General features: G+C 37.5%; 1 protein-coding gene across 2 annotated transcripts; it reads left to right on the top strand.

Moving 5' to 3' along the window:
* Positions 1-12,554: 12,554 nt before the first annotated feature.
* On the top strand, positions 12,555-102,887 carry PXDN (peroxidasin). Of its 2 annotated transcripts, XM_056343894.1 has the most exons (23): positions 12,555-13,052; positions 43,622-43,693; positions 44,735-44,806; positions 51,216-51,287; positions 58,466-58,537; positions 59,111-59,182; positions 61,204-61,373; positions 62,703-62,820; positions 64,909-65,078; positions 66,006-66,278; positions 67,780-67,896; positions 69,073-69,231; positions 70,945-71,057; positions 72,038-72,194; positions 76,756-76,864; positions 77,303-77,460; positions 81,878-83,381; positions 84,212-84,346; positions 86,707-86,915; positions 95,067-95,187; positions 97,822-97,954; positions 99,216-99,329; positions 99,972-102,887. In XM_056343894.1, the coding sequence occupies exons 1-23, from the start codon at positions 12,592-12,594 to the stop codon at positions 100,092-100,094; spliced, it is 4,704 nt and encodes a 1,567-aa protein (XP_056199869.1). In that variant the 5' UTR covers positions 12,555-12,591; the 3' UTR covers positions 100,095-102,887. The 2 variants fall into 2 exon arrangements, with proteins under 2 accessions (XP_056199869.1, XP_056199870.1); XM_056343895.1 differs by lacking the exon at positions 51,216-51,287.
* Positions 102,888-127,358: the final 24,471 nt, after the last annotated feature.

Raw genomic sequence — 127,358 nt, 5'->3', positions numbered from 1 at the left:
TCAGTCCTGCTAAGTAGGAAAATCACTGTATATAAAATATAAAGAATATATTTGGTTGTAAATATAAGCCTATAATTTTGTCACGTCGTCTTTATTAAAATGGATCACTGCAGTCAGAAAACAGGTACATCTAACTAGATCTGATTCAATACACTAGTGGACTAGTGTGATGCAGAGTACACAAAAGCATCGTGTTCTCTACATTAGTAGTCAGCTGATCAGTGGTAGTTGATGCAGTTAATGCCCACTGTCCACTTCTGTTTCCTGCCAACGTTAGTATTTCTTCTGAGGAGTCCTTTTGCCAAAGGGTATGAGCCAATTCTTCTAGTCTCAGAAGACTATTTTCCCATCTCTGTGCCTGTGGACATAATCCTTCTTGAATTTTCTTTGACTTAATCCTTCTTGAGCTTACTGTGCCCAGTATCTCAAGCAATGCCTTCATAAATCACATGAGATATCTCTGTTGCTATTGCCTGGAAATATTTTGCATGTCATTACATCCTCATGTTACCTTTTTCTTTTTCTTGCCCATTTGCTGATGGCTTTTAGATATGTGATCATCTGTTACATTTCGATCAAGTTTTGGAACATAGCAAAAAAATTTCTATTATCTCTAAATAATCTCTAACCTTGCCTTTTCTATTTAGTCCATCACATCATCAAGTTCTTTATGTACAATATATCAATTCTGTGCTGATCAATCTTCCCATCTTCGATCATTTCTGTTTTTTTTTTAAGTAAAATCAGTAACATGATTATTTGCCTCAGTAGTACCAAAAAGAGAAAAATGATGGCAGAAACTGTATTCACAAATAACTTAGAACTCTGTCTTGTCACTACTATATATAGAAGTTTTACTTCTTTCATAATGAGAGGGATGATATGGAGCGAGGCATGTGCAATCCATTACTCATTTAACACTTTTTGTGGAGAAAACCAGATCTAAATCTAGAGTAAGAGTTTACATTGCAGATGCTTTTTTCAATGGAGGTAATGATCTCTAAAAAGAATATTTAACCATGCTGGCAGGCAACTTGATTTTCTTAACTACCTCTCATGCACTGTTAGGAATAATTTGTGGATTCTCTGGGGTTCCCTGACTGTACATTGAAAATCACTCCCCTCACAAATGCTTCCAAAGAGCACAATCAGCCAAACTGTCTGTGGAAGGGATCAAGACAGAAGAATAAAAAGCTGCAGAACGAGTACACAGGGTCAGTAAAAAGCAAAAACATTTAGATGATCCGAAACCGCAAATGTAATGGAGAAAGTAACAAAAAAGATAGGAACATTTGTACTGTGATATCACAACTATTCCAAGAAGAAAAAGGCTGCATGATATGGTGGAACTGGAGGATGCAGGCATGCCCTATGGAGGTTGCTCAGAAGCTATTTTGGTTTTCTGAGATTCACGTATTAGCACTTATGCTTATTCCTGTTTTTGCATTAGGCTCTAGGCTTTGCCCTGTCTGAAAGCTTTGCTCATTTTGCTCCATAATTTAAGCTGTCAGTGAGAGAAGCTTTAATCTTAAATTAGCTTCAGACATGTCCTGCTTTTATGATTTGAAAATAAGAAATTCTTAACACTGAAAAGTCAAATAATGCCTCACTGAAAAAAAACAAAATTCTGTCTCTTACTGCACACCAAACATTAGGGCTGCACACACTTCAGCACGTCTGAGGAGCATCCAACTATACTGTTGGAATTAGTGACCAAGTTTCTCCAGCCCTGAAACACCCTGTGTTGCATGACCTATATTTGTGGGCACCTGTAATTTTGCTCAAGTGCCCAATTTTCATTTGACACTTAAAGAGCGAGCATCCTGCTAAAGTACAGAGCCTTCGGCGAGGTTATCTTCTTTGTCAGATCTTATAGCCTCACATGAGGATGTCCCTTGCTCCTGGCTCCTTGGTGATGCTTGTCCTGCTGTGCCTCACCAGTAGCTCTGGGGCTGCAGGCACTGGCAGTGGTCACAGGGGCAGTGATATCTGCAGCAGCCTCAGGGACATGAGCAGCTGCAGCAGAGAGGTCGCTGGGGTGACCGCGGCACTAACTGCTTCAAATTATACTTCAGAGAACACTCTTCATTTAGGTCCTTTCTGTGGTTATTTGTTATGAAAATGTGGCACCAATTTATATGCAGTGATTACTTATAATAGGAACAGTACCGGTAGCTGCATGTTTTTTTCCATTTTTGTGGTGATCATGAGCTGGCTGTGGTTATTTTTAAATGGTTTTGTTACTTGAATTAATATAAGTCAACATGTTACATTAAATAGGATCTGAGCAGTGTACTGTTACTAAATAACACAGTTACAAAAAATGAGCTATTCATTGACCCTCCTAACATATGGAATTGCTTCTATTCCATTCTTCACTGATCATCGCTTTTATAAACGGAGAACAGAAGTGTGCAAGTTATTACTAGATTTACACATTAAGGAGATGTAACAAAATGAAAACAGGTTTTGAGATTTTCACACATTTAGTTCTTTCCCTGTATGGATCATGTTGTCCTTGCCTGAGACATCGTTCCTAAAGAGGTTTATTCTCCAGGAGCATGGAACTTTATATTTGATTTTTTCTTGTAATATTAATAGAAAAGACTAGTGTGTGCATGCGTGCGTATAATCTTAAATTGTGAAGTCTGCTGCCTCACAAAATCCCTGGCCATGCCCCAGAGCCCTCATGCTCTGCCCAGATGGCTGCCCAAGATGTGTGAGACACATTCATATTTAATCATATCAATGTTAACACCTCCACCAACAGATATGTTTAATCCTAGGTAGAAGCAAGGTCTCCACTCTGATATGAGTAATAGCTAACCCTTATTGCTAAAACTGTCATTTCAGCTTTTCTGACTACATATGACACGATACCTGTTCACCTCATATGTCTGCGTACACAGACACATTTTTAGAATTGATCTCCTCTGATTAAAAATGCTGATACCCTAAAACTTCATGTTCCCTAAGAAAAGATAGATCAGAAGAGCCTTTCTGTGGTATGCCTCTTGGACCAAGAACGAACTTTATCTTTTAGCTCATGTTTTACTTACACTTACAGTAAATGGCAAAAAGAAAAGTTCACAGTAAAATTCAGGTTTGCTGCTCCACCAAAGAAACTAGCATGTCAACAGTAATAGCACCAAATTTAACTAATTAAAGTGTGTTCAAGAGAAACTTAGTTTGGTCAGGTGTCAATTTTTCTTATTTTCACCTCCTTTAGTCATATGCTACTTTCTCAAAAAAAAAAAAAAAAGTTTTTAATCTTTTGAAGTTTACTTCCAGTTATTCCACTCTTTCTCATTTATACCATCTATGGTTATCAGAAAACATGTGAGGACAATTTCTGAAAATAACTTAAGCTCCGTTTCCATCCAAAGAGGCAGGTCTGGAATACACTGTCTGGAAGAGTAATTAATTCCAGGAGAGAGAAAGGAGTGACCTTTTTAAGCAATTTCATTTACTGTAGGACAGCCAATGCAAAATACTTAAAACTAAGAGCAAAATTGTTTTACGTCTAAAACCAGATATTGCATGATCAGCTGAACTGCAAAGTTTGTGTAGTCGCAACTTACATAACTGTGTGTGATCATAAACCATTTTGAACAGACTGGGATAAAAAGGGAACCTTTTCCAAAGTAGGTGAGGAAAGAAGCAAGAAGCAATAGCAATATTCATGGCAAAGGTTGCTCCTCTAATTGGACATGCTGATTCAGGTTAGGCTGCTAGCATTGCACATGACATGATCTTATCTGTAGATAGGAATCATGCAAACCATCCCATGGTGCATCTTGTCTACACATGTTCAGAAGCTGTCTGAACAAAGGTGCTGAGCACCCTGGAAAGTTACTGTTCTTAACACACTTCAGTCTGAAAAACCTGGCTAAACCTTGACTTTTCAAACTGCAATTTGAATTCACCCACTATTTCCTAAGGAATCTGATACATGTAGTTAAATGCTGATTACAAACAAATCCATAAATGAAAAGTAAAATATATATGCTACCTGTTGTTATTAATACTCATCTATTAAATGATCTGTTTAAACCTTCTAGGTGCGCTCCCTCAAAATCTCACTGAAGAGAAGAGAAACTATGACTTTAATGAACAGGACTTCTAAATATGAGTGTGACAAGGTCCTGAGCTGGCTTTGAAGAGGATCTGCCTAGGTGTTCTCCTCACAGTAAACTCTCCAAAGAAGACCAAAAAGATTTTAAACACACAAAAAGACAGGTTTTGAACAAAAATAGTTGTCTTTTTTAAACAGGGGAGGCTCAGAGCAGCTAGAAGAGAAAGAAAAGAGACTGTACAGATGCTCCTTGTAAGCATGTCCTTTACTTCCAAACTAACCAATGGCTTTCTGAGCCACTGGCTTATCCCTTGCTTAGGGCCTTTGAACCCAGGAGGCTTTCTGAACCCTCTCTGAGATGTGACTCTTCCAGACTACTCTTAACCACTAACTTGCTCCAGGCCCCAGCATTCACATGATGGAGCAAGCCGCCTGCTTCTGTGCCACTGGGTTTCACCTTCCTTGATATTTTATAATAACACAAATCTATAACGATCAAGTAAAATAAACACTGTGACTTAAAAATAGAAAATGGAATTAGGAATCACTCAAGCGCCTCCTACTGTTCTGTTTTTCAAATCTAAGACCTAAAACCTTTGTGTTTTGGAAAGAAAGAGTAGGGAAAACATTTAGATGAAAGATGAAAAAAGTCTGAAATGAAGAATTAATGACTGTGTCCTTTTAATTCTGGTGCCTCTGTGAAAGTTGCAAACTAAAATTGAACAAGTTGTTCATGATGACCTTAGAAGTGATACTGAGATTTACTTTTTTATTTTAAGGGCTACTGTCTTGTACTAAGATGCCAGTCAACTGTTGGTTTGCTAATAGATTCCAGTTAAAGAGGACAGTGTCTTTTCTTGCCTGTTTCTTCACAAAATTCTGGATTAGACTTTAGCTAACTGAATTTCAATGCAATTATATTTCAACATAATTGAAAAAAATACTGTGCAAATTATAATATGCCATTTTGCTACTGGTTCAATACATATATGTCAGGTAAGAGACATTTGGTGCATATTTACAATAAAAATATTTTCTTTTTTTCAGTGGGGAGAGAAGACGTGTTAAAGTTTCGAATTGAAATATATTTTTATTACAAAACATTTCAAATGAATAGAGCATTTTAATTGCAGTGGATTTTTTAAATTTTTGCTTTTTTGATAATATAGAAAAAGTAAGTTTTAAAAAACACACCTTCCTCCCTCATCCTCATTACTTCCAGACAGCTTTTTTCAGCTGTTACTGTTAGAAAAAAGACACAGCAAGAATAGAATGAGAACTGACAATGAGAAAAAAATCTAAAATCTGCTATTTTTCTAGAATTCTTCCAGCTAACAGTTTCAGATGATATGATAAGTATAAATAATAGAACCTTGAGTCATGTAACCCAGTCATATTTTGAAGATATCATCACTCCAGTCAGAACTGGATGGGAATAATTTTGCTTTCCACAGGCTAAACAAAAACAAAGATGACCAAACGAACCAAATGTCCATGTTGTGGATGAGTGTAGGACAGAATGATTAGTGGAGGACCATGGAGGATGTACAGCAAGGATGGTTGAGAATATAATTACTGTCTGTGCAACTGAAGAGAATTGTACATTGCATTGATTTGCATGCAAAAGGTACCAGTATTGCTACGTGATTAGTAGTGGCTGGGGTTTTTTTCTCCATTTGTTTCTTAAGCAGGCTCTGGTTTGCTTACTTTTATCTATGCCTTGCATCTGGAAAGGTTGTTTTGCTCTGGGACAGGTCATTCTAATATCCAAAGGCCAATAAAAAGAGCACATATATGGTGGACGTGAAATTTTGGTCATGATACAATAGCCTGAGTTACAAATCAAGACCCCTGATTTCACTGCTACTGTAGCTCAGGGATGGCTACCTGGAGCAAAGGACACGTTTAGTTGTCTTATTTGTCTGACAGGAATGTCTTACTGTCTAAAATTACTTAATCCTAACCAGAGATCCTGTAACAAACAACAAGGGAACATCAAAGGTGACTAAAGTAGGCAGATCAAACAGGAGTTAGGCAATCCAGGGAGCAATTAGTGGACATCAAAACTGCCCTGAGGGAGAGAACAGGACTAAGCTAGCCCACCCTTGTTGAACAGTCCTGTTGATTTTCATCAGCCAGGAAAACATGGATGAGTTGGGGGAGGTCTGTTAATAGCCCAAATCTCAGCCAGCCTAGCTGAACACACACACCCCCTCCTGCTTCTTAGTGTACTTTGGTATTTGACTCGAAAGTTTAAGGAACTGTATCTTTCTGGGTTTTTATTTTTAAACAGAAAAATCTATGTGAAAAAACCCATTTTTTTTCTTCTGAATGTTCTGTTTAAAATAATCTAATTCTGTACTTTAACAGTATCACATTAATTATGTTTTTTCAAAGATATTTGTTTAACTATTACTCTAATCAAACTATGGTAAATTGATTTTGCTCCAGCACTGTTGCATTTCACTGGAAGCTAAAGCCATGATGACCAGAGCAAACCATTCCTGTCCCAGATTGTGTCATATTGGTAAAGTTGCTAATGACTCACCTTTTAGGCTTCTGAGGCATCTTGCCCAAGCTAGTCACCTAGGCCCACATTACTGTTAACAGCAAGATGGGCATTTATGAAAGGCAAGATAGCTGATGACAGAACCACAGAGATGTTGGCTGGAGGGGTTGCCTGAAGGCCTCTTGACCCGCCTTCTGCTCAGGCAAGGACTGTTGCCAGCACTTTCTCATATCAGCCAGGACTTTGATCAAATCTTGAGAATCTCTCAGAAAGAAGATTCCCAGCATTTCTGTGTAGCCTATGCCAGTGCCACATTACCATCCTTGTAAAAAATATTTTTGCTCTATCCAGCTTAAAGTTTTCAAGTCACAATTTACAACCATTGCACCTTGTTATGTGTATCATCTGCCACTGCAAAGAGTTGTTTTGCTTTATCAGTTTTTGTAGTTTCTCTTCAAAGTGTCATATGTTGCTGTTGGATCACAGCCTTGCCCCCACTTCACCAAATGAAATAAGCCCAGATCCCTCAACCTATGCTCATAGGTCATATACTCAAGGCCCTCGGGCATCTCGGTGGTCCTCCTTCCAGTTTCTCATCATCCCCTTTGATCTGCAGAGCCCAGAATACTATGTGTCCTTCCAGGTGGGACCTCACATGCACCAGCTGAGCAGGAAAGCAGCTTCCTTTGATCTTTTGGCTATGTTTCTCCTGATGATGCTTATTCTTTTAAAATTAAGAACAGAAAACATTTACACCGCTCTGGAGAGTTCAGCAGGGTTTGTCCAACATTGCCTTTAGGACACTTTCCCAGGATTTGGTATCCCCATGGCCAGGAGCAGCAGAGGCTCCCCGGGACAGGCAGGGCAGGGCCTGGCTGCCAGAGCCTGTCCCATTCCCCCATCAGGACCAGGACAGTTGGGGGCACCGGGCAGCCCCAGCCCTGGGCATTAGACACCTCCCTGGGGACTGGGATAAGCCAAGACTCGGCCAGGATTTTGACCTGTGGGTTGGGATCAGGAGCAGGCCCACTGCAGGAACTGGGATCAGACACAGTCCTGGGATGGCTGGGCAGGGCCATGGGGATGGGGCTGAGGTGAGGCCAGGCTGGAAATGGCAGTAAGCTTAAAAGTGGGTCTCCTTGCCCTCGCAGGGGGGCCTGGCTTTCCCCACAGCAGCTCCCACTCCTCAGGAACCAGGCTCTGCTCCTCCCAGGATGGCCCCGCACCCCATCAGCCAGGCCTCTGGGCTCAGGGCGCCCAGGATCTTGACAGTACACATCTGGGAAATGGGCACGATCCTACTGCATCTGCCTGTCTTCAGAAAAGGTACTGTTTTTTATTTATGCCTATAAAACATGTGGCTGGGTGGCTCTGATCCTGGCTGAGGCTTCCAGACACAGCTGTAGTACCAATAATAGCCTGTAATCTCTTCTGGGTGACGTATTTCCTCAGTGTAGACAAGGGATTAAACTAATAACACCCGATTTCCCATTATGCTGATATTAAGGTATATTACTCTGTGGGAAACCAGGAGCTCATTGGTTTGAGCACATTTTCCTTTGGGAAAGTCTCTTCAGGGGAGGGTTTTTTTATTTTTCTTTATCATTACAGGGCAATGTTTCCACTAGGTATGTTGGCTGGCTGTTTAATAAGGGCCTATGTTTCCCTATGTTTTAAGCACCTTGCCAAAACGGGGCTCAATATTATTTTTATTAGGTCCACATTGCACAGTTAGTAAAAATAGAAAGCTTATCTGTTTTTCTAAATATCAGGTAATGGGCTAGTAACGTCCATTTCCTATAGCTACACCTAACAAACTCCCTCTTTGAAAGGGAGGACACGTTAAACACATTATCTGAAAGAACAGAAATGCCTGGAAAATATAAGTTCTACTGCCTGATTTAAGATATGCTAACCATCTTTCCTTGGACACATACACTAGCACCTGTAGCCTGACTGAAGTGAAGATTCAAAGATAGTTTGGAAAACAAGCTTTTCTGTTTTTGCCCATTTATATAGAACGTGCCCCAAGAATTTCTTATAAAGATGCCCCATCCCTGGAAGTTGTTCAAGGCCAGGCTGGATGGGGCTTTGAGCAACCTGGTCTAGTGGAAGGTGTCCCTGCCCGTGACAGGATGATTGGAACTGGATGATCTTTAAGGTCTCTTCCAACCCAAACCATTCTATGACTCTGTAAAGAAATTAACAACACATGTTCAGATGACCTGCAAAATATGAGGCAAATGAAGATACCCTAGCACGTTCCAGTGCTAGGCACACTCTTGTTTGAACTTGGAAGGATTATTTTCATAATGTAACCAGTGAAGGAATAATTTTACCTCGAAATTCATATTATATTCAGGAAAGAAGGATGGCAGCTTTTAAAGATACCAACAATATCACTTCTCCAACTGAGAGGAAGAAGGATATGTGAGTCTGGCTTCTGTGGACGCAACATCCTCAGTCTTTGCTGGGGTAGCAGGTAACATAGACTCTTGAATACCCACAGTCAGAGCAGTTATATTGCCTCTGATCTGACTATGAAGAAGCATGAGATATTTCAAGAAGTATGTATCTGAGTATAGCATAAGCTTTCCTGGATAGTTGAGAAAAGCTTATGAACAAGCATTTATGAATTTAAATAACTGTTTTAGCTGGTACCCTGAGTTTAGCACACTTGCAGACATGCCATTTAGCTACCCCATGACATTCACTTTGCATGTTTAATAGAAATAAAATGCAAGATAATATGCTTTCAAAACCAGTCTGACTTTTGCTTCTGCCTTTAAAAATTTAAAGATCAGATGTGCTTAGGCTTCAGAGTCCAGTGCTAGTGTATTTTAATAAAAAAACTTAAATACAAGTTTCTACGGTGCTTTTTCATCAGTTATTTTGATAATCTGTTTCTTTTAACTGTTACTGTTATTGTTAGCCAAAATGAGCCTAAATAATAAACCAGGTCATGATTCTGTGTCTGCCAAAGTCAGTGCAAAGCATTTCCATTGTCAGGTATCTGAAGACATATTGAAATGTCTTAAATGCCTGAATTTATATCTAGAGATAGAATGTTAACATGGAAGTATAAACTAAACTGAAGAGGATTTGAGCTTATGTTTCTTTTGTCTGAATTTTTAGCAAAAAAAAGATAAATGTATTAACTATTTAACCTTTTAAAAAGTGTGGGTTTTTTTTTTTTTTTTTTAGTACTTCAGCAAAGCAAAAGCTGTAAAACTAAATTACTGGTATGGAATAAAACCAGCAAGTGGCAGTATTTGACAAAAATCTGAGAGGTAAGTAGGACACTTAAAAGCAAATGGAGATTTACACTATACATAACTATAAAGCACTTCTCCTAGCATTCAGAAAGCAAGTTATCTAATTTCCAGCATAAATATCGTATTTTTTTGTTAGGTCCACTCCTCAACTAGACAAACTGGAAACAGAACACAATTTTTCCATGAATATTTATATGCAGGGTCAACAGTAATGACTACACTTTTTATAAAATTTCTTCTATGAAAACTGGCTAAGAATAGAAAGATGTATCAAAACCATTTGGAAGTCTTATTTTTCAGAAACCTTCCCTGTCACCTATTTAGAATAGCATGCAATGAATATTAAAATCATAGAGTCATATAATCATATAGGTTGGAAAAGACCTTTAAGATCATTGAGTCCAACCATAAACCTAACACCTCATACTCTACCAGACTCCACAGGGCATGAAAAAAGTCTAACTGAAATGATTTATGAGGCATTAATAATGTATTAACCAAGAGCCTGGAGGTTACATGTAACAAGGTAAATGGCAAGAATGCTATATAGCATATTAAGGCTAAATTGCCTAATTAGAGTGAAAATGTCTAAGCACTTTTGATGTCACTGTCAGAGTTACATATGTATAACACAGATACTTTTAATTGTATAGTACAATAGTCTAGCAAGTCTCCAAATAATAAAAACCTTTCAGAACAATTATAATTTCCTATAGAAAACATAATCAATTTTGACTATGTACTTTATTTTTTAAAATAATCATCATAAAGCACCAAAATATGACAAAATAAATCGTAATTATATTTTCCTAAATGCTATGATATCCCAGTTTAGTGATATTTCTGTATTATCATTTATAATTATCTAGCCTCAGATGTTCTGCTGCTTTTAATATGGGTGCTGCAGGATGACAGATTAACAACCGCCAAGATGCTCTAATGTCAGTGGCATTCCTGGAACAAAAACTTGTGCCAACACTTGCACTTTGTAGGTCAAAAGTGCCTGAGGTTTTTGTGGACCAGGAAAGAAATTTAATTTTTAGATTAAGACATGCATATATCCCAACACTGGTTACAAATGCAGAGGGGGTAATACACATAGCAGCTGTCTGCTGAATTGACACTGAGGTGATGAACATTTTAACCTGCTGCTTCTGTAAACTTTCTTCTACTTCAGATTGGTATCGTCAATGGTAAAACAGCTGATGTGCATGTATACGAATTTCTGATACATTTACTGTTGAAATAGCACTCGAAGCTTTGCAAAAGTATTTAGAAATTTACTCAGTTTAGAAGTGTATCTAAATAGTAAGTCTTGTGGGAGTCTCTACCTACCCTAGAAACTCAGTAATCATACTAACGATGGCACATCAGTAAGCCTGCCCTATCTCCAGACAAAGGTTGAGCCTGCAGGCTCCCAGTTAGCCAGCTTCCAGCTCAATGGGAAGTTGAAGGATGTTTTGAAGGATGTTTCAAAGGATTCAGGATTCCTTAGAACAAGAAAAACACTTCCACCCTTCCATTAGCTAACTCTTTTTAAGATATAAGCTAAGCACTCATCTTGCTTTAGAGAAGCAAGAGATAGTGACTCAGGAAAAACAGTCAAATTGTACTTCTGCAGGAAAAAAAAGTTACAGGTAATGATCCATCTCTGCATATTTTGATTGTGGTCCTATCAGTGATTTCCAGCACTTGTAGCACAGTTCCAGGCTCTGATTTCCTACCTGAGGTGTTGGACTTGTGCTAAAAAAAAGTAAAAATTAAAAAGTCTTTCCCTGACTTCTGCTAAAACCAAGATTTCACAGTGACATTCGGAATAAGAGTTACTATAGTTAAGTTTTAGGCAAGAATGGTCTTTATGTTGTTCCTTGAAGAAAAAGGCATACAGCCAACCCTGCAGAAGTGCCAAGGTTTATTTCTGGGGCAGAACTGGGGGTGCCGACACTCATCATTTGTAAGAGAATATGTTGTTGTTACACTTAACAGGTGAGTTGTGATCACTGTTGTCATCACAGAAATGACACTCCAGTGTTTTCACCTGGAATAGTCAAGGCACGTAGAGGGCTGGAGAAAAGGTAATTACCTGCTTTGGACTTGACATCACATAAGAACAGCACCATATTTGGGACAACATGAGACATCTCAACACGTCTGGTTCTCAGACAAAAGTTGTTCTGAGAAAGCATTGAGATCATGGGAGCTAAGACTGCAACCGTTGTTCTTGTGAGTACAGTTGCATTCTGGTGGTCCTCTTACACCTCCTTACCAGTACGCACCTACCCAAACTCATCAGCTGAAGGTAATGCAGGGCAAATCCCACAGATGTTCCTGGGTCAAAGTTGCAGCACTGCGAGGGGGCAGTCCAAGGGTTGTGAATGTGAGTCTTTCAGAGCAGGGCAGAAACGGGAGGTGGTTTACTGAACTTGCTTCTTCCCGTAAGGGTTTCTCCTTCCCTTGTCTTCCCCCCCCCCCCCCCCCCCATCTCTTCTCTGTGCTTTCTGTTCTCCCTTCCGCTCCTTCCCCTTCCTTCCCCCCCCCCCCCCCCCCCCCCCCCCCTTTCTTTTCCCTTCTCCACTGCTCTCGCTTCCCTTCGTTTTGCCTGCATCCTCTCCTCTCCGGAGGTGTACGCAGCCGTCCGCCTCAGGGGGTGCTTTCAGTCCCCCGTTCAAGGGATGGAGGCGAGAGTTGTGGGGGGGAGCGGCGGCCCAGGGGCGGTGGGACCCCTGGCCCCGATGCGCGGCGCTGCCCCGCGGTACGTGCGCAGGGCGGCGCGGAGCCCCCGCTGCGGGGCGGCCCCCAGCCCGCCGCCGGCCGGGGCGGTCCCACCGCCGTCCCCTCCTCCAGCCTGCGCGGGGGGACGGGAGCGCCCCGCCGCCGAGCAGAGCGACAGCCGCGGCCGGGGAGCGGAGCGGGCGCGACGCGGAACTCCCGGAGCCCCTCTCCTCCTGCTCCTCCTCCTCCTCCTGCCCGCGCCCCGCAGCATGGCCCGGCGCGGAGCGGCGGCTGCCCCCGGCCTCTGCCTCCTGCTCCTGCTGCTGCTCCGCAGCGGGGGGCTCGCCGCCGCGCAGCCGCCGCCGCAGCAGCGCGGGAGCGTGTGGTGCCCCAGCCGCTGCCTGTGCTTCCGCAGCACGGTGCGCTGCATGCATCTGATGCTGGAGAGCGTCCCCGCCGTGTCCCCCCAGACCACCATCCTGTGAGTAGCCGGGCGGGGGCTGCCGCGCCGGCGGCGGCTCGGCGGGGCGGAGGGAGGGCAGAGGAGGAGGAGGGTACCTGGGTGGGAGGCACTTTGGGTGGCGGTGGAGGCTCAGCCCTTTGTCTGCGGCCGGGGGACGGGGGCTGGACCCGCGGCGGTGGCTCTGCTCGAGCGGCCCCGGGCGCCCCCCACTCCGCTGCTCGCGGGGCTCCTCCGGGAGGCGGCGTGGCCTGGGGCTGCCCGCAGCTCGGCGGGCCGGGGCTGGGCTCGGCAGCCCCCGGTCCCGCTGCCCCGCTCGGCCCGGCGGGTGGCGGCGCCCCGGCGCGCCCTGGCCCGGCTTCTCCAGCGCGGGGGGCGGGCGGGGTCTGGCCGGTGGCCCCGGTTTTGCGGTTGGAGGTGGATTTTCTGGTTAACCTACGGGCATTGTGTCTACGGCTTAATCGTCCCTCGAAGGGTTTTGCCGCTTCCTTAGTATCCTGCTTAAAAGCATACTCAGTTGGCGGGAGGAGCGGCGGAGGTGTATGTAGCACTTTCTGTTCAGTTCTGAGACACGGTGGGGGATGTACGAGCAAAGCGGGACCCAAACCCTGGGTTTACTGAAAATTGACCGGGTTCAAGTTCCTGCAGAGACTTGTGAGCGCTATTTCATGTCTTGGTTTTTAATTCAGGCACCCCTGTGCCAGCTGAAACGCCCTGCTGTTCCTCTATAGTGTCTTGCCACTGTTCTGAGTGGGATTGTATCGGTAATAAAACCTAGTATTGGCAGCGATAGACGTTTATTTAATTCGCATTAATTTTGCTGAAACGGTTACCTTTCCAGCCGTATTTACCTGTCATAAATGCAAAAGTTGGGAAAGAACATCACACGCCGTGTTGCTCCGAGGCTTACCGTGAGGCACGGCTGTGTGCTGCTGACCCGCTTGTCCGTCCTGGGGCGGGGGCAGCCCTTGGCACCCGCCCTGCCCTCCCCTTGCAGCACGCAGCCCTGGAAGCTGAGCAGAGCCGGGCCCTGGGAATTTTCTGCGGGGCCTCCTGTAATAAATTGACTTGTGACTCTGTCAGATATTTTCAAAAGGGATCTATAAAGCCTTGGCGTGTTTCAGCTTCCAAGTATTATTTAACGTGAAGAGTACAGTCATTTAGCGTTAACTGAGTCCCTCCTTGGCAAGAAGCGCAGCCTTTTGGCAGAGTGGGGCTAGCCCTGCAGTACTTGTAAACCTTTTAGGGAACAGCGCAGGAAGTGGGTGGTTAATGTTTCTTACATTTGAAACAAAGTACATTTACAGAACACCTTTTGCCTTGAGATTACAGGAAACTCTGTAAAGCCAGTTTTGTGAATCACCTTAAATGTGAAAACCAAAACAAAACAAAGCAAAAAACATCTTTAGAGTATGGAATCAAGCCTTAATGGCTTGGTTTCATGTTAAAGGTAGAAGGGCCTGCAACAGCAGAAAGTATTAGATTAAACCTAGCCAGGGTGGAGCTCCCCTTACAGTGGGTATTTATAATCTTGCAGTGAGTCAGAGGGGAATGTATGAACAATGCAAGCATTATATTTGTCTAACCCCACTAATACATCAAATTGTCTAGTATCCCAAATCTGAATTATCATTCTGGTATAATGCAAGCCTGAATGCAGCAGAGGTAATGCAAAAGAAGTTAAAAGCATTTTTTCAGCTTGATAAAGAACAGTAATTCTTAAAATAAGCCTGTGGATGACCAGCATTCTTTAAATCGTAATGGTGGCCTTACTTGTCATCTGGTAATGTGTATTCTCCTTTTCCACCAACCAGCTAGGGGACTATTATAACATATATAAGTAACACTATGCCTGTAAATGCACAATTATTCCTCCTGCTACAGTTCTGCTGAATGTCTGTGAATGGGGAGGAGATGGGCTGAAAGGAATTATGAATCTCTGGGACAAAGAACAATGGTACAATTTATTTAGTAATTGGTAGTTTGAAGGTACCAATTATAAATTAATAGCTTACCTATTGTATATGAATTGCCTACCTTTAGCTATAGGATATACTTTCAGAATAATTATTACATGTCTGAGGTACTCATTGAATTACTAGTTTTTTACTTTCCTGTGATGTAGAACTGCAGTCCTACACAGCAGTGTTATGCTTCATGCAGGTAGCCCATCACCCACAGAAAAATTTCTATGCTCCAGGATAGTTTCTTTTTTTAAGCATGAAAAAAAGCAGTTTTTTCATCTTTGGTTAAACTCTGACAGTTTGTCTTTAATATGGAGCCTGCATTTTAAAAGTATTTTCTTCGGTGTGGTGTTGATAACTAGATATTTAGAAATAATGAGTTAATTTCAAGTGAATGCCTTTACCTTTAAAACATGGGTTTACAAAATCCTGCAAAATGTGTTGCTGATGGGTTAAGCCCATTTTTGTTGGCATTGGTAAATTCCACATTCTTTCATTTCTTCCAAATGAAAGACATTCCAAATGTCTTTCATTTCTTCCTTAGAACAGAGATTGACTGTGTAAAGTAATTTTGTAAAAAAAAAAATAATAATTAAAAAAATTATAAAAAATAACCATAAGTTTTCTCATTTGTAAGCGCATAGTTATGTTGTATTTTGCTGAGCACTGGTTCTGAAAATTGTCCCATTTTGGAAGCTGAGTTGACTTTGCTCTACTTCACATATAATTTGTTACATGGATTAAAACAGCATGGGGCCCAGACCAACAGTGCAGCCAAATGCTTTCCCCCACATATCAAAAATGTCTACTTCTAATCTCAGGCTTTCTTTTTGAAAACTGTTCATAACATTGCTAGTTGCAGACCTTGCCAGTGCCTATGGCAAGGCTGTACATTTTCTCACTCTCTCCTGCTTCTCCCACTTTCTGGCACTTCCCCCTTCCCTGCTGCCGGCTGGGATCCACAGCTTAGATTTCTTCTGCAGGGTGCATTCTGCCAGCTTTGAAAGTGCTGGTGGAGCCTTGCATGAGCACGTGTGTTTCACCCAAGATGAGATTATTGCCCAGGCTCTTTGTGTAGGACTAGGGCCAGCATCACAGTTCTGTGCTGACTTCCCTTAAGAATGGTGATCCGCTTCCAAAGTGGTTTGCAAAACCACTTCATGCCTTAAGTATGGTTGTGGAAGTTTCCTGTGATCTCTGACTAAATATAGAGTGCTCCTGTATTCATGGAAATTGCTGGAACATATTTACATTAAACCATTTAAACAGTTGAGGAATGTAAAATTCTGGATGTAGTACTGCTGCTGTCCTCTGTTCCCTGAATTGTATCCCATTTTACATTTATTTGGGGGATGTCTGTGTTTTACAGCCATTTCTGCTTCATGGTGTTTGTAATTCTGACAGGGGTCCTTTGAGTATCAATGCAATATGTTAATTTCTGTATCTTGCCTAAACATGGCCAAAATCCAGACCTGTCTACAGGACTAGTTACACATATTCAGACCAATACTAAAATTTTTTCAGTTTTTCTTGGCAGCACCTGGATGTTCTCTGATTTTTATTTTTGCTAGCTGTACAAGCGTAATTGCAGTCACTGCAGTTGGGTCTCACAGACTGAGTAAGAATAGAAACTTGTGTTATAAGCAGAAGAGGTAAAAATTGACAAAAAAATAACTGTCACAAAAGAAAGTGGACTTGATTTGCCCTAAGAATGGCATGCAAATTATTGAGGAGAAAAATTTACTTTGAAAGCAAATATTTTACAAATTACTCATATGAGTAGTTATTACTTTGGCTCTCCTGCATGTCTGTTATGAATAAACCACCTTTTCAATACACTGGTATAAGTGATCAGACCTTAATAGGACTTTATAAATTGCAATCATTCCAGGTGAGCAGCTTTTGAAGTAGTCATTGAAATTAAATTGAAGGCAACAGTCTTGGTGTTACTGCTTTTGTTTACATGATTCCAACATATCCTAAGAATTGGACAGTTTACAGTGCATACCTTTTTACTTATTTATCTATTTTAACTTCTGGTTTGTAGTTACATGTCAAGAATCAACCCAAGGGGAAAGCATTGGTTGTTTAATCCTATGGTGAGTTTCTAGACAGCTGTATAAGAAGTACTTAGATTTTTTTCATAGCTCTGTGAGAATTTTTGTGGAATCTAATGTACACTTATAATGCCAGTGGAAAACATTACTGTTGCTTTTCAAAAGCATCTATCTTCATACAGTTGTGGCTTTTTAAAAAAAAACAAACAACAAACAAACCAAAAAAACTCACCAAAACTGAATCACACATCTGTTTGGAGTATACATAATTACCAAAGAGGTAGGGGTAATGGAAACATAATGACATTTTGCATTTCAGTGTTGATTTGCAGTAACATTATGCCTCTTTTCCCTAAATGCCTCTATTAAGAAATGTGTGATATGTATGAATACTGTCAGTGCAGGATTCTCAGGGCGTGTCTGGGCTGTCATAGCAGAAGGATACATTCTATTTGCAGAACTGCTGTTTGCAAATGATACACTATCAGTTTCCAAACTGACATCCCGTTCTCATCTGAAAAATGCATCATCCTTGCTTCCAATCAGATCTTTGAAATCCTTTCAGAAAAATTCCTGTAGTTTAAGTAATTGAGACAGCAAATAAATACAGCTCAACACTGTGAAATGCAAAGGACTGTAATCTCAAATCTGGGCTGTGAGTAAACTCAATCACTGCTGAGCATAATTGACATATAGGAGGTAGATGAGAGATGTGACGCTGATATAAGACTCAGAGATTTGTATATATTTAGGTTCAAAAAAGAACAGATCCTGAATGTTTACTTGAAGTATTTGAGAGTAACTAAATACTGACACAGATCTTGACAGCCTGGTGGCTGGGCAGCAGGCTGCATTAGATGCCAATGATGGTTTGCTTGAATTACACAAAATATGGGGAAAGCATTAGATTATTTAAATAAAAATCATCTTAGGTCTTCCTTCATGGAAATTTTATGACCAAGTGCCAAGTTCAACTTGAGATTAAAACACCTACGCTTAGGTCTCTGTACAGAGAGGAGAACACAGCCATGTTTGGTGACTGAGCTTCCCTTCTAGTGAGTAGTGACTTAGCCAATACAGTCCATGGTGCCTGGAGCACGATGCGGCTCATCCAAAAGGAAACGCCTTCATTTGCTAATCATAGTATCTAGCGCCATTTGAATTCCCTTCAGAAAATAGTTTTTAGCCTCATGCTGCCTCACCAAACAGGTCTCGTTGGGCCTGTGTTGTACCTGCTTAGTCCCAACCATTGTCTTGGATAGCCTAGAAGATCGAAACCAACAGGCAGCTCTGTTCGGACAGCTGAATGAAACTTACTGCTGGGCAGTTTGTTCATTTATTCATGTCTTCTCCAGCATGAGTGTGTTGACTAGTCTTCTGCAGTTCAGTTTTCTGAGTGTGTTAAGGAGACATTTGCAGAGTTTGCACAATGTGCTTGTCATTAGCAGGGGCGGAAGGGCACATTGATTGGTGTTTACTTGGAGGCATTAGGGAAAGCTGTTGAGGGATGCAGCAGAAGGCCCAACCGAGTCTTCGTTTCAAGAACGTATCTGCAAGACACTAGATCCACTAGTGGAAATGTATTTTTGTTACCTCAGCAGCAAGTCAACCCTCATCAAATTCTTTGTTGAAGCAAAATCATACCCATTGTTTCCTGCAAGTGTCTTACTGTATATTTAACACACTGTCTTCAGAGGAATATGTTGTCTTATGTTACAGTTAAAAAATATAATTTCTGGGTTTCATCTTTTTTTTTACTAACATGTATTTTTGAGCGCTAAATGCTTATCATTTGAGTGTGAAAATGCTAGATTGGTATTTATTTACAGAATGATATCTGTAATGGGTAAAACCAAAGATTCATTGGACCTAAAATCTGTTCTTTGAGAGTGACTGAAAGTACAGTTAACAAACAATTAGACACCATAGAGCAGTATATAATGGTTCATCCCTATAATATAATTTGTAATAATTGAAATTGCAGCTTAGGGATTTTCTGAGCTAAACATTATTTCCATGTTGTAAGTAAATCTTGATGGCTTTCTCCTCCACAAATTGTTTAACCTCTTTTTTTTCAACTAATTTAGCTGTTACTTTAAACTCATAACTTTTGCTGACCAGGAGCACTACACAAACTACGTGGTGTAAATTGCTCCTTCCCCACTCTGTTGGGTTTTGAGGTGATGGAATTCTAACTTTCCCCAGTGTTTGCAGGGACAGATCTGGTATGTGGGCTAACTGGGAATTTATAAAGCAACATTAGAATGGTCTATTTTTATTTTTTGTTCCTTTCCTAATAATTCCCAACATATTTTCTTCTCTTGAACTGTTGTTTTCATGCAGTTGTCAAGGGTGGCTTAAGATCACGTCCATAAGTAGTAGTTATCAGTTCTAGGCCCACCACTTTATTTGTAAAGTTTGGTTTTCTCCATATGCATAATTTTGTATTCACATGCATTAGGTCTGCATTTTGATAGCTATTCATGGTCTGTTGATAGTTCCTTCTGTTGTTCTTCCTAGTCGGACTTCTTAAAAATAGATGAATGTCATAAGCAAAACTTTGTTCCCTGTGTTGTTCATCCCGTTTCCACTAATGAATAAAATGAACAATGCAGAACACAGTACAGCTCTCTGAAACTGTACTGGTGACCTTCCCTTGCTGTAAAAGTTCACCATTTACTACCAACATCTCTTTATGTGCTCATCAGGACTGTGTAGGATGTCTAGCTGTTTCAAAAGATTGTCTTCTAATTGCCAAAGCTTTGGGAGTTTGGACTGTGGTCAGCACAAGATTTTTGCATTTGTTCTACTGAAACTTTTTAGAAAGCCATGAAGATTATGTAGATCAGTGGATTGCTTGGTATTGTTGTCCAGCTCCTTAGTTGAAAATCAGTTTTAAACATTTTTCTTTCTTCCTTCCTGATTCTGCTAACAGCTTCAGTGCCTCTTGTGTTTCTCAGTTTTCCCAAACACCACCAAAATAAGAAGTGATGACTTATATCAACTGTTATGATTACTTTGGGGAATTTAGGGGCATGAGGAACATTGAATAAGAAATTTTTGAGTTGCAGAGACAAACATAGGATTACTCACTGGAAAGAGTAAAAAATGGATGCTTGGACATGAGTAAATACACTCTTCCTCTCCTCATTCACAAAGAAGGCTGAAGGAAGAATAACAGGGAGATGCCTATCCCTTGCATCATCAGGATGGTCTGGATCTGAGACACAAGGAGTGGAGTAAATGTCTCATCTAACATTGTGGTAAACACATGACTAAGAGAAAAATATGACTAATAAATATTCCAACCTCCTTTTTTCTGAGTATTTCTTACTGACTTGGTCATTTAGATATTAAATATGTTAGGCTGCCCATCTGTGCTTATGGATTGGCTTGTTAGGAAACTAAGATTAAATTAAAAAGTTGAAAGTCTAGCAGAAAAGAAAAATAGAAAGTATGGCCAGTAAAGAAGAGGGCAGAGCTCAGGCTAATGATCGGTGGCGGCTATGGAAAGAAAACAACATAATACAATAGAAGAAATTGCTATTGTGACAGAAAATAGCAGACAACTATTCAGAAAATAAAAGAAGAGGATAAATAGTATGTGATGTGTAAAATTGCATAATATTTTATTTTTTGTATTAAAAATGTCCTTTTACAAGAATATTTTACTATGCATAATGGGTAAAATGAAAATGTTTTCAGGCTCCAATTCTGTTTTGAACAATTGAAAAACTAACTTTTCACCCATCTTGCTTCATCTCCCAAAATGGTATTTTTTTCATTTATTTCTTTTTTTGATTCAGATTTCTGAGACTTTCAAAGCTTATTGTAGTTTGTTCACGGTATTTTTCCTCACTTCTTATATTATTTTATGATCAAATATTTTGTGTGCTCTAGATCTCACTTCACAAATATGAATTTATGCTTAGCTTTGATTATATGAGTGATCCCCAGGCTTCTGATTCTTTATGGGCTTGAACATTTACTGAATCCGTTTCCAGCCCAAAGTGTTTACAGCCTTATAGGCTAAGACTTCACTTACAAAAAAAAGGTCCTTTTATAAAGGTGATATTTAAAATCTGTATCACACAAGCTAAATATTTACAGTTGCTTGTCTTTCTGTAGAAGTTTATGTATAAAAATAAGTTAATATTTTAAATACTTGTGTGTATGTCTGTGTTTATATACATACATATACACATGCTATACATATTGTGTGTGTGTGTATATATATACAGTAAAATGGAAACAACTGAGCCAAATTGTCTTTATCGTATGTTCCATTTGGATTTGATGAAAAAACAAAACAAAAATAGCTTTACAGGCTTTATTATTGCATACATGGGCAGAGTTTCAAGACAATCCAAAGAGATGGTGCAATGAGAGCTGGCTGAACTGGAATGGAATGACTCGAATATTTCTTTTTCCTTCCTTTGCTTACCAGGCTGCCAAATTTGATTTCTTTTTGGTATGGAATTATTACTGTTGCTAATGAAAGTCAAGTGAGGTCTTTTAAAAAAAAAAAATGGATAAATGTTTAATTTATTGCAAATAGTAAAGATTCTCAAATTTCTTGAGAAAGACATGAGGGAGAGACTGATGTGGGCTCTCAGCTTCATGTCTTTTTGTTTAATCTGTATTTACAAAGATTAGCAAAGATTAGGATATTGAAGAGTTTGTGCGGTGTCTGGCATGGCTTCTTGAACCTGGTGAAAGTATGTAGAATAAAAAATGCGAATTTGGTGCAACACAATGTTGTCTCTTCTTTTTGTTTTTCGTTGTTTTTTTTTCCCCCGAGCTGATTTTGAAGTTTTACTAACAAAACAATGAGCATATGTATTTAACTGCAAAATTAGTTTTAATGACTGCGACATTGCTCCCTTTTTTTTGGTGATCTGTTGTTGTTCGGACTTTCAAACCTTTTATTCTCTTTCCAATTGCCACTCCCCGGATCTTTCAGAAACATTTTCTTTCAGCATTCTTTCCTCTTAAATCACTTATTACAACAGTCTGCTCGTTGCCTGGCTGGTCTAAAAAAGGAAAAGAATATTATTTTGTACACAGTTACCTTAACTAATGACTGGTTTTAGTAATCAGGATGATGACTGCTAAGTGATAAGTTATTTGCATTGTGTTAGCCAGACTAACGGATTTAATTGCCTTTTATTAGCCATATGGCTGCTGGTTTCCTTCATAGGAGGAAAAAGTATAGAATAAGCAAGTCCATGCTTCCTTTGACTTATCTCCAGGCATTGTGAGCATCATAGCTGAGGCAGCATGAAATTAAGTGCAGACTTCTCAAAACAATTAAATTCAGAGTCTTATAGCATCAGTTCAAGGTCCACTGTGCCACCACAGAAGGCAAATATTTTGTTTTTACATTGTTTTGGTTGGCCACTTCTATATAAAATCTCACTTTGGTATCTCATGGTGGCTTCTATTTAATGACTGATTATCATGATAAGCAGATAAATTTTATGATAATCAGAATGAAATCTGTCATCAATATTCAAATCTTTAAAGTTTGTCTGAATCAAAGTCTCACAATGCTTTAATGGTGAATGAGGAAACATTTTTTTGTGTCCAGTTTTTCAAAAGTATTTTGGAAAATATGTGGGGCAGTGTTTGGCCTTGTGCACAGATAACTCTAGTGAGCAATTCAGAACTCAAAATAAATACAAATAAATGCTGCATTACGTTGTCTGCTAAGATAATGCAAAAAGCTAGACCAGCAGTGTGATGGTGTGGTGTATGTATATTAAAAATACACAGCGATTGATTTCCTGCTGGGATGCTGCCTATCAAATCAGGATGCCTTTTAAGGGATATTTTGCCACTCTTGGGGTTAATAACTGATTTAGGTTCAAGAAAAAAGTTTTGATGGCATTTTGATAAACTCTGAGAAATTTGAGCGGTGGGAGTATTTTTTTAAAGACAAACTGAATCATAAAGTTCAGATATTTCAGTTAGGTAACATTCTCAATCTCCAATAAAAAAGGTCCAGGCATTTGGTTTAAAGTGCCAGAAAAAGGACAGGCTTCCATCGGGTGAGAACAACTGCAAAGCTGCAACTGCCAGTGAGAACAATTTGTTTATGTGAGTAGGTGGTTTGCTCTGGCCAGATTCAAGTCACGAACTTTCTGATTTAATTTTACTGGCCTGGGCAAAGTTTAAGTAAGTGTAGCTGATTCTACCTACTACACGGGTACTATTAAAGTAAATCAATTAAAGTGTTTGCTAGTCAGAATTTTATGTACAGATAAAGCGTATTTTCTGTGTGGATTGAAGCTGTTAGGATTGTAAATAATTACTACCAGACAATTATCAAAAGTCTATAATTAACTTTCTTAGTATAGAAAACATCTACACTCTATGTAAAGCAATTTGTAAAACTCAGGATATTCCTTTTCCTGAGTGCTCTGTTAATAAGCTAAATCACTTGAAACTTCTAAAATTTTGATACATGCAAAACATCTTTCTTGATTCAATAAATGACAGTTTTGAAGTCTGAGCCAGAAAATCCTCTAATCCTCCAATTATGAGTGTTTTCTGAGATGTTTTATAAAAACTGTATCAAATTCATTTTCTTTCTGTACTAGATGTTTTCTTTTTGACGTCTGCTTTTTTTCCTTAAACATTTTGGATACATCTTGCAAGTGACGAATTGCATGAAAGAAGTGGAAATAGAAAAATTTTGTCTAAAATGTAAAAATAGTCTGAGACAGTATTCATTGGATGTTTCCAGTTGAAAAGGTTGGAAAAGTAATTAAGTGACAGAAAGCAAGGTTTATAATAAAAAACCCCAACATTAACCAGCATTCAGTGCCAATCTTTATACTGGTCATATCTGTATAAAAGATCTATCCATTAATAGATGTAAGACAGAACTATCCTTTGAAGAAATTTGTGGGTATGCCAAATACTTTAGATAGTACAGGGGAAGTTTTCAATTTTTAATGAACTTGCAATGCAAACAACACCTAGAGAACAGATAGAGTAGGCAAATTACTTGCATACAGCCCACACACTCAAGTACTCTGGTATATTATGTAGGTCAGTTTTGTAACTCCATGCGATGTGTTTATAATCCCGTATTCATCAAAGAAATGTATAAGAGCTAATTGTGGTTTGGCACTAATAATTCAGCAATATCAAATTGAATTCAAATTAGTTTTGTCTTTTCAATACTGGTAAAATCTTGAATTCCCACAGTATATACAAACCCAGTAATTTCTGTGCAACCCAGATTCTTCAGGTAACAGTTTTCTATTACCCTTCATTCACTTTTTTTCTGTGGGTATCCATGAGGAATTGTTTTTTAATAGCATTAGAACAGAGCAAGTACCTGTTTTGCCTGTCAGATACTGTTTATGGCAGAACTTGTATCCTGGTTGGGGTTTGATTGTTGTTAGGGTTTTTTTATTGTTATATTTCCATAACTACCTTCCCAAACTCTTCTCCTGAAAATCAGAAGAAATATATATATCATCACTAGTCTATAATACAAAAGATATCTTAGTCTGTTATCTGAAGGAGAATTTGTAGGATTCTTAAATATTAAAATATTTTCTTATTTAGTTATTGGATTTTGTAGGTTGACTTTGCTTTGAAAATATCATTATTCCTCTGAAGGGATATTTAATTTTCCAGGAGTTAATCTTCTGGACAGTATACATAAAAAACCTGCTTTAAAAAGAAGCTGATGATTGGGGTAGAATTAATTTATTTTTTAACTTTGAACTTTGGAGATAATTGGTCATGATGGCAGATCCCATAAAATAAATTATTTGTAAGATCTGGACCCACATACTAGAGATTTCAAGTAGCAGCAGGATTTGAAAAACTTCTTGAATACCTTTGTGGATTTAAAATTTGATGGTTTGGTGGTTGTTTTTTTGTTGTTGTTGTTTTTTGTTTGTTTGTTTGTTTTTCATCTTGGTTGGTGTCTCTTTGATTCCTAAAATCTGTTGCTTTTCACTGCATTGTGACAAAGCTTCAGTGGGTGGGAAATAAGGCTGAGCTTAATGGACATTTTATCTTCAGCAGTGTGGTTTAGACATGGGAAGGATTTGGCCCTCCAGAGACCAGATCAAGTGTATAATCTCTCAGGAGAGATTTCAGCCATGACACTACTGTACTAGCACAACTTCTGATGCTTGAGGAAACTTTACCAGTAGAAATTTATGTGCTTAAGAGGTTGAGTGCTGTGTGGCTTGCACTCTTCAGCCTCTTAAATTCTACTGAAGGTGCCTTAAGTATTTGTGGAAAACCCAGCCCTAAGTTGGCATTTGTATGCCTCTGGACCAGAGGGTTTATTTGTGCTTCTGACCAGTCTTACAGCATCAATAATTTAGCTGTGGGTCCAGAGGATTCTTTCTCAGGTGAAGTTAAAATTTGGTGTATAATATTTGTGGAAGGGATTTTTTCACTGGCTTTTAAGCCACATGTATGACAGTGTTCTTAGTCAAGCACAGTATTAGTAGTTTATACATTTCCTAGACATGTAAATATGTATTTTTGGGTAGTAGAAACATTGGAAGAATCTGTTGTTCAAAGCTGTAAAAATTAGTAGCTATATCTTCTTATTAAAACCAAGATTGTTTTTAAATTTTTGGCTGTACATAGTACTCAAACTTATTTTTTTGTGATGACTATGCTGTCTATTAAGAGGAAATAGTAAATCTAATGTATTTAAGTAGCTGCTCTATTTAGTATATTAATGCTAGTCTGTACCTATTTGTTTTGTTTCAATTTTCTGTTTTAATTTACATAACAGCAATTGTACCCCTTTGCAGTTAAAAAAAAAATAATAAAAAAATAAAACAACCCAGAAACACCCTGTGGGTGGTACTTGGGTTTCTTTTGGCTGCTGGGTGCCAACAGTAGTTGCTCATTCCTGCCCTTGGTCTTCTCAGTCAATTCTGAGAGTTAGCTGAAAAATAAGGGGAAAACATTTGTTTTCACTCTGAATCATTTCCCTGATTTTGTGGGCTGCAATGTCTGTGGCCACTCATGTTAGCCCCCAGGGAAAGGGTGGCCTGGTGGGGGCAGGAGGGGAGGCATTGCTTCCTGAGGGAAGCTGTTAACTGCCCATGGGGCCTCACCGAAATAGGCTTGCCCTCAGGGAAAACCGTAAAAATAGCCTAGAGTTTGAGATGGGATTTGAAGGGGCAGGTTTGGCATGCACAGAGTCTTCCTGCTGAGATCTTATTGCAGAAAAGGTCCCGTTCCATTTTCCCTCCTTGCCTTGGAAGCAAGAGCTGCTGCCCACCAGCTCTGCACCCTTCCGGGCCTGCCACTGCCACCTGGCAGCCAAAGCATGTGCCTTTGGAAACGTTTACAATTTTAACTTTCACAAATTAATTTTTAATAGATCTCCCATCTATTGAGTTGTCATGCTACTTCATTTATTATATGGATATTTTAAACCATCTGATTTTCGTAAAAGGCAGGTTTTTATTTAACCTTTCAGAGATGTTTCTAGTATTTTCATTCTACTTTGGCAATACTAATAAAATGTTTTAACTTTTCCCCTTCTTTTGCATACATGGGTGGTTGAAAGCGTTTTTCTTTCCATTTGAACGCTAGGAAGGACCCCTTGAGAATCCACGTTAGCTATGATGTGTTACTGGGAGGCATGTGGGGTTGCTTTCCACATGGCCCAAATGGTATTTATATGGCCTGAGTGATAGCTAGCTTGTAACTGATAGGGGGTAATGAAAACAAGGATGTAAGTTGGAACATGTTCAAAGTGGAAAAAATCAGATTGAATTATAACTTTAAAATTGGCATTAAACTGTGAAGACTGAAGGAGCACAGAATTGTCTTATACTCAGAAATTAATTTTTTGGCCTTAGTAACAACATGTAAGTGTGTAAAAATGCTTCCTGTCAAACTGTTTCATGCTTTTTTCTGATACTTTTAGTACTTCGTTAATATGAAGAAATAGTTACGTAGATATAAAAAAGTGTTTTTTAATTAATTAGACATCATAATGAACATCAGCCTCTGGCTTTGCGGTTGGTGCCATTTTGAGGGGGTTTGGCTTCTATGACAATGGGACATTCTTTGATTACAGCCTGTTAGGGAGGGATGGGGTTCATCTGTCTAGAGGAGGCAAGGGCATCTTTGGCAGCAGGCTGGCCAGCTTGGTGAGGTGGGCTTTTAGCTGAAGGACTTGAGGGGAAGGGGGTCCAACGTGGCAATGCTCACGCCATCACATCCAACTGGGGAATAAGCCAGGCCAACCAGAGCAGTGATGTATGTTCCTTAGCTGCCTCCCACGATGTGTACCAGAAGGCCAGGCACCTCAAGGGTGTGTGTGGCTGTGGCGGATCCTCAAGCACCCCTCCTGGGAAATCTGCATGCTCAATTGCCTGTCTGAAATGCCTGTCTGCCAACGCACGCAGCATGGGGAATAAACAGGGAGAATTAGAGTGGTCACAGGGACATGATCTCATTGCAGTTATAGACACATGGTGGGATAGCTCATGACTGGAATGCTGTTGTGGATGGCTATGTACTTTTTAGGAAAGGCAGGCCAGCAAGGAGAGATGGTGGAGTTGCTCTTTATGTGAGGGAGCAACTGGAATGTATGGAGCTCTACCTAGGAGTGGATGCAGAATGAGACAAGAGCTTATGAGTAAAGATTAAGGGACAGGCCAATGTGGGTGACATCATTGTGGATATTTACTACAGGCCACCTGATGAGGAAAAGGAAGTTGATGAGGCCTTCTACAGACAATTGGAGATAGGCTTACAATCATAAGCCCTGGTTATCATGGGGGAGTTCAAGTACCTTGATACCAGCTGGAAAGGCAGCACAGTTGGGCATATACAGTCCAGGAGGTTCCTGCAGAGTAGTGATAACATTTTAACACAGGTGGGGGAGGAGCCAACAAGCAAAGGAGGCTGCTGGACCTTGTACTCACAAACAAAGAAGGAGAAGGACTGGTTGGGGATGTGACGCTTTGGGGCAGCCTTGACTGCAGTGGTCATGAGATGGTGGAGTTCAGGATGCTGTGTGGAGGAAGCAGGGCAGCAAGCAGGATTGCAACCCTGGACTTCTTTGGTGTCTTCAAGGACCTGCTTGGAGGAATCCTATGGGTTAGGGCTCTAGAAGTTAAGGGGATGTAAACGAGCTGGCTAATATTCAAGCAACACTTCCTCTAAGCTCTATATCAGTATATTCTTATGAGTAAGAAATCAAGCAAAGGGGGCGGGAGGCCTGCATAGATGATCAAGGAGCTTCTGACAAAACTCAGAAGGAGGAAGTTCATGGGATGTGGGAAAAGGGACAGGCCACTTGGGAGCAATATAGGAACACTGTCCGAGCATGCAGGGATGTGAGGAGGAAGGGTAAGGTCCATTTGGAATTAAATCTGGTGAGAGATTTCAAGGACATCAAGAAGGGCTTCTTTCAAGTACCTCAGTAGCAAAAAGAAGATAAGGGAAGATGCACCTGCTGCTGAGTTAGATGAGTGCCCTGGTGACAAAGGACAGAGAGAAGGCAGAGTTACTGAATGTCTTCTTTGCTTCAGTCTTTACTGTCAAGGCTGGCCCTCAGTATCCCAGACCCTGGAGGCAAGAGAGGAAGTCTGGAGAAAGGAAGACTTTCCCTTGCTTCAGGAGGATTGGGTTAGAGGTCATTTAAGCAAACCTGACACCCACAAATCCATGGGCCCTGATGGGCCGCACCCCTGAGTGCTGAGGGAGCTGGCAGATGTTATTGGTGAGCGACTGTGTATCATCTTTGAAAGGTCACGGTGGACAGGAGAGGTGCCTGAGGGCTGGAGGAAAGGCAATGTCACTGCAGTCTTCAATAAGGTCAGGAAGGAGGACCCAGGAAACTACAGGCCAGTCAGCCTCACCTCCATCCCTGGAAAGGTGATGGAACAGCTCATCCTGGAGATGATGTCCGAGTGTGTGGTGGAAAAGAAGGTTATTGGGAGTAGTCAATATATCATGCCTGAACAATCTAATAGCCTTCTCTGATGGAATGACTGGCTGGGTAGATGACGGGAGAGCAGTGGATGTTATCTACCTTGACCCCAGCAAGGTTGTTGACACTTGTCTCCCATAACGTCTTCACAGGTAAGCTCAGGCAGTGTGGGTGAGATGGGTGGACAGTGAGGTGGACTGAGAACCGGCTGAGTGGCAGAGCTCAGGGGGTTGTGATCGGTGATGCAGAGTCTGGCTGGAGGCCTGTGGCTCACAGTGTTCCCTAAGGGTCAGTACTGGGTCCAGTCCTGTTCAGCTTGTTCACCAGTGCCCTGGATGAAGGGACGGAGTGTCCCCTCAGCACGTTTGCTGGTGACACAGCACTGGGAGGAGTGGCTGAGACCCCAGCAGGCTGCGCTGCCATTCAGCGAGACCTGGGCAGGCTGGGGAGCTGGGCGCAGAGGGACCTCATGGAGTTCAGCAAAGGCAAGTGGTGGAGGGTCCTGCCCCTGGGCAGGAATAACCACCCGCACCAGTACAGGCTGGGGCTGGCCTGCTGGGAGGCAGCTCTGCGGGGAAGGGCCTGGGAGCTCTGGTGGGCAGCAAGGTGCCCATGGGCCAGCAGTGTGCCCTGGTGGCCAAGGCCAGTGGGACCCTGGGGTGCATCAGGAGGATCATGGCCAGCAGGTGGAGGGAGGTGATCCTGCCCCTCTGCTCTGCCCTGGTGAGGCCGCATCTGGGGTGCTGTGTCCAGTGCTGGGCTCCCCAGTTCTAGAGAGACTGGGAACTGCTGAAGGGGGCTCAGCGGAGGGCTACAAATATGATGAGGGGACTGGAGCATCTTCCTTGTGAGGGAAGGCTGAGAGAGCTGGGCCTGTTTAGCCTGGAGGAGAGGGGATCTTACCAATGCCTACAAATACTTTAAGGGCAGGTGTCGAGAGGATGGGGCCGGGCTCTTTTCAGTGGTGCCCAGTGACAGGACACGGGGCAATGGGTGCAAACTGCAACACAAAGTTCCATCTGGATATGAGGAAAAATGTCTTTCCTTTTAGGATGTAAGAGCACTGGCACAGGCTGCCCAGAGAGGTTGTGGAATCTCAAGAAAACTGCCTGGACATGATTCTGTACAACCTGGTCTAGGAGAACCTGCTTTACAAGGGAGTTGGACTAGATGATCTCCAGAGGTCCCTTCTAACCCTGACCATTCTGTGTTTCTGTAACTGTTGATTTAATGCTTCCAATATTAGAACTACTAGGAAGAGGGTGCATGACATAAAGCAAAATAGATGTGATCTCTTGAGGCCACTGGGATTTAAAATAACTAACAAGCATGGGCAAGACTGCTAACACTTATTTAGAAATTTCAGACATATCTATAATTTGCAGCAATCCAGTTTTCCAAGTTTTTTTTCATTCTGGCCAATCCAGATTTAATATAGGTAGAGAAAGAAGAAAAATAAATGTGTAGGGAAAGAAGTTGTAGGCATATTATTTAGTTCAGTTCTACTTTTGGAATGTGAAATAAAAATGATTATTTGTTGATTAATTCCGGTTATGGAAGACTATAAAATAGTATAAAGCATAATATTTATCAATTTTTTATATAATCTTTTGATGTGTTCTGTAAGGTAACTCATTCCCTAATGAGTAGGAAGCAGGAGTTGGAAATGAGTAATGGCTCTGAATTGCTTTATTTGGTTTTTTGTGTATAATTTTGATATCTGTTAGTATGCACATAGCAAGAAGAAAAAGGCAGGAGTAATATCTGTTCCCAGAGATTCCCTTCCCTGAAAGTCATTCAGTTGGGTACCTTAAGGTTGAATGTCTTCTAGCAGCTGCTTCCATTGCTTTTCATAGGCAGAAAGCAGCTTCTCTTCTCCAAGAGACAGGAACACACAGATGCCTGTTCGAACACTGTCTGCACTGATGAGGAATGAGGAGATAAGTATCAGAGGAGTCCTAACACAACCCTGTCACTCCCAGTTCTTCTGAGTTTTCTTTGCCAGGAGCAGGAGGAGCTGGAGGCAGAGCAAGAAAATAGCTGATTTATCTGCTCTGGCAGCCTGTTAACCTCAGGAAACAGAAAATACGATTCCAAGAGCTGCAGCTTTTTCAGTGAGGTGACCTGGGATTTTCCATGAAGTGGAAGGAAGAGCTGTGGCTTTGTCTGAAACCAGGAAGCTGGTCTGTAGCCAAGTGATAGAGTACCCAAATTTTTGTTTTTACTCTTTATGCAAGCCAATAATGCTTTTCATATTAATAGTAAAATGTCCTTGGAATTCTATAAGAACAGGTATCCAGATAAATTCTGACGACACCTCTGAGTTTGTCTGAATCTAATAGAGCAATCACTGTATTGGAAATAACTGGAAAGTACATAACAGTTGGAAATATACTCTGATAAAATCCACCTAGTAGAGAGGGAAGACAGGCTATAGATTTACAATGAATAAAGGCTTTTGAGTCAATTTTAGATGTTATTTTCAGATGCAGCAATTCCTTCAATTTTCCACATCCTTTGGCTTGATGTTGATCTTGTACTGCAAGACTTTTTGAATTGAAGGAGACAAAATGGGCATTCTTTAATAAGGTCATCAGCATTGTAGATGCTGAATGCTATTTATTGGTCTAATAAATATAATGCAAGCTCACATGCACTGCATCAGTGAGGCTGCCTGCCCTGAGGAATGAAAAGCCCCACCCGCCCGAAGTGCACTGACAGGGAAATCACACTTCCATACTAGGATTTGCCTGCACAGTTTGTTACCTCTTTCCCAGCCCTCATTCATATCTGTGTTTTCAGCTGTAGGATCTTTTGTTGCCGAGAGCTCATTGCCCTCAGCTCACTGCTGATACCTTCTTCTGTATCAATGTGTATTTTCTTTTATGAGTATGCATGTTCATTTGCTTGCGTTGCACCTGCATCCATTTTCCTGGATGGATGGATAAAGAAAGACTTATCTGCCATAGAACAAAATCAGGAAAAATTACAAAGAATTGTGAATATATTGTCCTTCCCACCCATATTTGGAGTTTTAGGATTTATTTTTAAACCTTTAAGAACTGTTGCTGCAAAGAAAAAAATGTGTATGAACTTCAGTGCTTAACTCCTCTGGATCCGTTTTAAGAAAAAATGGTCAGTGCCACTCCTCAGCTACAGCTGTTTACTTCTAGTGATTAAAAACTGAAGATAAACATGCTCAAGCTGGAAGTAGGATGAGATTATCCAATTTTTAACAGTGAGTATTTTTAACTACTAGAATGACTAGCAAGTCATTAGGTTTTTCTTGATCCATAGTGTTTTTGAACAGTTTTATATTTTTGTCAAAGGAGTGGCTCAGCTCTGACAGCACTAATTGCCTTAAGACAGGAACTTTTGTACTGTTGTGTGACTTGTCCTGTGTGGGAGGTCAGGGGATGATCAAGTTTCCTTCTGGCTTTCAGTCCTTTCCTCTAAGAATATCAGTATTTCATGGATATAGAGTTTAGACTTAAACATTCCTGTGAGACAGAAAAGTGCAGAAACATTATTGGTGTTGCAGAATGGGGTGTCAGGGAGATTAATTTATAACTATAGAATAAAGCAGTATTTCTGTGGAGTTTTTCCACAGTAATTCACACAACTGTTAACTACAAAACCAAATGAAATTGTTACTGCATTTGTTTCAGTGGTTCATGGTATGCCATAAACTAGTCAGCTTCCATTTTTGGTGTCTTCTTTAGCCTACTATAGAGGAGAAACTTATATTTTGATTGAAAAATACAGTTGAAAAAATAAATATTGAGAAGAAAACTGAGAAGAGATTGTGTCTCCAACATCTCACTACTCCTCTAAAAATATTTTGATTTATCAGTAGCTTTTTACAAGACAGACTGTGCCAACCATTAGTTCACTCTTTCCTTGACCCAAGACCTTAAACATCATGTATTTGTCTGAACACAGCACTTAGGCACAGCTATCATGCCCTATTTTATTGGGCATGGTATAAATGCAGGACAAGAAAGCAGCCCTTTCCCAAGTGTATTTCTGCCAAAAATAATCAGTAATGATTATCGGTACATGGCTGTACTGTCAACAACCTTTTCATTGTTCAGGTTTAGAAAAAAATCTCTCTTGGAGAAATAGACAGATTTTTGCGTTTTCTTCTTGTTTCTTCAGACTGCAGAAATAGCGTTATGCCTCTTAGAACCATACCCATACTGTTAAAAGGAGGGGTTTTTGTTTGTGTGTTTTGGTTTGGTAAGATATAATTGTTTCTAATTCTCATTCTAAAGTAAAATTTTAAATTTCAAAATACATTATTTCTGCAGTGGATGTATTTTGGAGGACTCTGAAGGTGGATGAGACAGAGCCATGATCATGCCATGGTAAAATTTCCATGTGTAATTCTTGACAATTAAACCTGCATGCCTAAAACTTTGAACCAGTAAATCCCACTCGAGTCCTGTTAATGGTACTGCATAGCTGGTTGGAAAAATTGGCAACAAGGGCAGCAGGGGGATCTACAGACTTAGTAAGACAATACTGTATTGCTTTTCATTGAGTTCACATTTAAATGTTTTCCTTTCAACTCTAATGAGAAAATAATTGTTATTTAAAACAAATCCTTAGCTTTTGGAGAAGGATATATCATAAGCTCTCCATTCACCAAAGCTGTGTCTGATAAATGTATTTTTAAAGACTTATAAAACTGCATTCTCTGCCAACAAATCTTAAATGTTTGTGCAAATTGGGTATTATTTTAATTAGATAATTGATACATCAATCAGAATTCATTCTTTATGTTTTTTTAAGCATGGTTTTATGATGAAGGTGAGTATTGCCAAATATTCTGACTCCTGTTCTACAAATTTCAGTATTTTTAGTGATCCTACTGTTTTTGTCACTAAAATTATGGAAAACTAAATATTATTGACTATGACACCCACACACCATGTAAGAATTATGTTTTCGTTTCCCATCTAAAAATGCAGCTGATTTATTTTATATGCTGAGTGCTGCTGATAATAAAAATCTCTGTGTAAACTGAAGAAAATCACATATTCTATCAGTAATTAGACTGGGGAAGAATTAATCCAGAAAATGAATTGCCAAGAAAAAGGAGAATGATGTAATTTTGTTCGTAAAAGAATTGCTAGAGCTAAATCTTAAAACCAGTCAAAAAAAATAATCTTGGTTCCTCTGGTATTCTAGAAAATGTTACAGTGTTAGCAGTGAGGTTTACTACAAGTAGTGCTATAGCTGAAAGTGAGGTTTGGTTTTATTTTTTTAAAGTGGTGGCCTTCTCTTTGTTTGTTCAACAAAGTGACACATTTTTTTACAGGGCAGTAGTTAAAGCAGCATTAAAGTGCCATTGACATCATCCAGTTACTGCACTGACTTGATTATATAACCTCTTTTGTGCAATTTTCATGCTCTGCTCTGTTTGAATGTTTTTACTATGCTGATGGCTGTTTTTCATTTCCTGCTGGGATGACCTTGAATAAAAAAAAAAAAAAAAAAAAAAAAAAAAAAAAAAAAAAGTAAGACTAAAGTAGACATAAGCAATGTAGTCTTGCTGGCATTTGCAGATCTTTTGTTCTGTGTTGAGAAACATAGTAGTTTGGCATTTATGGTATAGGTTATTTCTGCTGGGTAGAAATTAATCTTCAACTGTTAGAAAAAAATATTTTTCTCTTATTTTGTTCTTTTCAATTTGCCAATGACAACGTGATCCAGTTAAGACATTTCCTACCTTATTAAAACATCTGAAGAGAGCTAAACAAATGATAAATGCAATGGTCATTCTTTAACTTAATTTATTAATTTAACCTATTAAATCTAATAGATCTAAAAATCTAACGTTTATCTATTAAGTTATTCCCTCCTTCTTTCTACAGCAAAAGGAGATGAACTAGTTTGCATTTTTTTCCAGACTCAGTATATATAATGCAGCTGGAGAAACTGTCATTTTTCTGTTTTGTCAGTTGCTGCCAATCAACACTTCATAACTAGCCTTACAGATGAGTAAGATGAGTAAGAGTGCATTCTTTCACACACACATCTTCTTCAGACTTCTTATCTCTATCAGAAAGTTGTAACAATGAGAAATATATCCTTTTAAAGTAGTTTGCATTATTCCTGCTAGTTCTTGCCAAACCAAAGCAACTGCCTCCTTTTAATTTGTCAGATTAAGGTAATAAAGATTATATGACCATACAGATCAGAGTCACATACAGAGGAAGAGGTTTAGCTTTAAATAGTTTTCACTGGACCTTTTGAAAGTGTCTACCTTTGAGGCAGGGAGTTGGGCATGGGGTTTGTTCTTTCATGATCCACACTTAGCATTTGAGTACCTTTCAATTTTTAAGATACGTAAGACAGTAGTATCCTTTCAGATATTTCCATTTTGGTGCTGTGATGATTTTTCTTATGTGAGGAAATATCTCTGTATTAAAAAGTTCATTTATGTCCTAAATCAGTGCTGAAGTACTGGTTAGCCCTTGAAACAGGTCATGAGATACTTATCTTCACTGCTAATAAAAATCAAGATTTGATTTAATTGGTAAATGCTTCAGTACTTTTCTTTTTTAGTGAAAATTAATAATAAAAGTCATTAATGTGTCAACATCATGTTTCAAATGTCAGTGTATTTATTATACAACTATGTTGATTTCATTCATATTGCCTCTTTCTTGTCCAAAGCTAAAAGATAAGTAAATATTTTCAATTTAAAGTATGAAATTGGATACTTTCAATATGATAGGCTAATACAAATGCAGATCTTCTAAATTTGAGTTTAAATGCATTGTTCTAGTTCGCCAATGGTAGATCTGATGCTTTGGCTTTATTTTATTTTGATGGATACTGGTTTTTGAGAAAACTGGAAGCCCTACTTTTTTGGCATTCTTATTGTTTGTTGGTTTCATTTATTCTGATTTGCATGTAGGGTTTCTTAGCATCAACATATGAATGTGATTTATAATCTATTATATTGGAGAGCTGTACGCTTAAAAATAGTCTGCCAGAGCAAGTTTAGTAAATCGAAGTGTAACATGGTGTTTAGTTTGTTCTGTTGATGGCATCTAACATTATTAAGCAAAGTAACACAATATTTTCATTTTGGACAAGAAAAAGTTATGACAAATGGAAATTATCAAGGGATCTTCTGAAGTTCAGAAATATAGGTGCTGTGGAACAGTAGTTCTACCCGAAAATTACTAAGGAAGACATAATCTCATGTCACAGAATTATTTGGGGTTAGTACAAGCAATGAATACTTGATTAGACCACCTATTATCCTCCTTAACCTCAACAGTGAAACCAGTAACAAATAGATGTATTATTTAAACTTTATTCCTTAATCTGAGAGGGAAATAGGATTGATAGCCTATTTTTGCATTGATCTTTATCAAAATCAGGAGGGATATAAACAGAAAATGAAATTGCACATTGTGCCAAAGATTTTCCATTTGTATGTAGAGTTTTTCTCTCAAGCATTTTTAAATAATAGAGCAAAAGTGTCTAAAGCAAACTAAGTCATCTCCCTTACTTTAAGATTTTGCACATATTATTTGGGAGATATGTTGGTGATTCTAGCTGTTAAACTTGGAAACCATTTCCTCATGTTACATTTCGTAAATCTTATACCCTAGCAAAAGAGCTTTCAGATTTATTTTGCTTTCATTTCCATCTTGCAGCTAGGAAGATGTATAACCAGAATTCTGAATATTTTCAGCTGTCTTTGCTCTTACAAAATATTTTATTTAAAGTTAAATGTCCTGAAAGATTTTGCATTTGGATTTAAGTGTACTGGAACTAATTCATAGAGGACTGTGTATAATAAACTTGCACAACCTTTAGAAACGGCAAGAATATTTGTTGCGGTACAAGATTTGAAATCTCTGTAATTGCAGCATTTCTGTCAGATGTGTGTGACATGCAGAGTATTTTGCTAATGCCCTGATGCTTTGCATATATACGTTATTTCACAAGATAAATGTTTTTAATTAAATCATCACATTATACAGTGTTTCAATATCCATGTTAGAACTGGGTAATTGTATGAGAGAGACGTGGCTATGAATGAAGCAGTAGTTACCATGTTATTTTTTATTTTCCCCTTTTTAAAATTAAGATCTTAATATTAAGTTTTTGTGTCATCATAGTTTCTTCTGACACAAATCACAATTGAAAAAATGGAAAGCCATTTCCTATATACCCAGCCTGTAGCAATGAAGGGATCTCAGGGAAATCCTCCAAGCCCTAATAGCTGGTAGGGTACCCAGTCTGCAGGCAGAGATGGGAAGGACATGGCTGGTGTGGAGCAAGCTGAGAAGCCCGGGTGTCCTCCTTCCTGCTGCTGCTCCAGCAATTCCTCATAAAGAATCTGCCCATAGGCCTTTTGTATTAGGTGCTGATCAGCTGGTGCTTATTACTTGGCATCAGATAGATTGTTATCAGTGAGGTGATGACTGGGGATGACTTTGTTTTGATGTTGAGTATCTACAACTTGATCTGCAGGCTGCTGCCCATTGTGGTGCAGGACAGGGGGTACATGCCATTGTCTTGGCAGCCCTATTTTAAATCAGTTCATGATTTTTCTTAGTTTGATGAAGCAACAGAATCTTTGAAAGTCAAACATATGCAAAAAGGAATCTGAATTAAGATTATTAAACACCAAGTTTAATCTTTTATAAAAGTAATGAAATGTAAAGCTTTAACTGTCCCGTGTGTTGTTTTGCAATAATTAGAAAAGCAAAAAAATAAAGGAAAAATGCACTTAATGTATTTTTTTACAAAAAAAATTACAGTTTTAATTTCAGTGCATGGTTTGCTCTGAGTAAAACCAGCCTCTTCTCTAAAAGGGATTCCTGTATTTCAAACAGTGATATGAAACAGCTTTTCTTGTAAGATGCTTGATGTATAAGGTCAGTACATTTGAAAGCTTTATTGCTTGCTGTGTCCTTTGTGATTTTCGTATTCCAAATATTTATTAATGCCTTTTAGTATTTATTACTTATTTTCTAAACTATTATTTTGTTAACTTGCAATGAATTTATATGCCCAAACGTTGCCTTGCCCCATCAGGATGTGTTAACAGAAAACTTTCGTTACTGTGCACTGTTAGTGCAAACTTTAAATAGGGCATTCTGGAGTGCCAGGGCCACAGGAGCATTGGATTGTATGGTTCAGTAGCAGCTGTGTAATGTTTTTTAATTATATGATTAGAAGTTTTCACTGTGATTAATTAGATGAAAGTATTCTTAAAAGTTAATTTTAAATCCTAAATTGGAAATAGTTTACTGTTGTTAGGAATGGGCAGTCTAAGCTGGGGAGACAAATGGAGACAGCTCAAATAAAGAATTTATTAGGAAGAATTTATTTTCAGACAAAGTGTCTGCAGCACAGGTCTTGATCACTTTGTCACAGAAAAGAAAACATACAGATACTGCATTTATTTATATGCAATACATCTAGGTTGTACAGGTTTTCATAAAACCTCATTCACCTAACAACACATAAGAAGCCTGGTAAGCAACTGTGTGTGTGCACCCCATTTGCTGCATGCTTCCTGACCCACGGCTGTTGGGCTGTTCGTGGTGCTGTGGGACCCAGACCATTCCCAGGCACTGGAATGCAACTCTCAGAGGTGTCCAGTTGCTGAATTGTCAGCGTGCTCCCTGGCACATTCTTGGCCTACGCAGCCTTACCCTCCATGAATTAGCATAGAGCAGATGATGCGGGGCCAGGAAAACAATCCTGAGAGTATTCAGTTTACTAGGCACCGTTGACATGTTGTTTTGTTTGTGGCATTCAGGGAAGATGTAATGCTTCAAAGGGAAGCATTCTAGGGAAGCTTCTAGGGAAGTCTATGTGGCTGAAGTGTGTTTTTACAATTTAAATCGTTAGTTGTGGAGGGTTGCAAGAAGGACAAAAATGGTAACTATTGGTATTTAGGATATTTTTGTGAGTTGACAGAAGGACAAGTTTTCAGGTTTTACACAGGAAGGAAAGTGCATTTTTGTTGTAATGACTTTTTTTTATGTGTGTATATACATGTGGCTATGTTTGAGGAGCAGAGCTAAGAGTTAATGCTGTTAGCAAAGTGTTTTAGGAGATAAGGCAGACTTTGAAGAAAGATGCTTAGGTACAGGACCACAAGCTAAGAGAATTCAGTAAAAGAAAGCAGCAGTAGCATACACTTCCCTAAAAGTATTGTTATGTTGTCTAAGTATAATTTTAAAGGAGTAAATATTTTCACTGTGAAACACACAGTGAAGGAGGCAATCCCAATTAGGAGTTGGGTATGAAGTTTTTGTTTGAAAAGCTAAATGTGTGACATTTAGGTTTGGATTATTATGCAAAAGTTATTATAGTACCTTAAAATCACGTCATCATCATAGGTGTTTGCATAATTTTTTTTAGTTGTTTCATTTGTTATTTAGAGATTAGGAAGGGGAAAAATGACAGTCAGCATCTGGCGTGGACTCCCTGTCTGCTGTTTTAACGCTTTGGTGCACTGGCTGGTCACTGAAGTCAGGCTTACTAAGCCCTGAAGCACAGCATACAGCCAGGGTGCAGTCAGTTTGTAGGAGCAAAAGGAGGGACAATGCAAAAGGTGGAAGAGAAATGAATGGGCAGGGAACAGGCTTTTGTGACTAAAAAGTCATGTGGCAGAATGGTTGGGCAGGAACTAGTCTGGAAAAAAAAAAACCACAAAACTCATCATGCTGATTAACCACACATTATTTCAGCAACACAAAATGTCTTTGAAGAGCTGAACCATAATGGCCTGCTTGAGCTCCCCTTACTCATTTTTCGGTCTAACACAGTCCTCATTCCTGCCATTCACTCTCCAAGGGGATGCTTCCCTGTGCTCTGGTTGCTGTTATGCTTTTGCTCTAAGCTCTTCTGTCTGCTGAAATGTGGTTGGTTCTCATAAGATGGACATGGGATCTGTACCATGGGAGGATGACATTTCAAGCCTGAAATAGTGCTCCTGTCTAGTGTGGAATATGTTTTTCTACAGTGGTATGGTAGTGGTAACTGAGTTTTTTTCAATTTTTTTTCATCACCTACTGAAACAGATTTCAATTGGCTTTGAAAGAACTGGTGGCTGGCTGATTCTCCCCTGTGCCATTGCTGTGGAGTTAATTATTTCCACATCTCAGGGGTTTATAACTTCACGCTTGTTTTTAATACTAAACATGTTCTAGAATAGTTGCAGTCACTCCAAATTTGCTAACATCTGCAAACTTTGTAAGCTTATTTTCCTCCTACCAGGTTGTCTCAAAATATTTAATACCTTATGGCAGACCTCTGCTGGGTTCTACTTGATAGAGTGTTTCAGTTCAATAACAAGTCTTTGCTTAGGCTCTTGTTTTCCCAACCAGTTGAACACCTGGTTTATAGATATTTCATGTAAACCATATTTCTCTGGTTTGTTTATGTGAATGGCCTGTATCAAAACCCTTAAACTAATGTATGCAATATATAGTTTATTTCCTTTGGCTGCTTGGCTTATGATCCTGTTATATAAGGAAATTAAGACAGTTTGAATTTCTTCTTGAAAATTTTATAGTGGCTATGACTTAACTTCTATCTTCTGTGTACAAGAAATACCTTGTGAAGTGTAATTATCTTAATTTAGAGAATGAAAGAGGTTATGTGTTCTTTATTTTGAACAGCATTTGTGATCTGCCTCACTTCGTTTTGGGGAATTTTGTGTGGGAAAATTAATGAAAAAGCTTTGAGTTGACACTTAGAAGTGTTACTTCCTTTGGAGAAAGAGCTCCCCTTGGAAGGAATGTGCCAAAATCATAATTCTACATTTTAGTAAGATTAACATTGTTTTTTCTCCAATTTTAATATAGCCGGAGTACTAGTTTTAAACAAAATATGTGATTAGTTTTTATAGAAATGGCTTGTTTTCATCTTGGCTTTCTAGGAAACATTTTACTTACAGATACCAAATGTACTGGGCTCTAGGGAAAATTTGGGTGCTGTGTTTTGTTACAGCTTTTTTAGTACCTATATGGAGAATGACAGTGAAAGGGTAGGGTTTCAAATATGATGTGTTATTTAGTTTTAACAGCTTCATATGAGAAGGGCAATAGTGTCAAGAGTTGGGGTAAAATATCACTTTATGCAGTGATGGTAAAATAATATGAATTATTTTGATTGGCGTTGCTGATCCCTAGTTATCCTTGTGAGTTACTGCAGAATGGATTTGACACATCAGAAAGGTGCTCATTTTGATGCTGACTCAGAGGACTGGCTCCATTGCATTCATGAAAGTTACATACTTGTTTGCTTCACTGCAGGGAATAGGCTTGCTTTTCATATAGACAAATATATATAGTTTACATATAAAAAGACATTCCAGGTTTGGTCTATTCCTACTTTGCGTAAATATTTATTTTTAATTGTGGAACTTTAAAAAAAAAATCAATTTGAAAAGTCTCTTGTTGTTCAGGAGCTAACTATTTCTAGTTGTAATAGTATTTTGAGGAATTTGAAAAATACCCACTTTTCAATATTCCATTCATGAATATTGGCTTTTTGCACTTTTGATTATTTTAATCAAAATTAAAATGCTGCTTTGAAACACAATAAAATTTCAGATAATTTAGAAAAAGGTCTCAATAATCATGCCCAATGATGGGATCATCTCTATATTCTCTCAGTGAAGGCTATGAGATGCAATGTTTTTTTAGAAAATCTCAGCACTTGAGATTCAGTGACTCATAGGCAGCACGTCTTTCTCGTCAGGGATGTGTGTGTTTTGTGTGAGTGATAAAAAAGTTTTGCTGTAATGAAGAAGATGCTTTTGTAATGAACAAATTCAAGCCGTGACAATTTCTGCTTCTTGCTCTGGAAATCCTCAGTTCAGCGGGCAGTTGAGTAAGGGGGCTGTCCTGCATGTCTACAGGCAGTTTAACTATGCATCTAAATAAGGGATAGCAGTTTGCATCCCTCATTTATTCCAGTCACTGATCAAATATTTTGGTGGCGTGTAATGCAAACAGAACCACATGTCTAATCCTTTCCTTACAATGAACCGTCCGTCCGTATCCTAAACCACTTATGTAGAAAAAGTCCTTCTGAGGCCATTATTCCAGGGCTGAATAAGCCCTGATGGGCTGATTGATGAGGAATGATGCTTAAGCATGCTCTGTGCAAAAGACTTAAGGCAACTCTACCCCCCAAGACTTTACAGCCTCAGCCAGTGGAGTTACATGGGATTAGTATGCAGCTGGCTTTTTCTTGGCTTTTCTAGATTTCATTTGACTAAATAAATTCTAGAGACACTTCTTGATAACATACTACCTGTTAAAATACAGTGCATATTTGTGTTTTAATGAGGACAGGTTTTGGTATAAAGATTGACATTATGACAAGTTTATGCCCTACCTTTTGAAAGCAACCAATAACTGTGTGTTCTAGGAAAGACAATGCAATAACTGTGGTCTTTCAGATTTTACTCGCTTTCTGTTTGTTTCCCTTCTGGCTTGTCGGGGATTATACAGTCCTGGTGTCCTTGGTGCCTTGGTGTGCTGCTAGGGAGGGAACAGGGCAGGTGTGCTGTCCTCCTTCCTTTCTCCTGGTCTTGATCTTTCCTCACAGTCCCTGTCCCACCTGTATGATCGCCCAGGAAATCTGTTCAGATTGCTAATCAGGCAGAAAAGTGTTTTCTGGTGGGTTTTGTGTTGTGGGGTTGTTTTCGTTTTGGGTGGTTGTTGTTGTTTTATTTTATGTGTTTATTGCTGGTCCCGACGACTTGGTTTAATCAGTTTCTGAGCCGCTGGGAATACAACAGCCAGTGCAAACAAGCAGCAAGACTATGAGACTCGTACCCAGTGGAGGACAGGAGGTGGGCAGGGGTGAAAGAGCTGCTGCTGCCTCTCTGCAGGAGAGAGGTGTGAGACTGGCACAGCCCTGGCATTTCCCCACACCCCTGCACGGCTGCCATCTTGCTTTCTATCCCTGCTCACTCTACAGCACCTCGCCCGAGAAACTGGTTTCCTTCTGATTTAAGAAGTTCTCATTAAGGTATAGATTTAACAGGAAACTGAAGATGGTAAAAACATAGTAAAAACTAAGAGAAAGTAAAATTAAATAAGAAAATAGACAGCTTTATGCAGCTGGATTTACAGATTTTAAAAGCAGGACAATAGAAGGCACTTAAACCTCCTTACCCAAAACAACAACAAAAAAAAAAGTCTTAAAAGTTTTGAAAGCTATTTCTCTTTTCCTGAGTGTTTTTTTCTGATCCAAATTTTTCAATATCTGTTTACTTACTGTATTATTTACAAGTAGCTTTTAAAAAACATAGACGATTCAATTCAGTGAAACATCCCATTGCAAGTTGCTTCACTGTGGAAGAGAACATCCTTCATGACCACAGGTTTGACTTGGATAGAGCCTTCAGCACTGACTGCTGAGGCTGGGTTTGGTCAGTCCTCTGCTTAGACTTGTCAAACAGTGTTTGGATTTGTTTTGCCTTCTGCTGCTGTCAAAAACTATGGTTTATGGATGGAGGCTGGTCACAGTGGTCACAAAAGACTTGTGCTTAGTTCAGTTTGCCATGTGAAAAAATACATAGGTTTTTTATAATGTGATTCTTCTTCCTTTATTCTACAGAGACCTAAGATTTAATAGGATTAAAGAAATCCAGCCTGGAGAGTTTAGACGGCTTAAAAACCTGAACACACTGTAAGTTATTTTTCAGCCCTAAGGCCCTTTCCCCTTTTGATTTAATGTGTTTAATTTGATAATGTGCCAAATTTGCTCACTTATCACAGGTAAGTAATCTCAAAAATTTCATCTGTAGTATTTACACAGGTGAGGGAAGTGGATTTTAGGCTCAAAGTGTTTTAAAACAAAATCAGATATATGTATATTAAAAAAAGGGAAATTTATTTCCATCCTAATGTTTTATTAACATACTTTAATTTGAGGTATGAAAAATACAGATATTCACTGTATAATTTTTTCCAAATTGTGCTAAGTGACTTTAGTGGAATATTACATGATAAGTCATGGAGTTAAACCAAAGCTATTCAAAGGCTCAGAGTTGCAAATGTGGTGCAGTTACAAAATATTTGACAAACTCTAGTGTTTTGAAATTTCCTATTCTAATGTGCTCACTAAGACTGTGAGAAGTTGGAAGTTTTTGTTCCTAATGAGCTGCTTTTTATGGAGGTCTTTGCTAGTGATATCAGTGAGCTTTCAATCACTTACCTATTTATCCTGGAAACACATAACACGTGTATTGAGAAATATTGTACTGTGTGTTCACACCAGAATACAGTTGTGTTGCAGTATGGTGTAAAGGGCCCAGTACACCAGAATATTGCTAAGATCCATCTAGGAAAAGTCACTTTAATGTACCTGCTAATGACAAATATTTGTTACTATTGATTTTATCAATTTCAAACTGATGTGTAGATTTGAGACCAAAATTTTTTCCCTTCATCCTCATTTCAGATACCTACAAAACCCCTACATTTTTTCAGTTTGTAGATATTTTTTTACTTTTTAAATTTCTTTCTATTTTTTTCAGAATCTTCTGCAAGGTAGTGACTTTGAGCATCTGTAAGCACATAACTTTTCTTCTAACAGTTACTGTTAGGGGAAAAATATATATATTTTTTTAAGTTTTCCTTTTAATGCTACATTACACCTGCTGTTACACGTTTCCCCCCCTACTATTCCTGTATGTTAAAATAAATGGCTATTTATTTCTTTATATAGGCTTCTAAACAACAATCAAATCAAAAGAATACCTAGTGGGGCATTTGAAGACCTTGAAAATCTGAAATATCTGTAAGTTAAATGAATCTCACTTTTTGCATCAATGTCTAACTGAACTACTTCAGTGGGAAAGTGTCTTAGTCTGAGGTTGTGTTTTAATCTGATCCACTATATCAGGAGATAAACTGCTTTGAAAAATCTGTGAAATTCATTTATGGGGTGGGGACAACTGTGAATCTCTTATTCTATATGAAGGTGCACTGAGATTTGCTAATATTAGCCTGATATCTGTAGGCAGTAGTTTTTAAAGAACTTACTAGTTGCTGTTTATTACATGCATCTTAAAACATAATTTATAAAGGGATGTGTTGAAAGGTTTAGGAAGTCACCTCTTTAACGGTTCACTGAAACAATCATACAGGTACTTTTAAAGTTTATGTTTTGAAAAGTGGCTTAAAAAGCAGCTAGTCCAGGATTTGTGTCTGCAGAAGCTTGTAACTTATATAACTTTTCTCTTACAAATTTATACTACATTCAGTGAACAATTTAGGAATAGTTAAACAGCTTAAATCAAACATAAAATAGAAAAGTACCTATATGATTTGCCATAAGTTCTATGTCTTCAGGCACCCTCTATTTTTTAAGACTAACTCCTCCCAATTTTAGCAAACTTAACAAGTGATTAATTACCTGAATAAGCAAAAGGCATAAAAAATGTTATTTTTATCTGTATAAAAGACTGAAGCTGAAAAGTAGGTTGTCATGGATTCACATTTGTAGTCTCTGGAGTCCACCTTATCTACTGTCATGTAGAAAAGTTTCACTCTGTTGTCTTGGAGTATTGATCGTTGCCTGAATGCTGTATAGCAAATAATGGTCACTTTGAGATTCCATTGTTTGCGCACAATTCAGAAGCTTAGCTTCATCTGGTTTTCAAGAATACAGCCTGAATAGCTGTAAGGAGGTGGGAGAAGGGAGGAAAATAAAAATCACGTAAATTTGTGCAGACATGTTCCCTGGTTTTCCAGGCTGTGTTTGATTACATTTCCTGGTCTCATTTTTATGTGTATTGTTTTTCAGTAATAAAATTGTTTAGATACAATAGGAGGAAAAAGAATATTGAACAGACTGTCCCCAAATAGTTATTAGTGTCCACGATGATTGTATTTGTACAATAGGGGTTTGTATGGTGGATCTGGTAGTGGAGTATGTAAGGTCTACTAATTCAGGATGGCTAAGCTTCTTTCCATGGTCAACAGCTGTGCAGAAATACTACTTTGTTCTTAGTTCTTTATTTCCATGTTTGCCTTTGCTTAGCTATTGTAAACCTGAGATAAAACCCAACTATGCACTCTGCTCAGCTCAATAAAAGAGTGAAAAGAGGTAACTGAACTATGATTTGTTTTCATATACATGTAATAATGTTTAGATCTGTATTGGTAAGAAAATTGGAATATAAAATTCAATGTGGTAGAAAACAGACAATTTTTTTCCCAGTAGGATCAAATGAAGTATAAATTAGGGGGGAGAGATTGTACAGAACTTAGAAATATTGTTCAGAATTTAATATTATAAAACCAAACAATCTGGAATATTTGAGGTTTCGTATGGCCTGATCCTATGGATATTTGCAAACCTAACTTGTATTGTTGTTTTTCATTAAATGAGATCATTGGTCCATGGTGTTACTTCTGTTCATATGAGAACTCAAGTACTGTCTGAAAATGTATAACTCGCTGAGTAATTTTAGAAAACCTGTCATTTCTCAGTGGCTTTGATTTAGCAAAACATAAGTGTATATAAAGTGTGTAACCATTAGTAAATATGTATGTATAACTTACAAAAATACTTGTAACTATATAGTTATATATCAAATATGTAAGTATAAAACATAATACATTATAGTTTTAAAAAAATAAAAACCAGTGTCTGAGAGATGTATGTTAAGGCCCATTCCTGTACCTCTGCTGATCAGTTTTTGTGTTTTTGGACAAAATATTTTTCCAGCAAGTATTAAACCCTAGAATTTTCAAATGCTTCTTTGTAGTATTTATTTGTAAAGTTGAGCATAGAGTTTTATGAGGCACACATGTTTTCAGAGTTGTCTGTCTGAAGAATAGATTTTGACAGAATGATAGCTTCTAAATTTCTGTGCATTGAAATTACTCATCATTGTAAAAGTTGATCTTTACATTATAACAAGAAAATTATGCACGTATGATTTTTGTAGCTTATTTTTTAGGAATCTTTGTAATCTTGTTCCATATGCAATTGAAATTTTGACAGTTCTGTAAACAGTTTTGTGTGCTCTTGCTATGTTGTTTCTGGTAATGATTTGTCTTTGAATTCATATACTAAAAGTTGGAAAGAAAGAAATGTAATTATTGTTCTGCTATGAAACCAAGAGGATACCTCCCCCCCACCCCCCAACCTTTCTCCTTTTCTGTCTGTCTGTCTTTGTTTCATATACCTTGGTGTTGGCAATATGGTCCCTTATTAAGGGTCAAAAAGGCATTAGTAGCTTGGACCCCATCCGTAATATATATATTTTTTTCTCTGCGTTTCAGTCATTCTGTATAATTTTTTAGATCATCTTCTGTTCCCCCTTCTACAAAGGATACTGTAAACACTCCTGTCTAAAATAAGCTTTAGAAGTTGATATGAGCAAGACAATTGGTAACATTTGTAATCTGTGCTCCTGATGCAAGATTTATATGTATATGTGTACATGACGTACATGGTACACTGAATATATTTAATTGACTTCCTGTGAGTTATTCAGTTTACTGACTACAGGTGGTAGTACAGAAAGAAAAGCTTCCCACCCTTATAATATAGATGCAGGCAGATTTGTGGACGCTTGGTAGGATAATCCTTCCTGATCCTGAAAGCCAACAGTTTAGTCTCCAAGAGAGAAGATAATTGGGAATTGAAGGTAGACATGTACTACTGTTTTAACATGTAGGATACTAGAGTATTTGGAATCAGCAATGGGAAAAATGAGGTTAAGTTAAAAAGAAAGTATTTTATATTTTTCCTTATCTCCTCCCTAAATTTAGATTAGCAATTTAAAAAAACCGAACAACATTCCAGGGAAGGTGCTTGGTATTTACAGAACAGTAAACTGAAAGCTAGTGTGAAGTAAGTGAAGGAAATAAAAATGGAGAATGAGAAGAACTTTGGCAACCGCATTAATGCATGTTCACTTAGAAACAGAGAGGTGAGGAACCAGACATAACAACATTGCAATAAACTTGATAAATGGAAAATAACACTGTATGAAGTATATCAGTTCTGGAAATACTAAAGGAGAACATGTAAGGTTTGTTTTGCCTTTGGTGAATGAAGTAATAGTGGTAGATGATATGTTACAGGCTTGCCAAAGTGCTGAGTTTCTGACCTCACCCTTCCAGAAATGGGATTAGGTCATGTTTCTTCCTGTGCCTTTTGCCACTGTTGCTGTCATGGTCATGTTGCTTTGTCCTTTGAACACCTCCAGTGATTCTGAATCTCATTTCTTTGCAATTCATGTTGCTAATTCCACCATCTCCTTTATGTTTCTATATAGATCTTTTCCTATACTTATTTACTTCTCAGGTTTAACTCTACAATGCCTGATATTGCTATTACTTTTTACCTTTTTCCCCCCTCTAGTTCCAAATAAATATGCCTGGATCTTACTTTCCTTAAATCATATGACTTTTAATACAGTCCATAAAAAAAAAAAGGCAAAAAACCCCCACAAAAATTATCGTCATAAGGGGATCTGACAAATGTCTTAATTAGAACTACTTTTTTTCTAATTTCCTGATAACTGGTTAAGTATTTGTTTGTTCATTTCCCAAGTATATGACCAGTACCTCTGGCCTTTATCAGCCTTGCCTGCTTTTCGGAAAAATGCTATTTCTTTAAAGGCTTCTGAAAACAGTTAGTAGTAATTGGCAAAAGATAATTAAATGTCTTAATAGAATATATCCCTTTGTCATCTTAAGCCAATGTTTGTTCATTCTTTGTAAAATTTACTGGCTCAGTTCTGTAAGAAAGCTTTTAGGTAAATAAATTATGTTACTTTTTCCCTAATTATACCCTAAATCTGTTTTCTGCTAATGTAGCTGGGATAAATTTTGAGAATGTTTTTGTTAATCAGTGCGGTGTTTGTTTTACTTGTTAGGCACAGTAGCATTTTAGAAAGACATAAATATTTTTTGCAAGTGCTACTTATTTGTATTTTGTATTCTGTCATCTCTCTCTTCATTAGGTAAATATTTATGTATCTTTCTTTCTGTTAATATCCTGAGGGAAACAGCTACACAATTAAATGTAAGTCTGGTTAGCACATCTGTCATGGGAAACATGTTTTTGTAGATTTGGAGTTTCTCAGCAGTGGGCAGACATGATGGACTGAGGTCAGTTGAATGTCCTGCAGCTAAGGGTTTTCTGATCAGAATGGAAAAAGTTGTAGTTTAAAACTGAATCCCAAATAAAGTCTCTCTACAGTGGCTTGGTAAGAGCTCCAACAGGGGACACGAAAGACTGCTCCCTTCCCTGCGATATGGTGGTAAAAGTCTGCAAAACTACAGTCGCTATCCTACTCTTCCTCTCACTCACCTTTGTTTTTCATTCTGCCTTATTTTGTCTGCCAAAAGTAGATAAAAGTTACATGAGTGATTATGGTAAAATGTTTTGGTTTTTTCCAAATTGGATTAATTCAGATTTCTTGAATAGAATTCTTCAAATGCCCACAAGAGACGCTTAACTGAGGTTGGTTATTAAAACCATTTTAGCCCACTCTGGTTGGGTGGTCTGATCAGGAGTTTAGTTGGAGGAATAAGAGGAATTTCCACATTGCCAAGTGGAATGCATTAAGAATGGCAAATAACACTTCAGCTGTTCAGTCCTTGAAATTTTCTAAGGATTGGGAAGAAATGGTGCAGTTAAAATTCTCGCTGGAAATAAGGTAGGAATTTAACATCATACAGAAAAGAAAATCAAGGAGATACAAAATTGTAATGTTTATGATCCTCAAATGAATTGATATTTCTGAGTCAAAACAAGTATTTGAATATTCATGAAATATTTTTTCAAATAGAATAAAAACCAATTCCACATCCAAAATGTTTAATACATCTGTCCTCTCTCTTTTCAAATTATGGTAAAAGTTTTTACAGTAATTGCACGTGACTATTTTTTTTCCCCAGTTTAATTTGTTCATAATTTTGAGCATCTTAAACACCTCAAATTTTTGCTTCCTTGTTATTCTGTTATTGGAGGAACTCTGCTTTTTGTTCGGATGTGTATCTATGTTCATTAAGTACTCCTGAGTCTGTATATTTATGTGTTGGAACCTCGGCAAGCAATGCATTGGAAAACTATATTTAGACACAACGGAAATGTGCTACTCCATATTGAAAAAAGTAATAATAGAAAAGCCAAAACCACTACTAATAAAATGCCTGCTAATAAAGCCATTTGTGGTCCAAAGTCTCTTCACCCCTTTTTTTTGTAGAAATCCATGCCTGATTAACTGAGTTTCAAATCATTTGTCAAATAATTGTGAGAAAGTTCTAAACCGCAAACCTGTTCCTAACCTAACACAGACAGTGACTGACACTGAACCCCATAAGTATTTTCATTTGCTGCCTCCATGGAGAAACTGCAGTCATTAGCTAAGCTGCGTGATTTTTCTCCAGCACCCTCTCGCTAAACCATTCTTGCTGTTAAAAGCACGATGAATGTGAGCACATACACTGATACATCCTGATTTATTTTAATTCTGTAGAAAAGGTATAAACACATGCGAACATACTGGTACTCTGCATATGTTTATTCTGTTTATATTATAGAGTATCAATGGGGACCTAATGTCCGTATTCTACAAAGCGCTAAAAGAAATATATAATGCTGTCTTATGGATGTGATACCAATATTCTAATGTGTATTTTTTTGTAAATATTCAAAAGGTGGTGCAGGTGGAGTTACAGAAATTCTCACTGTTTGTTCTCCAAGTCCAGTGAAAAGACTTATTCCATCATAATTTGAGTATTTGTACCAGTATTTGGATGAGATTTTAAAGAAAATCAGAGGCCAATGGCATCCCCAGTGTGTTCTGGCAAAGGCATTTCTGATGCAATTCTGTCCTGTTGAGTTGAATTTATTTTGACTTTTGGCAAGCCCATCAAGAAACTGAGGGGCAAAGAAACAGTAAGTAATGTAACAGTGAGCACTGGGAAGCCCAAGACCATCCAGGTGACAGCCTCAGGGCCTACAAGGCTCCACGCTTTTGTCTTTCCTGACAAATATTTGGGACAAAATTTCAAGGACAAAGTATTTTTATGTGTATGTGTTTAGTTTTTGTTTTGTAATTTTTTTTTTCCTAATATGTACTTGAAAAACTATCTTCATGTGTCAACTTAATTCTTCTTTTCCACTTTCATGTAGCTCTTGTTCGTGTACTAATATTACTGATTGTTTCTTGTTTCAGCTATTTGTACAAGAATGAAATCCAGTCAATTGACAGGCAAGCATTTAAAGGACTTGCCTCTCTAGAACAACTGTAAGTGCCTTTTCTCTTCTGTGCTGTCATCTCCATGGTTCCCCTGCAGAGGAAAAGTGCACGCCTTGATCCATACTGCCTGCATGCTCTGCATGTCTGCACTCCCTGGGTTGTTAGGCAGAAAGCCCCATAATCATTTGCATGTCAAGAAACACAATTGATCTCTGTGTCAAATTCCTCATTTCTATGTTTGTCTTTTATTTGTGATTTGCATTTCTGGTGTCCCTGTACATTGTTACATAGCTTTGATGAAGAAGACACATTATTGTGGAAAATGTTGAAAACTAATGTGTATGGCTTAGATATTTTGATTTAATTTCTGTAGGTTTTATAACATTGCAATTCCTTTGACTGCAGCAGTTTGTTTTATGCAGCATAACTAAAGCACAGTTAGTCTCTTGGAAGTTTAACCCAGTTTTATTATATTTTAAAATGAGATTTCAAAATTAAAACCTTACTATTGTTCATATGTGTTAATGATTGCCATATTAAGAAGTAAGAAAGTTAATAATTTGTAATGTAGGTGTTTCAGTAGTGTTTTCTGGAAAGATTGATTAAAATCATAGTCAGTTTCCTGTGTAATGACTGAAGAATAATTTCTGTTGAAAAAGAATGAAAAATGCAGTCCTTAACATAACAAAAACTGATTGTATTGATTCCGTTAAGTTTAACTATACTTTTTTTTTTCATAATCAGAAAGCATTGCTATACATTCATTGTGGTAATGTTTAGGAAAACAGAAAGAGCTATAAATGCATAGCTATTTCATAGTCTGACTGCCAAATAACAGTACTAGACCAATGAGTTTTGTAGCATATGAATTTTGGGAGCTGAACATCTTTCTTCTAGGACCAACATAAATTTTGAAACTCATGATGGTGTTATCAGTGTAAAACAAATTTTCTATACATACCAGTTTCCTTGTTACTATAAACCTGTAGTGGACACAGTGTGTATCTGAAATAAAATGACATTTCAGATGTGGACAAAATCATACAAGCTCATTTTAGAGGGCAATAGATGCCTTTTGAAGGAAGAGCTTCTATATAAAACAAAAGTGGTAATTATAAAACATATAAAAATGTCATTTTTTTCCTTAATGCCTTTCTCTTCCTCCTACTCTAGAAATGATTACTGCAGCATATTGACAGCAACTGGTAGGGCTTACTTGCATGCTAATAGCAATTCTTATTTTCTGTGTAGAATTCTAAATATTGAGGCCTATTTATTGAATTACTAATACTTCCAAAATAATAATCTTCCCCATGCCACAAGCCTGATATGCTGTAAGTGGCAATATTTATCCTTTTTATCCTTTTTTCTTTTGCTCTATTTCCTGTTGACTCATGACTAAAAATCATAAATCACTTTGGAATATTAACACCTTCTGAATGTACATTCCTGCTAGGTTGCAGTTAAGCCTCTCAGCCTGCAGTGATATCATGCTGTCAACTTAAGCTCAGACTTGAGACATCAACATTATTCTATATGAAATTAAGTTTTAAACAGGATTTGAGTCTCATCGCTAGCTGGGAAGTATGGAAATGGAGCCTGACATGGTCACTGCTCAGGGACTGCCCTTATGTCACAGCATCAGTTGTCACAAGCAGTGCACATGGCTGGTCTGGTGAGCTGCCGGGGGAGTTAATGCCCTGCTGGGTGCACATCAGAAAGCACACTTCTTCTAGACCCTTCTCCTGTGCAGATCTTAAAGGGAAGGCTTGCCAGCTGGGAAAATGGGAGCACAGGAAGCCAGTGGCAGGGCTGGAGGGTATTCACTGAGATTTGTAGTTTGAGAGATTTGTCATTTAAGCATCTTTAGCATAAAAATAGGTTCTGTCTCTACAGGTTCTGTTTTATCACATTATCCTTGGAGAAAGATTGTGTTCTCAAGGCTAAAGTTAGTCTTTGTGAACAAGTTCCCAAGTCCTCTAACTTCAGTTTGGAACAGTACCAACTACTTGGTCATTATTTCTGCATTTGAGGTTTCTATGGCCTAAAGTTATCAAACATTTTGCTACTTATGTGTTGACTCAGCCAATTCTCTGCTCAGTGCTCAGCAGAGTTCGCAGAAGTAGATGCTGTAGCCCACATCTCGGGGAAAGTTTTGATTCATAGTAATTCTACTCCAGTGAAGCTGAATGAAACTGATAATTACTTTTTTTTTTTAAAAAAAAAAAAAAAACAACACAGGACAGCAAGCATATTTCTGTTTTTTTTTGTTGTGTTGGTTTTTGTTTTGTTATTGTTCTTTGAGAGAAACTGTAAACATAGTTTGATTTAGAACTGTTACATGTATAAGGGAAGAATAAACTTGGTATTTACTGCAGCTGGCAGAATCCTTCTTAAACCTCTGTGGCAGAATTCTTATCTGCTGATGTAGTAGTAGACCTTTTTCTTCGTAAATTTCTGCCAAGGGAATAAGATCTTTGAATCAGATCTTGAAATTCACTTGTGCTAGAGTAAATTCTGAAAAAACTTTGCAGTCCTAGGCACTTGAACATATTGAGCCATACATATTTCATCACCTAACTCTTCACTCATGGCCGCTTAGTGAAAAGTAGCCGCTTAGTACCAATTTAGACCCTGTTAAATCTGCAAGATGTGTTTGGATCTGGCAAATGTGACACAAAGCTGCAGGCAACTTGTGATTTTTCAGAGCAGCAGCTGGAAGGCAGCCAGAGCACCTGAAAGGCAACGAAAGCTGCCTCTGTATGCTTGCGCTTAGACAACTGCTATATGCCTCTATACGTCTGTGCTTGGAGAAGTGAATCCCACCTGAAATGTCACAGATACCTGGCTTGTGAGGTCACAAGTCTGCTGTGTCTGGATCCCAAGATAGAGCTCTAACTGCAGTCCTATTTCCAGATATGTGTACATTACTTTTCTTCCAAACATCTACTATATTTTTTGAGAGCTTGGCTTAAAAGCTGTATGTATCAGGGACAAAAAGTGTTCTCTGTAGTCCTTAACTAGAGGGATCCCCAATACTAATAGAATAATTTAAATCTGTTTACCTGATCTAGTGGAAAACTAATTATGCATTTTCTTCTGACTTTCATATTAACATACTAATTTTGCTCTTTATAAGCTGTTAATAGACTTATGTTGTAGTTTGTGTCCACATGTACGTATTTGGGGGAAATTAATAGATAAAAATGTTATTTTACATATAGTGATGCAGCTTGTTATATATTCATTTTATTTCCCTCAATTCAATTTTTAGTAGCTTTGAAATGTTGCTGTGAATTTTAAACAGTTTTTTTATTACAAAAAGTTCCTGGGTTTTGCATAACTGTATGTGAGCAGTTAAGCACATTTAACACAGTGGAGCCTGATTAAAGTCTCATTGCTGCTAAAAATACCTATGGGAAGGAATAACGAAAGAAAAGTAATTAATAAACAAAGAAACCCAAAAGGTATGAAAGGGGCCTTGAGAAGTACGTCTTTATTATTCTAACATAAGATCGGCTAGGGACAGCAAACCTATGTGACTGGAAACAGATATTTATCTAGCTTTATTTTAAAAGTCCTTAAAGAGAGGATTCCATAATATCCTTAAGTATCCTGTTCCAATATTTTATATCATTATTGTAATACCTTATTTAAATCTCTTTCCTTGTGATTTAAGCCTGTTAATTCTTATCATACCCCTGGGCAGAGAAAGCTCTTTGATAAATGCAGGAAAAATTCTTTCTAACAATCAAAATTACAAACATGCTATTTAAATATTCAGAACATAAGTTATACTCGACTAATGGATTGTAAGTACTTCCTCAAAGATGTGGAGGTACTATTAGAAATAAGCAATTGGCATATATGTTAAAAGTAATCCTCTACAAAAATACTATGCTACAGAACACACAATGCTAAATTTAGTGCTGTGAAAAATGCCCCGGGACTGAATTTTACTGTAAATATTCATATCCAAGATTAATAATAGCAAAGGGAAAAGTGTACCGTGCTTATTTGATCAAGTCTTTGTCTTCCTCTAGGTGCATTTCATTTGGACATTTTTTTTCCCCTTTAAGTATTTCCTTCCCTTCTGTTTCATCCTTGATAATGAATTCAGAATTAAAAAAGGAAGACACAGTATTTAAAAATCACTCTTGCATGCTTTTTTTTTAAATTTGCATTATGAAAGTCTTGTTAATACCCATTTCATTATATCACACTACTGTTCTTAAGAACGTTTTATACTCTGAACATAAGAGGTCTGTAAAGACATGTTAGTGTGAGATTATTTCCTGAAAATGATTACCTTTAAAGTGAATTTCCAGTCCAAGAAATTTTCATAGTAATTAAAATATTAAAAATCCTTTAAAAAAGAATGAATGTGCTACATGGATAAAAAGAATGTGATAAGTGATAAAATGTGATTAAACTGTAGGTTGTAAAGCCAAGGATTTTTTCATTCTTTTTATTGTAGACTTACAGTGCAATCTGGTTTCTGCATCTATTTGTTTGGAATTACACTTGTTGCTGATTACTTTGCCTACATATTTAACACTTTGTTCTGTTGATAAATTGCTTGACAAGTTGCTCGGGACTTTTTTGAGGTCATAATTTAAAGACCTGCAAAACCCAACTAACCTGTCATATGAAGCAGTTAAGCGTATTTTCCAGTTGGACTTCATTATTTGATTTTTTGAACTACTTCAGACAGCGTGATTTCTGATGAGGTAAAGTTAACTGTTAAAATATGCTTCAGTGCCTGAATTATTGTAGTTGTACCTGTGATGATTTGAGGTTGTAAACAAGGCAAGGTTTATAACAGAAATATTGTTTTAATTATCTGATTACTTTGGTTGGCAAAACAGGATGAGTTTTCTGGCACATAAAGTATTGTTTACATCTGTAACTATAGTAGTCTTGAATACTGAACAGCAGTTATGAACTGTTGCTTTGAGTTTAATGATGTACATATACATCACTTAAACCATCTGAGAGAGGTGTCCTTTCTTTTCCTGTCTTTGCTAATCTCACCTCTGATCCGTGGACCTGAAGAAGGGGTTCTGTGCCTCTGTGTGCCTACTTTTTACCAGTGCTATTTCTTGCTCTAGTAAGAGGTATTATTTGTACCTACACATCTTACCTTGTCAGTGCCAAAGAGTTAGAAGAAATTAATTTATTGGGAAGGTAAGGAGGTGTGTTTGTAAGGTGCTCATGAATCATAAAAATGCAAGTACAATTAACAATGTTGAAAAGGAAAAGATCCCTGTTGCCTGCACGAGAAGTAGTGTATGTATTTTTTTTTTTCCCAAAACCAAAGCTGCTTCAGAAGAAGTAAAAAAACCCTACAGTTGGGCCTGGTTTTTCCCTGTATCCTCTTTCACTGCCATGATCCCCATCTTGCCTTGCTTCCTCCCAAATGCTGCTGATGCTGGACAGGTGGATGAGCAGAGCCCTGGCTCCGGGTGAGCTGTGCCTGCCCACCTCATGGGTGGTCCACGGGGCAGATACCAGCCCTATCCTGCTGGTCCTTCCTCAGGGCTGGGCCTGATGGAGGTCTCTCTTCTCTCTACTAGTGATTCTGATGAACCTTGCAGGAAGTATCTGCCTTTGAGATGTCTGCCTTTTTAATTTAGCTGAAATTGGCTTGTATTTTCAAAAGGGAGATGAAGACTGGCAGGCGTAGCATGATCATGTGCTTCTTGTTTCCTCATGCATACAATCATAGTCTATGCTTGCTACAATATGTGGCCATGCATTGTACTGACATAAAGCAGACTTGATACTCTGATGTGCCTGATCACATCTGTGCTGATTTATTGGCTTTTTCTGTGGTCCCTGTTCATTGCTCCCTGGCATCGCTTGCTGGCTCATGCTCGGGCTGTGCTGCTGCTGGCGGGGGATCTGGGAGACTGCCAGGCACGTGCCTGGCTTCCCCGCTGCACGCACCTTCCAGGGCTCGCTGCAATCACTCTGCCATAATCACCGCTTGCTCCCGCTTTCCTCACTCTGTGACGACCATTCGGCTCGGGTCAGGGATTGGAGCATGTGCGGTATTTCAGTCCTATTACTTTTCATGCTGAATGATTACTTTTTCAGGAGTTTGTGGGGTCCAAGATGGTCTCTTTGCTTTTAAATGATGCTCCTTTTCATTCTTCAGCCAATGGTGATTTCTATATATGCACATTCTTCGAATGTCCTTGAGTTTGCCAGAGGTCAAATAGGAAATTTTAGGAGGTCTGGATACATTTAGAAATTAGAAGGATCCAAAGTCTATAAATAATTTTCACATTTCCTTGTGCAAGTCTTACCAATTACTTCTTGTTTTGTCATCTGCAAGGCTATAGAGTACCTCCACAACATAGTCAAGACTAGAATGGTCCTGCCTTTGCAGTCCATTTTCACAGTAGTTACAGATTAACAATCTGGTTATTTATCTTGTTACATTAGACTTTTTCAGTTTTACAGGATTAACATCTCTGTAATATTTGTTGCTGTGTAATATTAAAAGCTTACATAAGCATCAACAGAGCATCAAACAGCACAGCTGTGGTGGTTAATTGTACACCAGCTGCTGGAAAGCCCTTTCTCTAAAAGCAGTTCAATCAAACTTGGTTTTATATTATGAATTTGTTTGGGTTTTGAACTTTTTGAGACCATTCATCATGGCTTTAAATGCCAGTATTCATGGACTAGAACAGGTTACTTCTCAGCATAGTTTTAAATGTTCACACAGTGTGATAGCAATGAGAACAGTTCCCTGCTAAAAATGTTGTCCATTTAGAAACTACAAAAGTTTTCTAAGCAACTGGCAACATTTTCCTGTAAAAAAAAAATCATAATTTTCTTTTTTCCATATATATTTATTCAAGTGTGCATACTAATGAAAACTAGACTTGGCAAGAGAGTGTTCCAAGTAGTATCTCCAAAGTAATGGTTTTCAAACTTTTTTTTTTGCGCATATGTACAGTCACAGAGATGATATATAGTGGTCTGCAAACCCCTCTTTTTTTCTTTTTTTTTTTTTTTTTTTTTTTTTTGTCATGTCTTACATTTCTCAGATTCAAGTACAGGATTCAGATAATAACAGAAGAAATTTAAGCCACTACATCATCGTCACCCTTTAGATGTGTAAACAGTGTGTAAACAATAATTGCTTTATAATATTGCAGCTTCATTAAGAAAAACGTTTCAGTATTTTCTTTTTTTGTTTAACATATTTTCAGGTATCTGCACTTTAATCAAATAGAAACATTGGAACCTGAATCCTTTACCCATCTTCCAAAACTTGAAAGGCTGTAAGTTTGTTTTTCTTGGGGTAAGATTCAGAAGTCAGCTTGCTTGTTTGAATTAAATGTTTGAAACTGTAAAATAATATTTTTATCATGCCCATAAATTTTTTTATCTAAATCTTTTATTGTAACTACTACATAGTCTTTGCCAAGAACACGTTGGTCAGGCTGACCATAGAGGCATGCAGAAGTGAGCATTGCCTGTGGTGTATTTTTCTATTGCAAACTATTTCCCAGAAAGCTGTGATCAATGTTTGACATAAAATAAATGTTATGAATGAAGAAGTAGATTTAGATTATGACTTTTTTTTTTTTTTTTTTTTTTTTTTAGTTTCTCATTTGAATACTTATGAACTGCCTTGCTTTTTGGTCACTTCTTTTTATGGCTTCTTTCGCTCCATATGGACGCTAAATACACCTTGGAGGCCACTTAAAAATAGCAGCCAAAGAATTGCTGAAAATGGTTACATTTATTATTATTTTGTAAAATTATTTTCTTTTAAATGGTTTCTAGAAGAATGTAAATTAATGACTATTTCAAAATCTGAATTACATGAGTATTTCTGTGCTTTTTAACAGATTTTTGCATAACAACAGAATAGCTCATTTGATTCCTGGAACATTTAGTCACTTAGAATCTATGAAGAGACTGTAAGTAAATTGAATTATTATTGAACTAAAGAAAGTTTAAATAATCTAATTAGACTGTGTCTCATCTTGCAATGTTTATCTTCCTTGCAAATGCCTTTCATTGTGTAATTGTTTTAAATATTAAATAATTTTTCCTAGAGATGTGTTCCAGTTGTTTATGTACATAGGTTGAGACCATTGCTTCATATCTTACTGTCTTTAGTAACTAAATCCTTTTGTTTGTTTCCTGTCTTGGAGTTATTTGTAATCATATGGTCTTTTTTTGTAGACTAAATAATACATACAGATCCTGCTTTGTGGGTTTTTTTTAGTGTTTTCATTTTATTTTATTTGTTATTTTATTTTTGGGATATTTTCCCCCCTCTTGTCTATGTCTTACTGGGTGATCCTTCTATGATGTCTTTCAATATTTGATTATTTCAGTATTTTCTTTTTATTTGTCCTTATCTGATAAACCATCAAGCACCTTTTTATAATCATGTTTTTAAGAATATAACTTTAAAAGCGACTCCAGGAGCCAGTTCTTCTTGAAATGCCATTAACTTGGAAAATTAGAGGCTTCTAAGTCCCCCACTTAAAAACTTAAACTCAATATGAGTACCATAATAAGGTGACTTTCAGATGGTTTTCTGTCCCTCACTTTGTATCTTCACTGATCTAGGATAAACATTCTCTAAATTACCCAAGACTGCCATTTTGAGAAAGGCAGTGATGCTTTCATACCCTCCTTTCTGGGTGGGCTGATGAGGGTGTGCTGTGCAGTGAGCCATAGCGCTAGGTCTACTGGGAAAAGAGATCACAAGGGACATAAGGGAAGGTGGTCCTGCTGGTTTAAGACATACCATACCTTTAACTATGGGCAGAAGGCAGGATAAAGTAAATTTTGATGATGCACGCGCCTTCCAGTGGTAGCTGCTTCACTCATACCTCCCTTAAATTTTTGTGGAGTTCAAGCGAATGGAAAGGGATGCTTCTTCACGTAATTCATAGGTAAAGGGGAATTTAAATAGTGGCTGTTAGTGGAAGAGAACACCGAGCTAGACTGACCTGGTGTCCTCTGACCTGGAACAGCTTATCCCTAAAGGTCACATCATGACTTTCTTGTTCCAGATTTAAATTCTGCCGGTAACATCTGATATATCAGGAGACATTTGTACAGAAACTTTAAAAATAGTTTTGCTTGTTCTTGCCTGGTTTTCATAAGACAACAGGGAAGAAATAATACCTGGGCATTTGTAGAAGAAGTTAAAAGAATACTAAAGGACAAAATGATCAAAAAGTTTACTACCCCTAAAGATACACCACTCTGAGGTTGCTTTGCCATACAGTTTTATTTTCAATCTATGTATACTGATACATTTAATGGTACAGATTTCTGTACTTAATGGGTTTTTTTTCCCTACAGGGCCTTCCACCGGAAAGTGCAGTCCTCCATGTAGTAATAGGGCCCTTCACTACTGGAAAGAAAGTAACAGAATTTATGGGTTCTCGTTATCTGCAATAGGCAGGTTTTTTACAAAGTTACTGACCCGCTGAACTCAATGGGAGCTTAATGTTTAAATAAAACTGTGGGTCTTTGTCTCAGTTGCCTGATCTGCAAAATGGGAACTTGTAAAAATGTCAAGTTAGCTGTGAAGTTACTACAGTAATAAATATTAAACAGGGAAAAAAAAAAAAAAAAAAAAGATGTGGGAGAATGGTATAAGTTCTTTATTTAAAAAAAGTTTGTATAACATCTAAATAAAACCTGATTTATTCAATGAATACTGGCGTTAAAAAAGGAATGTTATTTAGATGCTTGCTAGCTATATTGAACACAGTCCTGCCCATGCAATAAAAATGTTATGCATTGTCATAAAGACTACCAGAGTGCATATAAGCAAGAAATAATCACCTGTGTTCTGTACTGTCCATTGTCTGTATTCACAGGTAGAGGTATTGCTGGTACTGCAGAACCATTTTGATCCTGGCAAAACAGTCAAAGCTTGCTAACAGGTGTTGTGGCTGCTTGTTTTGTGCAGGCGCTTGGATTCAAACGCCCTTCACTGTGACTGTGAGATTCTGTGGCTGGCAGAGCTGTTGAAGACATATGCAGAGTCAGGTAATGCTCAAGCAGCAGCTACCTGTGAGTATCCACGAAGGATCCAAGGAAGATCAGTGGCCACGATAACACCAGAAGAACTTAACTGTGGTGGGTTTGCCACTTCCTGATGGCTTTTTTGGTTTGTTAGATGTGCCTGAACTGTATTTTTGTTTGTTTGTTAGGATTTGTTGTTCTGTTCTCTTCAATACCACTGACCACCTCTGGTCAATATCTGTTATTTCCAGAAATCTCCTTGTGTTCCTTCTCCATTTTTGTCTCCTGGCAGAACTGATTGTTTTTACCCCTCAGCCTATCTTTAATGAAACAAATACAGCCATGTTTGAAATTTCTCCTTGAGGAACTCAATGTGATTATCCAGAAAAAAAAGTTTATTTTTCTTTTTATATTTCAGTTTTGGTCATAAAAGGATTTTAAGCTAGGGTCACTGGTGTTATGTTAATATTGTTTGGTATCCTTTATTCCCTTCTATACAAGGGAAAGATAAGAAGGAAGCTGTACAGAATTACCTCAGACTTCACAGATCTTCGTGTTAAAACTCTTGTTGATATTACTGGAATCAAGGTCGGGCCACTGGATTATTTTTTTTTTTTTTACTCGGCTATACTTACGAGGAGTGCCCTGTACAGGTGCTGAAGTCCTCTGTCACTGAACGATTACTGGATAAGCACGTCTATTATAATCCTCTTGTTTGTCTGTATTCCTTCAGCCTAGGGGTGTGAAGGCTTAGCCCTGCACCTCTCTGCTCCAAAATCAAAATGCAGATTTCTCATCAAGCTATGGGCATTTGCTTGCCTAGCCACATGATGAGGCCAAGATATAAAATAAGGAAATTGTCCTTTTGGTTGTGTTGGATATAGTTCTGATTAGTAGAATTATGACCATGGACCATGTGTCTATGAGGTTCTTGAAAAAGATAGCAAAAAGGGGATTTGGTGCAGGAATAATTCACATGGTATCCTACCAGCTCTCGGCACATCTGAGGAGCCTGAATATGGAAACTGCAGGAAGCAAACTGGACAAATTATTCTGTAGGAGGCAGGTTAGGACTGATGCTTATCTAGAGGAAGTTACTTTGAATGGCACTTGTGCTTGCTGCTTTAAAGTTTTTCCTTCATAAGCAAATTGAGCCTCTGTTCAAATAAATAAAAGAGCTACTTTAGAACCTGATACAAATTTGGATAATCCATTTCCAGTCTGCTAAAAGGTATTGCGGAACAATGGAGGCAGTCAGAAAGCCCACAGCCACGTCTGCATAGGGAAAACTGCATTTAATCCTGATTAAGTGTATAAGTACTTTAAGTTAAAACATTTGTGAGAAGTGTTTTTCTACAAGGTGTATGGAAAATCTTTTATTTACCATTCTTTAGTAGTTTTAAAACAAGTAAGAGTTCCTTATACATTTTATTGTTGATACAGAGAGGCCAAGAATTACATCAGAGCCTCAGGATGTGGATGTTACCTCAGGGAATACAGTGTACTTCACTTGCAGAGCTGAAGGCAATCCTAAACCAGAAATTATCTGGCTTCGAAACAAGTAAGTTTAAAAAAGGAAGAGAGAAACTTGGTGTAAGCATGTTTGTCTGGGTGTGTGTACATTTCTGGATGCATGTCCACATGTATTACATGCTAATATGTAGAATAGTTACAGCAGAAACATTAATTATAGAAGTAGTATATGAAGTAATAATGTCCCAGATCATTTTTCATTAGTTATTTTAAACACTTAAAAGCTGATGCCTTTAGAAAATATTAAATTGTAACTATAACACTATTGGAAAGATTTTCAACTATAGTTATACCTACAGAGATGCTCGCAGCTGTAAAACTAAATCATTTATGTGTGAGTACCAAGCAATCCAATATGGATGTGTTGGACGTGCAGTTTGTGGGTTAGGTAGTGTTTGTTTACTTTTTGAGGTAGAGCAAAAACTACATTTTTAAAGGACTGACTGGGTAAGAGTTAGATTTCTTAGAAAGTCTTCTTGAGCCTCAGCTCCTCAGAGGCAGCTTTCTTTTGAGGTGTGGCTCCTTCCAGGAGAGGAGGGATATATCAATTTCCAGGCTCCTTATACTGGTACATGGAGGGCAGGCAAATGCTTATATCATAGGATTGCAGATGAAATCAGGTTGGAGGAGGTCTCAGGAGATCTCCAGTGCAGCTTTCTGCTCAAAGCAGGATCATACCAGGTTGCTTTATCCAGTTGGGTCTTAAAAGCCTTGAAGGATAGAGGTAGCACAGGCGCTCTAGTCAGCCTGCTCCATTGCTTCTCCTCACTGCTTAGGGTATGTGGAGGGAAGGGCCTACAAAGGATGTGTGTCTTTCAGCAGCCCAAGGGGCAGCCTGCTGCAGAGTGACTGCTTAAGCTGTGCCCGGAGCCTGGCTCCCTCCAGCAGTGCTGGGCACAGCACAGCTAAGCCAGCCATGTAGCAGTACATCACCCCCCTTAAGGCGATGTGAATTTATGACAGACACATGAATTGTGAGTTTACCACTAGCTTAATGAGGCTTTGACTTAATAATGCTTTTATACAAATGGAGAACCTGACCTGGAAAATAAATTCTCTACATTTTCTATCAGCAAGTGAGACATTTTAGTTTGTTAGTTGCTGATAAAATGGCACAGCATGGAGTCCTGGTTATTTCCACTGATATCAGTGAGAACCCCACATGCAGAAAGAGTACAGCGTTTTATGAAGTATGTAAAGAACAGAGCCTTGAACTTGGATGGTATAATTATTTCATTAAAATTTTCTTTGGCTCGTGTCCTTTTTGTAATAAACAAAGAAAACATGTATTCAGAATACACATATGAAAGAGTTTTAAGAAGAAATTTGAGCTTGGGGTGTAAGATTATTGACTCTGGCATGTTTCCTGGCTGCATGAATGAGAGCAAAGCTCTTTGCAAGGTAGTTGAATATGGCAAGATTTTAGTCAAAAGCCATTGACCTGTTGAGCAGTATGTTGAATAGATCAGCAGGCTGGGTTTTGTACCTAGGGGGTGAGATCTCATCCCTCCTCTGTGCTTTCTTCATCATGTAGTGTGGGATGCAGTGAGAAAGAGTTCCTTTAATAAAAACCTGTACATGCATCCATGACATAGCCTGAAGAACTGATCCTACCTTATCTTTCATGCCAGAACAAATTATAATCAGGTTCATTAGTGCTCTTTGAGCAATCCAGACAAAGATTGGCACAAAGGTTCGTTTTATAGCAAATACTTTCTACTAGGAGAGAGGTTATCTTGAGTGTTGAACTGACATGATACACCTCCAGTGGAAACATTTTGAATTGATTTGCCAGTTAGAACAGCCTTAAAGGAAAATGAGACCAGGTATGTGTATTTTGTTCACTTATTTTCCCCATAAGCTTTTACTCATAGAAGTATTTTGTCTTTTCATTTTGAAGATGTAATACTTGCATAAGCAAAATTGGTTCATTTTTGGTTTTTCCTCTTCTTCTCTTTAGAACTTTTAGTTTTCTCTTATTATACTTAACACAGGAAAAACCACACACCACGACCCCAAGTTATTTTGGGTAATATAATTTTGGAACTTATTATTTGGCAGTTTTCTGTGCTTGTGATTTAAAGGTTTAACTCCAGCAGATTTTTTTTCTTCACAGTAATGAGCTCAGTATGAAAGAAGATTCCCGTCTAAACTTGCTAGATGATGGCACGTTAATGATTCAGAATACTCAAGAAACAGACCAAGGCATTTACCAGTGCATGGCAAAAAATGTGGCTGGCGAAGTGAAAACTCAGGAAGTTACTCTTAGATACTTTGAGTCACCAGGTAAAGAACATAAAGTCTGAATTTTGCATTCAGATAGAGAATTTTTTTAATATACAATTGCTAAAAAGATACTTTGGATGTTTTATGTTCTTGACATGTAGATACCTTGTGTTTGGGCATCTTAAGAACTAGAACATGAAGGTATAATATCCTTAGAACGAAAATATACATCAGCCACTTAATATGGTTATTGTAGTATGCAATTGTAGTCTTGTAGGCGGCTTGTAGAAGGGTTAGGAGAAGAGGCTCTTGCATTATGACATTGCTCAGTGCAATAATGTTCTCTCTGGATACCTGAAAATCACAAGCTTCCAAACAGGCCACTCGTGAAAGCTTTGGCACACCCTGTGCAGCTGTCCTTGCACAGGAGCTTTTTAACCTGAATCTCTGTCTGGCCAGGGCTTTGTCTTTGCAAGCACTAAATTCCTGTCCAGGACTGTAGTGTTTCTAAATTCCAAACTTTGCTGTGAGAAAATTTTGACACTCAGCATCAGGCAAACTTCAAATGTCACTGCAAAGCACACATGTAGTTGGGAAAACTTACTAAAATGTAGCTTAATCAGTTTTTTTCTTTTTTGTGCACTTATGGCAATTTTTACCCAGTTTGTTTTCTGGGTCTCAGCGTGTATGCCTTTAAAGAGACCTTTATAAGCAGCACCAAATGAGAAGGAAGTGTTTAAAAATTGTTTTAATGGGAGTTAAGAAAAAAACATCAGTGCAATTATGAGCTTTTATTTTTTATCTGTTGATATTTATAAATGTCTGCAGCTAGATTAGGCCTAAAGCAAGGCAGATTTTGCACCAAGATTTTAAGTATGTTGGAACAGAGACATTAACTCCCTATATTCCCCAAACTGTTGCAATATTCAGCTAAATTAGTGCTTTGTGAGCTAAAAGTCATATTTAGGCATCGTTCTTTTCTCACAGCCCGGCCAAGTTTTGTGATTCATCCACAAAATACGGAAGTGCTAGTTGGAGAGAGTGTTACCTTGGAGTGCAGTGCAACTGGGCACCCCCAGCCACGCATTACGTGGACCAAAGGGGACAGAACCCCTTTACCGAGTGACCCTCGCATCACAATAACTCCATCAGGAGGACTTTACATACAAAATGTGAAGCAAGAAGACAGTGGCGAGTATACCTGTTTTGCAACTAACAGCATAGATAATATCCATGCAACTGCATACATCATAGTCCAAGGTGAGTGATGTTAAACTAGGAATGACATGCTGTAAAACATATTAGGAAGAGTATATTACTTTAAATTGTGTGGTTTCATCTTTTCTGAATTGTTAGAGCTGAACTAAAGCCATAAGAGATTTTTCTTTCAATAATACTATTCTAGTGTAGCCCTTAGGACTCTTGCTGTACATTTCACTCAGAGTAAGATAATATATACTAATTCTTTGAAAGTTAATTTTAATTGAGTATTCTTAGAATTTAATCATTGGTGTTTTCATAGAATCATAGATTTGGTTTGGGTTGAAAGGAACCTTAACAATCATCTAGTTCCAACCCCCCTGCCATGGGCAGGGACACCTTCCACTAGACCAGGTTGCTCAAAGCCCCATCCAGCCTGGCCTTGAACACTTCCAGGGATGGGAATAAGAAATGTTTATTTCTTATTACGTTTTTTTTGCCCGTAGGAGTAAACATGTTGTATCAAATTTGTGGGAATTAGATTTCTTCTGTAGCAGGCATCAGTTCTAGAGATTAGAAATTGAAGTAACAGAAATGGAGTTTCACACACAGATAGATCTGTGCTGCCTTTCTTTTGTAGACACTTCAGTGAATATGGGAACATTTCCTCCTGCGTTTCATGGACACTATCACTCTGCCACCTGAGGCATTAGCACACCTTTTCTGCAAAACAGAAGTCAGAGTACTCTAACTTACTGTGATCACAATAATTTTGATATTGTATGTCAATAGTATGAATATGAAGTATTCGACAACAATGTATCAGAAGCCTCCTATATATGGAGAATATTTTTTGCAAACATTTTTGTGCTGGAACTTTTATTTCTAAAACATTTTGAGTAACCTTTAAATTGAAGTTTGTTTCTGTTCTCATGTTAAGATCTCTTAAACTGTTGACAGGCAAACAGTTCAGGTTGCAAATGCTTTGTTAATGAGTTCAATTTTTAAAAGCTATACAAAGCAACTTGTCAATATGGTTTGTTCATTTATTATTCACCAATGGATGACTGTTTTGAGAGCTGAACAAACTATTTCTCTCACTGATAATGCCATGATGTTACTGCAGAAATTGGCCCACACTCCACTGCTTTCCTTTTGCGTAAAGAAGAAAACAAGCAGCTCAGGATAGTTTTGCTACATTGCATTTTCTTCACAATTTAGATGATAATTTTTTGAGAGAACGAGAAGGAGGAATTTTTAATCCAGGGAATACTGTATTTGATTCTACAAGTTTTACCATACGCCCTTATTTTGGATCTATGGCAGTAGAACCCAGAGGCCTTCACCGACGCCAGGGTCAGGTTGTGAGGGAGATATGCCTGTTGCGCAAGTGGCTGCCCTAACTCTCTGCCCTATAGTGGTCATGATATAAGAGTCACATTAACATCTCTTTTGCCACCAATATGAGCTATTCATGTCACACAGGAAATGGTAATTCATTTCAGACAGTTGTGCATCTTTCAGTTGGGTTTTTTTAACCAGTTAATTTTCTCTTCTGCAGCTCTACCTCAGTTTACTGTCACTCCTCAAGACAAAACAGTGATTGAGGGACAAACCGTTGATTTCCCTTGTGAAGCACAAGGCTATCCCCAGCCTGTTATTGCCTGGACTAAAGGAGGTAAGTGTTCTGGTTTTACTTTTAACCTACTAGAATACTTTAGCTGTCATTTTGGAATCACTCATGCATTGAAAGAAATTGCATGTATTTGTGTAGATGCTTCAGTCTTCAAAGGAAACAGGGCTCATCTCTTTCTGCTTTAGCTAGAAAAGGCAAGGTGCCCCGCAGAATCTAGTTGCCCAAGCATTTTTTCATTATTCATTAAAAATAATGTTGCTCAAATATGTCTCCAAATTAGATTTCTAATAATAAATGTTTAAGAAAATATGAGGCAAATCACATGTGTCCATACCTATCACTGATGGTTTACTGCAGCAGAAATGGAGATGACTGTCATTAACTGGATCTGAAATTAGGTGGGATGTGCTCTCTTCAGAACAGTCCAACCTGTAACTGGCATCAGTATAACTGCATTTCTGTCACTTAATGCACATTGACAGGATTGTTGGGGTGCACTCTGCTGACTTTTATCAGATTGTGGCTGTAAAGGAATTAAGAGCCAAGTCCTGCAGGAAGAAATTCTGTAGTGGATGTTTTATCAATGAGTAAATATTCCAGTTGAATCGAATTAAATAACTCTAATAGGAAAAACAGCTCAGGAAATTCTAAATTATGGTGGCTAAAGCAGATTGTTAAACTCTTGATCGTTTTGGTGCTGATAATGTCCCCATTTCTCAGTCTACCAAGATTGTCCCAATCAGATTAAATGTCCATAAAGGAAGAATAGGATACAGACATTGATGTGCCTTTTACTTAATTTTTATTATATTCAACCTTTTTCAGGGCTGTATGTATTTTTCTATGTATTCTGTAGACAGCCCAGGCACATAAGATGAATTATGTCTTACATGGCAGTAAGATGAAGTGAACAGTAATACCTATTGGTGTTCTTATGATGCTTTCTCATTTGGATGCTTAATTATGATTCTTAAATGAAAATACTTATTTCTACCACAAATGGAGAAGTGATCAGGATTATGATTGGGTGCATATGTATGTTTTGTTTGCTTTTCGTGTTTGTCTTCTGAGAAGTAAAGGTTTAAAACTTTTATTAAAATACTTCAATTTTTCCCAACATTTTATCAAATTTAAAATCTTCTGGATTTCCCATTTTCTGACACAGAAGAACTTCATTCTGCACTGCTGTAAATAGCAAATGCTGTTGCTCTGTTTCAGGAGGCCAGTTGTCTGTTGACAGAAGACACTTAGTTCTATCCTCTGGAACTCTAAGGATTTCTAGGGTTGCTCTGCATGACCAGGGACAGTACGAATGCCAAGCAGTCAACATTATTGGATCGCAACGAATTGTCGTATACCTTACTGTACAGCCTAGAGGTATGTTCTCAATGTATGGCTACTGGCAGGGGGAGGGGGGAGAAGAAGATTTAAGCTTACACTAAAACACACAGTACTGTGTTCAATGTTTCCTCCCCCTAAAATGTAAGGTCAATTATCTTTGATAGCACAAAATATTAATATGAAGTAGTTTACCTTTGTTCAGAGTCAAAAAAACCTTTGAAACAGAGCTTGAATAGTGCTTGGGTTTTTCTTCAGGACTTTCCCTGCATTTTACAATGATTCTAAATGGTGGTTTTGAATTATAAGTTGGTTTATTAGTTTTTATAAATTGAGCATGTGGGACGGTGTGCCCTGATAGACTTTGTTCAAAGTCATGTGGAGACTACGTAAGCTTACAACTACGCATGGCCTTTTTTGATAAAAGCTTGTTAGAATGAGGCTATGCCTTTTGTTGTTTAAAAATCCTGCTGTTCAGCATATTGCTAACATTTCACATTTCTGATCATTGTTTTTGAGTATATGTATAGATTCCAGGTGTTTTTTAATAAATAACATGTATGAATACTTATTAGTATTTGTACAGAGTATTTTTCTGTGAAAGAGGTTTACTTCTCTTTGAAAGAATGGAGGTTTGCTTTGAAGATGACAGTATTCTTATGCTTGGAAAAATACCCTGTTCTGTGAAAAGACCAGTTCTTTAAAAGTCTCTGTGTTGTTAACTAAATAGTGTTATTAACATAATATTTTGATGTCCAGAAAGAGGATGCTTTATTTTACAACAGGTGAATGACCTTCATGATGAAAAGTCATTCCCTATACTTAAAATAAGCTGGCACAGAAAAAAAAAAACCTACTCCATTTTTCTTACGCTTTTCTTCAAGTAAATTCTAAGCAAGCTACTTCTAGACCTAATTAGAATATTATGATTTATAATTTAGTTAAGTGCTTTAGTGTTTAATTAAATTCAAGGAGATTAAATGTTTAATTACAAAGCATTTCTTGTGGCATTTATTACACTGCTCTGTAAAAGCACAGCCTCCTCCCACTCTCCGCAAAATACTGGTATGTTACAGCAGAAATACAATCCTTAATGTCTTCGTGATCTTGTATGTGCTTCTCATGATGGTTGTGTTGGATATCAATCTGGATTTGAAAGAAATTAAGATTAAAAAATGCTTTAATTTCTTCACACTGGACTTAGGTAACTGTACCCTGTGTCCTTAAAATTGAAGGTGATGTTTTCATGTTTTAAGGATAAGGGCTCCTTGGTGTCAATGGGATAAGAGCTCTGTGAAGGCAGCACCTCTGCAAGTCAGGCTGAGGGCATCACAGTTGAATGACTTATGGAAGTTTTGCTTTTATCATCTAATTGTTGCTAATTAAAAAACTAAAACTTAAAAAATTGTCAGAAATTGATGAGATATTAATTCTGGTGATTTTGTTCACATTTAGGTATTTACAGAAATTCTTTTTAATTTATTGAACTGAAGAGTTTTTGGTACCTACTAGCCTGTTTTGTTGGAAGTTAAAAGTACTTAAAATTATCACCCTGAAGCAGACTTCAAGAATAAGGGCTTTTATCTCTAACACAAACTTGTAAGCAACTAAAAACTTGCAGACAGAATAGGATTGTAGATTAAGAAATGTTGGGTAACTTAAAAAATTAAGCAGTGTTGACCTTTCTTTAGACAGTCTTTTGCACAAGTGGTATTTCATATCTTGTCAATGTATCATTTGTTTTTTTTTTAGTGACTCCTGTATTTGCCAGTGTTCCCAGTGACATGACAGTGGAGGTGGGCACAAATGTGCAGATCCCATGCAGTGCTCAAGGAGAGCCAGAGCCAGTAATTACATGGAATAAGGTACTAGTTATATGTGCAGTTGTTGCGGAAAGGCAACATCCTTTCCATCTCTTCAGAACTAGCTATTTAAAGTGCACATTGTTAAATTATTGCTTGCTGTGGTGTCTGAAATCATTACCTGAAGGTCAATCAGATGTATATGGGTATGAAACCTTAATTTTATATATATATATAAAATTATATGGTTATACAAATTATTATATGGACCAGCTAAAACTCATAAGGTATGCCTTTAAAAGGCCTATGTATTTTAGTAACAGTTCTGTGTGAATCTGGTTTTAATTTTCACACTTTCAATGATACTATAGATATAAAACAATGAAAAATACTGTGTTGCTGAGCCCTTTGGCACTGTTGACACTTCAACCAGGACATGTTTTGGTAACTCTTTGGTAGCCTCTCTCACTTTGATTTCCATTGGTGCAATAGTTATGTCAAACTATTAGTCAGATTTATTAGCAGAGCTCCCAGTTAATTAATGAGTCGCTAATATTGATCTTCAATTTTCCTTATGATCATCTTCAGTTGGCGAGCATTAGAAAATGTACTTTAACGTACCTTGAACAGCTTCTAAATGCATAGTGCATGAAGAATTGATACATAAAAGCTTTTTGAGATTTTTTTTGGTTGGTTAACTTTGAGTAAAACCAAATATACATGTTCTCAAGAGGTGCTGTCTTATTTTAGGGTCTTAAATTTTTTTGATGAGGACCTATGACTATTAAAATACTTTGTTTTATAATAATGAGTATTTTGAAAACTAAATAGACTGTACAATTTAGAAGCACATGCAAGTCTTCCTGTCAACATAAGTGTGTGAGTTTTTAATGTAAGTTTATCTAAATCAATTTGACTAGTACTTGGCCTACAACATACAAATAAAAAATAAAATGTAAAAATAGAAGAGAAAAAAGATGGCAAAAATTCAGCTTTGAAAACAAAGGGTGTTTAGAATAACGAAACGTTGTGCTTTGCTGCAGGATGGAGTACAGGTAACTGAGAGTGGAAAGTTTCATGTTAGTCCAGAGGGATTTCTTACCATTCGCGATGTTGGAACAGCTGATGAAGGCCGATATGAATGTGTTGCCCGGAATACCATAGGATACTCCTCTGTTAGTATGGTGCTTAGTGTTAATGGTAAGGTGTATGAATCAGAGGTATGAATTAGATTATAGTTTTATTCCAATTGCTTAATTTGTAAGTAAACAAAGAAGTTAATCAAATGTGAAATTTTTTCTTTTATTCATATTCTATTCTCCCATAATCATATTTTTTCTTTTTTTTAATATTAATTCAGGCAATTATCTGCATAGACGTGAGTAAGATGGGAATATGTCAGCTGAAATGTCTCTAGGATTTAAGCTTCAAAACAAACAATGATTTGGGCTCCAGTTAGTCATACTACTTGCCTCTTGAGACATTATTTGGACCTATTAGAATTTGCTAGTTCAATACACACGCTAATCTTTAGGGATAAATTGACAAAAAGTCTTGTGGTGTCTTTAAAGGAGCATTTACAGCACTTGGTTGAAAATTAAGCTGCAGCTGTTGTGAAAGAATTCAGGAAAGTCATAATGATCTTAAGAAGCTAAAGGAGAAAATAGAAAGAAAAGGAGTATATTTGAGATTATTCTAATTATTTAAAAGTAATTATGGCAAATAGTAATCAATTATTAATACTTAATAATTGGTAATAAAGCAGCCAAAGAGGATAAGGAAATAACTATATTATACAGACTGACCCTAATGCTTTTCAGACTTATTGAATAAAAATGTTGATTTTTCAGACTAATTTTGATGGAAAATTTGAAGGAAGACTGGGGGAGTGGGGGGTGTTCAGTAGAAAATATGACATAGTATTTTTGTATCATTGGAAAATGAGTACTGAGCAGTGATTTCTTTAACATATTGGATATTACTTCCCAGTGTTATGTCATCTGTTTGCTATTTTGTTTACTAAATTTATAAATATGTATCAGTGATTTTTCTAAAGTATTGATTACCATGATATCAATCACAGGATGGCTGGAGTTGGAAGGCACCTCTGGAGATCATCTAGTCCAACCTCCTGCTAAAGCAGGTTGTTCTAGACCAGGTTGCACAGAATCGTGTCCAGGCAGGTTTTTAATGTCCCCAGAGAAGGAGACTCCACAGCCTCTCTGGGCAGCCTGTGCCAGGGCTCTGGCACCCTCAAAGGAAAGAAGTTCTTTCTCATATTCAGGTGGAACTGCCTGTGTTGCAGTTTGTGCCCATTTCCCCTTGTCTTGTCACTGGGCACCACTGAAAAGAGCCCAGCCCCATCCTCTTGGCACCTGCCCTTAAAGTATCTGTAGGCATTGGAAAGATTCCCCGAGTTTTGTCTTCCCCAGGCTAAACAGGCCCAGCTCTCTCAGCCTTCCCTCACGAGGGAGATGCTCCAGTCCTCTCATCATCCTCGTAGCCCTCCGCTGGGCCCTCTTCAGCAGTTCCCAGTCTCTCTAGAACTGGGGAGCCCAGCACTGGACACAGCACCCCAGATGCGGCCTCACCAGGGCAGAGCAGAGGGGCAGGATCACCTCCCTCCACCTGCTGGCCATGATCCTCCTGATGCACCCCAGGGTCCCACTGGCCTTGGCTACCAGGGCACACTGCTGGCCCATGGGCATCTTGCTGCCCACCAGAGCTCCCAGGCCCTTCCCCGCAGAGCTGCCTCCCAGCAGGCCAGCCCCAGCCTGTACTGGTGCGGGGGGTTATTCCTGCCCAGGGGCAGGACCCTCCACTTGCCTTTGCTGAACTCCATGAGGTCCCTCTGCGCCCAGCTCCCCAGCCTGCCCAGGTCTCGCTGAATGGCAGCGCAGCCTGCTGGGGTCTCAGCCACTCCTCCCAGTGCTGTGTCACCAGCAAACGTGCTGAGGGGACACTCTGTCCCTTCATCCAGGGCACTGATGAATCAGCTGGACAGGACTGGACCCCTGGGGTATCAATAAAACTGTGATGTTCCCTGGCCTAAGTTGCTTTTAGTGGAGTATCAGTGTAACCCCTTCTCTATCAAAAATAGTATTTCTTCAGTCTATAAGGATGATTTCTGAGAGGAAAAATAGTGTCTGTGTGTGGTTTTGGGTTTTTTGTTTGGTTTTTTTTGTTGTTGTTGGGGATTTTTATTTGTTTGTTTGTATTTTATTTTAATAAAAAATATTAGCCAGATCTCAAATCAGTAAGAGCTCTGTGAAGTGAAACCATGAATTGAACTACAACTCCAGTGGAAACCAGTTGCATTCACTTAGTGCAGATGTCAACTGCTCATTCTCATCTGCTGGAATTAGCAAACTGCAAAACTTGGTGCTAGCTGATCTGCAGTATTTAATTGTAATGTGTTTGGGTTGTTTTTTTTTTTTTTCCCATAAATTGTGGCATCATTAAACCTAAAATTAGTGAAATTATCCTTGATTATTCTGCATTCATCTACATGATGTTTCTCCTTAAAACTAGTGCGATGTCAGATACATTTTATCTATGGTTGCTATAAAAATGAAGCTGTCAGAAAAGCAAGGAGGACAAGCGGACAGATTATAAGTACTGGATACTTGCTATCTGGATAGTATTAATGATGGTATAGCTAGAAATGCCTAAAAACTTGCATGTCTGCTTTTCTGTTAATGTTTTATGAATGCATAAAAATCTTCTTAACATTGAGACAGAAGAAAGGTAAGTGTATAGAAGGCAGGTTTTGCTGGTCATGTTTGATATTATTTTAAAGATGTTTTCTTTTGCCATTTTCTTCTGTCCTTTTCTGTTGTTTTGTGAAAGTCTCTGGCTCAAATGTAAAGTGGGATGTGTGTGGATTAAGTTGTTGCTTAACAATATTGCCATTTTTTTCTGCCACTCCCCAGCCCTGGGAAAAAGGTGTTGTGTGAAAGGCTTGCAGGGACTTTAACTTTTCATATTTATCAGCCTAAAAAGAGAACTGCTGGCAGCAAATAGTCTATACAAAAATGAAGTACAGTATGATTAATATCTGACCAAGTTTTATGATTCAGGCCATGTGTATCAGGATAGCTCTGCAAAACACTTACCTAAAGTGAACACCGATATTGCATCTATTGTAGACAGCACTAGGGAAGGTAAGCAGCCACTGGATTTTTAGTCTGCAATGTTGCAGTATTAAGATGGTTCATGGCACACAGGCACTCCCTGAAACAACTGAGATGAGGGTAGCAAACCTGTAAATGTTTCTCTTTAATTAGCTTATCTGAATGTTTTTGTATGGTTATGAAAGTGAAGCTGTCAAGCAAGGACAGTAGGCAATTAGGACAGATCAAGTACTATTGCCATTAGGCACTGTGGGAAAGGGTCAGCTTGTTTTGGATGCTGGAAATATGCTGTCAGCGGCCCAAGGCAGGTGGCCACAGGGAAGAGAAAGGGGCTTCAGCCACAGCTATGGAGTGCCAAGGACTGTTTTGTTTGATTGTGTAGATGGTTAAGTTTGATTACCCAGGTCTAGACCCTGAAACTCATATAGACACAGCTTAAGCTGCCAGTTATGAAGGAATAATGAAATATTGCTTAGGAAAGAAAAAAAAGTCATGAAAAGCTTGCAAACAACGGGTTTTATGTCAGCTGATTTTGTACATCTGCTGATTTTATTCCAGTGTATTTGCTTTGGACTTTTTCCCTGCTTTACCCTTCTTCCTGTGTGACTTCTCCAATCTAAACACACTCTGGAAATTGTTAGCTGTTGCCCCTGGATCTGGTAGTTCTTGGTTTAGACCGAAAGGAAGGTTATTAGCCCTAGATACTTTGTACAAACATCCAGCTGCAACTGAGTACCGTATAAAAAGGCAGATGAATGGAACTATGCTTTACTGAGTTTCCAGTATTATGCAGAGTCGTTAAAGAGCTTTTAAGCATGTGATTTTTAATGTACTAATAAAATGCTGAATAATTTTAAAGTAGAAAACAAAGCAGTGATCAAAATATATAAAATATTTATAGCCCTTTAAAATTAATGTGTGTTGCTTACTAGGCTGAGCTCAGGAGAGGAACATTGTTAGTTTACTGTAGTCATTTGGGAATATATAAGTTTCTGTGGGTTTTTTCTTCTTTTTAGTATTTTTGGTGTGGTTTTTTTCTTTTTTTCTTTTCCCCTGAAGCCTTCTGGAACTTATGTGGTGCATGTGTTCTAAAAGGCAAACTAAGTCTGTCACTATTTTCCACTTGTAGCACATTCCTGTAAACCGTTAAAATTCTTGCATTTAATTCTGTACTAATTGAAATCAGAGGGAATACTTGCATTGATTTCAGTGGCTATGGGTCAGGTTCTTGATAACAACACCTAAAAGATGATATTACACCACACCGGAAAAAAAACCCTGAAGAATAATTGGTTTTTTTCTTTGGTCTTTTTTACTTGAAATTGTAGGACTAATTAATGGACACTTAAGTGCTGTATGCATTTGTCCTTTTTTTTGTTTTAGATTTATAAGCAAGCTGACTTTTAAACTTATGTTAACTTCTGTTTTAAATGAATTTTACTCTACTGTGTATGCTTTGATACAGTTCCAGAATGGTTAAGATGTCTATATTTGGACTAACTAATGCTTAAAGAACAGGAGTTTACTTTGCACAACTAAAATGATGTCGTGTCTAGACTCTGTTTTATTGTAGTATCTTTTTGTGTGTGGCCATTTTTGCAATAACATGTGAATTCCTTTTTCTATAGTGCCTAATGTCAGCCGAAATGGAGATCCTTTTGTACAGACATCGATTGTGGAAGCAATTGCAACTGTTGACAGAGCAATAAATTCAACACGTACACATCTGTTTGACAGGTATCCACTACTTTTTTTTTTTTTTTATATAGTGAGAAGTCAAAATTAATTTTGTATATACTAAAAATAATGGAAGATTTTTTTAATCAGGAAGCTATTTTATTATTTAAATGACATTGTTAACATCTGGTTAGTTCTGGGAATACTAACAGTTTAACATGTAAGGATTCCTATTGTTTAAACACTCCTGTTGAGATGTCTATTCACTGCAACAGTTTTTCTACTGAGATAATGTGTATTAAAAGGCTACTAAATGTTTAATTGCTACTAAATGTTTAATATTTTATTATTAAACTTTTTTGTTTGTTTGCCTTCCATTTTGAGATGAGTAACCAAGGTACGTACTAATCTCCTTGCTGAACACTTACATGATTTATGTAGTATTGTTATTTTGTAATTCCTGTGTACACTCACTATTTTTTTCAAATTATCTGTCAGTCGTCCTCGTTCTCCAAATGATTTGCTAGCCTTATTTCGATATCCAAGGGATCCATACACTGTTGAACAAGCAAGAGCTGGGGAAATATTTGAAAGGACATTACAGCTTATTCAAGATCATGTACAAGATGGTCTAATGGTTGACCTGAATGGAACAAGTCAGTAATCTTTCTTTGTTTTTCTGTGTTGAAGTGTATTTGCCTTCTTAAGTCATTATACATCAAGAGACATTTATTTTCCAAGTCTGGGTCTCAACTGCAGAATCATTACATTGAAATCAGTGGAGTATATGACTTTGCAAAACTTTACCAAATATATGTGTTTGCCCAATTCAGTCCTTGGTTTGCACATTGCTACATTGCAGTGTAACTCTGAGCTGTCCAAGTAGAGTGGTTTTATTTTTCCTCATGTTGACATATTAGGGGAAAAAATCGTGTTCAGATTCTTCTGCTGGTCAAATTTAGTATAATGGAAATGCATAATGCATCCTGCTTGTTAATTCATTAGGACCATTGTTTCATAGCAGAACAGACTGTTGTGTATTAAAAACGATCAGTATTTTATTCGTGTTTCTTTAAGTAAAGCTATTTAGTGTTGGCGTGCCTTGGCAAAAAGAAATGATGATATAACAAGAAGCATTTGTGTACTTTATGAACCAAAGCTTCTTCACATACCACAATATTATTCAAAGAATTATTTGCTACTCATTCTTGAAGTGTTTGTCAAACTAAGCTAATTGTTTACTTTAACACTGATCTGATGTAATGAGAAATACAGTTTTTGCTGCTTTTTATAAATAGCAGAAAAATCTGAGGTTTAATATTTCTACCTTTAGTTATTGAAGTCCAAGTACAAATTCATGAGGTCCAGCTGGAGCATATGCCGCTAATGTGTATAGATATGTATGTGGATAGGCTTGAGACATAGGACTGAAGCATTTGGAAATAATGATAGTTTTAGGAGAGCTCTTGAGACTTGAGACGTAGCCAAAAGCTACTCTGAAAATCTAGAGGAAATATTTGTACTTATTATGTTCTTTTTGATGTTTATAATTGAGTATTTATTATAACTTCCAGAAACTTTAACTTTGACTGTGAACTAGGTAAGCGTTTGTTCTGCAAGCTTTGTGGAGTACAGCAGTATTTTTTAGTGAAAGGAGCTTGCTACTCAGTATTAGAGCTGAGTAAATAATTTGTGATTACTAGTTTACCACAGAAACTTCTTCAAAATTCTTTGAAGGCTTGTGTTTTGTAAGAGGAACCTCATTTATTTTGGTTTTCTGATTAGATGCATATGCAAGCGCATTAAATATAATACTAGGAATATATGAAATCTGATGTGTGAGAATTACTCGGCTGCATTTCTCTAGGATTTGTAATGTGGAATTCAATCCCCTAAAGTTTACAAAAAATTGGCATTAAAGCATACAAATTAAAGAACACAAAATCAGGCAACTTCCCGTGATGCTGGAATTTCTGTTCACAACAATAGCTTGCTTCTCAGCCCTACAAAATCCACAGAAACCTGGCTTTTAGAGAAACTTGAATAGTAAAAGAAATCTGCTTTCATTTAAATAGCCTAATGCTCATATTTTAATACTCATATTTGTCCTTATTTGGTTTTATTGCAAAATGCAGAGCCCAATGAAAGGTGTTATTTAGCACTTTTGCATTGGGAACACTTGAGAAACTTGACAATTTCCCATTCAGAGACTTATTAAAATGTAAAATCTTGGAATATCCCAAGGAAGGACTATGAAGACAAATTCTCCTTTGTAGTACCATACTGTATAATAAGGGGAATGGCCACAAGTTGCTGCTTGGGAGGTTCAGACTGGATGTTGGGTAACAGTTTCTCACTAGGAGGCCAGTGCAGCACTACAGCTTACCCAGAAAGGCTGAAGAGTCTCAGTCTTTGGAGGTTTTCAAGCCTGCTAGACAGGGGATACACCTGAACCTGATCCAGTGCTGGAGGCAGCTTTGCTTTAAGCAGGAGCTTGGTCTGGGTAAGAGGTCCTTTCTAATCAATATTTCTATGACTCTGAAACATCTTGCAGCTTGAAAAAAATAATACAGTTAATATTACTGTGAACTGAGCTAGCCAGCTTCTAAGTACTGGAAATGCTCAGCACCTCACATTTTTATAAAGCAGAGACAGAGTTGGTGCCTACAATGGGAGAGGTAATTAAGGGTCTGAGATTGACATTTATGGCAGCCTCCAGTCTCCTCAGAATACCATCAGATTTAATCCATAGATAAGAAATTGCATCCCACGTGAACTTCTAAACAGAGAAGCTGAACATTTATTTTAAATTAGTAATGAAAGTCATTCCACCCAAAACATTCATAGTCGAGCTTTGCTCACAACTTGATTGCAGAAATGTGGATGGCAACCAGGATAACCACAAGAGACAAATGTTTATGTAAAGACTGCATGAAGAATAATCATAAGGAAAGAACGCAGTGATGAATGAAGATAAATTAAGGAGGAGTGTTGTTATAAAGAAGATAAGTTTTTTGAGTGTAGTCTTAGAATTAAACTGCCCTAAACTAGCCCACGTATTAAAAGAGTGTTTTTTGCTGCATTACCCAGTGGCACTGGTTTAGCTCTGTGGTTTTTCTTTTTCCTATCTGGAGTATTTTGTAAAATAATTTATATATGTCCACAGAAACAGGTTAGTTTTGCCTAATGCAAGTAGCAGATCTCTAATATCTTTGCTTTGACTTGTAAACCATGCGGGGTACATGTAGCCTGAGGCTGAGAAAACATAGATCCTTTAGCACAGGTCCTGTCCCAGCTGAGCAGCTATGAGCAATCCAGTCCCTTTAAAGGCAAAGATAAAGAGGGGTTTTAGGTGGTTGGTTTGGAATTGCTCTGCGTTGTAGAAATTGGCAAAGCACCAACGTGTCTAGCCCACATTTATGTGTTGAATGTAGATGAAGGTTAGTGTCTTTGAAGGCACGCTGGAACTGAGTTCAGGAAATGTTCCTTTTAGTCCTGACTGTATGCAGTTAGCCTGCACTGACTTCTTGCAAAACTGCATTCAGTTCATATTCCTGAGTGATTATCATCATGGTGGGAACCCTGCGAGCCTGTGGGAACACGGTACCACTGTACACTCACTCATTTTGTTTTTTTCTTCTGCCTTTATTCTGCTTTTTTGGTTTTATTCATAACTGCAAGCTTTCCAGATCAGGAATCATGGTGGTGTATGATGGTTCCTAGTTAGCTAACAGTATATCTGCACTGCCAAGTACTCAACCTCTTGGTTGACTCTTGGGCTGCCTCCTGGATCATGGAACCTTGCTCATCCACGTTGTATATCCATTAATCACCCAAGGTGTGCTTTCTATCAGCAGGGCGAAATTAATCTCCCAGTTGTCCTCACTTACTGTGCTTTGGTTTAGGTTGTGTATGTTCTTGAACATTGTGAGTTCTTTTCCAACCCAAGGCCACATGCAGTCCAGGACAAAAAAGTAAAGCTCTTCTAAAGGAAACCCGTTCCTATTGCATAATGGATAAAGTAGGAATGTCTTTCTCAGCATCAAAAATTTCACTCTACATTCTTCGGTTGGTCTACACAAGTTGATAATGTAGATACAGCCTGAACTAATGACTTTTCCCCTGCAATGAAGCCCAAATGTGTCTTAAGAAAAAATAATTTTCAGAATGACTCCTAGTAGGCAGAATGGACAAGGCACAGCCTGACCTGTGATTTGCAGTCACTCAGCACTGTACTAGGAGGCCTTACGGTCTTCAATCCTTCCACATGTTGTCATACCACAGCAGAGATCATGCAACACATAGCCTTTAGTTTGAAGTTATAAAAGCATAATTCTAATGAATTACAGTATATATTTTGTGTATACTATTTTTCTATGAACTGAGAAAAAAATGCAGGAAGTATGTTGTAGTCCCAGAGGTGAATGGAGTGGATTGCATAGGAAACCTGTGCCAAGTGTTACACAAACCACCAGTTTTCTTTAGACACTAGTCCTGGGTAATGTGAGTTACTCCACACCACTTGTCCTAGAGATCACTCCTCTGTTTAGCTATATTGCTTGTGGTTATTTTCCTTTGTGGTTTTTGTTCTTTTTCTTTTTTTTTTTTCTTGAAATTCTGCAACTTGTGCTGTAACAAAGCAAAACAAAATAGTAATGTTCAGTAAATTATCAAGTCTCAAAAGATAAAGTCTTGAAATCCATGTAAATGCTACTGACAGTTCTTAAAATACTTTTCCTAACATGGGGACAATTTCCCATTTGTCTCAATATGAGGCTGTTATTTCTGAAAATATCTCTGCTTTCTTAAGTGACCTTTTGTGAACATTTTGCAGAAGTTTTACTTGATTTGGTGTTTTACAAGGTTCCCTCCTGACCTAATAGTTGTTGTTCAAATGACCTAATGCTCTAATATACATATGTGATTATTATTGTATTGTTATTTTTAAACAATAGGGATATTTAATCTGGTGAGAAATGTGATGAAATAACATTTCAAATAAATTCGTGATCTGTGGCGTCTATGATTCTATGAAGTCTTTGATTTTTCTCTCTGTCTCTCTTCCGGTTTCAGGTTATCACTATAATGACCTTGTATCCCCACAGTACTTGAATCTGATAGCTAACCTCTCGGGCTGTACAGCCCATCGACGAGTGAACAACTGCTCAGATATGTGCTTCCACCAGAAGTACAGGACACATGATGGAACATGTAACAACCTTCAGCATCCCATGTGGGGCGCTTCTCTGACAGCCTTTGAACGTCTGTTAAAGTCAGTTTACGAAAATGGATTTAATTTGCCTCGGGGAATTGAACCCAAGAGGCTCTCTAACGGCTATGCACTCCCAATGCCTCGCTTGGTTTCAACTACTCTGATCGGAACAGAAACAATAACTCCTGATGACCAGTACACTCACATGCTCATGCAGTGGGGTCAGTTTCTTGACCATGACCTTGACCTCACCGTAGCTGCCCTAAGTGAGGCCAGGTTTTCAGATGGTCAGCATTGCAGTTCGGTTTGTACAAATGATCCTCCATGCTTTTCGATCATGATACCACCAAATGATCCCAGAGTTCGAAATGGTGCACGCTGCATGTTTTTTGTACGCTCCAGTCCAGTTTGTGGAAGCGGCATGACATCTCTTCTTATGAATTCTGTGTACCCACGAGAACAGATCAACCAGCTGACTTCATACATTGACGCGTCCAATGTGTATGGCAGTTCAGACCACGAAGCACTAGAAATCCGAGACTTGGCAAGTCAAAGGGGTCTTCTGAGACAGGGCATCGTACAGAGATCCGGCAAGCCGCTTCTTCCATTTGCTACTGGCCCACCAACAGAATGTATGAGAGATGAAAATGAGAGCCCAATTCCCTGCTTTTTAGCTGGTGATCAGCGTTCTAACGAACAGCTGGGTCTTACCAGCATCCACACATTGTGGTTTAGAGAGCACAACCGAATTGCCACAGAGCTACTGAAACTCAATCCACACTGGGATGGTGACACAATATACCACGAAACACGCAAAATTGTTGGTGCAGAAATGCAACACATAACATTTAGCCACTGGCTGCCTAAGATCTTTGGAGAGGTAGGCATGAAGATGCTTGGCGAATATAAGGGTTATGATCCCAGTATTAATTCTGGCATAACTAATGAGTTTGCAACTGCCGCTTTTAGGTTTGGTCACACACTCATTAATCCTTTTCTGTATCGACTGGATGAAAACTTTGAACCTATTCCACAAGGCCATCTACCTCTTCATAAGGCATTCTTCTCTCCATTTCGGATTGTAAATGAAGGAGGCATTGATCCACTTCTAAGGGGATTGTTTGGTGTTGCTGGTAAGATGCGTGTCCCATCACAATTACTCAATACAGAATTAACAGAAAGACTCTTCTCCATGGCACGTACTGTGGCTTTAGATCTGGCAGCTATGAATATTCAGAGAGGCAGAGATCATGGAATTCCTCCCTACCATGATTTTAGAGTTTACTGTAATCTTTCTTCAGCTCAGACTTTTGAAGATCTGAAAAATGAAATTAAGAATCCTGAAATCAGGGAGAAACTTAGCAGGTGAGCCAGAGGTGAAGAAAAATATTCAATTATCTAAATGTGCATGCAAAATTAGTAGCTAAATGTCTCGTCTGGAAGACAATGTTTGTTAAGAAAGGGGTAAAGGGATTTTTTTTTAAGACACTTCCATCCATACCAGGGAATAGATGACAATCTCCACCTCTACATCTCTGAGAACAATGAGAACAATACAGAGTTAATATATACTGTATGTGTTCATGAGATTATTAATTTGAAATGTCTGGTTTTATAAATGCTGTTAAATATGAATATTATTTCAATGTAAAGTCACCTTTAATACTAATCTCATGCAAGTATTTGTGTTCAGTTCTATCCATTCTGTACACTAAAACAAATGGGAATATTATTCACTGTATTTGAATGTGGACATCCTTCACTGCCAGTAACCTGTTCTTCTTTAGATTTTCAGTGTTTGAAAATAAGTCTTCAGCTACCTACCACTGCTAGCTTATCTACAAAAAATCAAAGACAGGATTAGTCTCAGCTATGGTAAAAGAAAAAGAGTACAGAGGGGCAGGAAAGAGAAGCTATTGAAAAAGAAAGTTTCAAAAAACCAGAAGGAAGCTACTAGGAGAAAGGAAATTGTGGGGTAAACTTGCAGACCCTTGTGATGTTACATCACATATACAACCTACATTGCAGGCTTTCTTGCATATACACCCACAGCCTGTTCACAAATGTTGTAGCACTATCACTGTCATTTTTACTACAAGTAGTTCATATACCCGGCCCTTAAGTTTTACCACATACTGGTTATTTTGTAAATGTAAAATATTTGATATTAAATATTTGTGATTTTTTATTCATAGGTTGTATGGTTCCCCACTGAACATAGACTTATTTCCTGCTCTAATGGTGGAAGACTTAGTTCCAGGGAGCCGACTGGGGCCAACTTTGATGTGTCTATTAAGCACACAATTTAGACGTATTCGGGATGGAGACAGGTAAATTGAAATACCATGGAAACCAAAATTAATTTTGAACTGAAGATGCTTAATAACAATTGCGATGTCTTGTTTTCAAATCAAAATACATTTTATTTTCATTATGATATTAATATAAAATAGAAAAAAAGAATGCAGGTTGAAAACATTGTTAAAAGTGATGATTAATTTATTTTTTAAGTTTGTTACTTTTTATGGTGAATATGTCACACTGACCTCCTAAAAGCACCACAGCCAACACATGCTTCCTTTTACCAGTTAAGTCATTCACCTTTCTGAAAAATGGATGTTATTAATCTCCTTTCATTGTTATTTAATTATTTTATTGGCAAAGGAATTGTAGTATTTAAGACGCTTTCACCATCTCCATTACTTTAAGCATATGTTGGAAAAGTATCACTGTGTATATAATCTGTATACGTATTTCAGTACAAGCAGGTTGTGCACTAAGTAGACAGGTTATCACAAAGAAGACAATTTGATAATTGTTCTTAAATTGCTTTACATGCACATCATGAGCAATTTCTCAGTTTCAGTTTCTATGGTACCTGAAGTAAGAAAATAGTCATTGCTGTTGTCACAGAAGCTAGATCTCCTTTCATACTTTAAGGTCATTCACTTAGAATCTGAAAACCAAAATTTCCCTCATTTTAACATGATTTGTGACCTAGCATGGCATGAGGGTAAAAAGACTTATGCTGACTAGTCCCATCCTAGTGAAGGGGAAACAGGAAGGATTAGGAAATTAGATTTGATTCACTTTAGATAATGTTATTTGCATTAGCTACTCAAGATAGTACAAATGCTTTTCTTTTATTTCTGTAGTCAATAGCACAAGCCTTTTTGTATACTTTTTTTAACAATAACTTTCTTACATAAAATCTGTTTAAAAATTAAGCTGTGAAACATAAAACTCATGCCTGGAGGCAGAGGGAGTAAACTGAGAAATATATGCAGTATGAGCTCCAGATTACTGGTGAGAAGTACCTATTTGTGTCACAAGAGAATAATGGTACTGCTTTTTTGTGTGTGTGCATCTGCATTTTTCCAGCAAAAGCTTTTGGTTTTTTTATTTGTTTTGTTGTTGGTTTTTGGTTGGTTGGGGGGGGGGGGCGTTGTTTGTTTTTTGGTTTTATTCCCTTTTTTTTTTCCTGAAACAATGTTTAGAAACTATAGGAAAACATTCAATACTTAGAAGATGAGATTCTGCTGTCCAAAGAATACAAATGCTTTGAAGCCACATGCCAGCAAATAGTAAAATATTATTAGACATTATGAAAGCAACTCTCGCTTCTTTGAAAGGCCTTTACAACAGGCGAAGGATCAAAACTGCCAGCAGCATGCAAAACAAATGTGCCCACAGAGTAAAGGAGTGATGTTTGAAGGGAACCTAGCTTCATGTCAATAGGGAGATTTCAGAATCTGGTTTTCTGATCCCAGTACTTCGAATTTCATCGGCCACTGTCCAGTGGCTTATGAAAATGGTACAATAAGTAGGTAAAATGAAAATTTTTTTGACCAATCCTCTAAGTTTAGTATAAAATTGTTATTGATTTTTCATAAAGTTTAAAAGAGCCTTCTACTATTTTTTTTTTTTTAAATAAGTGGAAAAAAGTATCAATATAGAATTATAACTTTATAGTTTTGAGACATGTGAACGATATCACAGAATAGTGTGAAATGTTTTCAAATCCGGCCAGTAATTTAAAACGTTTTATTTTCCAAGCACTGGCTTGGCTTTCATAATATTATATTATTTATATTTTCTATTGAAAACAGGCTTTTAGCTCTTTATGTATGAAAAATGTATTATTCGAAACCACAGCATTTCTTGCTTGAATTTAACACATTAACTGAGTATATATTAAGAAGTCCCTGAATTAGTATAAAAACAGTTTTACAAAATAGAATTTTTTTAGTAAATTAAACAATCTCGCTTATCTTGATAATAAACTAGGTATAGATTAACCATTCTTCTAATCTCAGCAACTCTATCAGTTTTTCTAAACCTATAGGGAAGTTGCCTGGAGAATGAAATCTGTGGTAATTGAAGCCTCTAAAAGAACTGTAAACTTTGTAGTCTCATGCCTTTCTAAATGTCCAAAGATACCCAAAACATCAAAATGGGAGTAGAAGAGAAATTAAAGGATTTGTTCAAGACTTTGACCCTTTCAGACTGTCAGTATGATGCCAAGTGCTTAAATTTCGGTATCTGGATCAGTCCCTCAGATACAATGTAAAGTTCAGAACAGGATTTATGGAACAATTAATTTCATTCTGAATACAGTATTGCAATATTTCTGGAAAACTGTGTTTTGGTTTTTTTCACTAGCAAACTTGTCTTTTCTGTGAGATTACAGGTTATGGTATGAGAACCCAGGTGTGTTCACACCTGCTCAGCTCACTCAGATCAAGCAGACATCTCTTGCCAGAGTTTTGTGTGACAATGGTGACAACATAACCAGGGTACAACATGATGTCTTTAAGGTGGCTGAATTCCCACATGGATATAGTAGCTGTGAAGATATTCCTAAACTGGACCTCAGGATGTGGCAAGATTGCTGTGAAGGTCTGTATATAGGTGGATTTGGGTGTATTAATGTGTGCTTTGTTTAGTGTCTGTTTATTGTATTTTAAGAAGACATTTGAGTGTTCAGTTTTTAAGATGTTACAAACTCAAATCTGGAGCACAATCCTTGTTAAATGAGCGATCATTCTATATTTTTTATTAAATACACACATTCTAAACGTGGCATAGATTTGAGCATTGCACAGTGTAGATAAGTGCCTGTTTTCTTCCTTTTGTGGTTAAATATTCTTGTTCATTACCACCTCCTTCAAAAGTTAGGACAGTGGGGTGATTTGTTTTTCTTCAGAAATAAACTTTTTTTTCTCCAGAAGCAAAGTTTACTTAGCTGCATGAAGAACAGGACACTGAGAATACCATGTTGCTTGGTAGCCTGTCTGTTGGCTTCTCTCACATACGGATTTTCTACATGACCTCTCTTTAGTCTTCATCACACCAGACTTCACTGCCTCTGTAACACAGTTAGAATATCCCTTCCCAAAAGAATCTTCCGGGTCATGCAGATTTGCAGAATCATTTACAGTAGCATCATCAATAAAATACTTCAGGGAGCAATGACTTCTCTTTACTGAGGTCTTGACAGTGTTATTATCTTGTTCTTTTGACAAAACTCAGATGACATGCCCTGGCTGAAAAAGTATGTTCAGGAATTTTGGGAACTTCTCTGTGGAACACTGATTATCTAGAAGTTGCTGTCAAACTAACTAGAAAAAAAAACTTGCTTTCATTAGAGAGAGTAATCAGTTGATGATTATTAGAATCTTATAATTTCCCTAGTAATAACTTAGCTTTCAATATCAGTATCTTGTAGATTTGCTGATGGAAGGAATCCAGATCTGAGTTCTTAATCTTTTCTACTGCTCATTCTCTTGAATTTACTACTGCTGAGTAGGCTGTCCAATGTTCTGGCAAAAGATATGCGTGCGTAAGGAACCAGTGGATTGTATTTTTGAGAGAGGTCACACTCTTCCAGTGGCATCCATTTAACTCTTTTGGTCAAATATAATTGTCCCCAATGACAGAGTCCTTTGGTGATATAGCTCAGAATATAAGGCAGTAGATATAGGCTAAATGGATAGAGCATGTCCCTTCAACCTGAACAGATACAGTAAATATTGAGGAAGGATTACAACTAGGGCGACTTTACCATGAGAACAAGCTCAGGTATCATTAAAAATGAAAAAAGTAGATAGTTTTACTATTCAAAGATACTGCATAACTTAGGTTTTACGCTGACTGCTGAGTTGTCTTGTCCAGTAAACAATGCCTTAAATAATAAATCACTGTCTAAGAAAATTCTTCGTTGGAAGATTTGTTTAAAGTGTCAGTTATCTTTGTGAGACTAGGAGAAATAAATACTTCAAGTTTCAATGAAAACTTGTACAATTTACTCGAGATATAATTTCATTCGTGTCTTACTCTAATTTTTACCAGGGTTTTTTTTGTTTTTAGTTTATTCAGATTTTTTTAAAACAATATTTACCAGGTTCGCCATTCCTAAATTAATAATAGCTTATAAAACTCTAGATATGGTTGATATGTTGTCATTTTAATGCAAACTCTTCCAGAATCTCTTCAAAAGAACCCTGACATTCACCAGAAGCATTGTGAGAAAATCAATTATCACTCTTCAAATGCTTTACCATAAGCAAATAAATCATATTCTGCTGGTTCAGGATAAGTTCACTTTGCCATGGTTCATAAAGCTTGACAGTTTCACAAATACATTAATAATATTGATTTGGAAAAATTGTAAAGCTGTTCTGAGAAATTGTGTTGATTCTCTAAATGTTATGTTATCACTAAGCCTTCTAGAGCAGATGTTATCTTTGGAAAGTCTTTAGAGTATTCAGCCATTCAACAGCCTAGCTTGTGTTTTCATTCAGTTATGTTACTACCAGAGAGTACTACTGGATGCAGTACAGTTAGACAACTGCCAAGCAAAAGAAAGGGTAAATAACTAATGTTCTTTTAAAAGAAGTGCCTATCTGTATCTCCTTCTTCTGAACTCTTTTGAAGTCTGTGCAGAGGTTTAATGAAGAAAAAATAAAGTGTGCGTGGCTTGAACTGCTTTCTTGCATGGATGAATGGGTGTGACATTTTCTGTGGGAATCCAGGTTTAAGCAATTAATTTTAAAAAATTCTTTCATTTTGTGGCACTAAGGAATCGGATTACTCTGAGGTGGGGGGAATACACAGCATACATTCAGGAACAGCATTTACTTTAAATGCATTCTGGGGTTTTGTTTCTTTGAATTTATTATTGTTATTTAAAAGAAAAAATATAAACCATTCTCCATATTTAAAATATTTCTGATTATTTTATAATTAAAATTATACTAAATTAAAATTTAGAATATGGTGTGCTGTTCATTGCACTTTATGTACTTATGTTTAATGTGACCCATATATTCAGCTCTTTCAGCTTCATTAAAAAGCCACATCTGTTTTTGTTATCCTTCCTGTTTTGTTCAAGTCAAAATACTTTTCCATATGAAGAAAAGAAAAACTTCTTAGATACAAAAAGCTACTTCTTAGATTCCTTGATTAAAGCTAGTATTTATTTCTTATAAAACAGAGTAGTATTCCTTTTTATAACAGCAGTACCAGGTTACCTTTAGATTTCAGTTAATGAATCGTACAACAGAATTACTAGTTTATGGGGTGAAAAAAAAGGGAATTCCACTGAGGTACACAAGTTTTTCTTCTCGTTTCCTTCACTTTCTACCTTTCTTTTTCTGGTCAGAGAAGGTGAGGAATTACTGCAGGTTTACTGCAGCTCATTTTAGCAAAGAGCATCCAAGCTTCAGGTTTTCTGAACAAGAACCTTTTGGTGCCTTTTTCAACCTCTCTAGTGCAAAAGAAAAAACTTTTTTTTTTCCAAGTATGCTTCTATGATTACTTTTACTGACTTTATATCTCAGTTCTGAACCCAAAACAGATATGATAAAGCTCTCTTCCCTCAAATATAAGCATGCTGTTATGGTTATGCCTAATATTTTTGTGAGAGAAACTATGCAAAAAGAAGGCTAGAAATGAGGTGCAAAGACATATTGGCTCAAATGGAAACGTGGTTTGACTCCAAATATATAAATTCGAAATGTTATCCACTGTGAGACCGTTTCCCACCTTTTTTTTTTTTTTCACATTGAAATGAAAAATATATTTAGCCTTTTCTTTTAAGTCAAGTAATGACCTAGTGATTCAGACAAGATGCAAATCACCTTCATAAGCATAAACTGATTGAGGAAGGTGTCTTTTCTTAACTGGTTCTCAGTTAGCAACCAACATATCTCCTGTGTCAGATATTGTTCTTTTTTATTCAATTCAGGAAAACAGCCTTATATAAGTTATAATTAAGCATGGTTAAATTCCACTGAATTTCTTTAGAACTGTTAAGACACATTCTTAATGGGTGCATTTATAGATGATCTTCCAGTAGGATAGACCTATATTTATGAACTTCTGAATTTTAAGACCAGACCAACAATTATGCCATCTGTTGTTTCTGTACTGACCGCATTAATCTATTTGATTTTTATCATTGCTTCTAGAAAGTCATCAACTTTTTAACAACTGTGCTTTATTCCTAGTTAAAAATTGACTTCTAATATTATATCTTATTATATGCTTCTCATTATGCCCTTTCATCTTTAATGAAAGTACTAAGCAACACTGGGCTAAGCACTAAATGCTGTGAAAGACTGTTTTAAAAATCTTAACAGGAGTCTCAGTGCGAGACTGCAAGATCTTTTGTGACAATGGAAATTCTTTATCAAGAACTCTTCAAAATACTAAAATAATGCAATTTATGCCTGCAAATGTTTTCCCTTTACACAGATCTTTTCATTTGCTTCTGTCATGTCATACTTATTTTTGGTTTCTACTTTCAAGGTTATCTTTTTACATTTAAAGTTACATTTAAAGACAGTATCTGTTAGTTTACTAACAATTCAGACTATGCCAGGCTACTAAAATACAGTTCCATGGTCTGTACTTTTAAGGATTAAATCCTTTTTTTTTTTTCTTTGAATAAAAGTACATTTAATATAGTCCAGTATTTCTGTATGGTTACAAATTCTGTTGAATCAGTATTTTTATTTATAGTTAATCAAAACCAAGAATATTTTTTCTTTTTTAGATATCTATGATCAGTAAAATACAATTTTAATTCATAAAATGAAAATAAGGAGACTTAATGTATGATATTGCCTTGTCTTTGCTACCAGGGTCTCATGTCAATAGTTGCCATCCCAAATGAAAAGCAACAGGGAAGCAACAGGCTGTCCTTCATTGTGTTTAAACCCAAACTCCAGGATGAGACCCCAGACCTAAGATCTCAGCCTGTCAAATCCCACCACAGGTAGTAGAGAGATTCCTCCAGAGGACAATTCAGACTGCAATCTCTTCCTGTGGCAATGTCCATTGTCTCTAGAGGAAACATGGGTAGGAGGGCATCCTAATGGAGGTGTCTGTGATGCCTGCAAAACTAGGCAGTTGGAGGATTTCCTTCTTCCCTCTGGACTGTTACTATTCTAGGACATCAGTACCTTCACAATCTAATGGGCAGGTCAGTTCTCAGTGTCCTTACTTTTGAAATTTCCAAAATTTTATGGCTTTTCAGTCTGTCTGAAATTATTTTTTCCCCACTGATCATTGATATTTATATTCCAAAAGATGCATGGTTATAATCTGTGAAACTTTCTAACTAGTTCTGTTTAATTTTTTCTGCTGGGGAGGCTGGGTTTGCTTTGGTTTGGTGTTAAGAACCTAACAGGTTTTTATCTTCCTGCAGGCCATCCAACATCCAATCGTAAAGACATGATATGTTTTTAAATGTCTTTAGGCTAGCAGTAGCTGTATATTAACAATTTATATAGTCATGTTTTGTAAATTTTCTGGATATTTTCTTTCCCAATGATGTCTGAGCCTTCTAGTTTTGGCAGCATCGGTTTCTGAACTTTGAGGTCAACTGCAGAGAACATCTTTATCATTAGAATTCCCCAGTGTATCAGCTGGGATATGACAGTCTGGGTTGTCATTTTATCTTCTACCTTCTATACCATTATTTTTGTCCAGATATTTCAATAATATTTATGCAAAATGCCTCTGTTCCAATTCGAGCAGACTGCTGTTGGATTTTATTACATATTACCCTTTTTTGCTGCTATTTGGTTTATCATTTCTTAGACATTCTTACTCAACAGAAGAAAAGAAGAGGTGCAGTGTAATGTGAAGGGATGTTGCCTATTTAGCAAAAAACAGTTACTTTGAGTTAAGGTTTCTTTTAGAGTGAAAACTCTTTTTTCCTATGTTGTGTAATTAAGTAGCTGCTTTGTGAAAACATCTACTGAAAAAAAAATCTTATGACATTTCAGACAGCTTTAGTGTTTCTCCTCCCACTTACTGATCCCTCTGGCATGAATAGGAGTTCTTAGATACATACAAATGCTTACAGTAACAGCAACTTAATTCACTACAATAAATCTCAGAAAATGGAAGTAGTATCAAATAGGAGCAATAATTACATTATATGTGCTTTTCTTCATGTTCTGTTAGTCTCCTAAGTTTTGGTTTAATCTCCTTGATCTTAGATTAATTCTCCTTGACCCCAGTTTCGAGAGGTGATTCACTGGGAATTAAGAGTGCTCAATACTTCAAAATGTCAGGGTTTTTTTCTATCAGATGTATATTATAGGTGCATTTTTAAAACCTTATGGGAAATGGTATTTTCTGAAGATGTACACATGGCTTACATATGCAAACATACTGTCTTGACTCTTGCAGTGTAATATCTAGCTTCTGGAAGAACCGTTGTCCATAGAGGAAAAGAATTCTTAGGTTGCTTTTAAACATTCAGCTTCTGTGCAGAAAATTAATTGGACTGGGTATAGCTAATTTGGTAGGTAGGCTGAAAATAACAGAATTTTAGGCTCATTATTCTCATTTACTACTACTGCTAAGGTATTCTTTGTTTAAAAAAAATAAGACCAATAGTTTTCTTGGTTTAGGCTTTCTGAAAGCTAGAGCATTCTGTCCTGCACCTTTCAGCAACGACAGTCGCCCTCGTGCTTGTACCTGAAACAGAAAACAAGAACAAGAGTTGTTCATTTGGCAAGTTGACATATTTGAGTCTTTAAAAACTACAGGAATGTCAGGTCTGTGTACTTGGAGCTGCCACTGAACATATGGTTCTCATATTTACCAGTCTAAGGTGATAAAACCTTCCCAGGATTTCAGACCTTTGTTTCTAAAAACCAACCTAAGAATAAAAAAAAACAATAGGCCATTGTGTTATTGTACCCCCCAAAAAATTTATTATGTGAGGTGACGTTAGCAGTTATTAAACAAAGGAGTATAGCAGAAACCTTCCACAATTTGCTTCCAAGAGAAACTAAAATTTCTACGATAGTCAAGAGAACTTTAAGCAACAGATTGATTTAAGAAAAAAATTCCTCTAAAAACTGGCTCTTTCTCCAATGGCCCTTCAGTGTGACCTCTTTTCTCACCATACTATAAATATAGAAGTGTCTAAGAGTAATCAAAAATGCCTTCGTGCCAAGCATCTTACAGACACAGCAGTCTGTTCCCATCTGAAAGAGCTTAGTTTCTGAGCAGGCAGCAAGAAAATTGTGTGAGAAAAAGCAGAACACACAAGAAGAATGAACAATATATTGGCAGTAAATATAATCTAGTTCTTTGGTGGTGCTGTTATTATAGGAGGAAGGTAATAAATTTCCTCAGGAATGGGACAGGCTGCAAAGAGAGAAAAGGGAAGAATAATTGTGGATAAATTAATGATAAAAAGAATGATCTATAGGTATTATTTTTGAACTGAAAAATCAATTAGTATTTTTTGATCACTCTTTTTTTTTTCTATCGTAAATGATATTAAGCCATAGACAAACAAAGTTTTTCCTAACAGGGAAATTGTAATAGTCTAGTTTTAGTAAAAGTCCAGTACAAGTAAAAGTAGTCCAAGACACCTATTTTTGTATAATCACAGAACTACTTTACATTTGTTTTTAGAGTTGCTCTGTTCAAGCCTCTTTTTTTGACTTGTAACTTGTGCAATATTTTGTGTTCATACTTTAGGTATTTGATCTAGCTACTGCTAAATTTCAGAAAAATATAAAATGTTACTGACTTTGTGAATAAATTTGAAACATTAGAGAAAATAACTTCTTTCCCTGTTAAGTTGCTTCCATGGCTCACTGTGCTAATACCAGACTTAGCTGGGATATGTCCATGGGATTCTGTATTTCAGCTTTCTCTTCTATTTTCTTAGCAGACTCTTTCCTTCTAATAGTTGAACAAGCTGTTGGTTCCTGCTGCAGCTTGGCCCATTATAACTTTTTGTTTTAAAGCTTCTGTGAAGAGAAATGAGAAAACTTCTATTTTCTCATTGTCTCCTCTCCAAAGTCCTGTTCCAGTTGTGTTTTCCTTTTTCAAGTGGGACTCCTTCCAAATACTCACTGTGTTTGGAAGGCAAAATAAAGTGAACCGAAGGAAAGACATACTTCATTCTGTGAACACGTCCTCTTAGGATCTTAGAAGATTTCTCTCATGATTATTCTCAGGCTTGAGATTTTCACTCTGTGGTAGAAAGTATCTGAGTAACTCGTGATACCTTCAGATCCCTCAAATTTGGTAATAGGGCTGGTCAACCAGTAAAATGTGTCTGCAAAGTTCTCCAGGATTTAATTAAAGATTCTCTTTCAGATGCCAAAAATAACAGGAATAGATAAGGAAGCAACAGGCTGTTTTTTCTGTCATTGTTTTCCTCCATATGTAACTACCCCATTCCAAAAGCAAGAAATAATGAAAACCCAAGAGAGCCTGAATTTCAGGAGTGAAAACAATAGTTAAAGTAGCATTGATAGGTTTTTGAAAATAACGTTTATTCCTTTGTTTCATACTAAAAAGCTGGTCTGTGAATAATTTTCTGCACCCATCTGGTTTAAATGCTGTATCACTGAGATATATTTAATGGCTATCAAACAGATTCCAGAGGGATCAGACAATGTGTGATTCAATTGGCCTTTGCCAATTCAGAAGACAGTGTAAAATCATATTAATATTGTAACTGCTGAATTAAGCTGTAGTAATGTGTAATTTCTTGTCTCATTTCAGACTGTAGAACTAGAGGACAGTTTAATGCATTTTCATATCACTTTCGGGGAAGACGTTCTCTTGATTACAGCTTTCAGGAGGACAAGCCCTTGAAGAAAATGAAAATGTCCAAGACAATAAGGTGAGATTTTTTTATTTTGTTTTCCCCAAAGTATGAAGAAGCATTTCTTTTCAAAATGGAAAGAAACTCAATGATTTCTTTGTAAGTGCATACCACTTTTTTTCTACTGTCTGCTTTCTCAAGTTTGATTGATGTATTTCATTCTGACACTTGAACTGTACACTACAACTACAAATTGAAAACTGCAGAGTTTGCATTTTTTTTTTGTGGTATAGCACAGTCTGTGGTAGAGTCCTGTATGAGTTTGCTATTTTCTTTTAAGATGCATTTTGTGAAATTCTGATGCTTATCTGCTAACAGTAAAACACCTTTTTTTTTTCCTCCAAGCTTAAATTTAAGACCCTTTGTAAGTGACACAGTATAGTGCTTTTGTTTTTTCATTGGTTTTCATGAAAAGACTCTGTAATGAAGCATAATTTGGGGGATTTGGAGTCTCACATTCCTACTGTAACCAAACTGAATTATTTCTGTTTCTTCCTTGGAGCTGCTAGGTCCTCCTGTAGAAATAGGAGGAAACCAAGTGTTGATAACACTAGCATAAAAATTTGTAGTAATTTGTATGGATTGCTTCTAGTACCAAAATACTTAGAGCTGGAGTGGAGAACAGTAGTGATACAGTGTTGTTGGTAACTCCATAATCCTCAAAATGCTCTAGCAAGGAAGTAAATCACAATGTCAGTTAGAAATGATCAACTGCTCAGGATCCCTGTAATTTCTAGGGAATCAAAATTTATCTGTGAATTAGTGAAATGAAATGAATTTTGCTCAGACCAAACATTTCTTGCGAAGTTCCTTCATGATGAGCAAATTCGAGATGCTTTTGAATGATAGTTCTTTCCAAAATTATCTCCTTGACTGAGATGACCAGACAGGGTCTACCCATGCTGTCAAGGAAAGCGGCTAGACAGATACATAGGTAAATTTATTTCAGCAGTTTCAAATACTCACGTGGATGTTATAGCAGGGGAAAAAACACCACCATTATATTTCACTTAATTGATAGGAAGCTGTCAAGAAGTAATAGAGCCTTTAGATGTTTAAGATTTTAGACAAAAGCAGACAGAAGCTAAGTATAAACTTACTTATAGATGATAAAAAAAGACAGGTTCCTTTGAAGTAATCCTTGAAGAAGGATGTTTAGTCTGTCTTTGCAAGTGAACTGTTAGAAGTTTGTAAATTTACAAAACAGCAATTCACTTCTTAAAGATGCTAGTCCCATAATGAATAGTCCCATAATGCTAGTCCCATAATGAGGATTAAATGAAATAAAAATAGAAGCAACCCCCCCCCCCCCCATATCTGAGAAACTTCCTGTTTTCTTTAACTTGCTGTTTGACTGTTTCAGAAATGAAACTCAAAGATCTACAACAGTCCAGTTACTAATTATGACTACAAAATAGTAAATTTACAATACTTTATTTATAGCATAAGTAAAGCTAAACACCCTCAGTCCTTCAACATTCGCATCAGTTCTCATGCTCGTTGTTGTATTATATTGCATTTGTGGTGAGAAGATTTTTTCCTCCTTTTTTTTCCTTCTCATTTTCAATAACTTGAGCAGGTGGGGAAGATTAAACTTTTTGTTATACAATAGCAGCTGGTTTATTTAAATTTTGGCACGTTATGTTGCTTAGAGTTCTTTTTCTTTAATTTAGATGAAACTATGGGAAACCAAGTAGCTTGAACACCTGCCAATAAGTGCTCTTTTAATTTATTCAGAAGGATTACAAATCATGAGCCCTATTACATGAGAGAGGATTTCTTTGCCAGTTCATTCTTTGGGTATCCCTTAGCTCTGGAGAAGACATGGTAACGCAATAGGAATGCTTGTTATAGATTCAAGAATCTTAATGTGATGTGCCTTAATAATTAGTGTTATCCTTGGTTTTGAATACATGTTTTCTAAAGTGGTGTCAAATAATATATTATGATTTATAGACAGTTCCTTTGATAACTGTTTCCCATGAACAGATTAAATTAATTAACATAATGTAGTGTTGTACTTCTCTTATCAGGTATCAGCTGAAAAGTGCTATAAACAGAAGACTAGATATTGTGTTCAATAATCAGTATTGATTTCAAATGGTAGTTAAAATGGGACACAGGAATATGTTATTATCTAAAAGTACTTCTCATTTATTCATGAAAACCAACTTTTTCCTTTTCAAAGTCATATTTCTTTAGATATGTGTTTGGCTAATGAGTATCTAGAGGGAGAAACTGGATCTGAAAGCGAAACCTGAATTTTGTATTTGGGAGTAACACTTGGTTTTGGTTGTTTTGTTTTGTTTTTTTGTTGGGTTTTTTTTTTTGCTTTCATATCGAAGGCTTAAGAGATTTACTAGTGGATTTAAGGTGTTGCTTTACAGTGCCACTGATGACAACTTTGTTTCCCCCTGCATGAAATACATATGTTATTTTTCTAAGTAGAAGAAATTCCCTGTTGCTAGTGATATTAACAATAATCCACAGCTCACTTGACCTGAGACTGTCTTCAGCACCAGTGGGTCTTGTGTGCTGTTGTGGTTCCTACCTTTGTTGGTTACGCTTCTTTTACATTTTTGCTGTTTTAAAATATCTAGCAAAATAATAAAAGTTAGATGAATATCCTGACTTGGTGTTCGTTTGTTGCAGTTCTGTGAAACAGAGTAAATATTTTCGTAATGCCACATCAGCGTCTAATGAAAATACTAACATGCCTGCAGTGAATGACTTCAAAGAGTTTGTTTTGGAAATGCAAAAAACTATTTCAAGCCTCAGAAACCAGGTAAAGTGCTATAATGGGTAGTTTCTAATTTTATATTTAATCAATAATGTTTTCCTATCACCATTCCTCTTAAGTTTTTAGTATTTGGACATCTACTTCAGCCAAAATCCACCACATACTATCTCAAAAAAACCCACAACACGGTGTGTTTTTATTTCTATGTTCTTTTGAAATCATACTGAAATATTCTACAATTAGTTCCACTTGACTTTTGAACCTGAAGCCTTGTGTAACCATTGTTCCAACCCAGGGGATTGGAACAGGATGATCTCTAAGGTCCCTTCCAACCCAAACCATTCTATGATTCTCTACTAAACATGGAATGAGTCTTTCTTTAAAAATTTGTTTGTAGAGTTAATAAAATCTTTTTTTCCTATCTGAAATGTATAGAATCTCTGTAAAACTGATTCAAATGTAGTCTTCATAAAATAGGCCAGACTACCGTTGTAATCATAGTTCAGATCTAGATCACTTTAAGAAGACTTTTACAACATGGCATACACAAACTCTTTGTTCAGAATAACTGCCATAGTGGAATTCAGTTTTAAAGATGTATACCTTAGAGGACAGACAAATCCAAAGTGGGCTAAAATGTTTGCCTAGAATAATTAAGTTCCTTCAGAGCAGCTTTTCCATGTAATTTATAGATACAAGTCATGTATTTATTTGCATAGTAACCCAATTCCATCTTTGATGGTATTATTTAATGCTTGTACTCATCAATGCTCCCATCTTGACAGTGGAAATGCTTTGTTAAGACTTATTACGTTTCAGTAAGTTCTTCTGTTTTTTCTGGATGTAAAAAAGACAGAGGGATTGTTAAAAATGATGCCTTTCTAATTACTGTTTCCAAGAAGCATATAATCAGCAAAATAACTAGTCATATAACCCCTTTTTTCATCATTAATGAAAAAATAGTCAAAAATCCAAGCAAACATTTTAAATTTTTATTGTTTTTTCCATTTCATTTTTGAAAGTTTAGATTTGCCTTTCCATGTGTCACACGTAGTTTATTTCTCTTTGTATGCTCTAATTGTATATTCCAAAGTTAAGAAAGATATATTTTCTGTTAGTTTTCTTTTGAAAGGCTGTTTCCATACATATTACCTGTTTACAATATTTTAGCATTATGAAAACTGTGGAGTGAGAAGAAAAACCCAGACAAGTATTTGTCATGGATTATGCAGCATAAAAGACTGAATACCTTGCACAAATAAAACCCTTTCTTTGATTGAGTTATTAACTTTTTTAATGTTTTCAGATAAAAAACCTTGAATCTCGCCTCAGTAAAACTGATTGCACTGATGAAAAGGGTAAATCATATTCCAGCAATGAAACCTGGAAAAGGGACCCTTGTACTGTATGTGAATGCAAAGTAAGTATGTGGAAATCCATTTTGAGATAGAAATTATATTAGATTCTGCTTCTAAAACAGCAGTTCCAGTTTTGTGCATGCTAATTTCTGGGTAATCATTACTAATTGTTCTTTTTATGGATGTTCAGTTATTTGGTGCAAAAAAAATCATAATGTTCAGCTATCCCTGTCCCTGACACTGGTTTTCAGTCCAGCCTTTATATACTTTTTTTAACTTTCCATTTTCATTGATCTATAGTTGTACTGGCAAACTTAACTGCAAAGTGAGAGACTTCTTGAAAAGGTCTACTAAAATACATAAAAAAATCAATACAAGCTCATCTTAGTGCTAGATTTTAATTTTCTTTTATCATGGTGAAATTAAAAAAAGATAAAAGAAAAATGTCAGTAATTGGTATCCTAGAGTTCCATGCCTGAACATTAGATGAAATGGTATACTGCTCCATAAAAGATGGTATAATACAAAGAGCTTTCTCAGTATAAGTTTATGATGAAATAAACTATGTGGAGTTAATCATAATAGCCAAGATCTTAGAGAGGACAAATAACAACGTTTTCTTCGCTGATATGAAAAATGTGTTTCTTGTTTGGAACATGTAGTTAAGTCTGTTACGGTTTTGTTACTTTTTTTTCCTGACACAGGTTGGTCAGATAACTTGTTATGTAGAATCATGCCCACCAGCTGACTGCGAAGCGCCTGTGAAGGTTAAAGGAGATTGCTGTCCAGTCTGCTTAAAACAAAATATTATTAAAAAGAAGCCATAAGTCTGCTTTTTAAGAATTTAGGGTGCATACTCCTCAAATAATTTCAATGCCTGCTGATGGCAAAAACAGGTAACTACAGTCTTAACAACAGCAAGAAACCAAGATTTACAATATTCTAATGGTGCTGTAACAGTATAACATAATGTATTTTCTGCCCGTGAAGGTAATCACAATGCAAAAATTAATGAAAGGGAAATTAGCAAACAGGTCAATGTTAATTGTGTATTAAACTTCTCAGGTTAGACAAACTCAAACTGGTGCTACTTTTAAAAGAACACTGTCAGGTAGTTTTAGGTACCCAAAATGACTGGGTTTAAGACTTACTTTAAAATGGACACTTCATTTCCTGTCTTTAATTAGCGACACTGAAAGTTTACTATCCCTTTTCAGTACCAGTCTGACTTGATATATAGCTCTTTGTTATTACATAGTAAATGCAGGGAAAATGAAAACACAAGGTCACTGTGCCCAGAGCAATGCTGTGGAGGGCCAGTTTCTGCGAACACCTATGCATGGAAATTCTGATGAATCACACTATCATTTCTGCATCTGAACTAGCAAGGAAATAAAGAAAACTACACGACACCTTTCAACACCCATTCAAGGAGCAAAATTTATTAAGATTTTCAAAGCAAAAACCCTAGAATTAGTAAGTAAATAAAGAGAAAGGTAATTGGAAGGTACATTCAGTTGCTTTGTGTAAATTACAGATATAATTGACAGTGTTCCTCATTCTAGAAAATCATAGATGACAAAGTAGCATTTGATCTTAAAGTGAGCGTAATCCCTTTTGTCAAAACATATGTAATTGCTTGGCAACTTTTTTTTCCTCATTTATTTTAAATCATTGTAACATGATCATCCAGTTCAGTTTTAAAGCATGCTTCTCTTGATCTCAGATCAGCTCACGAGTTTGTGTGGCCCTGTTTTGAAAATGTGAAAAGATGTCACATGCCATTTTGTATACAAAGATTCCTACTGATTCATTGTGCATGTTGTCAATAGAAATAGGTTCCTGGTTATTTTGTGGCACTGTTTGTTGACAAAAAGAACAATCAAAATCAAGCATCATGAGTAATTGTGGATTGACTACTTTTTCTGACAAGGTATTTGAATTTTTTTTTTTCAGTTTCATCTAATGCATATATATTTTTACCTCAATATTTTTATCATTCAAGTTAAAAATTGTCTGCCAATGGACTTTATTTCCCATTTAATAAATGTTTAACGTTATAGAGTATATGTCTACACTAGCATTTCAAAGTTTTGTACTTTTTAGAATACAAAGTGCATATTTTTGACCAGGAAATATATATTATATTCAGTGAAGGACAACTATTATACCTCATTTTACAGCTTTTTTGTGTTTATTCAGAATTGATTCTCTCCTTGAATACTTAATATGTTAAAATTTATGGCTCTGTCCTTAAGTCCTAAGTCAGGACTAACTAGAACCAGAGCTCTTTAGTGGTGTAGTTCACAGAGTTCTGAGTTTATTGTTTAAATTTAGGGAACGGAGGTTTCAGTATCAAATAAATCTGCACAAAATTAAACATTGTCATCTTAAAAATTTTGCATTATGAAAACAGACGGAATACTTAATTATTGCATGGTAGATCAGATACCTGTCTAATAACTAACCTAGGACAGCAATATGAGTTCCGCTATATTATTTTGGCACATAACTTCTCTGATTACTAACATTAATAATTTCTAATTTGATAAACTGATACCATGAAACATTCAATCTTTGGTGTATCTTTAAAGCTTACTACAGAAACTCTTTTCATCTATGGTAGGAGCAATATGTACATGTGAATGGTGTGTTAAAGGTGTGTGGTAGAGGTACACATGGAACTACAATTTATATTTTAAAGAATATTTTAATTGATTTTATATACAATGTTTTGAATTATGTAATTTTCTATGTTAATACTTTTAGAAATTGTGTGTGGCGAGCATGTTTATCATACAGTTCCTAGAGGTTGTCATTCCTGTATTTCTTTGATACGCTGGTATTTTGTTGACTTTTGCTGAGAGTCCAAACCACATGTCTCGTCCTGTAATTCCAACTCAGATGGAACTCCCATTGACCTATAGCAGGAATTCCTCAAAGAGGGAGGATTGCATAGCTAACTCAAATATAATTTAACTGTCTAAACAGTTAAATAAGGCAGTAACACATCCAGCTGGTTATTACTTGCATTCTTTTATTCCAATTGTATATTAAATAAACTTTCTCAAGATTTCCACTTATACGAGAAGAGAGTTTCCATTTATACATTATAAAATAGTACCTTATATCTGATTGTTCCTTTTCTGCAGCCTCCAGAGTAAAGTGGGAGGTTTTCTGTGCTGTTCACTGTTTATTCATATGGTATATAAAATGGGCTTATGAGTCTGGATATGCTTAAGTAAGTGTAATACTGAGTTATTTTCCACCATCCATCTGATCATAAACCATGCAGGAAAAACAGGTCTTTATCCACAGTTTAAAATGTAGTCAGTCATGGGTTGTACTAATTCGCTTTCTTGCAGTGTCTGCAGAATCAACGTTGATTTTAACATTTCTGAAACAGTGGCCAATGGCTAGGTGACTATTTCCTCGGCATCCACTGTAAGAATATTACTGTATAATGTTGCAAATTTTACATATTTATTTTCCTTTTTAATGTTACCTAAACCAAAGTCTTTGTTGTTTTTATTTTAATCAGTAAATTTGCCAAAGAACTGTTTGCACTGTATAATGAATGCTTTTCAGTTAAAATAAAGTGGGCCACATTTCCAAGTAAATTCCAAGTGTATTATTCTCAGTACATGTATTGTTTAGATTGTTTGCAGAAGATTTCAGTGTGTAGGCTTTTATCAAAGATCCATATTGCTTATTTTATGCAGGATTTTCATGATCGAGACTCCATTGCTGAGAACTAAGCTGTGAGCTGATAATGAAACATACAGATTCAGTAGGTTCTTTAATATTATGGCACATAAATTAAAGCATCTATTCACTGTTCTAGGTGATATGAAAAAAATACACGCAGACTCAGAAAGGATATTTAAACATACACTTTTTTTCCTAGCACAAATGTGTATTTGAAAACTCTTAGTGCTGAACATTTTTTTCCCCACTTTTAATGGGAATGTCATAATAGTTACATACAGCCTGTTCTTACACAGTGTCCTCAAATAGATCCAGTTGTGACTTGCCTTCCAATGCACTTGATTCTACATTCATTCTTTACATCATGTCACAAATGAATATCCAGGTTCACACAATCTCAGCTCAAAATGAGTCTTCTGTGCAAGAGATCTTCTTGTTTACCTTATCTTGTTTCTCAACCACAGAATATGAATTACTGCTGAACACATAATGAGTTACTCTCATTTCTTGGTGAGGTGTTAGGTTCTCTGGGGCCCTGGGTCAGTTCTTTTGTTAGATCCACCCGAGATTCATCTGTTTCTTCATGACTTCATAAAATAAAGCATTCTGTGGTACAGTATCATTGCAATTAATATAATTCTAAGTTCCCTTACAGTGAAATGGGAGAAGTTAAAGACTGACTCAAAGAAACAGACTTAAGAATCGTCTTCAGGTTGCAGTTACCTGTGCTTCACTATGCTTTGATTTTGAGTATGGCGTAGGGCAAATCTAGAAAAGCAGAACTGCAATAGGTTCATTTATGTGTTTTCCATCAGGCTGGTAAAATACCCTGTTGCTTTTCCAAAATGTTGATGAGTACTATTCAGTCACTATCCTATGAAAATTTTAGGGCAATCAGATTTTTTTTTTTCTCCAAAGTCAGATAAAAATAATTTGGCAAAGTACTGGTATACATTTTTCTAGTAACTTGGATGGATAATGCATGCTTTTTAACAGATATAGACAGTTCCTAAATTCTTAAGCCTAATCTAGTAGTGCTCAAATATTTACATTTCAACAACTTTTTTTTTGTTGGTGGGGGTTTTTTTTGTTGTTGTTACCAGGGGACTAAACCAGCAGAAACTTGAAGAGAAGGTTTTGTTTCAGTAAATAAGTGTGTTAGTCCAGACAAGACAACAGCCAGGGTTCAACACAGTTAACTGCCAAGAAGTTTGCTGATAGTTATTAAAAAACCCCCAAAAACCTACGAAGTCTAGACACTAAGAATAAAACTCTTGGACTGATACTGATATATTTTGAGAGAGGTTCAGTTATATTTGAAACAAACCAACTAATTTTATTTTGTTCCTTTTGGCTGATTACAGCTAAGAATCATTGGGCCACAGGATGATTGAAGTTGTCTCTTTGTAACAAATGGCCTCCCATACTCAGTAACTTTGTTTTGTAAAATAGTATTTTGCTGCCATAATGTATGTCATTATATGATCTAAAATATTTTTCTTTATTTTTTTCGGTTTAATCTCCTACTAGTTCCATGGTGGTTTTTTTTCCTATAGTATTTACCAAATCAGTAATGTTTGCAGTGAGATTTTTGGACATGTTGGGGATGTTCCACGGCTTTAAGTTTGGAAAATAGAATGAGGTATCAAAAGCTGGTGTATTTGACTAATTTTCTCAAAACTTCTGCATTATTCTGTTGTCATATTGTTGAAATAGATAAAAAGTTTTGCATATACAGGGCAATACAATTATAAAATTACCAGTAGAAAGAAAAACTGTTTACTCTCCTCTCATAGTCTTTTTTATCTACAATGGGGGGGGTCAGTGAAGTACATTTCAGAATTCATTACACTTTTTCACAATGTACAAGAGAAAAATGAGATCAATATGTGACAAAAACCTTGCTAGAGTATGTCAACAAAAAATGCCAGTATGAGAATATGAACATTTTTCATTCATGCTAAAAGTTGGTCAGGCTCCCAGTGGAATGAAACATTATTCTTATTAAAACTAATGGGAACCAATGAACTGCTAAATATGTAATAAATTACTAGATACTGGTACTGTCCTAACCAGCTTTGCAATGCGATGTACATAATCAGGAGATTGTACTGAGTCATGAAAAAGCAGCATTGTCTGCTAATAGCAATATCAGACTGTTATTTTGCAATTATCCTGACTGCTTAGTTTCATGCACTAGTTCCTTTTCTTTCCTTTTTTCACACTTAGCCTGCTGTGACATGGCAAGGAAATGGCTGCACGTCCAACATGCTTTTCCTTTTCTTTTCTGCCCAGCATATTTGCTGTCCACCCAGCAGTGTTATGAATGGTCCTTTCACTGCGCTTTAGCATTCCAGCCTGGTAACGGAGCAGAGTACAGATCAGATATGTCTAAGTTACAGGAAGATCTGGCCACCTGTCTTTAGCTGAGAAGTTATGAATTGAATTATCTCTGTTTAGAAACAGAACAGCAATTCCTGTGATAAAGGAATAAACCTAATTGTTGCATTCAGTAAAGATGTTTGTGTCTGTCTGATGCCTCCCTCAGTGATAAAACTTTACATTCCCACAAGTCACATGCTTTAAAAATGTTGCTGTGTTGCCAAAATAAATCTCATTATCTACTTACATCTTTATGAGATGTTGTCTGTTGTTAACTTGGCTTGCAGCCATTCCAAGGATCGGTGCATTAGAGTGTTTCATGTCTCTTTTCATAGAGATTAACGTGAAAAAAGTACCCAGAGGGAAAAAAAGTAATCAGGAATTATCCTGAGAAAGGAAAAGAAACTATTGCTTTGTTTTGGTGGGGAGAAAAAAGAAAGATTTCATCAAGTACTCAAATTTTTTTCAGGCAGAATGCAACAGTTTATCAGGAATATAGGAACTGACTGAATATACCAAAGCAAGACATATATGTGACTGCAATAGAGTCCCCAGGCCCTGGGAATCGATTTAATCATTTTTTGGACTAGCTACTAGACTGGTGGTAAGGTCGGCTTTTAGTTCCTACCTCCACTCTGAGGCTTTCTTTCACTGAAGACCACCTATCCTTCTGTCATCCTCCGTGCTTTCACAGCTAAGACTTCAGTACGAATTCAAGACTGCTCACCAAAAAGTTTATTGGGGCAAATTGTCAACCTGACTCCTCAGGATGGCAGGCCCTAGCTGGTGAACAAGGACTTTGAGGCCTGAATGGGATGCTTTGCAGGAGGGTTCAGAGTCAGCCAGTTAGAAACGTTAGCCAAAGGGCAATACTGGGGTTCCTGTCCTTTTCCAGTGCTTAGGTGCCAGATTTGGCTCACTCTTACTGCAGAAACCCGCTACCTTGCTACATGTGGAGGCAAGTGTGACAGCTTTCATGTAGAGAGAACAATCCCAATTGCTGAAGCAATTTTAATCAAGGGGTTTCTCTCCCTCTGGGTGAAACTGAGTTATTTTGCAACCTACATTTTTATTAAAACCCGAAATTCTGTCACAGAAAAGGAAGTGGTCGTTGTTTTTTTCAATAGGCTTTCCAGAAGGGGCCTTCTTGAATGTGGTGCAGCAGACTGGAGACATAGGAACTGAATGAATATTTTCTTTTAGCTGAACTAGCTTGGCATGGTTGCATACAGCTTTATTTGTTGCCAGGCTATTCTCTTATATTGAAAGTATTTAAAGATTGCCATGAGATTACTTGGATTTTTTTAAATATCAACAATCAATTCAGGCTATAACAAACCGTAGGTACCTTGAGGTCAGAAAGTGACAACTTGTTTCTGGTGCAGGCAAATGCTAATGTGGACTTTAAAACCTTCATCTTACGTTCTTTCTTTTCTGTAGTGGACTGCTATTGTTACCCCAAATCTTACATCACAAGCAGCTAACATTTTCTATTTGAACTGCAGATGTTTTCAGAAAACATGTCACCTTATTTTTTTAAGATCAAGGGGTTTGGACATTAGGAATGATAAGAAGAGGCGTAGCTCCTACCTGTTGCTTTAGATTAATAGACTTTTAAAGGCTAGAGGAGTCACTGCTGTCTTGTCTAGCATCTGCACAGCATGTTAAACTCAATTCATCCAGTGTTTCTTACATTAAGATACTGTCTTGTGTTTTAATAGTGTCATAAAAAGACATGCAGTCTTGATGCAAAATTGTAAAATGTTACTACTGCTTCACCATAATGTAAATTGTAATAGCGTATTACTTTTCTCCTAAAGATTTTCAGCCTACAATATTTTATGTGTGTATGTGCAGGTATTCCCCTAATGTACTGCTCATCTTGACCCTTAGTTTCACTTTTATTTGCAAAATAGATCATGCTTCTTACTTTTTTTTTTTTAACTACAAGATTTTATGGGTGTACATTCACAGTTTAAGAAGACTGTAATTCACTAAATCACACCAAGAATTCAAATTCAGCCAGATCCTAAAGCTGCTTTTAGCTATGTAATAGCCTCCAGTTTTGTTGCTAGGAGTCACATTCTTTATTCCCCCATGCGTGATTTTGCATTTAACTGTGTTACACTAATTGGATAAACTCAGTCTCTAGAAAGCAATCCAGATTTATATGTAATTATTTTAGTTTTCATTAGAGAAAGTAATTTACTTAAGGTTTCAAATTATTTAGTATGATATAGACGTTCCGATGCAGCTACAGGTGAATCCCTCTTTTACGCTCCTTGCAGCAAAAATCAGCCAAGTATGACTGACCACACTGAGAAAGCGAGCAAGTATAGAAAAAATAAAGGCTGAGCTGCTGCTTCCTGTCTGTGGTAAGAAGTTCACAAAAGGAGAAAGGCTGGTGGCAGTCACTGTTAGTTTTTCCCTACCTGCTGCTGTTTGCTTTACTCTTGATCCATTGTTTAAAAGTCTGAAAGCTTCGAGGAGAGGCTTTGATAGGAAAGTCAGGATTTACACTGTAGTAACATGCTGTGTAGATTGTATGTTCTTAGCGCTAATCTTGCCTCTCTCTTTCAGGCCACAAGATAGTCTGTATTGCAGCCTGTAGTTCTGTCTTCAATTTAAATTAAATTAAAACAAGAATAGCCCACACTTATGAAAGAGCAGAAAAATATGGTTGGGGAAAATGTTTATATTAGAAGTTTAAAGAGTTTGGGCTACAGTAGGCTATAGCTGTGGTCAGGAATTTTGCATATTTTAGTGCTGGATTTGCAGCACTGGAAAATAAAATGCCTTGTTGGCCTACTGAACAGCCATGGTTTGCAGATGTGAGAACTTCCCAGTGCCAGTGAACTTCACCACAGCTCTGGAAAATTATTCAGACACAGTTGAAGACCTAGGTTCATTCAAGCCTTGGTGTCTCTGTTGAGACTAACACTGCAAGTAAGTACCGGTCTTGGTGGGTTTTGTGATAATTACTGATTTTCAGGTGGGGAGAAAAGGAGAATCATTGTTTTGTGCAGAATTACTGATAGTAGTTTTGCTTTTCCACTAGAAACACCGCAAACCATCTTACCTGTCTTCTGGAAGTATTCAGATTAGCAGTAGTATATAGCTATGGCCACCTTAAGCCCCATAATATACATTATTTAAAATATTGGGATATTTATGCACAGAAAAGTTGTGTGCATGTTATTTTTTAATTAATTGCTACTTCTAAATGGTAAAAATAAAGGGGATATTTAAAATACAAAAAGAAAATGCAAATACCACAACATTGACTCATTTATTTTGTAAACCAAATATTGAGCAGTTGACTACTTATTACTAGAATACAAACTAAAGTGTTCATCCCAGACTTTGAAGAAGATTGCGTAGTTCTACAGATTCTTACAAAGCAAATAAGATAGTAGTACTAAGTCTGGTCTGAAGAAAGCTGATGGCAACGACTGTATCAGCTTATTTCAGCTGTTTTAAGATCATGTTTAATTTTTCTATGGGGTTATGAAAAAATTAAGCACTTACAATTTAAGATTTTAATAAGGTATGATCTTGGAAAGTGTAATAGAAACTGCTTCCCTAAATGGGCCATTATTTTTCTGGTTTGCATTCCTATTTTTAGCCAGCCAGGTGACTTTTTTTTTTTTTTTTTTTCATTCTGAAATCACATAAAAGCCTGTTAACAGGAGATAAAAGACAGGGCTGGAATCTTGTCTTTGTTAAACCAACTTGTTAATGTCATTGACACTGCTTGGTCAGTCCCGGGAGCGACCTTTGTTGGGCCAGGATTTCACCACAAATAATCTAATAATATTCCTGTAGTTCTGGATTTTGTGTGTTAAGAGGGAGAAGGAATATAGTGTCTAAGATGCAACTTCAGATCAGTTTCAATAATATCAGTCTACTACAGGTCAGTACAGCACTGAACAATGGATTAGGATGAAATCCTGTCCTCTGTAACCTCCCAGACCCTGCCCTCACTCTTGCTTGTTTACATGTGCCCAGGGGAGCAGAACTGAATAAACAGAGAAGTCACAGTTGCAGTTCCTGAAAACAAAAGTATCCCAAGACACATTTATAACCAATTTATTTACAAATCTTTCCTAATTAGATTGCTAGGGAGACTATGTGACTATAGTTTAAGGACAGGATTTCACTAAAGGAATTCCTTTTACAGGAAACAAACAACTTTATTATTTTATAATAAAGGCCTAGAAAATATTTTCAATTTTTTTTTCTAGACCATTTTTATTATACAAGGTCCACCCCTCTAAGTACCTAGCTACAAATGAAATTGAAATCTGTGTAAAAATTAACTTATGTGGTTTTGGCCAGATTTCAGGAAATCATTGACTCTTTAGAGAATATCCATAATTCTCCCAGCAGATAGAGTGAATTCTCCTAGGCAGTTTGCCAGATTGTCAGGATGATGGCTGCTATCTCAAATCTCAGTTAGCACATTGTGGTCTTCAGTGAAGATTCCCAAAGTTTGTTACATCGGTCTTGGCACACAAGGACACCAAGGAAGCATGCACAGGATCATGACTTATATGAACACGTTTCTCTCTCAGGCCCTGAATAAAATATCTGGCAACAGGCAGAGATTTTTGTCTTGTAAACTTGAGAGCCAATTAGTTAAAATACCTCTATGGAATACGTGAATTTCCAGCTGTAGGCAGCAAGGAAACTTCCACTGAACATGGTTTTCCTTTATTACACATACTTCCTTTTAATTATGAAATATTTTATATTATTTTGAGTTAATCTTCTGTGACTATAGTGATTACAGTTACTTATTTCTTCTTATGCCTATCTAGTGATGTCCATAGTCAGCATGCCTCTCTTGCATGACACTGATGACCCTGCACTTCAAAAAAGGATCCAAAATTCTGTCCAAAATATTCTGTCACAGGGGATGAATCTAAGAGAAAAACAACATTTATAGTACCGCAGGGACTGGTTTCATAAGGGAGGTTAAAGAACTTGTAAAAGCGCTAACCAACTATCATGAAGTGACCACATAAGACAACAATTCACAGCTATTTTGAAGGAAATATTTGAAAAATGGAAGGAAGGGATTGTTTGAGGTGGTTTAAATAGAATGCCATTTGGAAGGAGAAAAAGGGTTACTGAGCAACCCTATTCAGTTCCTCAAAGCATGGAATAATCTCTGAAGTAAACTGAAGAGATTCATCTGTGCAGTTCATGTAAAATTTCTGCAAAATTAAGTGCAGGATGCACAAAAATCAATAAATAATAAATCTCTCATTTGCAAGAGTTGCAGCATATCTAAACACATTATAGCTGCTTTTATTTTTATGCTGATTTAATCAACAGTATCTAGAGTTCTGTGTTCTTTGTGAAAGGAGTATCATGTGTAAGAACCATCTGCGGTATTTGAAATGGGTTTCTTTTAGGTGGTAAGTTGCTATTACTGTGTTACTGAATTGTATACTCCTTTGTTAATGATATTAACGTGACAGTATTATCCTTATTAGGAGTCTTGTTCCCAGTACCTGATATGTACTTTAGTACTTTTTACATATTGATTCATATTTTAGTTACTTTTCAGTAACTGGCTTTGAAGACAGCAACTACCTGTGTACTAAGAAGTGTAAATGTGCTGTTTGGGAGTACTCTACAGTCTGTACACAACATCCTGTATTTAATGTGTTTTATATAAATGATGTAGCTTTTTTTTTTTTGGATAGTAAATGTCAGCTGTAGAATTAATTGCCCAAACTAGAATAAGAGAGAAAATGGTTTTCAACTCTTCCAGTCAAGCTGTGAGTTAGCCCAAGCAGTTAAATGGAATTTAAAAGGAGGTTTTGCTGTTAAATACATCAAAATGGGTTGTGTTTTGAATGACTCATTTAAAAGGTTTGGCTGCAACATGTTTGTAGAGCTTGTTTATCAGAAGTGCTCTAAAGAAACCATCTGGACTGCTAGATGGTTAGAAAGGAGAGCTGCTGGCCCTCCTGTTTCCAGAGTTGCTGGATTCTACATTGATGCTATTTGACATCTTGATCCAAAAAATATTCTGGACCAAGCCAGAATGAGGGAAAACCATTTCTTAACCGTTGTCTGCTAAATCTTTAACAGTTAATTGAAGATAAGAAACAGCATGGTTTTATTCTTGGATTAGCTTTTGGTGTGCTTGGGCAATTAATTTAATCTCTAATGCAGGCCTCTCTAGAGTCTTTTAAAATCTTCTGAAGCTCACTGCTGGTTTGTTGTGTCTCAGATCAAGCTTTTTGTTCCTTCTTCTGGGTTACTTCCTTTTCCTGTTTGTTTTTTATTTTTACTATCTTTGCCTTTGTTTTGAAAAGGAATTGGTTGACCAAGGGAAGACAAATCTACCATTTACAGCACCCCCATGAACTTTTAACCAGAAAGGGAAGCTGAGCCTTAGATGATCTGATTATCACAGAAGCGTTCCAGGTCTGAGAGGAGCCAATAATGGCACTGTAGTGCCCATCATTTCCTACCACCTGCTCTGCAGGGGAGACAAAGGGTTAGAAGTGACTTTCTGTGTTTTTTCTTCCTTCCCTTCATGTACGTGGAATTAAGCGTGTGAACAATTAGTAATAGTGAGAGCATACTTATATTTAATTCCTGACAGATAGCCTATACCCTTAAAAATAAATCCTCATATCACTTGAACCTCCAATCGCCCACCTGAACTTAAACAAACTGAAGGAAAAATATTGGTTTATATAGTTTGAAAACAATCATATAACATTCCAGAATTTCACTGAACCCCAGTGAACTTAGAATCACCATCAGACAAGACATACACAAACATGTTGGCACTGTTGGCAGATAGAATAAAGTTTTAATCAGTTTAACTTTCTGAGATGTTGGAGGAGTCTTCAAGCCCATCTCTCGTTGGAACTTCTACTTTTTTCAGACAATCTTAGGCCCGAATTCATCTGGAAAACATTAAGTTTACAGCCTGTTGTCACCTCTTCCTGCGTTACATTTTCCCAGGTAGACATGGGATCAGGTGAGACGTGCTTCCATTTTTTCAACACACTAGAGCTTCCACAGCCATGCAGTGTCCAGTCTTCCTCAGCAGGGAGTTTATTTATTCCAGGTTGTGCATTGGAGGTGTCTTGATAAAACTGTAGAGAAACACCCTTTTACAAATGCACCTGATGGAGGGTGAGAGACAGGCTTACTAATTCATTCTGCTGCTGAATTCAAATTCTTCTGACTGAAGATTCCTATATCTCTATGGGCATGAATTACATTTTCATTCCCTTCTTCTAAAAGGAGTTAACTCCAATTCCATTTAAGAGGTTCAGTTAAAGATTTCCCTATAAAAAGTTGCGCAGAGGTAAAATTAAGCAAAGCATTTCCTAGCTATGCTGTTACTCTCTGCCAGTCTTCAAATTCCTTACCTCATTTTCCCGAGTGTTTTTACAAAAAGATTCATATGATGATCACCAGTGATCTTGTTACACTAGTGGCAAATTTTCTGAACAGCTGTTAACTGCTTGATGTAAAATCAAAAGTAAATTTGTGTTAATATATACTCCTAGCAGGAATAATAACCTTCTAGTCATCTAGATGCTGTTGCTAGAAAATACTGTGTACAATAATAGACACAGAATCAATATAGTATTTTTCAGATAAGTGGAAATCTGTCTGAAGATGGCTGCTTTATGAGAAATATCACTAAAATCATGGTCAGAGAAAGACATGAGATAAAACCCTCTTGGCATGAAAAATGAAATACCATGTAGGTTTTCCTTTATTTACAACTTTAGTCCTCCACAGTTTGCTTTTTCCCTGTTTCCATAAAATAACCCAAGGGTTTTTTCTATTTTTCAGGGATGTTTACACGGTCCACAGGAAAGAGTTGTGTTAGTACTGGGTAAGAGCAATTCTGTGAGAAGGACAACTATTCATGATTAACAACTCTTGTGTCTGTATTTTTACTATTTATTTTTTAAAATTGTCAGCATAACTATTATATTACAGTTCAGCAAAAATATTAATGTTGGTTTTACTATGATATAAAAAATAGCATCATCAAAAATCTTAATGACATCACTTTCGGCATCTCAGAAATTTCTTGTTAGATAGGAGTTAAGCACTGCCCTCTTGTTCTTTTAGAATTTACTTTAGATTTGGATTTTGATCACAAAGATCATGGTTCCAGTAGCCTCATGCCAGAACTGAAGTGTCTTTCTATTAACACCACAGATTGTCTTGGTCAGGCTGTTCTCAGAGGCCAAGAAAGAAAAGTCTACAGTTGCAGGACACCAGGTTAAGGTGTGGGGTTTTGTGTTGTTTTTTATTTATGTTGGGGTTTGGTTCTTGGGGTTTTTTTTTCTGCTTAGGTGATGTCTAACAATATTCAAGAGTCTAGGAGTGACATTCCAGTCCTGCTTAGTGGGCTTTTCACCTTTGAGTACCCTATGGTGGAATAAGCATGGTGTTGTTAAATACATGACAGAGAAGCAGTCCAAATTTTAATCTTTTCTGAAGACTCCTTGAATTGTCACTGTGCTGGTCTACATTTCTAATGAAGAAACACATCGTATGACTGGCTTTCCACAGTTCTCATTTCTGTGTTACAGAACAGCACTTTATAAGACATGCTCAAATGAAAACCAGCGTCCTAATTTGAATTAGCTGCACAATATTTCCCACTGGCCTTCCCAAAGTGCAGCATCAGCAATTTTTTTTTATAATACTGCTGTGGTTTTCCAAAAATATAAAGCCCTTACAGAAATAATGGTTTACTTTATTATTGACACAGGATAATAATTTCTGTAGATAAGTATTGAAAACATCAGTGGGACCATTCAAAAGAGATGTGTGTCCCTAACTCCCACTGAGGACAGGATGTCTTTGAAAACTAACAGACCTCTGCATGTAGAAAGCTGGTCTAAATCTGTGATTTCAGAAGAGGAACATGAGGAAGAGGGTTGTCAGAAAAATGGATGTATTATTTTGAGCATCTAATTTGGATATTTGCATGCAAGTTACACTGCTATCACAAAATTTCCTGCTTTTTCAAACGTAGAAACTTTTCAGGTTTTGATTACTGCATTAGCTGCTAAATGTAAAAATCATGCTGTTACTTGATGTTATGTGGTAATATGAACATCCAGTATCCGGTATTCCTCTTTGCAGAACTCTATAATGTCACTTGACATTGAACTCTGAGTAGTGCTTGCAAACACTAGATGCTGCAATACAAACAGTATCTTTACAGATTAAAGGTAATAGTGATGTTTCCTTTCCTGTGAGCTATCAGGCAAATGGGAGTAAACAAATGTCAGACTGATTCACTTATAACTGTAGAAATCTTGAACCTAGGTTGGCTTTGCAATTTGTCAAAGAGAAGCTGAATGCTGCTGATGCTAGTATATCGACCATACATAACAGATATATAACATACATACCATACAGAGTACGCTCTACCCAATCATCCAGATCATTAATGGCATTAAAAAGGATCCATCTGTGCTCCTTCTATGTTCATTTGTGCCCAAAGTGATTGCTTAGGGGGTATTGTGACTTTTTGGCCTGTGGGTAAATAAGTCTAACTTGCAAGTGTGAAAGTTCTAGGTACCTACAGAAGTCAGCACACCAGCTGGCTAATAATTTGAAAACATTCAAAAGTAACTCTTAAAATGGAAGAACTTCCTTAAATAATTTTTTATCTTTAATAAATAACATAATAAATAGCATAAACAAAACCACCGTATCTTAAGGCACTCAGGTCCGGCAAAAACATCTGAAAACTAGGTGTTGGATATTAAGCTTAATATAATGCAGGGGTCCTCAAACTATTTAACCAGGGGGCCGGGGCGCGGATGAAGTGGCAGGCAGTCATCTGTGGCTGCTTGGTTCCCCCTCCAACCCCCGACAGGGGGGTCTGTAAATACCGGGGGCCGGATTGAGGACCCTGGGGGGCTGTATCTGGCCCGTGGGCCGTAGTTTGAGGACCCCTGATATAATGCATAATGAAAGAAACTGAAAATGGGATGTATGAAAAAAATATGTGGAATGGTGAGCAGCCTACACTAACCCAATGGGACACCCTGAGAATAAGGTTATGTACTAAATATCACCCCTGGCTGGACTTTAAATTCCATTGGTCATGGAGTCCAAAGTACCATACCTTGTTCAAAGGAACAACTTTGAGCGTACACTTTAGCCACCCTTTTCAAACCATCACCTCTGTGAATTCACATTTTCTTTCTTCGTACATAACAGAGAGAAGGTATGCTACTGCTAATTTTCAGCTACTTGCTAACAATTTAAAGCTCTACTGAGACTATATTTTTACTGCTTTTACAGTAATTTGATGACTTGTGAAATGGCAGAGGAGTACTTGAGATGCTGAGAACTAGGTGTTGTCCAATATTAAATGTTCACAGAGTGAAAGCAGAAAATATTCATAGCAGCAGTAGTAGTACTGTCACTGTAGTGACTTGAGAACAACTTTATCCCAAGGCCAGGTTACTCTAAATAGAAGAACAGTTGATTGTAAGCCAGGGCGGTGATGCTGACATGCAGCTGACTACAATGGATCAGGATGATGAAGCTCTGTATGACAGTAAAAAAAACAATGCCAGGCTTCGTACCTACAAACTTGAGTGTTTTGTTGGGAAGAACCTGCATTCTTTCAGCTCATTCCAGCAAGCACTTTCCAAAAAGTTAGCTCGATCAGGCCAACCAGTTCTAAAGTGTGGCATTTTTTAGACATTTAAAAACCAATGGACTAGATGACACTCGGGATAACTGACAATTATATGAGCTGCTTGAACAACTACAATTCTATGTAATTCCTACATTAGAAGACAATTCCTATTTGGATCTAGCCCTGCTGTCACTTCTCTGATGCATGCTTCAGCTAGCCTTCTCTACTGCCCTGCCACCTTGGTTGCTTGCTCTTTTTCCCCTTCTTGCATCTTCAACTCCTCATCTTAACCCTCCTATTCCCATTAGCTTTTTATCCAGGTCTCCTCATCTCACTCCCACCTTGGCTCCAAGTTGGGCTTAGCTGGAAGAATCAAGCATGTCAACAAGCCCAAGCAGAGCAGTTTTCATAGAATCATAGAATCTTTTAGGTTGGAAAAGACTTTAGAGATCATAAAGTCAGACTTCGTTGCCCTTCTCTGGACACACTCCAGCACCTCAAAGTTCTTCTTGCAGTGAGGGGACCAAAGCTGAACACAAGATTCCAGGTGCGGCCTCACTAGGGCCAGGTACAGGGGGACAATCACTCCCCTAGTCCTGCTGGCCACACAGTTTCTGACACAAGCCAGGGTGCTGTTGGCTGCCTTGGCCTTCTTGGCCACCTGGACACACTGCTGGCTCATGTTCAGCCAATTGTCAACCAGCACCGTCAGGCCCTTTCCCACCAGGCACTTTCCAGCCGCTCTTCCCCAAGCCTATAGCATTGTCTGGGGTTGTTGTGACCCAAGTGCAGGACCCGGCACTTCTCCTTGTTGAACCTCATACAATGGGCCTCATGCCATCGGTTCAGCCTGTCCAGACTCCCCTGCAGAGCCTTCCTACATGCAAGCAGATCAACACTCCCACCCAGCTTGTTATCATCTGCAAATTTACTGATGGTGTGCTCAATGCCCTTATCCAGATTGTCGATAAAGATATTAAACAGTACTGGGCCCAGCACTGAGCCCTGGAGAACATCACCTGGGACTGGCCACCAGCTGCATGTAACTTCATTCACCACCACTCTTTGGGCTCAGCCAGCCAGCTTGTAACCCAGTATAGAGTACACCCATCCAAGCCATGAGCAGCCAATTTCTCCAGGAGAATGCTGTGGGCTCAAATTTGAGTCTTAAACATAAATTTTGAGTATAACATAAGCAGACGTTTCCTGTAAACCTGATACCTAGGTTGTTTCCATCATACCAAGATGACAAATGGCTTACTAAATAATAGACTTCATAAATTCATTATAATTTCAATGAAACGTTTCATAGAGTTTCTGAAAAGGTAATAAAAAGTGAACTGTAGTGCAATTCTCTGCTGAGCTTCACAGCCAGACCTAGTTCTAGGTTAATGTAAGATGCTGAAAAACAAACTGGGACATGATATCATCACCAGATGTTGGATATATAACTTGATGTATTTCTTGTGGTTAGTGGGCTGAAAAGCTGATTGAGCCATTGTTTCCCTTTGTGTAAGAGCAGTGATACATCTGTTAGAAATTGCACGAGGACCTGTGGGATTTACAAATGCAGCAATGTAGTTTTGCAGATGTAGCTAATATTACATAATTAAGATTTATATTTTTGGGGGTGAAGGGAGAGGAATGTATCCCATATTTTATTTTCTTAGTATTATAACGAAATGTCTTTATATTCTAGTCGCTTTGCAGAGGGCAGTCCTGAAAAAGAAACATTTTTTTTTGTTTATTTTTTTAAGAAGTGCTAATTCTTCTCTCACATTGAACTCTTTACACAGCACTTGCCACATAAAGGTCATGATATTTTAAAGCTGAAATGAACTGGTAGTGGTAAAGAGTTGTTCTTACGCAATGTCCAGCACTCAATAATAATGCAAGAATTTTGTTAACGCTGCATAAACATTTGTTACAAAAACATTTTTTAATCATTGCCATTCAATCTTTAAAATGCAGAGACAAAAGAAAACTTCAGCTAAACTTGATATTCTCTTGATGATAGATGCTGATTGTTTTCTTTGAAATTTCGTAGTTCTGTAGAAATGCAAAAAATAATTTCAGTGCAAGATATAGGGCTAAAACTAGTTCTTTGGGAACTCTAGTGTATATGTCTTGGAGGTGAGCTGTAGCATGTGAGGGGTTGTAAAGCCTGCAAACACAGATGCTCAAAGAGTTGTCTCTTTTAGAACATTATCTTCCCAAACATAATTTTTAGGCCAGAAGCCTAGGGTGTTTGGTGAGGCAACTGGTTTTTACAGTTGCTGCTGAAATGTGTATATCTTGGACAAAATCCCTTATCTCTGACAAGTTGTTTTTTTTTTTGCTGTATATACTAACTCCTCCCTATTCACAGCAGTAGTTAAGAAACACCTCTTTTACCTAATGTTGATGATGTTTCAGGTTACATTGTGAAAGCAATTCAGGCAATACCTTCTATATCTTAATGTGGGAAAGCTCTGGTTTGCCTGCGAAGAAATTTTAAAACACTTCTAAACAGTAAAAAGTTTCTCCTTGACCACCTGAGAAATCCTAAAGTCAACTAGACAAAAATATTTGTGTTTTCACTTTCTGTCACCAAAAGAGAAGGCAAGGATCAGTCCATTTGCTCAAACACCTCTTCTCCCCTGATTGCTGATCTGATACTCTTATGGATGCCAGCACCGTCTGAGGGCATGCGACCATGTGTCCATGTGTGAACAGAGCAGCAAACTGAGCCCTGTGAACGCTCTGCAGCTTAGCAGGATCTCTTCAGGTGCTCCTGATCCCGGTCCAAGGCTGTGCTCCAACTACAAAATTGCTGTTAGTAGATGGAGACCTGCTCACAGGCTCAGGGCTGCAGGACACAGGGTTCCTCTTTTCAGCCTACAGACACCCGTTTTTCAAAGGAGGGAATGGGGATTGCAAAGTATTTTGCCACATTTCATAATATTGAGAGGAAGCAAAGGAGGACTTCAGCAAATGATATGGGTGGTGATATTTGTATATGTGAAGTAGTTTGCCTGTTAATTTCAAGGACATTTGCAACAAACTGAACATCCTTCTCTCTGGAATAAAACCCACTCTCTGGGCTGCCATTTGAACTTGGCCACTTTTTTTGCAGAGATATTTTACTCTCAACCTCTAATTTAAGAACTTAAAACAACCTCCTGAATTTCCTTTAACTCCCGTCTAAAGATGTCTAGCTTACAGTGATTTGCACATAGGTTTGAGGTTTTGCTCTTCAGTTTTAGGACAGGTCTGAAAAGTACATTGCCAAATCCTTTATGCCCCCCTCAAAAAAGGACACTAGGCACGCTACTGCGTGTTAATTTTAAGCCTTGCAAGTCTTCTGACACTCATTTCTTTGAAAGAAAACAGCAATTATGTGTTTAGCTGTTTGTTTTGCAGTTGAAAAAAATCAGAATTATTTCTCTCTTATTAACCAGACCAGTTTGCAGACACCAGGGAGTCCTTGTAAACCAGCTTTTCTCAATATTTTACTTTCTTCCAGGTGGCTGAGGAGAATAACGCATCTGTTCCAAATCTCAGCAGACCCACATATTACAGATGTCACCAGAGCCCTAAAACAAACACGTTGTGTAAAGCTGGAAATGTTTCAAGAGTTCCCACAATTATGAATTCATCTGATATTCACTTGAGAAACAGAACCGCTCGGAACAAAATATCTTTTCTAAACTAGCTATCTGTAGCTAGCTATAGCTCTGTGTGTGTGTGCATGCAAAGGGGTAAAAAGGCAGTGGGATAGACAGATGGGTTGTACAGGGTCCTGTGCTGAGCCAAAAAGGGACAAAGGAGGTTCCTGGCAACCCAAGATTTATGACTGGGAATGAGGTAATAAGTTACCAGTCCCAGATTTTACTCTTCTCTGGTGGTTGGAGTTGTAGCATCCACTGATTTAAATTGTCAGTGAAAGATACATGAGGAGAGAGCAAGTTCTCAATAACTCAACACAGATCTCTTCTGCCAGAATTAACTCCCTTGCTTACTTTACTGAAGCTATTTATACTTTATTTCATCAGGAAAATCCCTCTCATGATACTTTTCACATTTTCAAGGAGGTCCTGGGAAATCATTATGACCTCATGGTCGATATTTTAGCTTGTTTCTACCTGGGACTTAGGCAACATCATTGATGTTTTCCATGACAAGACATTTTATAAATTTATTTTTAAAGATTTTTCAACACATCCCCATTTAAATAACAAAAAAAGTTCTCCTTAAAGATACCAGGCTGTTTTATTATAGCAAGCTCGTTTTCATATGTTACTTTTCCTTATTTGTTCATCTTTATAGATGACAATGTTTAAGCATTTTTACCTCTTCAGAAGTGTCCATACTTTTAACTGACTTGCTATTATTTGGAGCCATAATGCAGTAAAAATGTTTGTGTCAAATGATTATGTTGTATTAATTATTATTTAAGAATTTCACCCCTTGTCAAAGATCCAGAACAATGCCATTGCTTATCAGTATAATTAAAAACTTGGGTTTAAGTACTCTAAATAATACCTTTCTGAACATGAGGAAAAGTATCTGTGAGGGATAGGGCCTGAGGGAAATTACAAGGTGCATGAGAAAACAGACAAAACGGGGGAAAGGAAGAAAGAGAAACAGAGGTTTTCCTGTACAGAAGGGTTTAAGTTATTGATACAGCCAAGACATTTTTATTAATTCTTTTTAGAGGTGACTGAATTCTTTTAGTTCCCATAGCTTGAACTGACGCCAGCCTCTCTCTAGACTGTTTCTTGTTTTTAACTTACACCTGTTTCCAATTTCTGCTTTCTTGTAACATCTTTTCAGTCTTTTTGTATTTGTTTTCCCTTATTTATATTCTTCATTAGTTCCACTCTTATTTTTGCCCAGGAATCATGTGGCAGGAGAGAGCAATGATCTTCAATCTGCCTTTGTACAGATTCTTTAAGGCTCTCCCTCAACAAATGCAGGAGTGAAAAACAGCTTTTCCCTTGGATATCTGAATTGAATGCCCAGCCCAGGATGTTATCAATATCTGCAGTCCTCATGTTGATTAACAGTGAGCTTTCATAATCCAAAAATCTTGTTCTTTCTCCTTTTGTCACGCTCTCCTGACAGTTTGTTGGAAGTGATAAAGACCAGTGTACCTGGAGAAAGAGTACAACTTTGTGAGCGCAGCACTTTTCTACTGTCTGATTAATTCTGTGCTCATGTGATTGAAGGGACACTATTCATTCCCCCATGACCCTGCAGACCTAAGGACTTTCACTGGTTTTGTAAGATACACTGACAGACCTCGCGCTGTTTGGGGTGCCTGGAACATCCTGCTAAAAAGTAGCAAGAGATGAGTTTTGATAAAGGGGAAATGAGATAAAAGGGTAACAAGAGTGCATATGTCCTGGCTTTGAAGCTTTGTCAAAACTAGATCTTCCATCCGTTTTCTTCCTGCTGCTGCTAACAGCATTCTTTCATGGCCATGACTTTGCTGAGACTTGTGTTCTCCAATGAGAGAGGAGGGTTGCTGGCAAGTAAATAAATGCAGCAAAATTAAGCATGGGGGATTTGGGTTCCCTGCGTCAAGATGAGAGTGATGGTAGCAAAAATGTCTAAAAATTTCTGCCTCATGAGATATGAAAAATATAATTTCTAGATTTGGAGGGCAAGTTGGTATACATTGTTAGTATTCCCTAGAAGTAGAGTTCTTTACCAGATGAACATGGACATTTCCTGGATATGTCTCTTTTTCACCTGAAAATTTTATCTGAATGGAATTTGAGGATTACGTATATTGGGACTGCTGTATTAACTCTGTTGTGCATATGGTTTGCTGACAGCTCATGTTTTGGATGGACCAGTCCTATTGCAAACGTACACCACTTCTCAGAGAGGTCAATCTGTGCATCACATACGCAGTGGGCTTCATGTGTCCTGGATCTGTGGCCAGCTCATTCCATTTGTGCTGTGGAGCACATGTGAGAGTATTTCTACCTAGGAGATATCAGTCAAAAACTGCCTTTTTTTGACAGCAGTTTACCTTACCTAGGGCAGGAGGAAGGGAATTTGCAACCCTTCTGGTCTCAGAAGCTTTGGTAGTTCAGTTACATCTGTTGCTGAAAGGAAGACTATCTTTTCTCTATTTAATAAACTAAATGTGTTGGGTTTTTTCTTCCTCCTTTTAAAGTAATGAGAGAGAGATAAATCAAGAGGCAATGGCTGCTGAGAATGATGAGGTGAAGAATTTCTAAATTTGTATTTAGAGTAAGTGTTTCCTAGATCAGAGGTGTAACATGAAGGGTCCCTTTCAGTGGCAGTTATTGCTCTGGTGAGCTGCAGGAAAGAGCTCTTCAACCTTTAGAGTGAAATGCAAGAAAATACTTTTAAGCAATCATGTATTTGGTAGAAAAGTGTATTTTGCTAGTTTGAGCATTATGGGATGCTCAATTTGTTATTTAGACAATGATTAAAATCAGGTATAATATTTATCTGGCTATGAAATATTCATTATTACAGTTATTAATATATTGCATGCTACTGACATTTTTATGTTTTGGAGTTTAGACATATGTTTTTAGAAACTATTTAACATACACAGTTATCAATGTTTGGTACAGATACGGTGTTCAAAAGTAAAATGTTACGAACTTCAATTACTATGCCAGGTGTTCATCTTCCCCAGCCAGTTCCTTCAATTCTCTGCTGAAAATTCATGCTCCAGATCCTCTCCCTTTCCCCCATGTTCCTCTGGAACATTTCCTTCCTGCTCTCTGAGATCTCGACAGCAGAAACAACATGATTCCCTATCTTCAGCAAACCAAGTTGATATGTTATAAATTTGATTATGAGCAATTATTATTTTTAATTTATGAAAATTTGCATAAGATAATGGTGACAAGAAATTCAGCTTGGTGAGCTCTGATAGGGATGCTGCAGATATTTTATGCTGATGGTAATAGGTATTTCTGCCCTGGAGTAAGGAAATCCCACTCATGCCGGGCAGTGGCATGGATGTCTTGCTGAAGATGATTGATGCTGGGTGCTGAGCAAAATGAAGAGATGTCATGGGAGAACGTGAGAATTTAGGAAATGAAGGAACAGCAGCAGAGCCACCTACAGTGCTCAGGAAGTATTTGGAGAACTGCTACTATGTGATAATTTTATTTTGTGATCATTGTATTACTTAGAATTACTTAGAGCTATGGGACTTTGTTCAGAGGATATCCAATTAGGAACCTTGAAAGAGGAGAGATTAGTCTGTGGAAGCCTTAGCAGTAGCAGGGAAATATTAATTACAGGCTGAAAATTACTTCTGTACCTCACGCCCCATCGTAAAGACACAGACTCTTGGGCCAGCTCTTTCTTTTTCATCCCCTTTGTGACACTTGGATCTCTGTATATTTAAAATTATAATCGCAATGTATGTTATTACTAGGAGGCTGCAAAGATCATACCTTTTCCTTGCTGTAGTTGGGAAGGGTCTGTTTTTCTCATAGCATTTTTTTCCACTTGTCCTCAGAACAACTTATTCCTCCAGTGGTTACCATAGGGACTAGAAAGACATTCAGCATATTCTTCAACAGTGTTTTTGCAGGCTGCTCTATGAACCTGCACAATTCCAGTAGTGTGACACCATGTCATCTTTATTTAAGACTTTATTTCCTCTCTTAAAGAAAAATGTTCACAAGAAGCAACAAGCAGGACTAGCCATCTCGTTAGTTCATTGTTGTTCCATTTCTTCATTCTCTCTTTCTTTCAAAGGAAACTTAAAAAAAAAAAAAAAAAGTCATTTCAACCCTTTTTAAAATCTCTGGATCCAAAAGCAGTGATTGCCTTTAAGCTAACAGAATTGTAATCACTTTTGTCTTAGCCTCTTAGACCTACAAGACATACAGATGTAATCAAGATTAGAGAAAATTAACACAAAGGCCATATAATTTTTATTCTGGGAGTAATAGAACAAGAATCCTTCCTTGTTATTAGTCATTAGATCAAAGCTGCGTTATGCAGGAATGTTGTATTTATGTTCTAAACTTGGATTTCATTCAGCAAATGGCTTTATGTCCAAGCTTTGATGATTAAATTAGGTACTTAAAGTCTGATTAAACACTCTAATGAAAAAAGTTTTAAAAATAATTGACCCATGGTTCACATTTATTTCTGCCCTATTTTACTGCTAAAAAATATTTTTTCAAAAGTACCTTGGTGGAATATGGTCCTGTTTATTTTGGAGTGCACCTAACAACGTACATGTCAAGTGGTTTGGGATGTTTCAGTGCTAGGGCAAAGATGCAAGGCACTTTAAACTGTCCTCTGCTTAGCCTACAAAATTTCAGGGATCTAAAATCACTCAACAGTTTAGAGACACTTACCCGATCTTTAAAACAGTGCCCTCTTTAAGTGGGACCTAGTAATATTGTTCTGCAGTTCAAGCAGTAAGACCTCTGTCACTAACATTTGGATATTTTCTTAGATGTTTTCCTTACATTCACTAGCCTTTGGCATTGTAACAAATGGTATTCTTATCCTCTTGGAAATAAAGGGCAATTGGAAAAGGTCCAGAAAGGTTTCAGTCCAAACTTGTCCCTTTCCTTGAAGTTCACATTCTTATGTGAATAACTCTATGTCTCAAACCAGATACCCTCTGAAGCTGACCTTCCCTGGGCATTCCTTGTAAAGCTGACCCTGTTTTGCTGCGGCTGTGAAGGCACTTCAAGGGTGTCTGTCAGATGGTCAGGCAAGAGAGAAGAAATAAGGCTTCATGTCTGGGCATGGGTTGGGAAACTACAGTGCACCCAGTAGAAATCTCCTATTTACAGAAAATTTCACTTTAGAAAAGAACGCCTTCTTAGATACACTGACAAAAGATTTGGCTGTCTAGAGTGCACTGAAACATCCAGCTTTCCCCATGCAGTCTCCAGGCTAATGAGTTTTAGCTCTGCGCTGCGGAGCTGTGCCATACCCCGGCTACCACAGCCTTTGCTGTTTCTCTTCTCCATTTGAGTCTTACAGCATATTATGCCCCTGGACTGAAACATGCAGCATGTGTTTTTGTGGAGAACTTCACATCTTCAATATCTGCTGGATGCTCAACAGGAACGAAGCTGTGCGCTTAATCTGATAAACCCTCGCATCCCTGACTCCGTGAGCTGTTTGCACTATGAGGTTACGTGAGAATTCATGCATACTTGGATGTGATGGGCTTCTAAAAATATCTCACTCCAACGTACATGCACACTGACAGCAGAAATGCCAGACATTCCTCCCTGCTCCAGGCTTTTCTATTGAATGTGTGTGCATATGAAAAAGAAACCAGTTGAGGAATGAAACCACCTCCCAGTAAGGCAGTACTCTATGAATACATTTAGCAGTTTCTTCGATAATTATTTATAAATTCTTTGTTTCAAATTAATCAGCAGCTGGAGCCCAAAGTACCCTAGATCTTCTCCTGCCTTTGGCTATTCAGTCAAATTGACTAACTGAAAAAAATCAAAGGAGTGACTGAGGGAGAGCTGCAGTCAGAGGAAATTTGTTATTGAAACAGAAGTGAATCTGCTTGCCTGCCAGACTTTCCATGGACAAAAGGGTATTTGTTTTCCCTTTGGTACCCACGGTGGCATGGCTTTCATTAGAAAGTTTATGGGCCAAGGTTACAGCTGTACAGGATTGCCAGCCAGCATTTGCAGCCAAATGGTCTAAAGCAATCCATGAGAGCACAGCTGTCTCGTAGCACAATGAGGTGAGGAACACATGATGAATAGCTAAGTCTGTGTCTGTGGGTGAAGTAGGGAAGGAGAAGAGATCACCAAGGCTATTGCAGAATGCAAGTAATACGAATTATTCTGAGAATTTGCTGTCAGTTAAATAAGCTACGTATCTGATAGTGCCTGAAAGAACAGATGGATTGAAATTAGGATGTCACATCCAACTCATTTAATCTGTGGCCAAGAAGGGCAGGGAAACATTTGAATTCCCAGCTTCGACATCACTCTATGCTTATGATTTCCAGTAAAATCCCAAAACTGGAAGAGTCTGTTTCCCATTTGAGATGCAGCCAGATTCTCAAAAAAAAATCCAATTCTCAGGGGATTTAATGAGATTTTTGCCAAACCCACATAATTGTTAAAAAAGATCTTGGCACGGTTGGTTCTGCCACCAACCCAAACTAATTCTGGTAAGCTTAAACCTTCAAGCTTAAGCCAAGACCAAAAATCTTTCCTTTAGCCCACGGGTCCTCAAACTACAGCCCGCGGGCTGGACACGGCCCCCCAGGGTCCTCAATCCGGCCCCCGGTATTTACAGACCCCCCCGCCGGGGTTGGGGGGGAACCAAGCAGCCGCAGATGACTGCCTGCCACTTCATCCGCACGCCGCCCCCTGGTTAAAAAGTTTGAGGCCCCCTGTTTTAGCCCATATTTACTAGCATATATATATCTGATGTTTTGTTGTTGGTAGAATTGTCTATATTTGAATTCAGTAGTAGCGAACAAATCATTGCATTTATTGGATTTTATCTGTCATCTTTAGGACTTAAACGTGCTATGTGAAATCAATTATTTTGAAATATGGATATCCTTAAAATTAGTCAGGTGTGTGTTAAATTAAAAGTATGTAATTTTTTGTTCCTTTGAAACTTTCCAGGGCCCTGAGAGCACCAACAGAACTTACTGACCCTGCCCAGCCTCCAATGGGCCACCCCCATCCCTGCTGGTAGGCACAGGACAGCATTTCAGCTCAGTCCAGTACTCTCCATCTCTGCCCAAATTATTTTGCAACTGTGTCTGTTTGCAGCCATTTCCATGCCCCTATCTCTTTTTGCTCCTGGTAGGATCCCAGGCATCAATTGTGGACCGGGATCTGGGGCTGTTGACGGACCCTGCTACCAGCCTGTGGCTCTGCCCGCCATGCCCAGCCCCTGTGGGACTGCACCCTGTTGGTGAAAGCACAGCTTGCACTGGATCGCCTTTGATTCCCATGCCCTTAGGCAGCCCTTGCTACTCTCTGACATGAGATTTTAATCAATGGATTCTTTTTTCTTCATTTTAAACAGAAGTACATTTTGTGTACAACTCCGCAACACCTTTTAAACCTCAGCTAATACTTACGCTCTGATTCTGCTTTCAAAGAAATAGAGAGATGGTCAAGCTTCTTCATGCAATGATTTGTGTAGCTTGCCTCTGTTTCTGGCTCAGTCAGCTCTTTATGTGGTGTAAACACTCTTCGTGCAAATGCAAGCTGATACCCAGTACAGAGGAAAAAAGGTTACAAGATTGGACTATCCTCAGTATCTGGCAGTAGCTCCACATTTCCAGAGAGCCTGCTCCTGCCAAGAGTCTTGTTCATGAGGGTGAGCT

Source organism: Falco biarmicus, chromosome 6 (genome assembly GCF_023638135.1).
Source record: "Falco biarmicus isolate bFalBia1 chromosome 6, bFalBia1.pri, whole genome shotgun sequence".
NCBI classification, from domain to species: domain Eukaryota; kingdom Metazoa; phylum Chordata; class Aves; order Falconiformes; family Falconidae; genus Falco; species Falco biarmicus.
Note: the sequence above shows the minus strand (reverse complement) of the source record. Positions and strands in the feature narration are given on the sequence as shown.

Bases quoted from the DNA above. Each gene is read 5' to 3' on its own strand.
- PXDN (XM_056343894.1), top strand. From the start codon at position 12,592: ATGCGCGGCGCTGCCCCGCGGTACGTGCGCAGGGCGGCGCGGAGCCCC. The intron at 13,053-43,621 runs GTGAGTAGCCGG...TTTATTCTACAG, and splicing joins TCCCCCCAGACCACCATCCT to AGACCTAAGATTTAATAGGA. The intron at 77,461-81,877 runs GTCAGTAATCTT...TTCCGGTTTCAG, and splicing joins GGTTGACCTGAATGGAACAA to GTTATCACTATAATGACCTT.